Source organism: Eupeodes corollae, chromosome 3 (assembly GCF_945859685.1).
Source record: "Eupeodes corollae chromosome 3, idEupCoro1.1, whole genome shotgun sequence".
Taxonomy (NCBI): Eukaryota; Metazoa; Arthropoda; class Insecta; order Diptera; family Syrphidae; genus Eupeodes; species Eupeodes corollae.
In genome coordinates this window covers 81690967-81835145 of record NC_079149.1, presented here as the reverse complement: position 1 = coordinate 81835145, position 144179 = coordinate 81690967, and the positions used below count along the sequence as shown (strand labels likewise).

At 33.8% G+C, this 144179-nt stretch overlaps 7 protein-coding genes and 1 pseudogene across 9 annotated transcripts; 3 read left to right on the top strand and 5 right to left on the bottom strand.

Moving 5' to 3' along the window:
• Positions 1-23597: 23597 nt before the first annotated feature.
• On the top strand, positions 23598-47665 carry LOC129949325 (heart- and neural crest derivatives-expressed protein 2). The gene is made up of 4 exons (XM_056060716.1): positions 23598-23889; positions 43022-43158; positions 43294-43449; positions 47516-47665. Exons 1-4 carry the CDS (start codon positions 23778-23780, stop codon positions 47612-47614), a joined length of 504 nt encoding a protein of 167 aa, XP_055916691.1. The 5' UTR covers positions 23598-23777; the 3' UTR covers positions 47615-47665.
• Positions 47666-53632: 5967 nt separating this feature from the next.
• On the bottom strand, positions 53633-64712 carry LOC129951617 (glycine--tRNA ligase). Its single transcript, XM_056063859.1, has 12 exons — positions 64206-64712; positions 61468-61600; positions 58507-58672; positions 58197-58440; positions 57925-58139; positions 55034-55198; positions 54722-54975; positions 54537-54661; positions 54300-54464; positions 54178-54237; positions 53927-54054; positions 53633-53866 (listed from the first exon to the last, which is right to left on the bottom strand). Exons 1-12 carry the CDS (start codon positions 64657-64659, stop codon positions 53759-53761), a joined length of 2217 nt encoding a protein of 738 aa, XP_055919834.1. The 5' UTR covers positions 64660-64712; the 3' UTR covers positions 53633-53758.
• A 5693-nt stretch (positions 64713-70405) lies between these two features.
• LOC129948814 (signal-induced proliferation-associated 1-like protein 1) lies at positions 70406-142716 on the top strand. Of its 3 annotated transcripts, XR_008781964.1 has the most exons (6): positions 70406-70561; positions 77910-79955; positions 80032-81806; positions 81877-82102; positions 82169-82299; positions 141860-142716. XR_008781964.1 is itself a non-coding variant. In XM_056059874.1 (5 exons), coding segments are annotated over exons 2-5 (3903 nt in total). In that variant the 5' UTR covers positions 70406-70561; positions 77910-78055; the 3' UTR covers positions 82171-82572. The 3 variants fall into 3 exon arrangements, 2 of the variants coding, with proteins under 2 accessions (XP_055915849.1, XP_055915850.1); XM_056059874.1 differs by lacking the exon at positions 141860-142716 and having other exon boundaries at positions 82169-82572; XM_056059875.1 differs by lacking the exon at positions 141860-142716 and having other exon boundaries at positions 82152-82572.
• On the bottom strand, positions 87467-88769 carry LOC129950647 (uncharacterized). The gene is made up of 4 exons (XM_056062574.1): positions 88443-88769; positions 88178-88370; positions 87920-88112; positions 87467-87852 (listed from the first exon to the last, which is right to left on the bottom strand). Coding segments are annotated over exons 1-4 (774 nt in total). The 5' UTR covers positions 88445-88769.
• Positions 110082-110669, bottom strand: LOC129950646 (uncharacterized). Its single transcript, XM_056062573.1, has 3 exons — positions 110652-110669; positions 110368-110556; positions 110082-110309 (listed from the first exon to the last, which is right to left on the bottom strand). Exons 1-3 carry the CDS (start codon positions 110667-110669, stop codon positions 110082-110084), a joined length of 435 nt encoding a protein of 144 aa, XP_055918548.1.
• Positions 113837-116733, bottom strand: LOC129950645 (piggyBac transposable element-derived protein 4-like). Its single transcript, XM_056062572.1, has 2 exons — positions 116457-116733; positions 113837-115662 (listed from the first exon to the last, which is right to left on the bottom strand). Exons 1-2 carry the CDS (start codon positions 116731-116733, stop codon positions 113837-113839), a joined length of 2103 nt encoding a protein of 700 aa, XP_055918547.1.
• On the bottom strand, positions 120045-122129 carry LOC129950644 (piggyBac transposable element-derived protein 3-like). Its single transcript, XM_056062571.1, has 3 exons — positions 121691-122129; positions 120926-121627; positions 120045-120864 (listed from the first exon to the last, which is right to left on the bottom strand). The coding sequence occupies exons 1-3, from the start codon at positions 122127-122129 to the stop codon at positions 120182-120184; spliced, it is 1824 nt and encodes a 607-aa protein (XP_055918546.1). The 3' UTR covers positions 120045-120181.
• LOC129948816 (uncharacterized) lies at positions 130807-142716 on the top strand (annotated as a pseudogene).
• Positions 142717-144179: the final 1463 nt, after the last annotated feature.

Genomic DNA, 144179 nt, shown 5'->3' with positions numbered 1-144179 from the left:
GATTGTTTTATAATTATTTACTTTTTTTAAGATTAAAAAAATTAATATTGGTGATTTCAAACTCGATGGAAATTTTATGATCTTTAGCTAACTAAAATTATTTTAGTTTGTGCCTGTAGATCTAAGGGCTTCCATACATAGCTGTACCAAAACACTGGAGGGTTTAAATTCAGCCAATAAAAGACAGAAATGGTATGAGATGGGACTATTTCTATGATTCTTTAGAAAAAATAGTTGACATAGAAAGGCAAAGAATAAAAAACAAAATCAGCACTTATGTACATTATTTAAAAATTACTTTTTTGAAATCCAGAATGCCATTTTTTGAGTGATCTTTTAAAATAAAGTTTTTAAGTACTTTTGTTATTCAATGGACTAATTAAATATTCCTAAATGAGAGAACTGGATTTTTTTCGGAGGCGTTTCTATGAAGTTACATTTGTTATTAAATAATGTTTCCAACCAACGAAAGGAACAGCAAAAATCGACAAAATCGAGAAAGTTGCTATATTTTATCAGTAAGTTCTTGACGATTTTAACACTGATGTACATTTTTTGACAATGTATTTTCTCTAAGAATTGAAGCTGATTCAATTTGCTACCCAACAATAACTGGAAGAATATGTGTAAATGCCTGATATGATCTAAACTATTTTGCTAAGATTGAAGATGAGCTAATTCATTACACCGCCAAAATCACCAGACTTTTTTTACATCGGATCCTAAAAAATATCCGACTATCGACTTGTGGAGGATGTTAATTAAATTCACAATTAATTTGTGATGATTTAGCCAGGTTTGTGGTCAGATTAATTAATTAGTTTAAAAAAAGATTTTTAATTATTGATCGAAATTCATTCGTATTGAATAAAAAGTATTAACATTTTAAAAACAACAACAAATTTTGCCTTTTTATTACGATTTTTGCGGTCAAAAAGGAAAAACCTTTTTTTTAAATAATTAATTGTGTATAATGGTCCATAATTGAATATGGTGGTAAGCCAGGTTTCAGAAATTGGAAACTTGTTTATCCCGAATAATAACGTTTTTCAAGTAACAACTATTTATTTATTTATTTAAAATGTCGTAATTGCTAAGCAACAGTAAGATTTAAAATCTTATAAAGTAGCTGTAGCTTATTTTACAAAAAGGCTGAGCCGAGATAATAATAAAAAAAAATACTTTAATTATTAAAACTATTAAAAGATACAAAAATTCAATAATTTATAAAAATTTTAATGTTGAAAAGTGAGATCTAAGCACTCTTTTTATGCTTTTTGCGTTCAGATTTTGTTTTATACTACGAAGTTCCGAAGCTTAACCGAATTTGCAAAAAATTGACGTTCCGATGTTAAATATGAGTGAAGAGGGATAATTAGTTGATGAGATCTTTTTGAGGTATCCCTTCTTACTCTATCAAAACAATTTTGTGGTTGGTGTGCAATAAGTATGTCGGAAAGCAAATTCAAACTACGAAGTTCTATATATTTTTAGAAAGGCATGTCTAATAAGCGCGAGGCAAAATCAGATATCCTATCATATCTACGTAATCCAAAAACATAACGAACGGTTGAGTTAAAAGGTACATTAAGTTTTCGCCTGCTCGTAAAACTGCAGCTACAATAGATTTCACAACCATAAACCAGGATAGGAATTACCAAGGTTTAAAGGAGAAGCAAACGCGTTTTCTCTCCGTAAACCTTACCAACGAGTCCATTTATATGATCATCCCAAGTCAAAAGACGATTGAAAGTCACACCAAGATTCTTTGCTGTAACCACATATTCGATTGGAGCATTGTTCAGAACAATCGGTGGAAAATAAGAAAGGTCAGGAGATTTTCTATTAATTTCAAGATGTTTAGATTTTTTAGGGTTCAACATAAGTCCGTTTGACAAAGAGCAATTTGCCACTCTCTTCAGGTCTGCAGAAAGCTCCATGTTCGATAAGGTCAAGTGGACAGCTGAAGTAAAGCTGAACGTCATCAGCATACAAGTGAGAGCTGAAACTAACTAATGAAGATGGAAGTTCATTTACATAAGCAGAACACAAGAGGGGACCTAGTATGGAACCTTGTGGTAAACCAGTGACATTCGGCAAAAAATTTGACAGGGTGTCACCAACTTCCACTGCTTGTTTCCTATCAGTTAGATAAGAAAAAACTAATTTAGTTGCACTAGATAGAAATTAAAATTTTGCGTAAGCTTTCTACATAAATTGACATGATTAACGGAAAGCTTTCGAAAAATCCAACAAAACTATCTAATGCTTTTCTAATGTTATCCGTAACGTTTGAAAGTGCGGTAACACAGCTGTGTTTCTTCCGAAAACCAGATTGATAACGGCTGATCAGTGAGTTTGTAGATAGAAAGACGTTAATTTGCTTTTGAAAGATCCTTTCAAAAACTTCCGACAAAAATGGCAATAACAAAATAGGTCTAAATTCATATCGAGGACGTCGAAACAATATTGAAAGCAAAAGTGAAATATGGCAAAACAACTGGCAATATCATGCACAAAAATGTAGGATGAATATCATCGAGCCCAGCTTTTGACTTAATAGAAAGAACTACTACATCAGCACTATCTACTGCAGAAAATTCAAAACCAGGATCATTACTGTCTCGTTGGTCAATAAAAGAAATTGAAGGCCAAATTTGTGGGACCTGTGGCGTAGGAGAGGAAATGAATTTTTCATTAAGTTTATTGCCATCAATGTCCTCAATAGCACCGGATTTTGTTTTTCCGATTCCGATTTTGCGTAGATTTTTTGAGAGCTTGTGACCATTTGAACTTGTGATAAGCTGTTGAGAAAAATGTTGGTATTTAGCCTCGCGTATCATAGCTACTACTCTGTTACAAAGGGAGCAAAATATACGACGCAGCTCGGTTAGTCGATATCTTTTCCAATTCCTATAGGCGTCGCCTCCGCTGTTGCATCAAGTCACCAATGGCACGAGAAAACCATGGATTATTGTTCTTTTTCTATGACATTTTGAAAAACGTCCACAAATGATTTTATTTAATGTTTTTTGGTATTTTAATTAAAATAATTTGTTTGTAAAAAAATGGGGTTGGCATTGGTATCAAATTAATATTTAATGTTCATGCAGACAAACTAGTGATTTGATGTTTGGTTTTGTATTTCAAAAATTTTCTTTATTCAAACTTTCTGAAAAGATATAAGTACATTTAATCAACAGGTTAGAGCAAATCGAAAGTTATACAAATTTGAAAACGTGCAGAGATGGTTTTTTTAGTAAGTAATAGAAATATAATAGAAATAATAAATAACTAGCTTTGTTTAAAAATAAATTGCATGGCTGGATCCCACGAACTTCCCAAAAGTTTGTTTACAAACAGAACCTACATTTTAAAATGTACCTCAAAAACGAGTTTGTCTTCAAAAATATGAATACCATTGAAAGAGGCAAACAAATGTAAAGTTATTAATTGTACAGACAAAAATTATTAAAATCGTTTCATTAGTTCTAACAAAAAAAAAAACGGTTTTATTATGGTATAGTCTTTTGGAGCAATAGAAAAATAATTTTTTTTAATGAAAGAAACCGAGTTAAGTGAACAAATTTTAGATTTTTGACCAAAACTTCGTGTTATTTTTAGTCTGAAAAATGTAATAAATGGCTAACGCGAATCTGCTTAATTTCCAAGTTCCAATGGTTTGGGTTGTAGGGGAGAGGGCAGACAATCAAATGGACACAATCCATTATAATACTCAAATAGTTCGCAGAATTACCTCAAATATAGCACTATCAGCAGTTAACATCAGTTTTTGGGCAATCGTTGGGCAAGTTTGTTAACTGTTCCTCATGTTATTTGAAGTACTTTACATTTAAAGGATCAAAATTTTGACGAAATCAAAACCCCTTTATGATGGCAGGAAGGAAGCCACACATGTGTTTCGCCAAAAAACGTATGATATAGAATATTCAAGTAGTGCTAAAAAGATTAGACGGAAGTAATTTCTTCTGACTAGTAGTGTTCATAAGAAAATAAAATTTCTTATGGACACCTTACAACGGTGGTAACATCATATTTACTTTTCAAACATTTTTGAAACAAAGAAGTTCAGTTTTAGACTTCTTTAACCGGGCCTAAGAACATTCCAAAATGCAGGAATATATCATATTTTGTTTTTATAAGGTTTACTTTTGTATTTATTTATTTATTTAGCTTAATACAAGCTATCATAACTAAACTTAACTTAACACTAGCTTAACATTTTTTTTTTTTTGCAGTTCTTGTTATCAGTTTTCAAAATTAATTCATGTGGGCCCTAAGGCCCACATAAAAGCTCTATAATGTACAAGAAATGGAAACATCATAGTGGAACCGCAGTCAATGCTGAGGATATGGAAGGACCACTTCTGCAGACTGTATAACGGCGACGACAAACCGAATTCCGCTGTCAGGCAGGATGACCCATTCGATATAGACGACGAAAGCCAACAATCCCGTCCTCCCGGCTTAGACGAAGTAAAGATTGCCATATCTAAGTTGAAGTCTAATAAAGCCGCTGGAGCAGATGGCTTGAATGCCGAGCTCCTTAAAGCAGCTGGGGATAAGCTGGTTAGGAGCATGCACCAACTTATCTGTAAGATATGGTCGGAAGAAAACATGCCCGATGAATGGAACCTCAGTATTGTTTGTCCGATCCTGAAAAAAGGAGACCCTCTAAACTGCACCAACTATAGAGGAATAAGTCTACTTAACATCGCCTATAAAATTTTCTCTGCCGTAATATGTGAACGTCTAAAGCCCATCGTCAACAACCTGATAGGTCCTTATCAGTGTGGTTTTAGACCAGGAAAGTCCACAGTTGATCAAATATTCACATTACGGCAGATCCTGGAAAAAACTCAAGAACACCAAATCGCCACCCACCATCATTTCATCGATTTCAAGGCCGCATATGACAGCATCTACAGGGACGAGCTGTATAGAGCCATGTCTAGTTTTGGCATCCCTGCCAAACTCATCCGTTTGTGCAGGATGACCATCTAGAATTCACGCTGCTCCATAAAGGTTGGAAACAACTTAACAGAACCTTTTGATGTCAAAAAAGGCTTTAGACAATGTGATGCGCTGTCATGCGATTTTTTTAACATCGTGCTTGAAAGAATAGTGCAGAGCTCACACGTCAACACTAGAAGCACTATCTTTCAAAAGTCGGTCCAATTACTGGCATATGCTGATGACATTGACATAATCGGAAGAACTCAGCGTGATGTCAATGGGGCTTTTGTGAGTATTGAGGCAGAAGCGGCAAAAATGGGTTTAACGGTTAATGAGGGCAAAACAAAGTACATGCTGTCGTCTAGAAAGGACATACAACACCGATGTTTTGGTCAAAACGTCACAATCGACAGAATAACTCTTGCTAACCGCTGTTTCTTTGGACTAAGAAAGCAATTGAGTGGTAAAGTTCTCTCTCGAGGGACCAAAGTGTTGCTATATAAGACCCTTATCATCCCCGTCCTGCTATACGGTGCAGAAGCATGGACCATGAAAAAAGCGGATGAAAGCACCTTGGGTCGCTTCGAGAGAAAAGTTCTTCGTGTGATCTACGGTCCCGTATACATCGAAGGGGAGTGGAGGAGAAGATGGAACGACGAACTGTACGGGCTGTACAGCGACGTAGACTTAGCCAGAAGAGTAAAAGTCCAACGACTAAGATGGCTGGGTCACGTAGAGCGCATAGAAACCAATGCTCCGGCCCGGAAAATCTTCGAATCCGCACCCACAGGACAGCGCAGTAGAGGAAGACCGCGGATCAGGTGGCGCGCATAAGTGGAAGGTGACCTCACCCAACATGGAGCGTGAAACTGGAGACATCTAGCTAGGGACCGAGCTAGATGGAGAAGTTTGTTGGGTGAGGCCCTAGTTCACACAGGACTGTAGCGCCACCTTAAGTAAGTTAGTATGTACAAGAACTAACAATTTTGATTTTATTTGACTTAAAATTACAAGGGACGGGGAATTCGGACTCAAAAAGGGAAAAAGTAAAGGGTATCTTTCAGATGGGATTTGGAAATGGTGAAATCGAAAACTACCATAGCAGCGTTGCAGTGACGAAGAATTCTGGACATTGGTTCAAAGTGCCCGTAATTAGTGCGGTGATGAGGGATATAGAAAAGGGAAACAGATTGCAGATTTCGAGGGTTGGTGTTAAGATGAATATCACTCAGGAGTGCCGGGGAATCTATATTGCCCATTAACAATTGGTGAACAAATAATATATCAGCGTTTTTGCGTCTAATATATAAGGGCTGCAAACCTAACAGTTTTAGTCGATCGGCATAAGGAGGCAAGTTGGATGTACCATCCCAGGGAAGGCCACGTAAGGCAAATCGAACGAAACGTCTTTGAACATTTTCAATTCTGAGTGAATGGTTTTCATAAAAGGTAGACCATATTTGGCATGCATATTCAAGATGAGGACGGACTAGGGAAATGGAAAGCGCTTTAGTTACATAGGGGTTGGAAAATTCTTTTGACCATCTCTTAATAAAACCGAGAGATCTATTAGCTTTATTAATAATTTGGTCAAAATGGGAATGGAAATTCAGGTGCTTGTCACACATAATACCAAGATCTCTAATAGAATCGACTACGTTGACGGCGTCATTAAGGAAGTAGTATACTCTTTGAGATAAGATTTGTTTGCGCGAAAAGGTCATTTGTTTACATTTACCTACATTTAACTCTAGGAAATTATGCATGCACCAATCAAAAAAGATATTAAGATCATTTTGTAAAAGTAAGGAAGTAGAGATAATCTTAAAAATTTTCTTATCATCCGCAAACATTAGGATATCTGAGTTTTTTAATTTAAGACAGACATCGTTAACAGATAAAACGAAGAGAAGGGGGCCAAGGTGACTACCTTGTGGGACTCCAGAAGTTGCATGTATAGGACTGGAGACTGAGTTACGGAAAAGGACTCTATAAGTTCTATTCCCAACATAGGACAACATAGGACAGCCTAGAGCTCTTAGTTTGAGATAAATTATGTTATGGGATATTTTATCAAAGGCTTTGCTGTAATCAGTGTATACAACATCAACTTCTTTGCCATTCTCAAGGGCTGACAAAACTTTGGATATAAATTCAATTAAGTTAGTCGTAGTGGATCTACCTTTAAGAAAACCATGTTGAGCGGGGGAGAATAAAGGCTTGCAATGGAAATAAACGGAATCATAAACTAAGCTTTCAAAAAGTTTTGGAATACATGAAAGTTTAGCAATAGGTCAATAATTGAATAAATAAATGAATCTTTCCATATATGAGGAAACACACCTTGGGAAAGAGAGAGTTCAAAGAGTGCAGTTAGAGGCTTTGACAGAGAATGCATACAACTGATGGGACGCCATCAGGACCAGGGCTAAAGTTTTCTTTGAGGCTTACGATTTTGGCAAGTACCATTTCTTCAGTTATTGTAAACGATGAAAGGGAGGTTTGAGTGCAACCATCTAAATAACTAAAGTAGTGTGGATCAGGATCATGCAGATGTTCGGTATACGATTTGCTAAAGTAATTAGCTCGGCCTCATAAGAAAAAGTAGTCAAGTTTTTGAAAAAAAGATCCTTTAAAAATTATTATAATAAATGGAGATATTTTTTATTTCTGTAAAATATTTAACATTTTGAAAATTAATAAGTAAAGAAAATTTTTCATTGTATTAGTGTAACTTCGTGTTTGTGTTAACGACTCTGTAGAACTGTCAAATCGCTCCAAAAAGAGCTAAATCTGGCCAATTAAAAAAAGAAAAACAATTTATTCTAGCCCATGGAATGCAAAAACAGGGGACATTTGTGTTTTGGCAGATCAATAATAAATTCAATTATTTTACACATGGAAAACCCCATTAAATTTATTGATTAAAAGGACTATTACCACCATAGTTCGATCTACTTAAAATAGTTCTAAATGGTAAATTTTTTCTTAAGCTAGCCTGGAAATAAAATGCAAAAACTCTATACGATCAGAAAGATATTGAAGGTTATTAAGGTAAGCCTTTGATTGTATGAAGATAATAAAAGTCTATCAGACCAGAGAAAAAAAAACTAAAACAAAATCTTAAAAATCTACGTTGAATACTTTCTATTATATCAGTATGAAGGGAATAGTGGCGCCAATACAACTCAAGCGTATGCAAGACCACCACAAGCTATGAAAATTAAACTCTCCCTATTGGAAAGCCATTTATATCATATCAAGATTTAAATTCTTTTTCTGAGACTTGAAAACCTAACCTTCTTGAAAAAGGTTCTTGACAGTCACTTGTTCAGAAGACGCAAAACAAACCACCCGCCTTAACTGTCATCGTTGGTTGAGACATTCATCGACTGATAAATCTGTCATGTGTACCTATCCGAAACGCAAAAAAACGTACATTTTTTTATTTGAACATTATGATACAAAAGTCCTATCAAACAACTAAATAAGGCTAAGGACACAATACAGGATTGCTGCCTTTTACGAGCATAACACAAAACTTTACTGAAGAATTGAATAGTGCTTAAAAATATATAACACACTTCACTTTTAAAGCAATTAAACAAATAAGGCTAAACGTATTTACGTAACAGATAGAAATTGTAAAGTTTTGTTTATAAATATAAAAAGATAATAAAAGTAATAATCTAAAGGCAATGGAAATTTCGTGAACAGTTCAGTAGAAATTGAGAATACATATTACAAGACATTCATTTTCGAAAAGAAAAAAATATTTAATGATAAATGGGGGTTAAAGGAAGAACAAGGGAAAGTTATCCATTAACCTGATTATGCTGCAGCTGCAAGACTTACCGTTTCGGAAGAGTGGCTACGAAATACTTGTATTTATGTCTTTTGTATATGTATATTGATGCTAAAAATAATACATAAGCTTCTAAGTAAAACCACGTAATTACTGCATAACACACCAATTCACTTTGCTCGGTTACAAAAATTACCACCCTTATCTAAAAGATAGATACCCGTCTAGTCTATTAGATAGTTTGGCGTGCTTCTTTTTGGCGTTAATTCAGTACTTTATGAAATTTAACAATCTTTCTATATTATAAAACTTCAATTAATTACAATGTGCGATAGTTAAAATTTATTATTTTCATTAATTGGCTCAAGAGATTGTGTCGTTGTAGATCATTTTATGCTAATGGAAAACTTTTATAGACATAGCAAAGATTAATCGCATCGTTTTGGAAAAACTTTCAAATATAAGTGTGATTTACATAAAAGTAAGTTTCAAATGTTTGGCTTGAAACTTCGATGGTTGAATAAGAATTATTCGTCCGTCACCGCAAGCTTTCAAAAAAATCGATAAAATTACTGGAAGAAAATTGTTTGGTACATATATTTCACAAGATGTTCTTACACATAATGGGTTACAGTTAACTGATATTCGATCGAATATCAATGCTTTTCGAGATTTCTTTTCTGCAGTCTATACCGAAAAACAGCCTACTTACGATTTAGACCTAACCAACGACGACGCGACGTCCTCCTAAAAGTTTCCGAATTTTCTTCACCTGAAAATAATTCAGAAATCATTAGCTTTTCACCATCCAGGCCATCATATAACCCAGCCACTCGCCCGTTCACAACACCCCAACACGTTCATATTTGCAGAATGGGTTTGTAAAATAAAAAATTCTCTGGAATTGACGGAATATCCAGCTTTATCCTGCGAAAAAGCTCCCATCCACTCGATGAAATACAATTCTGTTTAATAATTGCATTAACAATGGCTACTTTTCTTCAGCTTGGAAAAGAGAAAAATTGTTACCAATAGCTAAAACTAGATCTACAACAGAATTAAAAGACTTTCGACCTTGGAAAGCACATCGAAAAATTAATAGTTGAACCAGTCAATATTCTCTGTGAGGATAAAAACATTATTCCTCAAACTAAATTTAGGTTTAGAAAAGAACATTCAACTGAACATGCCACTCTCCTATTTTGCAATACAATTATTTAAAACCTGAGATCTAAAAGATCTTTGGCACAAAGGGATGATTTATAAATAGTTAACACTTGATTTTCCTACATGGCTAGTGAGTATTATTCAAAGTTTTCTTGAAAACCGATTCTCATCTATATTTGTCAAAACTGAGCAGTCAGATCCATTCCGAATATTATCAGTAATTCCACAGGGATCAATATTGGGACCCATTTTGTTTAATATGTATTTATATGATTTTCTATTCGGTTATTCGAATGAAGAATAACATGTTATGAACACGCCCGAAAGACATTATGTAAGACCAAATTTGTTACTGCGAGATTAAAGCCAGTACTGCAAACAAAAGGCATGCCCAAAAATACAAAGCTTTGATTACCAATATAGGCATACGGATTTTGCTCCTGGTTTACTATTCCACCTACGATAGCTAAAGAGTTTGAACGATTTGAGAGAAAAATTTTGAGATTTTGCTGCGGAAAATTTAGAAGAGCGAATAAAAAATATTTCGCAAATAAGATAATGTATGAAGATTGCAAAATAATTCCTCTAATCCAATATTTAACAAACCTTGCAAAAATTAAACTAAAACGCACTGAACATCATCCAAACGCACTTATAAGATCCTTGTTTAATTCAAACCTTACAAACTGTTTGGAAGACAACTACTATCTTTCTCCTTATAACATCCTTAATGAAAGATCATTACTATTAATAGAGCCTGAAATTAACAGGGATTGCTTGATATCTTTTTACGAGAAAACGTTATGCTCTAACTTAAGAGGATAAACAACTTAAATAATACCATTGTTTTTATTATGGTGGCTAAGTTTGCGAATAAGATTGCAACAAACTTACATGTATAGATAGAGAAATTGCAATATTTAAGAGTTACTATTTTCAAAACTTTTTCCCACCCAATCAAAATACACTTCAGAAGAAAGGTATTTTAATGTTCTACCCCCAACTGCTAGCAAAACAAAAGGTTCTGCGAACTCACGTTTCGGAAAAATCCATCAAAAAGTAAAATTACAGAATTTCGACCCAGCTAATCAAAAATTCTCTTTCGATTGCTTTATTTCCTCAACCTAGGTTCCAAACAACATGCGGTTTTCACTATAATATATAGCATCGACTCACCTTTCAATTGATGCATAAATCTCAAAAATTATTTATTTTTTTCAGTTTTTCAAGAAAATCGTGGGCTAACCCCTTGCTGAAAAAAAAGTAGTACATAATTCCATTTTGTTTTTATTTTTTTAAATTATGTGTCAAAATCGATATGGGATGCCACCCACACTGATAACTTCCCATCCCGTCTGTCGATTTGTCTTCCTTAAAACTTTGTCTATATGTACTCGTACCAATTTTTACCAAATTTACGTACTATTTTTTGTAAATTTTATTTTTTATTTTATAAAAAACGGGCTGTTGGATTTTTATATAAAAACTACTGAATATCTAAAACAATATTTCCTGTGAAATAAAATAAGTTTGAAGCCAATATTTTTAATTTTTGAAAAGCTATTTGAGTCGAAAGTAAGATTTTACCAAATTTTAGTATTGTTTTTTTTAGAGTTTTATTTTTTGTAAAAATACTGTCAATTCGATTTTTTTCAAACCTACTTTTGTTATTTTTTTTAGGTTTTTAATTGTTTGTACAAAAACTGTCAATTCGATTTTTTTTTTTTTTTCAAAATTATACTAAATGTTAACAACAATATTTTTTGAAAGATAAAAGTAGTTTAAAGCCAATATCTACAATTTTAGAAAAGATATTTAAGTCGAAAATCAATTTTTACCAACTTTTATACATTTTTTTTGTAAAAAAAACTATCTCAAGCTCTGTCCTAATGTTGAAAACAATATTTCTTATAAATAAAAATTAGTCAAAAACTATTATCTCAAATTTTTGAAAAGATATTTGAGTCGAAAATCAATTTTTACCAACTATTATACATTTTTTTTTAGGTTTTTATTTTTTGTAAAAAAACTATCAATTCGATTTTTCTCAAAATTTGTTCTAATGTTGAAAACAATATTTCTTATAAATAAAAATTGGGCAAAAGCTTTTATCTCAAATTTTTGAAAAGATATTTTAGTCGAAAATCATTTTTACCAACTTTTGTTAATTTTTTTTCGGTTTTTAATTTTTTGTAAGAAAAATGTCAATTGGATTTTTTCAAAATTTAACTGAATGTTGACAACAATATTTTTTGAAAGATAAAAGTAAATTAAAGCCAATATCTCAAAGCTTTGAAAAGATATTTGAGTCGAAAATCAATTTTTACCAACTTTTATTAATTTTTTTTTTAGGTTTTTATTTTTTCTCAACAGTTTTTAGAATGTTAAAAACAATATTTCTTATAAGATAAAATAAGTTTGAAGCCTAAATTTCAAGTTTTTGAAAAGATATTTGAATCGATATTCAATTTTTACCAACTTTGAGTAATGTTTTTTTAGATTTTTATTTTTTATAAAAAAAACTGTCAATTCGATTTTTCTCAAAGTTTTATCAGCTGTCAAAAACATTATTCTTCGTTGCACAAAATTGTTTTGAAGATGAAATCATGTTTTAGTCTTAAAATTTTGGAGGTGACAAATTTTTTTTTCAGTTTTTTTGATTTATAAAAAAACCGTTAGATGGAATTTTTCCAAAAAATATACTTGTTGGGTGTCACGTTACAGTTTATTTTATAAAATTTAAGTCTCTAGCGTTTTTGGTTCGTAAGATATGTATATAGGGTTAACCAAAATGTTCACCTTTTTTCAAACTGCTATGGTAAGAAAGAACCACCCACGCAATTTTCTTGAGAGCCCTTTCTGCATCTTTCTGCTTTATTATCTGTACAACAAAATTTATTTTAAATCGATGTCTCTTCTGGTTCTTGAGCTATGGACAACGAAACGTCGAGTAATGTCAAAATTTTCAAATTGACGAATCGGACCAATTACAATAACTTCATATGGGAAGGTTTATAATAACTTATAGATGAAAATCATGATGCTGAAACTGAAACAAGTCACATTTGTAAAGAGCAAGAATAATTCAAAGATTTCCGTATATAAAATTGTATTATTAGCTTATAATATTTATGTTCCTTCATTACTTCCGTAATAGGTGAAAACTGAAACTTTTGAAATTTTGAATTCGGTTTTTGTTTTTTTTTTTTTAAAATAATTCATAAACATTACTGTGAAGTTATTTTAAGTTTTTTTTTTAATGACAACATAAAATTTAAGTTTTCAAGTTTGTGAAGAATGTTATATGTTTATGTTTTTAGTTAAGCTTTTTTTATATTTTAAATTTTCTTTTAAGAAAAAAAAATAATTAAATCGATAAAAAAAGTTTACTTTCTTTTCAAAACTCCTCTATTCCTAAATAGCTTGAATCAAACCTTAACTATTCCAATCGTAGTTTTCAAAACTCTTCTTTTCCAAATTAAATTGAATTTTTATAATTTTTAGATTCATCATATAGGTTCAAAAGCAAAAGAAATAGATAAAGTTCATCCCAAACTTCAAATTTAGTCTTTCGGACCAATCGCTAATGTCAGTTTTTAACAGTTTTTTTCGTTTTACTTAAAATACTCAAAATTGGAAAAGAAAAGCTTTGAAATACCCCTCTGATGAAATAAAGAACAATAACAATATACCTGACACAGGACTGACGCCATAGTTCTGACGAAAAAGACGAAATTTGAGATTAAAATCAGGACTATTGATTTTTTTTTGTAATTTCCAATATAAACAAACTACATAGGTACATTTTAACAAATCTAAGTCTTATATGCATACATAAAAATAACTTTAGAGTAACAAAAAAATAACGACTCACCATAGGACTAACGTGTTGACTGGCTTAGCACGGGTAAAGACAACAAACATAACCCAAACTCTGGTACAGTATGGTGGCCTTCAAATTGTGCGACCCGCAACTAACTTTATTACCGACAATAAAATTTAAAGTATGATTTGACGTTGAGTCGGGATGCGACCCACACTGACTTCCCATCCCGTCTGTCGATATGTTTTGCTTAAAAGTTCGTCTATATGTACTCGTATCAATTTTTACCAAATTTGAGTACAATTTGAATGAATATCGAAAACAATAGTTTATGTGAAATAAAATAAGTTCGAAGCCAATATTTTTAATTTTTGAAAAGCTATTTGAGTCGAAAGTCTTTTTATAGAGTTTTATTTTTTGTAAAAAAACTGTCAATTCTATTTTTTTTCAAATGTTGAAAATAATATTTCTTATAAGATAAAATAAGTTTAAAGACAATATTTCAAATTTTTGAAAAGATATTTGAGTTGAAAATCATTTTTTAACAAATTTTTGTTAATTTTTTTTCGGTTTTTAGTTTTTTGTAAAAAAACTGTCAATTCGATTTTTTTCAAAATTTTACTGAATATTAAAAGCAATATCTCAAAGTTTTGAAAAGATGTTTGAGTCGAAAATCAATGGTTACCAACTTTTATTTTTTTTTTTTTAGATTTTTATTTTTTGTAAAAAAAACTGTCAATTCTATTTTTCTCAATATTTTTCAAAATGTTAAAAACAATATTTCTTATAAGTTAAAATCAGTTTGAAGCCTAAATTTCAATTTTTTGAAAAGATATTTGAGTCGATATTCAATTTTTACTAACTTTGAGTAACGTTTTTTTTAGATTTTTATTTTTTATAAAAAAAACTGTCAATTCGATTTTTATCAAAATTTTATGAGATGTCAAAATCATTATTCTTCGTTGCACAAAAATTTTTTAGGTGAAATCATATTTTAGTCGTAAAATTTTGGAGGTGACAAATTTTTTTTTTCAGTTTTTTTGATTTATAAAAAAAAAACCGTTAAATGGATTTTTTTTCAAAAAATATAATTGTTTGACATCACGTTACAATATATTATATAAAATTTAATTCAAGTCTCTAGCGTTTTTGGTTCATAAGATATTTAGGAATAACCAAAATTTTCAACTTTTTTTTCAAACTGCTATGGTAAAAAAACCACCTACGCAATTTTCTTGAGAGCCCTTTTTGCATCTTTCTCTTTTAATATCTGTACAACAAAATTTATTTGAAATCGATATCTCTTCTGGAGCTATGGAGGACGAAAAAACGCCGCGAGCGTACGGACGTACAAACGTACGTACACACGCACGCACAGACATCTTTCTAAAAATCTTTTATTTCGACTCTAGGGCAATTTGACAAATCGGACAAAATTTCTTCTTTTTTTAAATAAAGTGGAGAACACTGCATTATGAAAGTTGTAGTATAGATTTATCTACATCCCAGATTGTAGTAAATTTATAAGTTTTCTCAAATCAATTATAATGTTTAATCCTAGAACCCTACTCATATTTGGAGTGGACATTTAATACCTTGGGTGCCACGGCACCATGTTTTTATTTTAAGAGATTTTATTAAATAAAAGTCCTTTTACATTTTTAATTTTTATTTTATTTACTTTTATTAATATTTATCACATTTAGTACACATTTTAATTTGAGAGCCTCCATAAATATTATCAATCAAATAAGGTACATGGTGATCAGGGCCGGATTGATGGGTGGGCAACTGGGGTGGGAGCCCCGCTAGGGACTTCGGTAAATTTGTGTTTCAAACTCCAACTAGTAAATATCTTTTCCTTTGATTTTTTTTTTGTCTTTTACCTTTACCTACAGCCTACAGTACTTTGTTCATACGTACATGATTATTTAATTATATTAATCTTAAATAACAGAAATCATTGAACTATATTTGTTCACTCCAATCAGGCAATCAGTGAAATATCAAAATCATATGACAATGCACATGAGTGACATATATAAGGGGATGCAGGGCCTTCTTTTGGAGACAAATATTTATCGGCTTTCGTACCTGTGGTTATTCTCTAAATTGTGGGAAAGGCAGCTACTAACTCTTGTCCATCGGCTGTTCAATTCTTTGATTTCGTGCAGAGTTCGTACCCGTTTACACAGCCAGTACAGAGCGGCACCGAATTCTGATTGAGAAATTATCGGAGAAGAAAAGCGGCCAGTTTTTAGTCTTGGAAAAGCTCATCGACACTCGTTGGTCTTGTCGAGCTGATGGAGCCTTAGTCAACGGCTGTTCGAAAATCGAAGAAGCTCTATCGAGCATATCTTCCAATGGAGAGCAAAAATATATCGTGAGGAATGAAGGAATGAAGAACGCACGTTCTACAGAAGATGAGTGGTCTCGAAACCGCTTTGCTTACAACATTTTGGAACGATATTTTAAAGCGATTCAACGCTACAAACAAGATGTTGCAAGACCCGAAAATGATTCTTGAATCGACAATGCGTGCGCTAGAATCATTAAAATCACTCGTGGAATCCAAACAAAATGATTTTGATAAATACGAGGAAGCAGCCAAAAAAATATCCCATACTAATGAATATGTACAATCGCGAACCCGTACCATGAACGAGAATCCATTCGATAACGAAAAAGCACCAAGGAAAAATACAAAGTATCCGCCTTCATACGAGCGATTTGGTTTTGATGATAACAATTTGCACTGGAGTGTTCTTATTTTCAAAAATGAAAATTATTAAAAATAGACACAATGGTAAGGTTAGGTTAAAGTGGCTGCGAATTCATAATTAACACACTTAGGCCAAAGAAAAGGCCTATTGTGATATCACATGAGTCTAGAGAGTTCCTTCCCACTAGTCCAACCATTTTGAGCTTTTTATAAAGCGAAGGAGATATTTGATATCCTTTTTAGCTAGTTCACTGGGATTATCAAAAGAGTATTCTCCCAGATGAAGTTTGCGTCTTAGTGAAAGAGCAGGGCAAGTGCAGAGGAGTTGAGAGATTGTTTCCTCTTCTTCTTCGTCCATACAGCTCCTGCAGAAGTCATTTGAAGGTACACCAAGTCGTACTGCGTGTCTGCCTATAAGACAGTGTCCCGTAAGGACACCCATTAGGGAGCTAATATGAAGTCTGCTTTGAGATAACAATTCTTTAGAGCGCCTTAGGTCCAGTGAAGGCCATATGAGCTTTGTGGCTGTGCATGTTGGTAAATTGTCCCACCTAGAGTTTGTTATTGCAAAAGCTGTTTCTTTTAGCAGAAGTTTACATGTAGCTATCGGTATAACTATCTTCCCCCTTTCAGGTGAAATAGGTATGACTGTTCCATTTTTATCGAGTTCATCGGCTCTACAATTTCCTGTGATATCTCTGTGGCCGGCACCCAACAGAGATGAATGTTAAATTGCTGTGCCCTCTCCATAAGAGACGATCGACAATTGAGGGGCGTTAGAGATTTGGTTGAGATAAGTCCGTCAAGGGATTTTATAGCAGCCTGACAGTCAGAGAAGATGCGAATATCAGGAGTTGATATCACGGTTTCTCTGAGCCAGGAGAGAACCTCTTTGATCGCTAAAATTTCCGCTTGAAATACGCTACAATGATTAGAGAGGCGGAACGAGATGCTTAGATTAAGATTTTCTGAGTGAACACCACTACCAACTCCCTCATTTGTCTAATTCACGATGGGACAAAACCGTCTTTCGAAGCTCTCTCTCCTGAGCGTTGAAAGCGATTTACTCCGAGAACTGGATTTCAACGAAACCATTAACGATTTTTAGGTACAAAAAAACTCGAAAGGTTCCGTTCGTTAACTCTAAACTTTAATTCAGATAATTCTTTTTTCCGTTTATATTTATAAGTGTTTGTTCAGTACTAAAGAAATCTACTTGGTTTTACAAGAAATTATTTATCGAAAAACTCGAGTGAAAGAAAATGGTATACTTTATTTTGAAAATAATTTGGGGCCTCCGCTCCTTTATTGCCCCGAGGCCTCTGGATCTTTAAATCTGGCCCTGAAGGTGATGCAGCACCCTGCGTAGGTTTTAAGGGTTAATAGACAGTCGCTTAATTGTTGGTTTTCGGGGTTGTGACATACCAAAGGACTGACGTTTTAAGAACTAATTGTGTTTTTTAAGTAACTTGTATTAAAAATGGGAGTACCCGTACCGTGATGGTTAGTGCTTTGGACTGTAATGCAAGGGGTCTTGGGTCCAATCCCAGCCTGTGCCACCTAACTTCTCACGGGTACTGCCTCTTGCGTGGAATTGACAAATCCTCCAAGAGTAATTCTTGTCATGTAAAGTGCTTTCTAAAATTAGCCGTTCGGATTTGACATATAAACTGTAGGTCCCATCAACATTACTCGCACACAGGAATAGTTGAGAGTTGTAACTCAAGTAGCACACTGGTGCATATTTTGGTGTAAATTCAATAATTTTGGTGCGAAACTGAGAAAATTGAAAAAACATTTAATATTTTGGTGTATTTTTCAAAATATGCCGGTAATCAAAATACACCATTGCCTTTTCTGTGCAAAATTTCATCTTTTTTTTTAAATTCGGTGTACAAAATAAACTGATTCTAGGATGTTTTTATAATACACCATTAATGGAGCATAAAGTTATTCGATTCTGAAACAAACCAAAGTTGTATATTTTTTACACTATGTTTAGTAGATAAAATGCACTAAATGAAATGGGCAATTATATTTTGGTGGAACATTTAAACAACGTGGAAATTAAATACACTAAACTACATGGTGTGAAAAATAAATATGAAAACATTATTGAACTTAGACTGAATGTATCGCCATTGAATTGTTAACGTGCTCACACTACAATTATTGATAATTAACAAAAATGAGTAGCTCAAATTTAATAATTATTTGAAGTGTTATCCTGAAAAAATATCCTGCTGAGCATATCAAATGTAAACTTATTTGTTTACATCCATATGATATGGAATGTAGACAAAATAAACAATCTTCTAACGCTAAAAAAGGAGTCTTTTTCCCTTTCATTCACACATTATAATGTTGTATACATTTAGTTGACATTTAGCTATATTTTTTTCACTAAGAAAAAAAGTTATTTCATATATAATATATATTGTAAAGAAAGATCATCTTGTGCATTGTTTACTTTTTTACAGAGAGTTTGGTGTACCTTAAACACACTTATTAGTTTGATATAGACAAAAACACCACACATAACAATGGGTGTAATTAATACATTATTTTGGTAGAATCTACTTGAATAAATACACCACACAGGGAAAAGGTGTACTTAATACTCATTTTTTGTGAAATATTCACCATTAAATACACCATACAGGAAAGAGGTGTAATTAATACTCTTTTTTGGTGAAATATGTACACAACACAGGTAATGGGTCTAATAAATACACTATTTTGGTAGAATTTGCAACATTCCATACACCAAAAATAGAATTGAAATATACGAGTATCATCTCATATACTCAGTCAATTGTCAACTTAGCAAATATTTTTTTAATAAAAACATGGCTAACGAAACCAATATATTCGGGAAGTTTATTTGTGTGGTTTGCGAGGAAAAGGATAAATCACAGGTTTTCGAAGACCTACCATTCAATTGGTACAAGGAAAACTATATTTATTGGCCGAGATCTAAACAAAATCAGAAAAAGCAATGCCAATTAGATTTTCCGGCAAATTTGAGCGATGCTAGTGAGTGGGATCCGTGTCGAACGTTGCGACTTAAAGCTTGAAATTAAAACTTAAAAATTACTAATGCAATTACATATGTACCTTAATATAAATAAATATTTTTCTAATTCATATGTCCCTAAATATTAATAAATATTTTTACTTCTTATGAACCAATTTTGTTTTTGTTTTGAATAAACTTTTAGACATTTCCTACACCATTTAGAATATATTAAACATAGCGAAAAATATTCCTGTACATATTTTGCACAATGGTGCATTTTTTTCGTTTCTCCTTTGATTTGGTGCTTTTTTATACCATTTTCTCAAATTGATACACATCAGTAAATAATCTGCACAGTTTTCAGCAAAATAAATGTACCGAAAATAGAAGATGGCATATAATTATCTCAAATGGTGTATTTTGTTCTTGTTTTTCTAAATTAGTGCATTTTATTCTCTAGATTCAGGAATCAGTGTATTTTTTACACGGCAGCCATATTTTTCAAAAAATATTTAGGTAAATATGAGATTCCAATGGCAGCCATTTTCAAAATGAAGACTATGATTAATTATTTTATTATATATTTCCAATGAATTATTCAACTTTTTTGGTATTTTCGACTCTTTTTTATAAGCACGTATTTAAAAAAAAAATTAAGAACAACCAAAAAACTATGAATTTTGAAAAATGAATTTCCACGAATCGATTTAGAAAGCTTTAATTAAGTAAAATTATTAAGGCGCTCGATTTTTAGATGGGGTAGGACCGAAAATCAGTCGACAGAATGTACTTCGTTTTGAAATGAGACACTCAAATTCATATTAATTACCGATTTTATTGCGCACATATTATGTATTAGAATCATAGAAAGATCGGAATTCTTTTATATACATTTTCCCTCAGGAAATAAATCATGGTGTAAATTTTAATTCATCAAACTAGTTTCCGATTAAAGAAATAAACTTCGGTGTATATTTTGTTTCAAAATGAATTCTGAGTTTTGAATTTTTTACACTAATGGTATATTTAATCCATCAAATCATCGTATATTTATCACACTCTTGGGAAAGATTTTCCACCAAAAAGTGGTGTAAATTGTATACCATTGAGGCGTAAAAATTGAGCTTATTTTCAGAACACAATATACACCTCTGAAGTATTATTTATTCTAGTTACCAGAACAATTTGTATACCACTAGCAAAATTTAAATACCAAAATACGGTATACTTTTTGTACAGCTAGTGTAAATTTTAAACGGGGACGCGGTATAATATACACTGAATCGAAATTAAATGTTCAAATATTGCACCAAAAAGTGGTGTATTTTTTATATTCAAAAAGTATATCACGAAAGTGTAAAATATACCCCAAATATTTTGGTGTATTTTGGAATTTTGTGCTACTTGAGAAGTCACTAGGCCCTGGTTCTTCATAGACTGTTGCGCCACATAATTTATTTCTTTTTATTTTATGTATTCAAAATTAAGAACTGCAATTAGGTGACACAAATCTCTTTCCATTGATTTTAAATAAATTGTAATATCAATAAGATATAATAAGACTTTGTATATGTTGGTTGATGACATCGATTTACCCAACTTTTGTTTAATGACCCATATGAATGTACTCTGAAAGTAGAAGTTGCAACTTCTCATGGAACAAGTGTATAACATAAAATAATTAGGGTTTTATTTCCCTTAAATGAAACTGCTATATTGCTCTTGTCGAATTTAATTCACAACAAATTAATCCAGTCAAATTCCAAACACTTGAAAACCGCATTCCAGCCTCTTTTCGTTAAGACCATTTGAAGTCGATATCTCCACTGGTTCTTAAGACATGGGCGACCGACGGTAAAAGGTATCCCGATTGTACGGACATACGGAACTTGAATTGTTGATAATGTTGAATAGGTGATAAGCGACGTGATATTGACGGAATTTCACCAATCATATTACGAATGTGTGCGAATGCATTGGCTGTTCCTTAAAAAATTATTTTTAATCGTTCACTTGCAAATGGCGAGTTTCTAAATACTTGGAAACGTTCAACAATCACACCTACTTACAAATCAGATGGTAGGCAAGATGTTTCAAACTATCGTCCAATTTGTTAAATTGCTACGATTCCCAAATTTTTTGAAAAGTTAGTCTATGACAAATTAACTCCTTCTCTTAAAGCAATGATTTCCCATACCAACATGGTTTTGTAGCTGGTAGAACCACTGCAACTAACCTCACTATTTTTAGTAATTTAGTGTTGAATGCACTTGAGAAAGGTTATCAGTACGATGTTGTCCATACTGACTTTTCTAAAGCATGATGCTTTAATTATGAAGATAAATAAATTAGGTTTTCACTCAAACTTTTTAAAATGGCTAAATTCATACTTAAGGGATTGTATTCAGTACGTTCGTATAAATAACATTATTTCTGCACCGGTACATGTTACGTCCGGTGTCCCGCAAGGAAGCCATCTTGGTCCTCTTCTTTTTTTTTTGTTTATAAACGACATTCCTGATATGTTTTTAAATTTAAAGTGCTTGATGTACGCAGATGATTTTAAGGTATTTCGTTGTATAAAATCTGAACATGATTGTTTTCTTCTGCAAGAAGATCTTGATGTTTTATCGGACTGGTGTTTAGCTAACTGTTTACATTTGAACATTTCCAAATACAAAAGCCTAACGTTTTCTCGAAACCATCGTCCAAATAATTTTATCTATAAAATCAATCATATGCCATTGTCCGTTATAACCTTTAAAAAAGATCTTGGTGTGATTTTTGATAAAAAACTTGACTTTGTAAAGCATATAGATTTTTTAATTGCTTAAGGCAGTTCAATGTTAGGTTTCATATTGCGAAACTCAAAAGAGTTTTCCGATCCACACACCTTAAAGTGTTTATATTTTGCGTTTGTAAGGTCTAATCTTGAATACTGCAGGGTAATCTGGAATCCTTCATATTTTCTTCATTCATTTAGAATCGAAAAGATCCAAAAACGATTTACGAGAGTTGTAGTGAAAAGACTTCAATGGGACATAGATTTTCCTACCTATGAAACGAGGTGTAAAATACTCGGTATTTTGCCTCTTAACATTCGTAGAAAGTATACATAGTACAAATCATATTGATTGTTCACAAATTTTAGCTCTAATTGGGATTAATGTTCCTGCGAGATTGCTTCGGAACCAACCATTTTCTAATGTTCCATGTCATAGAACTTTGTATGCTTCCAATGAAACCAATATCCAGGTGTTTAAGAGAAACAAATACTGTTTGCAACATGATTGATTTCAATGTTAGTAGATATTTATTTAAATCAAATTTATTGTTAATTCTAAATAACTTTGCTGGTGGGAATGTTTAAAATTATATTATCTAGTAATCACTAAAGTACCTATTGTAACTTTGTTTGATGAATAAATTAAACTAAACTAAACTAAATTAAAATGTTAAAAACTCCAATTCCATCGGAACGCTTACAATAACTTCCTATATGAATTTAATAAATATTTCAGTATGATCGACTTGCACCTCCCATAAGTCTCAACCTCTTAAAAAACTTGTGGACAAAACTGCAATACGAAGATGTTGGGGCTACTTTGGGTTAACTTCTGCTACGATTAGAATCATAAAATTATAAAGTAACTATTAAGTTGTTGTTTATTATTTCAAAACCAAATTCTAATTGTAGGTACATAACTTCAAAAGATTGTTTATCTTAAGATAATTCAAACTTATTCTATATGTATGTTATTTAATTTCTGTATGAAATCATAAACCTTTTCTATGAAAGATTTCAGAAGATAAATAAATATCCACGCATTAAGTTAATTGATTTCTTGACTAAATTTAGAGTATTTGCAAGTTTTAAATTGTACAATGCACCTGAATATTGAAATTATGTCTATATCTTTATTTTATTTCAATATCTATAACTATGTGCACCGAATTACTTTATCCATTGTATGTACTCAGTTGAAAATTCAATTGGCCAAATTCAGATGAAGGCGTGTCTTATTCGAAGATGCGCAATTTTACATACAACAAAGAGATTCATCCCATTTGATGATTGAGTCAGTCAGTAGATGAAACGTGATTTCCGAACTCGTCGTAATGGAACAAAACTAAACTTCGATTGAAAGCAAAATAAATTGTGTCCGCCGTTAAAAAGAAATACAAAATTCGGGAATAGTATTATTAAGTTTTATGAAGGTTAATAAAACAAGGAACAAAACAACTTTTTTGTGAATGTGACTCCATGGCAGAATTTGTTCCAATCATTTTGGATAGTTTTAAATCGTGCTACACAACCACATCCGACATTATATACCCTAACAAAACGAATCCTTTTAAAATTCAGCAAATTGAACGTAAGTGTTTTTAAATAGCTTTTTTAAAAAATTTAATGTGTTTTCAAGTACCTTCATTGGAATGTAGCAAAAATTGTATGAAGTCTTTTTTTTTTTAAAGTAGAAAACGTTCGGTAAAATAAATCACTTGAAAATTTATCACTGGGCAGTAATATTAAACTTTGCTAAACATTTTATAATTTCACTACAATTGTACAATTCCTATACCAAATTTGTCGAAGTGCGTTCCAAAAAAATAAAGTTTTTTAATGAGTAAGTCCAAAAATGAATAACACCCTTTTTTGTTCCTTAAATGGTTTTTTAATGACGAGTTTTTTATAAACAAAGTATGGAACTGATGTTTCCCTGCTGGATTAGTCAGAAGTGTTTCAAGACGACACCGCGCCATCCACCCGCCACCGCCACCGTCGCCGTCGGCGGGCGGATGCAGAAAATATTGAACATGGGAATTTGAATTGATTTTGATAGCACCCTTCGAAGATCGGATCGGTTTATTCATCCAATTCCATTTAGAGTATATATGTAGCTATTTATGTTAAAAATAAAACATTTTAAATTGTAGGTACTTAGAGAATAGTGTTCTCGTAATTGACGTCATGTTTTTGTGAAGGGGAACTCTTCTTTGAAATCGACGGCAAGATTTACTGATGGAAGATATTTATGATCCTTCTTGTTTACGTTAAATTCAAATACGTAAATATATAGTTCTGCTAGAATATCTTGCTTAGTAGTAATTTTCCCATTCCACTCGATAACATAAATAATATAGTTACAATTTTTCGAAATTGTAGTTTGATATCTATATTTACATGAATGTTTGTAAAAAGGCATAATTTTTTGGGATACTATAGGAATCTGCACCTGCACATGAATCGCCTAGTCATAGGAGCGTGTGGAAAGGTGATACTAGTCTATAATAAAAATATTGTCACTGAAGTCACTTAAATTTGTAACCATATTTGAAATACATTTTAATGGCACAAGCCTTCTGTCTTGAGAATACAAAAGAAAACTTCGATTTCTATGGTTTTGGTTAAATAAAATTAGAATAAAGTTAGCGTTAAGAAATTTTACTTAACCATGCGTTCCAATACAAGTTAAATTTATTACACTGGTCAACAAAATTTTAACTTTTTTTTGCCACGCGGACTTTTTTGATATTTGTTGCTTTAGTTGGTGATCATAAGAAAAAATAAATAGTTAAATGAAATTTGTTGGCCAAAGATTTTATTTTATTGAGTAATTTGAAATATTGCGAAACTGTATTTTTTTTAAATGACTTAATAAATCTTATATTTTCTTTCATGTTTCGCTTCTGGTTGGTCCCTTTTAATTGCCCAGCAGTAATCCGCTAAAATATTTGGATTCCATTTGCCCTAGTACCGCTTTTCCATATTTAAAATGTGTTGATGGAACCTCTCACCGTGCTCGTCATTGACAGGCACTAAATTGTCAGAAAAAAAATCCAGGTGGGAGTCTAAAAAGTGGATCTTAAGTGACATGTTGCAACCCAAAGCTTTATATGTCATTAACAGCTCACTAACCAACTCCCTCTAGCTGTCACTCTTGTGGATAGCCAACAAATTGGCAACAACATTTTTAAAAGCCTTCCATGCAGATTTGTCTAAATCGCTTAGTTTTTAGACGAGATCCTAATAGCTCTGATTGTTTTTTGGAAAAATTTAGATTCCGAACTAAATCATTTAAGACTCCTTGAGTTATGAAATGTGGCATGTTTGCGATTCCTTTAAACTGAAAGTCATCGTCCTCGTCAACACATTTACCTGGGCCCTTACTATGAATTACGAAACGAACGGCAGAAAAAACGAAACTCGAAGAAACGAAAGTCATGGTGAAGAGCGATTATAAGATACGAAAATAGAAAGCAAAAAAAGTTGCCAGGCAAAAACGAAAAATGATAATTTTTTAAAGAAGCAACTATCTTCACTCCTATTAACAAATGTCAAAATATAAATAAAGTCGAGGAAGTTTCAAAAATAAATGTAATTTGCATTAATTCTATAAAATGTTTTTTCACTGCGACTATTTCGTGCATTGTTTTTCTTAATGTTATTGCATTTAAACTCCTCAAGTTTTTCTTTTTTGAGATCATAAAGTTTTCTGCGCCGTCTATCAGCTTCTTTATGCCATTCATTTTCCGAATATTTTGTTTGCTTATTCGGGCCACCCCCTGTGCCACTTCGATGGAGCAAATTTCCACGCATTTTGCGCTTAAGATTGTACCTAAAATCTTTCCATCTTTTGATTTAAGGAAACCTACACTTTTCCAACCATCCATTGGTTTCTCTGGAGGACCGCATGCATTTAGCTTATCAGTCAAAGCCTTCCAAAAAATTTTGGATTTGGCTTTGGCTTGGCTCGTCGGCAAGTAATTTTTTGCTATGTTTGGATTGGTTTCCATAAAAACTACCAGCAAATCCAACTGCTTAGCATTAGTTGTAGGCCTAGAAGGTTAGAAATAACTTATTTGTATGTTTTTGACAATTTTAGTTATTATTTACTTACATTTTTTTGCGCACTTAACAAAACAAAAACCAACCAAACAAAAACAAAAAAAATAAATGACATTTGACATCTACCCCAAAAACGAACGCTGAACGAGAGCTGAAGGCACTCGTAAATAAAAATACGAGTATCGTCATTTTTACGATTTTCGTTTTTCTTAATCGTAATTTGACGATTTAGTGCCACTACAATCGTTTTTTCTAATCGCAATTTAACGAATAAGCGTTATTTTGAACGAGTTTCGTTTTTCATAATAACCCCCCTGAAATGGACGGGAGTGAATTGTGTCTTTGTTTTATGAAAGTCCGTTCTCCGCAAACATAACATAAATAGATAGGATCATTGTTACACTTCCTCGACATGTTCACGGGGTTAATAACAAAAAAATGCTAAAACAAAAAAGGTGTTAAAATGCAACCAGAAATATTTTAAAAACAAGTTTTGAGTTATACCGTATCACAACAAAACTAAGGCTAATTGACACTTGACAATTGTGATTTAATAATGAGACTAGATTGACAAAACAAAATTAGCTATCAAAGTTCGTGTGACAAAACCAGTGTTGACCAGTGTTATTGAAGATGAGTTGAAGTATTTTTAACTTCCCATAGGAAGTTATTGTAATGGGTCCGATTTGTCAAATTGAAAATTTTGACATTTCTCGACGTTTCAAGGTTCCTAGAGTTGAAATAAAAGATTTTTAGAAAGATGTCTGTGCGTGCGTGTGTACGTACGTTCGTACGTCCGTACGTTCGCGATGTTTTTTTCGTTGTCCATAGCCCAAGAACCAGAAGAGATATCGATTTCATACCATAGCAGTTTGAAAAAAAAGTGCAAATTTTGGTTAACCCTAAATATCTTACGAACCAAAACCGCTAGAGACTTGAATTAAACTTTATATAATAAACTGTAACGTGATACTAAACAAGTATATTTTTTGGAAAAATTCCATTAAAGGTTTTTTTTTATAAATCAAAAAAACTGAAAAAAAAAAATTTTAAGACTAAAATATGATTTCATCTCCAAAACAATTTTGTGCAACGAAGAATAATGTTTTTGACATCTGATAAAATTTTGAGAAAAATCGAATTGACAGTTTTTTTTATAAAAAATAAAAATCCAAACATTACTCAAAATTGGTAAAAATTGAATATCGATTCAAATATCTTTTCAAAAACTTGAAATTTGGCCTTCAATCTTATTTTATCTTATAAGAAATATTGTTTTTAACATTCTGAAAAATGTTGAGAAAAATCAAATTGACAGTTTTTTTTTTTACAAAAAATTAAAAACCGGAAAAAATTAACAAAAGTTGGTAAAAAAATTTTAAAAAATTTGAGATAATAGCTTCTTATTAATTTTTACTTATAAGAAATATTGTTTTCAACATTAGGACAAAGTTTGAGAAAAATCGAATCGACAGTTTTCTTACAAAAAATAAAAACCTAAAAAAAATTGTATACAAGTTGATAAAAATTGGTTTTCGACTCAAATATCTTTTCAAAAATTGTAGGTATTCTCTTCAAACTAATTTTATCTTAAAGGAAATATTGTTTTTAACATTCGATAAAATTTTGAAAAAAATTGAATTGAAAGTTTTTTTTTACAAAAAATAAAACTCTAAAAAAAAACAATTACTTGGTAAAAATTTACTTTCGACTCAAATAGCTTTTCAAAAATTAAAAATATTGGCTTCAAACTTATTTTATTTCACAGAAAATATTGTTTTCGATATTCAGTAATTTGTATATAAAAATTCAACAATCCGTTTTTTCATAAAAAAATAAAATCTACAAAAAATAGTGCCCAAATTTGGTAAAAATACATATAGAAAAACTTTTAAGCAAGACAAATCGACAGACGGGATGGGAAGTTATCAGTGTTGGTCGCATCCCAGCCTCTTTTTTTTATTTCAGGTTTGGATAATACAGGGTTATTCATTTTTTTTTTTTTAAAGTTAACGTTAATACACAGCATATCAAATATTTGTTTTTTTATTATATTTCTTTTTCGTGTTTTGGATTTTACACGAATAACAAAAGCAATATCCCCAGTATGAATACTACCGATGAAAGTTAAAGTAGAATCTTACTAAGGATGGGTTTTTGACATTTATATGAGTCTCGAATGGATCTTATGTGATTTCGTTCTCAAATGTTCGTTGAGTAGTTGTGCATTTAGAATCATGTGTTTTCCATTGGGGAAAAAAATCAATCTGTTACTGTTGATATTATTTAGGTTTTTTTTAATGAAAATGGACTAACTGGGCTTATTTTGCAAGAATAGAAAGGATAAGTTTAATTAAGTTTTGCTATGTTTTTATTAAATAAATCTTTTTGGTGTTTCCACCGCAGAAGAAGATTTAAAAATGATTAAGTTTGACAGCACTTTCTAAAATGCAAATAATGTTTCGATGTGTAAAGTGCAAGTGAGACAATGAAGAACTGATTAGTTCAGCACCATATAAGAATTTGCCAACTCCAATGCACAAAAAAACTATATTTTTTGTAATGCAATTGTTAAATGAACTTTTTTTATAGAATCTCAATTTTTGCAGTTGTTTTCTTAAAATTTCTTCTTAATGTTGTAATTACTTATTACGTGCCGTTGCACAACCGTAGTGAGTTCAAATTACGAAGCAAAATTACCGGAGATCCAACCTTCAGTTGTATATTATGCTGTGGCGTGCCTGGTAAATCCAATAAGTTCAAAAACTCAGTAGCATAATTTACAGTTTCACAAACTGTATCAATATTTGTATGACACCAAGTCTCCTGGTAACAAATGTTGTATCTTGGGATTTAATTTGTTGACATCTACATTTTTGCTGCTAAAATTGCTCTTTCTGCCAGCCACTCCCGATTTGTATATTGTCTGTGTACATCGGAAAATATCTGGTCAATAATCTGATCTTGTGAATCAATAACCGTGCAGAAATCGACAGATAGTTTTATGCATCCAGTTTCATCTGTAGTAACTTTTCCGTCTCCTATTTCAAACAGTTGTTTTGAGATTTTTTTAGCGGATGGACCTTGAAGCACTTGAACATACTTACATTCAGTAGAATTTTTTCAACATTACGCCAGAGTGTCTATGATTTTAAGCACTCGTTGATCTTATTAGCGTACGTTGAACGCCAAATAACGGGAAGTATTTATCTGAAATCACCTGAAAAGAGTGCTGCCAAAAAGTCTGTCGTTGTTTTTTATATCTTTCAATATCCTGTTCAACGCCTCAAGCGAATGTTTGTGTTCCATAGTACATTCATCACTTTGGCCATTATTGACTGCTTTTTATATTGCACACTGCGTCTGGGCTGAGCTGTTCTGCCTCCATCCAATAAAGTTGCCGCAATCCCAGAAGATGCAACAGGCAATGCAAAACAATTATTTGATCTTATTTTAGCAAGAATTAGCGAAATAAGGAATGTTTTGCCAGTTCCAACTTTTGCATCCAAAAAAAGAATCCATCTTGTCCTGCCGAAGCTGCGAGCACGATGTGGTCATAAATGGTTCTTTGTTCTGCATTCTGAGTGTTAAGTTGGCAATGACAATGCAAAGATCCTCAATAGCAATCAATGCTTCATTCTACAAAGCGTCACCGAATACTATGGTAAGATCGTTGCACCGTGTACTATGGTAATGCATAGCACTTAGGAATATAAAAAATAGATAAAAATCTATTCTCAGACCTACCGAATATAAAGGGTGATTTTTTTGAGGTTAGGATTTTCATGCATTAGTATTTGACAGATCACGCGGGATTTCAGACATGGTGTCAAAGAGAAAGATGCTCAGTATGCTTTGACATTTCATCATGAATAGACTTATTAACGAGCAACGCCTGCAAATCATTGAATTTTATTACCAAAATCAGTGTTCGGTTCGAAATGTGTTTCGCGCTTTACGTCCGATTTATGGTCTACATAATCGACCAAGTGAGCAAACAATTAATGCGATTGTGACCAAGTTTCGCACTCAGTTTACTTTATTGGACATTAAACCAACCACACCAATGCGTACAGTGCGTACAGAAGAGAATGTTGCGTCTGTTTCTGAGAGTGTTGCTGAAGAACATGAAATGTCGATTCGTCGCCGTTCGCAGCAATTGGGTTTGTGTTATTTGACCACATGGAAGATTTTACGCAAAGATCTAAAACCGTATAAAATACAACTCGTGCAAGAACTGAAGCCGAACGATCTGCCACAACGTCGAATTTTCAGTGAATGGGCCCTAGAAAAGTTGGCAAAAAATCCGCTTTTTTATCGACAAATTTTGTTCAGCGATGAGGCTCATTTCTGGTTGAATGACTACGTAAATAAGCAAAATTGCCGCATTTGGAGTGAAGAGCAACCAGAAGCCGTTCAAGAACTGCCCATGCATCCCGAAAAATGCACTGTTTGGTGTGGTTTGTACGCTGGTGGAATCATTGGACCGTATTTTTTCAAAGATGCTGTTGGACGCAACGTTACGGTGAATGGCGATCGCTATCGTTCAATGCTAACAAACTTTTTGTTGCCAAAAATGGAAGAACTGAACTTGGTTGACATGTGGTTTCAATAAGATGGCGCTACATGCCACACAGCTCGCGATTCTATGGCCATTTTGAGGGAAAACTTCGGAGAACAATTCATCTCAAGGAATGGACCGGTAAGTTGGCCACCAAGATCATGCGATTTGACGCCTTTAGACTATTTATTGTGGGGCTACGTCAAGTCTAAAGTCTACACAAATAAGCCAGCAACTATTCCAGCTTTGGAAGACAACATTTCCGAAGAAATTCGGGCTATTCCGGCCGAAATGCTCGAAAAAGTTACCCAAAATTGGACTTTCCGAATGGACCACCTAAGACGCAGCCGCGGTCAACATTTAAATGAAATTATCTTCAAAAAGTTAATGTCATGGACCAATTTTTTTTTTTTTAAGTTCTCAAGCTCTTAAAAAATCACCGTTTACATGTTTCATTTTTTATTTTTTTATTCACAACGCCCTATCACCAAAATTTTAATTTAAGTTTTAAATTGGCTGTGTTTTAATAACATTCTTACTTTTCTTGTGTTTTCCGAATGTCGTGAGCTTTGTCCGTTACAAGAATGTATTTTTTACCTTAAAAAGTTAACTGCAAGCGTCTGGTACCTCTATTCCGAAACGACATTTTTGTAGGAAAAAGCTTTCTAGGCATCCACTTGACTATCAACTTACATAGATCAAATTCGGTTATTTTGACTGTCATTTACCAACAATCAACTAAGCTGATTGTTTTTCGCGTAGTCCCATAAGAAAAAAGAGGCTTTTAAATGTTTTTTTGCAATAAAGCCATATTCGTTCGAGTTGTGTGGCACCATCTTGTTGAAACCATGCAAAAAAACGTTGGGTTATCATATGACCATAACACTTCAAATTGACGATGACAGTCGTTAAATCGTAACGAATTATACCTCCGGACAAAAGAGCCCACCAAAAAGTGACTTTTTGTGGATGTAATTGCCGCTCTTCAATTACTCGTACTTGAGGATACTCAAGTTTTTTTTATAAATCAAAAAAAACTAAAGAAACGAATTCGACACCTTAAAAATTTTACACCTACGAAATGGTTTTATCTTCAAAACAATTTTGTGCAACGAAAAATAACGTTTTTAACATCTGGTAACATTTTGAGAAAAATCAAATCCAGTTTTATTTTATAAAAAAAAAACCTAAAAAAAAATTTAACAAAAGTTGGTAAAAATTTATTTTCGACAAAAAATATCTTTTCAAAAATTTGAAATATAGCTTCCAACGAAGTTCATTTTATAAGAAATATTATTTTAAACCTTCGGACAAATTTTGAGGAAAATCAAATTGACAGTTTTCTTTACAAAAAATAGAAACCTAAACAAAAATGAATGAAAGTTGGTAAAAATTGATTTTCGACTTAAATATCTTTTCAAAACTTTGAAATATTGACTTTAAACTACTTTTATTTTATATGAAATATTGTTTTCGACATTCGGTTAAATTTAGAATCAAATCGAATTGACAGTTTTCTTACAAAAATAAAAAACCTAAAAAGAAAATTAATAAAAGTTAGTAAAAATTTATTTTCGGCTTAAATATCTTTTCAAAACTTTGAGATATTGGCTCTAAACTACTTTTAACTTTTTTAACCCAACACGAAAGCCTAAAAACTCTTAAGGAAGACCAATCGACAGGTGGGATGGGAAGTTAACAGTGTGGATCGCATCCCATCCTCTTTTTATTTGTTAAAATTTATAACATGTAGTTAAAAAAGAAAACTAGATTCGAGCTTCGAAAGACTGCTGTGCATACTGCATATAGTTTTGAGTAGTGGCAACGTAAAATAAAATGTGAAACGATATAATTATTAGATCTTAATTCTTGATACAATAATTATTTTAATAGCGTTCGGATATACATTGTTTTTCTGCTACATTCGGGACTTTGTCACAATGGCGTATCCAGGGGGGGTTCATAGGGGTCATGATAATTTGTTTGATTTTTCGTAGGAATTCCCCTCAATTCAAAACTAATCGTATTGCGTTAAGGGATATGACCATTATATTATAAATTATTTATTGTTTGTATATCAACACAACATTTGTATTTTACTTCCTTAAACTTTGTTACTAAAAGTACTACTTTTAACTGAGGACTGGACCATGAACATAATATGAATCGGAAATTCAGCCTTTTCCAAAAACGCTGCACAAATTCATCAACTTTTGACCAAGTGACGATCCTGGGAGGGGGGGGGGGGGGGTGATATGAGATATAAGTAAAGATTTCTTCTAAAGATTTATTAGTAATTTAACGACATTCACCAAAAAGTGGTTTGCTGTCAAAAGCAACTAAAATTTTTGTTTTCACTCAATTTAGAATTTGAAAAAACTATAGTAATGCTTTAAATTATTTCCAATGAAATTGTTTTTAAGAAAAAAGCAAATATTCGGGTTCTTAAGAAGAAATCTTGAATAAGAGATCATCAATTTTATACTAAGTTGCCTTTAAATTCCTTAAACTAACCTTTAATTTTATTGTTAAATTTTTATGACACACATACTAAACAGTGAACATTGAAGTGATTTTTACTTGCGACATATAGGAACTATATGGTATGTTTTGCATTAGTAAACAATTTCAAACTAGAGCTTTTAATCAAATATGACATTACGACAGTAAAGAAGTCGAAAAAAGTGGGTACCCCGATTTCGTCAGTCTGTCTCTCTTTCCTGGCTCCTACAGTCCAAACAATTGTGTTGATTGAAATTCAGGTTTTCAGCCGATTAGCGTAAGGCGTTTTCTTTTTATTTTATTAATACGAAAAATAACAGCAGTCCCCATACAAATTTTTTGGTTAAAACATGTGATTTTCTAAAACTTTCTCTGAATTGTGTGTTCTTAAATTGGCTTCTTTCTACAAGAAAAACATATTTTGGTATTACTCCGGAAGGGTACCCCTCAAAAAAACTATTTTGAAGACAAAATTTGAAATTCAAAATGACTTTCGAAAAAAAATAAGTTAATCTAAATTTTTTGAAAAATAAAATGACATTTAAATTTTTGACAAAAACTTATTTTGCAGGTACATTTTTAAATCTTAAAATACCAATAGGAAATATTTTTAAACAGACTTTTTGGAAGAAATTAGCAAGTTCTAGCTACCCAGTCGTGCATTTTATTTATTTCAAAATTGGTTTTCTGTTGAATACAAAAGATCTTAAAAGATTTAAAAGAATTAAATAAATCTACTTTTGAAGTGAATTTGCTTTGGATGCTGTAGAACTAATATTTAAACACGAATTTCAATAATATAAATGTCCCAAAAACAGCAAAAGTGACACTTTTGTTAAACTAAAGGCTAATTGAATTACATAATAAACGGGTCATATTGATATACAAGCTTTGAATCACTTGAGATTTGAATTGAAAAGAGATTCTGAGTCGTGTAATTTGTGAGTGCCACACAAACGTTTTAAAATGTTTAAGTTTTGTTGACTTCTTTAAGATCAAAATACGAGTAAGCAGACTGATAGCGATAGTAATAATAGACTCCCGAAAATAGAGTTCGAAAAACTTCGTCAAAAAATCCCGGCATTTCTTCATATCAGATCGTCTCTCATTTTCTGGATTTTTGGATTTTTTTGCCTTCTTAGCATAAATAGAAACGGATACAAGAGACGTATGTTTTATATTTTGAAAAAAAACTACGTATCAAAATAATTTCTTACATTTCAAAAAACCTAAACGATTGTGTTTTCGCTCTTAAATATGGCATATTTAGAAAAATTTTGGATTTTGGGAATGCATTCATATGAGGAAGTCATACACATTAAATAGTTAGACCATACTTTGCTGAATAACAGTGTTCTAAAATAATTTGATAACTAAAGTTATCATTTTAGCAATTAAAATGTGTAAAGGTTAGGTTAATATACTCGTACACATTATGTTATTTAAATTTTTTTAGCCTCCTTTACAAAACATTAAAGAACATTTTTAAGCGAAGAGTAAAAACTCAGTGTGACCCAAGATGAAAAGTCTGGATCCACCCTTGCTTTGTCATAATAAAAAAAAATATAAAATATAATCAAGAAAATACTACTTACTATGTGAAAGCAAACACAGTTAAAAAGCTGCAATCATATTACCCAAGATAATCACAAAAACAAGCAAAACTCCAGGGGTGAAGCCAAAACCCCGAAAACCAACCAAACCAAAATCCCGAAAGCATTTAGTTATGCAACGCTAAACGATGTCTCACAAAAAAAAACTTCCTGACGATCAGTTCATTATGAAATAAACATGAAGTGCCGCAACAATCATCTTTAATCAAAAAGAATATTAAACTATATCATTTTCTGCAATATCGTCATAACTCGAAATTTGGCATTTTTGAATTTAGTTTAATAATAAGGAGTGATGTTCACTTAGCTAATTTTTTCTGAAAAATTTATTCTCTCCTTTTTATTATAGTTATGTTTGTATGTACGTGTCCATAATTTAATGAACTTTAATATTGTTATGAATAACAAATTCTTACCGATTAGTTTACTATAATTGATGCATAAAGAAGCTCTTTTTTGACCAGGAAAAAAATCATTTTCTCACCCATGCCTTATGTCTGGCCGCCGGTTAACACCAATCAGCGTCATGTTTGCTTTAGAGTAGAACTTGAAGTTTCGATACCACTGGTCAACAAAACTTTAACTTTTTTTGCCACACGGACTTTTTTGATATTTTATGCTTTAGTTGTTGGCCAAAGATTTTATTTTATTGAGTAATTTAAAATATTGCGAAATAACACAGATCTTGTTAACCAAAACTGTATTTTTTTTATAAATGACTTAATAAATCTTAGATTTTCTTCCATGTTGCGCTTCTGGTTCTTCTTTCTCTGACAGCCAGGCCGCTATCAAATCCCTGGACTCTGTCTCTACAAACTCAATAACAGTCCATAACAGTCGATCATCTCTAATGGAGATCGCGCAACAGTTTAATATTCACCCTTGCTGGATGCCGGGCCATAGAGACATTCCAGGTAATTGTAAGGCAGATGAACTCGCCAGGAACGGTACAGTACAGCCCATCCTACCACGTTTGACAAGTACTGGCTTACCAATCGCTACTTGTAAACTGTTGCTAATGCAAGACGCTGCGAGGAGGGCAGGCACCAGGGGGAATAACATCACCACGTGTCAAGCCACATAAAACATTTGGCCAACACTGGATTTAAAACGTTGAAGGTGCTTGCTCTCTCTAAGCAGATCGCATTTAAGCTCGATAATAGGTGTCATAACCGGACACTGTCTAATAAGAAAGCACGCCACGAGAAAAGGCGTATTCTCAAATGACTTTTGTAGAAGCTGTATGGACGAGGAAGAGGAAGAAACTGTTCTTCATCTTCTCTGCACATGCCCTAGCTCGAAAACGCAAGAATTACCTAGGAGAATTCTTCTTTAACGATCTAAATGATCTAAATCATATCAGTATAATCAGCCTCTCACGTTTCGTAAGGGACTTAGCTTGAGCTTAGGAGGAAGCCTCAAGATTCATGTGGTATCACAATGGGCCATTAAACTGGCCTAAGTGTGTCCGTTTCCATCTTGGACATCCACTATAACCTAACCTAACCTAACCTTTGCTTCTGGTTGATCCCTTTTAATTGCCCAGCAGTAACCCGCTAACATATTTGGGTTCCATTTGCCTTAGTACCGTTTTCCATATTCAAAATGTGTTGATGGAAACACTTACCGTGCGTGTCGATGACAGTGACAGGCACTAAATTGTCAGGAAAAAAATCCAGTTAGGAGTCTAAAAAGTGGATCTAAAGTGACATGTTGCAACCCAAAGCTTTATATGTCATTAACAGCTCGCTAACCAACTCCCTCTAGCTGTCACTCTTGTGGTTACCCAACAAATTTGCAACAACATTTTTAAAATCCTTCCATGCAGATTTTTCTAAATCGCTAAGTTTTTAGACGAGATCCTAATAGTTCTGATTGTTTTTTGGACAAATTTAGATTCCGAACTAAATCATTTAAGTCTCCTTGAGTTATGAAATGTGGCTCGTTTCCAATTCCTTTAAACTGAAAGTCATCGTGCTCGTCATCACATTTACCTGAAGTAGACGGTTGTGAATGGTTACTCTTAACAGATGTAGTTGCAACTGGTCATAGTTCTGGCAATTTTTTACAATTAGAGACTGGTCTTATAGCCGAAGATAAGTAAGGGTAAATAACAGTATTTTTGTTCTTGTATTTTATACCGTTTATGTCAGTGAGACAAAAATAGCAATCCGAAACGTGATCTCGCTGTTCAGTCCATATCATGGGTACTGCAAACGGCATAGGTCGTGCGCCTTTCTTCCAGTCGGTTGAATTTTTCACACACGTTATGCAACAGACATAAGGAAAACATTGGTGATAACACTTCAACACAAGACTCGTAAAGTTTCGTCTTTGTTTTTTGAATGTCAGTTCTCCGCAAACATAACATAAATAGATAGGATCATTGTTACACTTCCTCGACATGTTAACGGGGTTAATAACAAAAAAATGCTAAAACAAAAAGGTGTTAAAATGCAACCACAAATATTTTTAAAACAAGTTTTGAGTTATACCGTATCACAACAAAACTAAGGCTAATTTACACTTGACAATTGTGATTTAATAATGAGACTAGATTAACAAAACAAAATAAGCTATCAAAGTTCGTGTGACAAAACCAGTGTTGACCAGTGTCCTTTTTTCAATCAGATAGTTTGAAATTTTAAAATTTGTTTGATTGCGTTTTAATTTTATTTAAATTTCATTTGGATTTTTTTGACAAATATTTTGGATTTGAATTTATTTTGTGCTGTTGCGAGAAAAAAAGCAAGTTGCTACAAGTGGTATATTCGACAGAAGTAGAAGACTGGTTTTTTCATAATATTGAATGCATAACTATACAAAATAGACCATACGTTAAATCCGGTAGTTCTGTTTATTTTGGTTGATTGTTTATGATAGTTAATAATCCAAGTTTTCGACCTCAAGTTCAGAACGCAATATGTTAAAAAATCAGAAAGTTTCATAATTTAGACTATTTCCCATAAGATATACCATAAGTCTATATTGATAAGATTGGGCAAAAAATGAAAAAATGGGAATGTATTATAAACAAATACAAATTGGATGAATAAAATTAATTTAAAGTCAATGTCTTCTATTATTCTCGAGATATCTGGAACCGAACATCAATTTTTACCAATTTTGCGTACTTTTTTTTTTGTAGATTTTAATTTTGTATGAAAAAAAATTACTGTTAGATTTTTATAAAAAAAAATTACTGAATGTTGACAAAAAAAAAATAGCTTGAAGCCTATATTTCAAATATGATAGTAGTTTTAAACCAATATCTAAAAGTTTTGAAAAGATAATTGACTCGAAAATCTGTTTTTACCAGCTTTTATTAATTTTTCGTTCGATTTGCGTCTAAATTTTACCGAATGTTAAAAAAAAAACAATATTTCATACAAGATAAAAGTAGTTTGAAGCCAATGTCTCAAAGTTTTGAAAAGATATTTGAATCGAAAATAAATTTTTACTAACTTTTATTAATTTTTTTAGGTTTTTAAATTTTTTATATAAAAAAAAAACTATCAATTCGATTTTTCTTAAAAATTTACCAGATGTTAAAAAGGTTATTCTTCGTTGCACAAAGTTGTTTTGGAAATAAAATCAATTTTTGTTCGTAAAATTTTTGAGGTGACAAATATTTTTAATTGGAATTTTTCCGAAAATATACAAGTTTAGTGTCACGTTACAATATATAATATACAATTTATTCAAGTCTCTAGCCTCATTTGTTTGTGAGATATTTTGGGGTAACCAACTTTTCCACCTTTATTTTAAATTGGTAAGAAAAACATCCACTCAATTTTTTGAGAGTCCTTTCTGCATCTTTCTGCATGATTATCTGTATAACAAAATTTATTTAGACGAACGGAAGAACGTTTACACGTACGCACAGACATCTCTCTAAACAAATTTTATTTCGACTCTAGGGATCTTGAAACGTGGAGAAATGTCAAAATTTTCAATCGGACAAATCGGGCCGATTACAATAACTTCCCATGGGAAGTTAACAATATTATTTACCAACTCCTCATTTTCGTCAAAAAAAAGTTCTGTTGTCAAATACAAAAACTGGAGGTACTTACAATGGTATGATATTTTATCAATTCACTTTGATAATACCAGTTTCTATTTCTATCGGTTAATACTTGATCTTCGCTATAAGGCTGTTTATCGTTAAGTATCTTATTTAAAAAACTATAATTTGATTTGGTACCCGTGGCGTGATGGTAAGTGCGTAGGACTGTCCTTCTAAGGTTCTTGTGTTTAATCCATACCAGTGCGACCTACAAGTTTTGAGTTCGTTAACAATTTTATACTCAAGGTTTTAATCAAACACGACATTACGATGCTGGAACAGTAAAAAAAGGGAGTCCCCGTCTGTCTGTCTGACTATCATCGCCACTATAGCCTAAACCTTTGGGTCGATTGAGTTCAAACATGGAAATTCAGGTTTTAAGCAGATTCGCGTTTGGTGCTTTTTCAATTTTTTTAAATCAAAAATGACAACATAAAAATGTATATTAATATATTCTAAGTAAATGCACACCAAATGTATTTTAAATTGAAAAATTGTATCTACAAAAATTAGTTTAAAAAAAAGATAAAAAATTAAGTCTCTTTTGAGTAATCAAATCTTCTTTTTTTTTAAATTTGGAAGAGTTCGTACATAACACCGATACATTTGTTGCTTAAAGTATTACTTTTAACTGAGGACTAGGCCAAAAACATAATATAAATCGGAAATTTAGCATAATTTGCCTTTAAATTCCTTGAATTTTATAACAAAACTTTTTTGACACACATAAATAGTTAGCATTGAAGTTATTTTTACTGGCGACATATAGGAACTTTATTGCAAGTTTTGCTTTAGTAAAATTTTGAACTAGAGCTTTTAATCAAATATCACATTACGACGGTACAGAAGTCCGAAAAGTTGGGTACCCCGATTCCATCCGTCTGTTTGTCTTTCCTGGCTACTACAGTCCAAACAATTGTGTTGATTGAAATTAAGGTTTTCAGCCGGTTAGCGTAAGGCGTTTTTTTTTCATTTTATTAATACTAAAAATAACAGCAGTCCCCATACAAATTTGTTAGTTAAAACATGTGATTTTTCTTAAACTTTCTCTAAACTTTGTATTCTTAATTTGGCTTTTTTCTACAAGAAAAACATATTTTGGTATTGCTCCAGAAGGGTCCCCTCAACAACCTTTATTTTTTTTTTAAGTTTTTCAAAGAGCTAATGGACCGATATCAACAATCTTCTCTTTCTGTGCAAGCTCTTTTTGATGATCAAATGATCAAATTGATGATGATTTTGTATGGTATTTAAATTTTTGAGAAAAACTTATTTTGCAGGTACATTTTTAAATCTTAAAATATAAGAAATATTTCTAAACAAACTTTTTGGAAAATAATTATCAAGTTCTAGCGACCCAGTCGAGGATTTTATTTATTTAAAAATTGGTTTTCTATTGAATACAAAAGATCTTAAAAAATTAAATGAATCTATTTTTGAAGTAAATTTGTTTTGGATGAATCTCTTGAGATTCGAAGTGAAAAAAATCTGAAACGTGTAATTTGTGAGTGCCACACAAACGTTTCATCCCAACTTATTTTTTTACCTTAAATTGTTTTAATTTAATTTTTTAGAGAAATTATGTACTTAGAAGAGCCAAACATTTTTCTCTATAAATTTTTTAAGTTTTGTTGACTCCTTTAAGATCGACGAGTAAGCAGACTGATAGCGATAGTAATTATAGACTCCTGAAAATTGAATTCGAAAAAACTTGGTCGAAAAAAGTCCTATCTTATTTTCTGGATTTTTGAATTTTCCTAACGTTCTTAGCATAAATAAAAATGGATACAAGAAAAGAATATTTAATTTTTGGAAAAAAAGTTTCAAAACAATTTCTTACATATCTGCGTGAAATGCACCAAAGACCCTCTAAATATGGCATATTAATAAAACTTTTGGAATCGAGGAATGCTTTCATATGTAGGGAGTCATCCAAATTAAATAGTTAGACCATACCTTGCTGGACAACAGTGTTCTAAAATAATTTGATAACTAAAGTTGTCATTTTGCAATTGAAATGTGTAAGGGTTAGGTTAATATACTCGTACACATTATGTTATTTAATTGTTGTTAGCCTCCTTTACAAAACATTAAAAAAAATTTAAGCGGTGAGTAAAAACTCATTTAAGTGTGTGACAATAACCCCCCCCCCTGATGAAAAGTCTGGATCCGCCCTTTCCGTCATCCCTGAGTTTCTTGAGTCCATTATTTGTAAAGTAATATCGTTTAATTGTAAGTCTATGACTTGTAACAGTCAACATGGTTTTGTTCAAAATAAGTCAAATGTTACTAACCTCTTTCATTTCAGTTCTTTTTGTTTTGATTCGTTTGAAAAACGGAAACAAGTTGACTGTGTCTACACAGACTTCATTAAGGCCTTTGATAAATTGTGCCATAAAACATTAACTTCCAAACTTAAATCCCAAGGCTTTAACAATAAATTTGTTAGTTGGGTTTGGGTTTCGTCGTACTTATATAAAGATCATACAGGGTACTTTTTATGAATGAGTGGTCATCATATTTTTATACCAATTCTGGCGTACCACAAGGTAGCCACTTAGGAACTTTACTGTTTATTTTGAAGGTCAACGACTTACCTCTAATTCTCAAACGTATTGAATCACTTGACGACTGTTTCCTCCTACAAGATGATCTAAATAGTTTTCACGAATGGTGTTTTATAAATAAGCTTTTACTAAACATAGACAAATGTAAATCAATGTGTTTTACACCAAACAAAATTGTTTTTCAATTATCAATTAGACCCTTCTTATTTGACTAAACTCTCTACTTTCTCTAACCTAAGTATTATTCTTGACTCAAACTTAACTTTTACAAATCATTATCACTATATTATTAAAAAAGCAAATAAGACACTCGGATTCATAAAACAGCTTTCACGAGATTTTCACGACCCTTATATTCTTAAACTTCTTTAACTCATTTGTAAGACCAATATCCAATATATGGCTGCATAATATGGGCTCCCTTCTATTCAGTCCATATAAACAGAATAGAAGGAGAACAAAGAAGATTCATACGCTTCTGAATCGGTTTCTTCACAAGGTCCAATAGGCTCGAACTTTAACCGTACAATCATAGGCTCATAAATCATCCATCGCTTTCTCAAGCTGTGCTTTATTATAAAATTAATCAATGGGTCAGTCATATTACCATCAATTTTGCAACAATTAAACTTTACTTAAAGCTGTACAAGTATTAGAAGACAATATCCTTTACGTCCTATATCAAGCAGATAGAACTATGGTAAAAACAGTCCCCTTAACCAATCGATTTTAATTTAAAACAAGTATAACTTTTTGGTATATTCCGTAAGCTATGATTTTAAAAGTAAAACATTTAAAGTAATTTTGTTCAATACTTCAGTTTAGCTTTTATTTTGCAAATTGCTTAAAGCATTGTAAATTTATAAATCTAAGAATAAATGTAATATTAGTCTTAAGTTCTAACGTTAGTTTGTTTAAAGAATTCAATAAATCAAATCAAATGGCATTTAAATTTTCGAAGACAAACTTATTTTGCAGGTATATTTTGAAATCTTAAATTAAGGGTGCTATTTTGAAACAGACTCTTTGCATACTGGAGCAAGTTTGTGTGATCCAGCGGTGCATTTTATTTTCACGAGTACTGCCTCTTGCGAGGATTTGACAAATCATCCAAGAGTAATTCTTGTAATGAAAAGTGCTTTATCAAATTTGCCGTACTGGTTTGGCTTATAAACTGTAGGTTCCCTCCATCCCTAAAATGACTCGCACACGAAAATATTCGAGAGTTGTAAGTCATTATAGGCCCTAGTTTTCTACGGAGGGTTGCGCCACCTAATTTATTTATTTATTTTAATTTTATATCATTTGGAATCTTATTGCATTAAAAAAAATCGTTTTCTTTTCAGTTCCACCTGGCCAAACAGTAAAAAGACGAACAACTGCCAACAAAAAAGAACGCAGGAGAACACAATCCATAAACAATGCATTTTATTGTCTGAGAAGTAAAATCCCAAATGTGCCCTACGATACAAAACTTTCAAAGGTAATCAAGATTTCTTTGAAAACCCCTTCCGAATAATTTGAAAAGGGACAACTTCCTATTTCTACCCACTCAATTTAACATTAGAATTATCTAATACTTTTATTTTGAATAATATATCTTTTCTACTATTAACAGATAAAAACACTGAAACTTGCGATTCTTTACATAAAATATTTAACTGATGTTATCAAAGGAAGTAAAGATATATCAAGTGGTTTTCGATCAAAACTTATGCCCCTAGGAAAAATGAGCAGCCCACGAATTAAAAAAAATATTAAGTCCGAAATAAAAGTAAGTATATTTTTTGTTTATACAGTGGCTCACACGAATAATCAGACCAAAAAATGTAAATTTTCGCAATTCAAAAATCAAAATCATATAATATACATTACATATACGTAGAACTTAAAGTAAACCTTAACTATCATCTTAGAATATATTTAAAATATACTTTTAAATTTATTAATTAGCAAAAAACAACTCCTTAATTTGCCTCTCTCACATTATCGGACACTCACTGTTTTGCACTGGAGTGAGCCCGTAACTATAGTTTTTCCGTCAAATGACAATATTATTATTAACCTTGTATTACGGAAGATTTTTGCTTAAATTTAAGGTTTTTTCCAGCTCTACGTCAAAATGACACCAAGAGTTGGAAATTGTAGTTTTGACAGATCTAGAACAAATTGATTTATTTCTCCCATGCAATTAGGTGGTACAGTGATTCTTTCCATTGATTGAAATCAAAGTTATCTATTTTAAGATCCACGTCACTCTCCCTAGCAAGTTTCATCCATTCTGCATACCATCCCGACCTCTCTCGAATAGTTTGAAGTGCGACTATCTTATGTAACCGATAATTACACATATTCATGATTTTGAGCACATAATCAATCTGTATTGGAAGTGTTCGTACAAAGAGTGGCTGCAGTCCCGTTTCCAACATAACTTTATAGATAGACGTGTTTTTTGGCAGCCGGAAGATCCTTTTAACGTAGAATCGTAACAATTTTTCCACAACTTCATATTGCTTCGCTCCCCACGCTTGAGCTGCATAGAACAAGATTGATTCTGCTACGGCCTTAAAAACAATGTACTTAATGCTTGCTATGTGCGATATTTTTATTTGAGAAACACCTACTCCAAGATGCGCTGATATCGGCTTTAGCACTTGTAAGCTTTTTTCTACCTCCTCTGTTCTTGAAAATCATGATCTTGGACTTTTCCATGTTTACTATTCTATTAGGTTCCATATCTTACAGTACTCAAAAATCCGGTTTATCATAAGCTGTAGTGATTCTGGAAATGACGCGAGAACCACAAACAAGAATGCTTTAATTAATTCTCCTGCGTGTTCAATTAATAAAGCGAATAGGCTTGGACTCATCGTACAACCTTGTCTAATACCTGATTCAATTCTGAACCAATCCGACCTTTCTGTACAATTCCAAACTGCTGCATTAGTATCCATATACAGGACTCTTCCAAAATTTGAACGACATTCCCATAACAAAGAGCCGTGTCAAATGCAGACTTAAAATCCACGAAGAACGATGAGAATCTACTTGCTACGCAAATCAACCCTTCCCTTCTTATCATCGGAATCTGTAAGGATGGTTTTAAAAAAAGATAATGAGCAAAGAAGTTAGCAACGAAAACATGACTCCTTCAAAATAATGACCAAAATGAGAAGAAGGGATAAATCAGTGAAACAAATAGATATAAAGGACTTAAGTAGGCTTATGAACATATAGCAGCAGATGCCATGACCATCATACATGACATAATATTGGGCAGGTTCAGACAACATAAGGGGCTTCATTTGCAGTCAACTTCATTCTTTGAAAGTAAATTTTGACCTAGGCAACTAGCCTAATTATCCATAACTTACAACTAACTTAATGGTCCCATACGGACACTCTAAGTTAAACAACTAACTAGTTTGGTGTTTTAGGTGTCATAAATTTGAAATTCAGAACTTTACTTCACAAACCTCTACTTCAACTTCATAGTACAAACTACGAAAATCGTTATTGTCTACAGAACATTCCTCAGGCTAACTACAAGTCCATCACAATTTGTATTTCGTATTGTAAAGAAATATTCCATATTTCTTTACCAATTTGACGAGAAACCTTTTTACACAAAATATTAAATGAAATTGTGCGAAAAATAAATAAATCATAGAGGAATAAAGTTCAACTTTCAGTTAATTAAAAAAACATGATAGATTGTCATTCTGACATAAGTTGACTTTTCTTGATAGTAAGGAAATGTCAAAATCATGTGAAAGAAATGTCAAAGTCGACGAGTATTCATTCATTCGTTGGTCGTGAATAATGCTTAACTTTCCAGTCAACTTTCCATTAAAGTTGCCTTAATTGGAATGTAATTTTTTGACAGCTGGCCAATCAGATGCTAGAAATTAGCTTTACTTTCAAGTCCCTTATGTCGTCTGAACCTGCCCATTATAAATAAGGTTTTGTTAACGGACGACAGAAAATTTAACCTTAAAGGGACGCATGAAAATATGTACATATGCGGGAAGCAAATGAGGAATTCTCTTATAAGCATGGTATAGGGATGTTGCAAGTACTGGGGTTGGTAAAAAATCTTTTCTGGAAGTTAAAATGTATCAAAAGGGTAACATCAATGCTTTGAAACTAAATTTGGGGTACAGTTTCAGTGATCTCGGACTACAAGACAATTTCATCTTCTACCAGGACAACTTGCCCAAAGCCCAAATCTTGTACAAAAAGGTCTTGGTATTGTATTTATAACTGCCCTAAAGTGTTTAAAACACGGCAAAAGTCATCTGATCTAAATACAATCGAACATATTCGGGATGATCTTGGACGTCGAGTTACTGAAAGAATTTTAGAAAGAGTGTCAGCAATTATGTATGCGTGGCTCTTCAAAACCTCGATGCTTTAAAGAAGCCATCAAATCGAAATGATACGCATAATTAAGTATAAAATATTGAATGTGTGATTACGTGCGAGGTGTTCAACTATAGAGTTGGTTTTGTTATTATTAAAAATATTACATAATTGCTATATTTAATGGCTTAAACTGGCTTATTTAAAATAAAAACGAGTTTGAATGTTATATAAAAGAATTTAAGTTTTTAAACCTTCCCAAATTTTCTTGGAAATGAATTCCTAAAATGTATATTTCCTGTGTCTGATTAGTCGTAGGAGTACCTATATGAAATTTAAATAAAATATTTTGAAAACTAGTTCTGGAGATTTTGAAATATTTGAGCTTGTTTTCCTATACAAAATTAAACTTTTACCGCGCCATCATGTACATATATGTAGTTCACTTAAACCCATTTCTCAACTTTATTTTTGAATAAAGTATTTTAAGTGCAAAGTTTTTGAGAAATTAATTTTCAAACTTGACATTTTTATGCCTTATACCAATCACCCACCCTGTGATAGGTTCACTATTGAATTTAAATGGGAATCAGACAACTCTATAAAGCCAATGTTCTTATCTGAAATCATTGGGCACTTTCAGCTAACATAAGGGACTTCATTTGCAGTCAACTTCATTCTTTGACCGTAAATTTTCACCAAGGCAACTAGTTACTTTTTCAAGCGTCATGAGTTTCAAATTCAGAACTTTACTTCGCAAATCTTTACTTTATGTTCATTTTGCAAAAAGTACCAACAAAATTACTGTCTTCAAAACACTCCTCAGGCAAGCTGCAAGTCCACCAAAATTTGTATTTTGTGTTGTAAGGAAATATTACTTATTTCTTTTCCAAATTGACAAGGAATCCTTTTACAGAAACCATTAAATAAAGTTGTACACAAAATAAATAAATCATAGAGTAATAAAGTTCAGCTTTCAGTTGAATGAAAAAACATTATCAACTGTCATTTTGATAGAAGTAGACTTGACTTGATAGTTAGGGAGATTTTCTTGACTAACTATCCGGTCAACTTTCTATTAAAGTTGCCTTAATTGGAAGGTACTTTTTTGGTAGCTGGCCAATCCAGAATACCAGAAACTTGCCTAACTTTCAAGTCCCTTATGTCGTCTGAACCTGCCCATTGCTTTGCTTTTCTACTCTTGTCTTTTGTTTGCAATCAGAAACTTCAAGGTAAAATATCTCGACTTTCCCAAGATGATATTGAAAATATTGCGCTTATTAAAACACATATTATTTAGGCAAAGGATCCTCTGTAAAATTAAACTTGCCTCTTAACATCATTAATCAGACTTTTTAAAAGAGCCAATATGAAACTTGCTACAGATGGTTTTTGCTTTCGATAGAAATAATTAATAATTATAAATGTCTTATATGTATATAAATTGTTTAAAAATATAATTTGTCTATTAATTTCAGAATTTCATACATGAAAGGCACACTTATATCAAATGTAAGGGTCGAACTGGGTGGCCACAGGATGTGTGGCAGTCTGTACTCAAGGCGAGTCGGGATTAACCCTATGAACCATATCATCAAACTTGTGATCAAAAACTTTAATAAATAATTTAAAAAAGTAGTTACTGTTGTTATAACTTTTTTTTTTAAGTTGGTATAAAAGTTCGCGTGTAGCGTCCTTCACTATTAAGTTGATAAATAGATATTATTTTGGTAAGTGCAAAATGTTATATCATTGATGGGCATATACATAGTCAATTTTAATGTATTACCAAAAACAGTTAATTTGGAAAGTTAAATAAGCGGTAAGTTTTTTTCAAAAAGACCAGTAAAGGGTTGTTTCAATAAGTTACAGTTTGTAAACTAAGTATATAGCCACCGTTCTATAATCATAGAACACAGAAAACTCGTTCTCTGATCATAGATATATCCAGTTCAATATCAATGTAACCCTACCATTGACTTTTCGAAATTATCGGAAAACTGCCTGGGCTGTATTCCGAACTCATTACAAAGTTTACTAAAACCTGGACTATCTAGTCCTTCCTCTAACGCTAATGAATTTGACAACATAGTCAATGACCTCAGCTATGAACAGATCGCTAGAAATTGAAAGAGGTCCATGTTAACTCGGCATGGAGAGAAGTTAAAGTTGTTTTTATACCCAAAGACTTCTTTCTAAATCTCAACGTGCCTACTGTAAAGGCAAAATGGCGTTAAATACCTTATTAGCACCTTAGTAGTAGAGAGTTCACAATGGTTGCTTTCCTTGACGTGGAAGGCGCTTTTAACCACGTGGAAGCCACTGCAATCACATCTCTGAACGTAGAGCGTTCGCTTGGGGAGTTAATCAACAATTCCGCCTACGACCTAGACAAAGTAAAGATAGCTATATCTAAACTAGAGTCAAACAAAGCTGCTGAAGCTGCCGGCATCGCTGCTGAAGCTGCCGGCATCGCTGCCGAACTATTTAAAGCAGCAGGCGATGACTTGAAAGAGAGTATGCACCAACTCATCTACAAAATATGTTCGGAAGAAAGCATCCCCGATGAGTGGAATCTCAGCATAGTTTGCCCGATACATAAAAAAGGAGACCCTCTAAATTGCGCCAACTACAGAGGCATTGGACTCCTTAACATTGCATATAAGATCTTTTCTGCCGTACGATGTGAACTTCTGAAGCCGTTCGTCAACAACCTAATAGGTCCTTATCAGTGTGGCTTCAGACCAGGAAAGTCCACTTTCGACCAAATATTTACACTAGGCAGATCTTGAAAAAACCCAGGAGCTTCAAATCGATGCCCACCATCTCTTTATCGATTTTAAAGCCGCCTATGACAGCATCTATAGGGAAGAGCTCTACAGAGCAATGTCTAGTTTTGGCATCCCTGTTAAACTTATCCGTTTGTGTACAATGACGATGGAGAATGCACGCTGCTCTATCAAGGTCGAATAAGATCTCACCGATGCATTTTATGTCAAAAAGAGGCTGGGATGTGACCCACACTGATACATTCCCATCCCGTCTGTCGATTTGTCTTGCTTAAAAGTTTGTCTATATGTACTCGTATCAATTTTTACCAAATTTGCGTACTATTTTTGTAGATTTTATTTTTTATGAAAAAACGGACTGTTGGAGATTTATATAAAAATTACTGAATATCGAAAACAATATTTTCTGTGAAATAAAATAAGTTTAAAGCCAATATTTTTAATTTTTGAAAAGTTATTTAAGCCGAAAGTAAATTTTTACCAAGTTTTAGTATTGCTTTTTTAGAGTTTTATTTTTTGTAAAAAAACTGTCAATTCGATTTTTCTCAAAATCTGTCCTAATGTTGAAAACAATATTTCTTATAAGATAAAATTAGTTTAAAGTTAATATTTAAAATTTTTGAAGAGATATTTTAGTCGAAAATCAATTTTTACCAACTTTTACATATTTGTTTTTAGGTTTTTATTTTTTGTAAAAAAAACTGTCCATTCGATTTTTTTCAAAATCTGTCTTATTGTTGAAAACAATATTTGTTATAAGAAAAAATTTATTAAAAGCTATTATCTCAAATTTTTTACCAACTTTTATACATTTTTTTTTAGGTTTTTATTTTTTGTATAAAAACTGTCAATTCGATTTTTCTCAACATATTTCAGAATGTTGAAAACAATATTTCTTATAAGATATAATAAGCTTGAAGCCTAAATTTCAAGTTTTTGAAAAGATGTTTGAATCGATATTCAATTTTTACGAACTTTGAGAGATATTTTTTTATAGATTTTTATTTTCTTGAGAGCCCTTTCTGCATCTTTCTGCCTTATTATCTGTATAATAAAATTTATCTGAAGTTGATATCTCTTCTTGTTCTTGAGCTATGGAGGACGAAAAAACGTCGCGAACGTACGTACACACGAACGCACAGACCCATTACAATAACTTCCTATGGGAAGTTAAAAAAGGTTTTAGACAAGGCGATGCACTGTCATGCGACTTCTTCAACATCGTTCTGGAAAGAATTGTGCAAAACTCAACTGTCAACACTAGAAGCACAATCTTCCAAAGGTCCATCCAACTACTCGGATACGCAGATGATATTGACATAATTGGAAGATTAAAGCGTGATGTCAGTGAAGCGTTTTTGAGCATTGCCACGGAAGCGAAGAAGATGGGTTTAGTGGTCAATGAGGGCAAGACCAAGTATATGCTGTCATCAAAAAAGGACATTGAACAACGACGTCTTGGACAAAACGTCACCATGGGCAGCTATAACTTGGAGGTAGTTAAGGACTTTGTCGACCTAGGCACCGCTATTAACACAGACAACGACACCAGCGCTGAAATCAAACGAAGAATAACTCTTGCAAATCGCTGCTTCTTTGGATTTAAGGCCCACCTATAATAGGCTTAAGCAAACATAAGCTTATGTTAAAAACCCGACGAAAATTGAATTAAGTTTGCGAAATTACTACATAGCCATAATGCAATTTTGCTCACGTATCTACATGCCAGATTTTGCTTATGCGGCGAGCGACTGGGATCGCTCTTGCTTAAGTGTGCTTAAGTTAACGAAACTGAGAAAAATTAAACGAAATGGAGCTAGACTCCATTATGTTCACTCGTATTGAGATTCTTTGTATTCGCACGTTTACTTATGCGCGCATATGCTAGCTTATGCCTATTATAGTTGGGCCTTTAGAAGGCAATTGAGAAGTAAAGTCCTCTCTCGAGCATCTAAAATCACCATCTATAAGACACTCACCATCCCGGTTCTCATTTAAGGCGCTGAGGCCTGGACCTTGTCAAAAAAAGTTGCGGCGTCTTAAGATGCTTCGGGAGAAAAATTTTTCGGGTGATTTTTGGTCCCGTACCCATAGATGGAGAATGGAGGAGAAGATATAACAACGAACTGTACGGGCTGCAAAGCGACACTGACCTAGTTAGCAGAATTAAAGTCCAATGGCTTAGATAGCTAGGTCAAGTAGAGCGAATGGACATCAACGCTCCAGCCCGAAAAATCTTCGAATCCAATCCCGAGGGAAGACCGCGACTCAGGTGGCGCACTCAGATGGATGAAGACCTAAACGAACTTGGCGTGCGAAACTGAAGACAGCTAGCTAGGGACCGAACTGGCTGGAGACGTATGTTGGTTGAGGCCCAGGTCCGCCCCGGACTGTAGCGCTACCTTAAGTAAGTAAGTACTGGCCAACTCGCTGCTAGAAGATTCGTAAGAAGAGGGACACCACAAGGTGATGTTCTTTCCTCTCTCCTCTAGAACCTGGTGCTAAATGAAATACTAACTTGGCTGGATGCTGAGGATTTCAGAGTAATTTCAGGAAAGTATCTTAACACCTAACGAGAACTCTTACAAAATGCCTTTGTATATAGACAGAAAACTAAATTGGAAATGCAACGGACAAGAAACACCCAAAAAAGCTGCTGTAGTTCTCTTTTCTGGTAAAAAAGCTATCGGTAATAAATGGGGCTTACAACCCCCAATCACGCATTGGCTTTAAAAATCGGTAATCAGACTGATTTTAATATACGGTGTGGCAGTGAGGTGGATAGCTTTAGAAAAAGCTACATACATATATATAGCGTATTCCAGGCGGACCTTTCGACGTTAAAAGAAATATTGTCCAGGCCTGAGGACAGATAGTCAGGCCGCTAACAAATTGCTTTACTTTATCTCTTCAAACTTTATTACAGCTCATAACAATAATGGAGATGGCACAACAGTTTAATATTCACCTTTGCTGGATGCCGGATAAACTCTGTTTACAATAAACTAAACATTACTTATTTCCAAAAATAACTGCAGTCGAAAAATTGATAAATTGAATGATAGTATTGGTTTGATTCCAAAAAAAATAGGCCCTAACCTATCGATTTGCTGTACCAGGTCCTAACATATTGCTTATGCTTAGAAACGAGTCCTTAGAAATACTCCATTTTAAATTGATAGGACTAGAAACTAGTACTTTTGTGAAGAAATTAATAAATACCGATCGGAGTAATAACTCTAAAACTGGTATTGGTCCCAACTTAATGACTTTGTGAAGGTATGGCCTTAAGTAATTGTGTTCTGAAATATTTGCATTTAAAGTCATCATCTTTCCCAAGAATTATTTTACTTGACTCCTTGATTTTACCCACGAGTCCCTGATCCTAATCTTTGACCGCATAGGCGTAGCATTGTTTTAAAATCTTACTTACTTACTTAAAGTGGCGCTACAGTCCGGGGCGGACCTGGGCCTCAACCAACATGCGTCTCCAGCCAGCTCGGTCCCTAGCTAGCTGTCTTCAGTTTCGCACGCCAAGTTGTTTGAGGTCCTCTCCCACCTGGGTGCGGCACCTGAGTCGTGATCTTCCTCTACTGCGCCGTCCCTTGGGATCATGTCCATCCGCTCTACATGACGTAGCCATCTAAGCCGTTGGACTTTAATTCTGCTAACTAGGTCAGTGTCGCTGTACAGCCCGTACAGTTCGTCGTTATATCTTCTCCTCCATTCTCCATCTATGCGTACGGGACCAAAAATCACCCGAATAATTTTTCTCTCGAAGCATCCTAAGACAGGGTCCAGGCCTCAGCACCATAAATGAGAACCGGGATAATGAGTGTCTTATAGATGGTGATTTTACATGCTCGAGAGAGGACTTTACTTCTCAATTACCTTCTAAGTCCAAAGAAGCAGCGATTTGCAAAAGTTATTCTTCGTTTGATTTTAGCGCTGGTGTCGTTGTCTGTGTTAATAGCGGTGCCTAGGTCGACAAAGTCCTTAACTACCTCAAAGTTATAGCTGCCCATTGTGACGTTTTGTCCAAGACGTCGTTGTTCAATGTCCTTTTTTGATGACAGCATATACTTGGTCTTGCCCTCATTGACCACTAAACCCATCTTCTTCGCTTCTGTCGTAATGCTCAAAAAACGCTCCACTGACATCACGCTTTGATCTTCCAATTATGTCAATATCATCTGCGTATCCGAGTAATTGGATGGACCTTTGGAAGATTGTGCCTATAGTGTTGACGGTTGAATTTTGCACAATTCTTTCCAGAACGATGTTGAAGAAGTCGCATGACAGTGCATCGCCTTGTCTAAAACCTTTTTTGACTTCATATGCATCTCTGAGATCTTTTCCGACCTTGATAGAGCAGCGTGCATTCTCCATCGTCATTCTGCACAAACGGATAAGTTGGACAGGGATGCCAAAACTAGACATTGCTCTGTAGAGTTCTTCCCTATGGATGCTGTCTTACGCGGCTTTAAAATCGATAAAGAGATGGTAGGTATCGTTTTAAAGCTCCTGGGTTTTTTCCAAGATGTGCCGTAGTGTGACTATTTGGTCGATAGTGGACTTTCAGGTTGTTGACGAATGGCTTGAGACGTTCACATAATACTTCATTGTTTTAAAATCGAAGACCTTTAATAGGCGTCTAGTACGCTACGTCTATTATTCCTCAGCCAGCTTTATGAGTGCTACAGATCATTCGGCCTTGCGGTGAGTGGGTTGCTAAGCATTTAACAATTTTATTTTGTCTTAATATTAATTAAGTTCAAATAAACGTACAAGTGTAGAAAGCAAATATCAATGTGAATACACTTTTATTTTATTCTTATACAAGCGTAAGAAAATGCTTCAAGTTTAAATCGGATTGCAATTTGTTTATCCCAAGCGTTTGTTTATTCTGCGTGATTCAAGCAATGTTCCATATTACTTTTCTGCATTTTGTTGTTCAAACAGTGGGTACTTTTGGAGCAAATCATTCCATGTTTGTTGACCAATTGATAGAGATCTAACTACTTCGGCAACTTCTTTTATCTATAAAATACAAAATTTAAGGTAGCTGGCTAAAGTAATAAAATAAGCGTCTTATCTTACCGGAATTCTTATCTGGTTCATTGAATCTCGCTCACGCAAAGTGATACTATGTGGCTCCTTGAGGGTATCAAAATCAATAGTTATACCGTATGGAATAGCAATCTCGTCAGTTCGAGCATACCGTCTTCCTATAAACATTTAGTATTAGCTAAGTAAAGGTAAACAAACACTCGGCCGTTCTTAAAATTAGCAATATTTTTAGCATTACAATTAATAGACTAAAAACAAAAACAAAATATATTTGCACTAACCTATGGATCCACTTGAATCATCTACTTTATGGGATATATCTGATTTAGTGAGAGCAGATGCTGAAATTAAATTAAACAAATTAAAGAAGATATGCGGCATAATATACAATATTTTTGCTTACACAATTGATTAATAAATGGCATAAATTCGGCATTGTTGCTCAGTGGGAGTATACAACATTTTAAAGGTGCAACAACTGCTGGTAGTGAGAAATAGCAACGTTGTTCGTCAGCCTCGCGGCATTTAAAGTTTTGTTCAAGCAACGAATACAAAATGCGCCCAATTCCTGCAAAAAAAAACAACACATACAAGGTTTTTAAAAACGAACAAATTAAGTAAACATCTTGTGTATAGTTACCGAAAGACGGCTCAATAACATTTGGTGTTATCTCTTCAACGTGAACAGTTTTTTTAGATCGTTTAACAGAAATATTATCAGAAGTTAGTTTGTATTCATTTCCATTTAAAGAGAGGTTATACATTCTATAATAAAATATCAATTAAATTTCCATATATGTATGTATGTGACTAATTTTAGCTTACTGATTTTCATTTAGATTTTTTTCTACGTCTTCAATTTCATCAATTGAAAGGTTAGCCAATGCTTCTGTTATTGATTTTGCATCTTTCTTAAATGTTTTTCCAAGAACCTGCTTGTTTGTAGCAATTTCGGTCACTTGAACTTCTTTCGGTTCAGGCAAACGTTTTTCGGCTACTAATCGAACTCCGGTTGCACCCATATGCTGTTTTAAATCATAAGCTGATCGATCGGCACAGCCAACGCATTCAATCCATCCCTTTTTGTTAAAATACAAATTTGGCCTTATGATATACACACAAAAGAGAGGAACTTACGTAACTTGTAAGGCATTCAGCATCCCAACAGTCACAGGCATAATGAGCCATTTCATTAGCCATGTGTTGTCTAAACCGAAGACATTGGTCATTGATTCCGATGGATGTTAGAAATTGGTGGATTCGAGCAAGGTAATATCCTAGTGTCTCGTTAGCTACAAGTCCCTAAAAGAAAACACAAAAGTTAATTCTTGACAATTTTTGAATCGCATTATAAGGACACATTTAAACTATAGTTACACATATTAAAAGGAAATTCTTCTTCCAATTTCATATTTATAAAGTTTTTTGTTTTGTTGTTGACCTTATAATTTAATAAACTTTTGAAGACTTCGCTCATTGAAAAGAAAACGATTATTTGAACTTAAACTTACGTTAAAATTCCAATTCAAGATGTGTTTAAACCATAATTCTTGGTGATATAAATGTGGGTAAATTAAACATCGGTTCAATTTTTGAGACCGATAAGGAATTTTTTTAACAAAACGCAAACCATTTTAAGTCCAATTAGGAACAACAATAGTCGGTAATTATGGCGCGATAACGATGGCCTCTCACAGTAATCGGAAGATCGTTATTGTCGAAGAAAAAATATGACCCAATAACGCCGCAGCAAATCGCACCAAAGCATTATTGTTTGTGCATGGAGTCGTGATTCTTGATGCTTATTGACGAACTCATTGAGCCGCAAATGAAGATTACCGAAGATTAATTTTCAATGAAATTCATCATCTTAGCGCATCTTTTTCAGAGCCCCTCGAAGACAGTACGCAGTTTTAAATAGCCACGCGACTTCAATTCTTGAGCAAGCTACAGTCTGTTACATAAGAGCGTGGTCACTGTTAAATAATAACAACAATTGATTTTTCGAAAATTGATAATTTGATCGTCAATACGCAATGCAAATACCTCAATAGCAAGTCCAATTTCCTGCATTGTTAATTATGGCCTGGCACCATCGGGATATACTATCCACTAGTTTTTCTGCACATTCTACCGAAAAAGACCTCCAAATATTCCGAATTTGTCAAGAAAGTTGATCTAAATTACATGGCTTTCGTCTGCGTTTTCATCAGAGCCAGAATTACGTTGCTCCAATCTCGGCCCAAGTTTTCGTTCGCCCATTCCACTCGTTTTTCAATGTGTTTTGCACTCAACATTGGTTTGGTCCAAATTACTGCGATATTTCACTTTATTGGGAAGCTAGTGCCTGCGTATCGTTCCGTAAGATATGTCAATACCTTTTGCTTTCAATACCACAGCAGCTTCACGTAAAGTCAAAGTTGGATCTTTTGAGAACAATGCGAGAATCATTTTTTCGTCTTTGAGACTTTGCTTGCACTTCCGCGATCAGGAAAATCATCAACGTTACCGACCTTTTTATAGAGATTTATCCGCTTGCTAATGAACTGCTTCGTTGGTCCTTTTTCATGCAAACTTAGAAAAATTGGCTCAAAGCGAGCGGCGTAAACAGCACTCATTTCGAAAAACCACTCAATTAAAGACTAAATTTGACAGAGAGCTGACTTTTTACAAAAAGCATGAAGGACTGAGGTGCCCTCTATGTCATAGAAAAAAAAATAGGACTCTCTGATTTTGTATCTACGTGTAACAGTGGCCACGCTCTTATGTAACAGACTGTAGATCTTGGATGGTAACCAAGATGCCTTCGAGGTTAGCTTAGGTTTATGTGGTTGTAGATAATGGAATCGGACACACTCAGGCCAGTTTAATGGCCCATTGTGATATCACATGAATCTTGAGGCTTTCTCCTAAGCTTAATGGAAACAGTTTGAGTCCCTTACGAAACGTGAGACGCTGTTTATGCTGATATAATTTAGATCGTTAAAGAAGAATTCTTCTAGGTAATTCTTGCGTTTTTAAGCTAGAGCAGGGCATGTACAGAGAAGGTGAAGAACTGTTTCCTCCTCTACTCGTCCATACAGCTTCTGCAAAAGTCATTTGAGAATACGCGTGGCGTGCTTTCCTATTAGACAGTCTCCGTTTATGACACCTATTATCGAGCTTATATGCGATCTGCTTAGAGATAGCAAGCATCTAAATCGCTTTAATCGCTTACTGTTGGTAAAAACATCTTTCGAATGTAAAAGATGTGACCTGACACATGGTGATGTTATTCCACCTAGTGTTTGCCTTCTTCATAACGTCCTGCATTAGCAACAGTTTACAAGTAGCGATTGGTTTGCCAGTATTTGGCAAGCGTCGCAGGATGGGTTGCACTGCACCGTTTTTGGCGAGTTCATCTGCCTTACAGTTACCTGGAATGTCTCTATGGCCCGGAACCCAGCAAATTTGAATATTAAACTGTTATGCAATCTATTGCCTCACTGACAAGGTTACATGACACACCGAATATGAAGACTCAAATTTTTCACTAACCTTGTTGCTTGCCTAAAAGGGGGAAGATTACTACCGAACATTTGATATAAGGCTTTAAAATTTGAATAGAATTTAGGAAGATAATTTTTGAAATTTAGAGACTTTGATCTTTCATGTACTCTACCACGATGAAAATGTTCAATTTTATGAATAAATTGACAACGACAGTTGATGATTAGTGAAATGGTGCGTTCACAAAGTAAATTAAAAGTTGTCAAGCCCCGAATGGAAACTCCGATAGTCATCAAAATCAAAACAAGCAAAGTTAAAATATAGACATGAAAATAACGTTGTTAAAATGTATTTAGCATAAGGTAGCCCAATTTGAAGACACGGTGGCATTATTAAACAATAATTTATATTTCTTAAATTATTGTAATTTCTCACTTTTTATCATGTCATATTTTCGTTCATTATTTTGTCTTCATTTTTCTTCTTATTTGTGTGACTCAGGGCTACTAGTTTACTTATATTGGTATGTTTATACTTACTGAACTAACAGCTTCACCAATTGTTAATTGTGTTGCACTTTTACCATCCATTTGATTACATGCGGAATATAGAGTCATTTTAGTATCTTTTACATTCACAAATTTGGGATGATCTTTTTGTGATGGATCACAAAAATGTTCAATTTCAGCCATTGTAAATTCTCTTACACGAATTAAACCAGATCTAGGAGAAATTTCATTTCTAAATGCGTTACCTATGAAACAGCGTTTTATGAATATAACATTATTTAAAGTAAAACTATTACACATACCAATTTGTGCAGCAGCAAATGGAAGTTTTCCTTGATTAAATTCCAACAAACGTTTGAAATTAACAAAAATACCTTGTGCTGTTTCTGGACGGAGGAAACCTTTAATAAGTCCTGTTGGTCCAATTTGTGTTGCAAACATGAGATTAAACTCTATTGGATCAGTGAGATCATTTCCGGTTATTGGAGATTTCATATTGTACTTTCGAAGAATATCCCTCATTTCATCTTTAGACATGCCATCAAGCTAAATCAAATATAATATATTTTTAGAATTTATAAATAAGAACTTATTCAAATGAACATGTTTAACCTTAATAATTATATCCTCACAAGTTGCTTTTATTTCAGCAGTGGAACTTTTTTCTGAAGCTAATTTCTCCAAAAAATGTTTTATAAGATGGTCTAGACGGAAGCATTCGCCGTTTTTAAGATCCTTAACCATAAGATCAGCAAAACGTTCAACATGTCCTGATGCTCTTTAAAAACAAAACAAAATAAAAAAATAAATAAGTAGAACTAAAATAATTTATTTAATACTAACAATCTTGTTAATTAATTATAATCACACATTTTGTTTTTTAATAAAAATGATACAAACTTACAAAAGGGTTTTCCAACAACTTTTACTACATAATGTACTCTAAAAATATCTACTTATCATTTTTTGTTTTTAACGGAACAAAGATATCACTTTTAGGTTAATAAAACGCCTTTGCATATGTCAGATTGTTACTCGATTTATTGTATGTGTTATTATAAGAACGGTCAAAATGGAAACACAAAGTGGTTATACAACGATAGAATTGCGCAGATGCAACGCTCAGGCGTGTACTCTGAAAATACTAGCCGTTCGGATAGAACGCCTCGAAAATTAAATTGTTGGTCGAAGACATAGCTCTTGCAATGTGACCTCCAACGAGTTTTATCACGAAATTGTCAATTCTGTTGATTCGAGCCCCGTTGTGTAGGACCTCGTTGGAATAGTAATGCACATAAGAAGATTTGGCTGTTCGATATAAGCCGGTACAGCGTCGTAAACACTGCCGCTTGAACACCCGAAACTTCTCCATCTGGGAAGGGGCAACGTTGAACCACACAGGACAACCATAAACGATCATCGGCCGTATGAGGGCCATGTAGCAAATTACCTTCACTCTAGGTTCAAGCCGACTGCTAAAAAACTGCCGTTTCGTAAATGCGAAGGCTCCTCTGGCCCTGGTCAGAGCAGCATTTATATGTCTGTCGAAATATAAATACTGATCTAACCAAATACCGAGGTACTTCAATGCACTTTTGCTCTCTAATCGCTTCCAGTGAAGATCAACGATGACCATCTTGCGCCAATTCTTTCACGTGTCCCTTGTGGCCCAAGCCTGTTTCCAGTCGTCGCAATATCGATGAATCTTGTCGAAATCACGCTGCAAGAGAATTATAATAACCTCAACTTTTCTGTCCGTTCTGTACGCAATTAGATCGTCGGCGTACCCAATTGCCTTTGTAACGCTACCTATCAGATCGCTGGTGTAAATGCTGAGAGAATCGGCGAATTCACCGCTCCCTGTTAAAGACCATTTTTAATTGAGAATGTTGTGGTAGAAGTTACATTGCCATTTTTGGCAACAAAATTTGTACCGTTAAGCCTATCATATACTCATCATTTCTGGAGAGTATCGTTCTTTCAGATCTTTTTGGCTTATCACATGCCTTAAGAAAAAAATAAGTGGATCCGAAGAGGTTGCAAGCATGTTAAATGGGTACTCATTCTCGTCACTTTACACGTATTCTGATATCGATATTTCTTGTAGTCTTTTGTAGTCTTTATTGTAGCATTCCTGGGCTTTTTTGACAGTTCTACAAGTCGTAGTGATTGATATTCAACAATATTTTGTGTAGAGTAGGTGAGAGTGGTTTTTCAGGATACTTTTGTTTTAAAAGTTTTGCCGTTTTCTTAGTATACTCCCCAAATTTGTCTGCATTCACTACTTCTCTGCAATTCAAAACATTCAATATTACTTTGAGCCTCATTATAACTTCTCCATTGACTTCAGTTATTTGAGCTTTTTCCAAATCAACCAGAACAGCACCTGTGCATTGTTGTTTTGATTTATTCCATTGGATATCAGAAACGAGTTTAGACGCAGCATGAATTGTGTCATGACCCGCCTTAACCCCAAATTGTTTATTCGGAATTATATTGGTGGCCGTAGCCTTAGCAATATTGATGATCTTTTCGAAAACTTTTCTGATACTCGGAAGAAGACTTATCGACGAAGATTTGACGGGTTGGAGTTGTCCTTTCCTTTTTTCGGGAGAGGATAAACCACAGCGGTCTTCCAATGCACTGGATAATATGCATTATTCAGTGCATTATTGAAGAGTGTGGTGTAAATGTCAATTGCCTCCATCGGTAAATGTCTTAGTACAACGTTGGATATACCATCGACACCTGCTGACTTTTAGTTTTTTATTGAATTGAAGATGAGCTCTACCTTCGTCACTAACGAGGGACTTGCCTTCGTTTGCTCGGCAATTATGGCATTTGCCAAGGAATCGTCATCGAACCGCATGAAACCGCGGTTCTCAGATTGCCATTGTGTCATATCGTTTCGAAGGTGAAAGTGATTAAGTAGAGCTCTCAAAGATTGCTTCTTCTGGATCTATTTGCGGTGTTCATTGTCTATCTTTTTCCTAAATATCTTGTTGATTTTAGGGAACATACTAGGGTCACTGAAATTAACTGACCGGATATTGCAGTCCCAATACTTGTTAATTGATAACCTGTAGTTCTTGTTAATCAACAGCTTGACCGAAGATTTATCAGTGACTAGGCCGTTGCCTGGTCTAAAAAAATAAAATCGCGTTATCTTAAATAACAATATGTCTTGGGCTGAACAACTCAAAAACAATTTCGATTTCCAAAAATTCTTAAAAATCTAAGTGGTTACCATTTAAAAAAGTTTCTTAAATTTATTAGTATATTTCAAAATTGTGAGAGAAGCTCGGAAATAATATAGCAAAGGATAATTCAATTGTTTTGGTTCATTGAAAACTGAGTTATACGATCGACAAAGAATCTCATACATAGGTACTTTAATTTTACTTTAAACTAAACTTTTTAAAATATCTCAAATAGTTTGTGCTTTGTGAAAAAAATATAGCTATCAAGTTTTAAATTGGAAAACCCAAAATATAAATATGTACATACATACTATTTCATAAATGCGGGCATACGTGCATGTATAAACTAAATATTATTTTATAAATTACTTACTTAAGAACAGGCTCAGGGGTCAGAATGGAACAATCTACTTCAAGCATTTGGTCTTCGAGAACGAAAAATTGCCTCCATGAGTTAAGGATGTTTGATTTAAGTGCACATCCCATTGGGCCATAGTCGAATTGTCCTAAAAATAAAAATTTACATCGTACATTAAAATAAAATCGTCTATCAGAGCAGAGAACTAACTGTACTATCCTGAAAAGATCTATTTTTTTTGGTTCAGTTACAAAAAAGTGATTAGGAAAGGAGGGAAAGGTTTGAAAGGAGATGTCAGTGTACATTGGTTTTGAATTCCAAGCATCGCAATGACGGGGAAAGGTTTAGAAAGGTATTCAACATTCGCCTAGTACGACTAAAGAAAGAATATCTCTACTTCACCGTACGACCGAAGTTGGACTTAAGGTTAAACTGATAAGCATTCCAAGAAGCGCGAGATTTAACTGTTTAAGAGCAGAAATATAACTGACTATTCCATTAGAGCATAGGCCGTTAAATATCGGTTAAAAAGAATGAGGCAAGAAAAATATTCCCAATTATTTTAAACGATCTCTGTTCAACAGACTAAACTTAATTATTGGAACACCAGCCCAGAGATAGGACGTCTATCTATCAAAACATGATCTATGTATTACACACTATATTGCACTGCGCTAACTCGCCAAGCGCCCTTACAGGCCAGATACGAAAAGCGAACTCAACTCAAAACTTGACGAGCTGCTTTGTGCAGTCCTACTCTAAACTGTTATACCTTTGAGCAAGAGGGATTTCCCTGCTCAATAAGTTATACTGATCCTAAGGATGATTTACACTATGGGTTACACATGTGTCTTTCTATTTCTTTATCTATATAAAAGCCATGGCCAAATTAATATCAACGCTCCTTACCTTTAGGTGGTACTGTATGTTGCACTTTAGTTAGACGAATATGTGAACAAATAGCTGTTTTATTGTAACGGTTATTATATTACCAACCTATTCAACTTTTGATCTTGTGAGTAAACAATAGTTGTTTGCAGGTAGTATCATGCACTCAGTAGATAGCAATTAAAAAATTTGCTGGACAAAAAAATAGCGACATTTAAATAAAAGTAAACAAAAATGGTTATTAGTTTGAAAACATTTTGGTGAGATTTGTTAATCTGAGAATAATTTTGAAATTTAAGGTTAATTTTTTTAAAATATGGCACATAGAAATGGGAAGAGCGAAGCACTGCACTGAAGACCAACGAGAAGACATTTCAGCTCTGTAAATTTATTCGGAATGGATGGAAAACAGTTTGTTCGTCGCCCAAAGTGTGAGGCCTACCATCAGCGGTACACAAAACGAACTGTGAAGCATGGAGGTGGCATCATGATGTTATGGGGTTGTTTTTCTTGGTGGGGCGATGGTCCAATATTCGTTATAGATGGCATACTGACAAAGGAGTCGTATGTTATGCTTCCGTGGGCTGACAAAAATATGCCATTTAAATGACGTTTCCCGCAAGACAACGACCTAAGCATACGGCAAATCAACAAAGCTCTGGTGTCAGCGAAACAAATTGGACGTAATGGAGTGGCCTTCTCAATGAGAACCTCTGAAATGAACTGAAGATTGAGGTAAGTAAGCATAAACCTATGAACAATGCGGATCTATGGAGAATTGTCCAAGAAGTGTGGTATTCAATTCCACAAGAAAAGTGCAAGAAGTTGGTAGAAATATTAATTGCTAATAAATACAAAAAAATGCATTGGGTGCTTTTGTCATGATCGACTTTTGGGAAGCCTTAAGTAAATGGACAACGAAGTTTTGCACACCTAAATATTTGCCTACTGTATGTTAGTACTACACACAATATTAGCAAACATTAGAGTGTTGCTATTATTTTGGCCATAGGTGTTATCTATCAACCTATCTATTTAAGTTTTCCCATATGAAATACACGCACAATTTGAGCTTTTTTTATTAAAATGTCCATAGCTCTGCTGCATTTTTTAGTACCATTTCGACAAGAGACGGGGTTTTCTCTGATAGGAAATATTGATGTTACTTTTTTTTAAATTTTGAATCAAATTTAATCATTTTAATTTTGATTCTTATTTTATATAGGAGTCAAATTGTTTTAACCTCCTAAGAAATAATAATATTAAATAATACAATTTAAGATTTGCCTCCATCTATTGCAAATAATTTTATCAAATAAAAGAAATTATTTTTAGAACATAGGTATACATTATACATATGTATGTAGTAAGTCAATAAATGTGCATTTTTTCAATACAAATTAATTTTTTGGAATCGGATTGCTTGTTTTTTAATAATTGTGCTTTATAAAAATGTTATTAGCTATAAAATTAATTTTATAGCTAATGACTAATCACTAAAGTTCGTTGTATGCATTGCAATACCCAATAGAGTATCATATGTCATATTATATGCACATTTTGTGTTGTGTCTCCCATGTCCATGTAAACAATATGCATAAGTTGGTACATAACTAATATGCCGACTAAGTAACTAGTGAAAGTGTTATGCTTACGAGGTGCACATTAGTCATTATTCGTAAGTACTTCTTCAGCTGGGACATGACAACAAATATGCCACGTGCTTAAGAGTCTCTAGTGCATAATATAATTGAAGGATTATATCAAATTGTACTTAAGATATTTTAATTCCACTAAGCAATAGAGACCTGAACACGCATTAGATTCCATCTAAACCATAGAAATACTGTTTTTTTTTTACATACCCGTGATGCCTCCATAAATTGCAAAACTTTGATCATAGAAGAACCGCCTCTTGAGTAAGTCTTCCATTTTAGAACGATCAAATGTAACTACATTGGACATTAATTCCAACTCCTTGTCTTCAAGAACCTTCTTCCTGGCTTTTAGTTCAGCTACAGCTTTTTTAACATCCAATTCTGGAGCATTATTAGCCTTAAGACTTCTCACTAGATTGCCTTGTTCCAGGACTTTCTCTCTAAGTGGAGCAACTATAGCTTCGGCTTCGGGAGACATCATCTTGTCAATTGATTTAAGAACTATTTTTCTGTTAACTTTTTTCGTTCCCCAAGCAGGTTGACTTGAAAATAATGAATTGGGTATGCGATGTACACTTTCAACACGTTGACAGTTGTTGTAGTATGTCTTAAGGTATGCTCTGCCAATACTACTAATGGTACGTAATACTCCAGACGACATTTATTTGAAAATCCCAGTGGAAGTTTGTTATTTCATATTTAATATTACTCCAATAACATGAAAGAATACATGCCAATAAATACTTCTTTTTAAATAAAATGATTGGGAGCATCTGCTGTCAATTCTTTTTGACTAGACGATGCCGAACAGCTGTGGACTATTAAGTGTGATAAAGTGTGTGTGAAACTCGCAAAAAAACTCTCATTTTCGGATTTAGTCATAATGCCATTGGGCAGGTTCAGACTACATAAAGCAGCTTTCACATGAGAGCGACCAACGAACGACGAATGAATTACAAAATGTGAATTTAAATTAAATTCTTAGCAAAACGATAGCAATATAGTTTCTATTTGATCTATGATGTATACTTTTAATTTTCAATATCATATATTAATAAATTTAAGAAAACAAATTAATGCGTCGCTAAAAAAAATGTAGTTCATACCAACTGTCCAACTTTATTCGCATTCCACATTATCCACACTTGCAAAGAAATAACCTAAAAATATCATTCTAATTTTGGTTTCGGTGGTGAATGGTGTTCGGTTGAGGCTCATTCGCGACGAATTAAAATCTCTCATGTGAAAGAAATGTCAAAATCAACGAATATTCGTTCATTCGTTGGTCGTTGGTCGTGCTCATGTGAATAGCGCTTAAGGGACTTCATTGGCAGTCAACATCATTCTTTAAACGTACATTTTGGCCAAGACAACTAGTTAGTTTTTCAAGTGCCATGAATTTCAAATTCAGAACTTTACTTCACAAAGCTCTACTTTATGTTCATAGTACAAAAACTACCAAAATCATTATTGTCTGCAAAACACTCCATTACGATTTGTATTTTGTATTGTAAAGTAATATTACTTATTTCTTTTCAAGATTTACAAGGAAATGAAGTTGTGCACAAAATAATTAAATCATTGAGTAATAAAGTTAAGCTTTTAGTTGAATGAAAAAACATGATCAATTGTCATTTTGACATAAGTTGACTAAACTTTTCAGTTAAGTTGCCTTAATGGGAAGGCAATTTTTTGACAGCTTACCAATCAGATGCCAGAAACTTGCCTTACATTCAAGTCCCTTATGTTTTCTGAACCTGTCTATTCTTTTTTTTAATTTAATGGACGTATTAAGAAACTACCAAATCAAACATACTTACAATGAATATAGAACGCTATTATCCCGTATAAAACCCAATCTTAAATTAATTTTTAATTTGATGTCACTGGCATTGTCAACAATGTCAACAAAGCATATATTACCTCGAATGACTTGAATTGATTTGCAGGGCGGTGTTCAGGAGTTTCGTTTATCTCTAGGATAAAAATATTCTTATATAGGTACGCAGGTCGAAATTAGCACGGTTTGCTTTATTTTAAGCTGGACATACACAACAAAACAAAAAATCAAAATGTACACGAGGTGATCGAAGAATTAACCATGTGTGGGGAAATTGAGGTGGTTCCGTTCGACTCTATTCTATCCAATTTGATTTTCAGCAAGTCAAAATCCACTATCGTTTGTGGGGGAATTAAAGAGACAAGTAGTTCTGTTTTCTTACGACATCTTATCTTGCTACTTAACAACTATGTAACTATCTCAGTCTACCTCGTACAAAATGTCAAGGAAACAAATGCATAGTGTCCTTTTCTCTCTTTTTTTCCGAGAAAGTTGCCAACTTTTATTTTACGGCGTTACCATTATTTTTCCTTTTTTCTGCTTGCATAATTAAGATATTTTTCTGAACAAATGGCTGTTAATATTTTATTTGTTTTATAAAACCCTTTTTTCAGTTGATTATTATCAATATATAAAGATATATTTATCTGTGTCATAAATGAGAAATAAACAAATTATGGAGTATATGTCAGACAAATTTAGACGGCACTAAATGGTTTGGTCGTGTCAGCCTAATGAGAACCATCAGATATACTGCGTCTAGAACAGGAAAAACATAAAGTTAAATAAATATCAACAAACTCATCCTTCTTTGCCTTTTAAATTTATCCTAAAGCTCCACAAGAGTAAAATCCAATCCAGCTTATCTTCCGCAATCTGTCTTGCCATAAGCAACCTCAAATGTCACATTTGACATTAGAAACAGATTATATGTTGTTAACGTTTTTTGTTGATTCACAATTTAAACGAAATGAAATTTTAATTTCAAAAAGACTGTGGAAAATACATACAACACAAACGTCAAATTTGATGACAGGATTTTGGGCTTTAATATATAGAACAGTGAGATATTCCACAGTAGTCCATTTTTCCATTTTATTTAAACAAATTTCAGAATGATTGAAAACAAAATTTTATAAAAATTAGTGGTTTTTGGGCTGGAACTAATTCTAATTTAAGTTTATGTGCGCAATTTTGGGGCAACTAACGATCGAACTATTTGGTTTCGAAAAAGTTGCATGTGCGTGCCTAGCCTAAGGCCGCGTTTCCACTTGCAAGTCAACTCGCGGAAGTCTTGCAGAAGTTTCTTGCAGTCGCGTTTACATTGTCATGTGAATTCTTGCAATTTCTTCTGCAATAAATGTCTTGCAAGAAGCTCGCGCAACATATTGTCGCAATTTATTGCAGATGTATTTACACCAGGAGAGCAATTAATGTCGCAAGAAATCTGGTTGTTTACTTAAAATTGTGAAGTCATGGCGAGAAAACGTCAAAGATTAGCAGCTGCGATGATAATTTTATTATTAAAAAAGAAAAAAAGATCAACTTGGGTTCGAGGTGGACTAAACCAAACATCTTTACGTAAATTAATAACTTACCTCCTTTTTTAGGATTTATTCCTAAATGATTAACAATCCAATATTTAACTTTTAATAATCAATTATTTATAATAACAATTATAATTATTATAACATTATTAACTTTATTTTTTTATTTACGATTATGTTATACATAAAATTTATTGAAATAATTTTATAATTAATTTATACTTAAACTTCAATTAAACGCATAACTTCTTCGCGAGGCCATTCACGACCTTTTATTTTACTCATTTTTTATGTGTAAAGCAAAGACGTCAACCAGCTACTTGCGCGAGATATACGAAACTGTTTCGATAAGCTGCAAGAACTGTCGCGAGTCGATACAAATGTGTTTAAACTAGCAATTAATTGCACTTGCAAATACTCGCAAGAAGTTATGAAAGTACTGTCGCGATAGAAATTGCTTGGTAGTTTCCACTTGCAATTCACATTTATTTCGGACATTTATTGCAGAAGTTTTCTTGCAAATGGAAACGCGGCCTAAGACTCTACCAAGGCGGCACATATTGGCAATGACGCAATAGTCGTGTAGCCTTTTTATATTTTATATAAAAAGGTGGTTCAATTTTAAAGGGCAATGATTTTTAATGCGAATTTTTTTTTGACATTTTTCAGTTTCAGACTAATTTAATTTGAAATATGGAAAGATAAAATCATTCAAAAATTTATATAAAACGGGTCTGAAGCAGATGTTAAAACACCATTACAGCTTGTTCTCCAGAGAACATTGCAAACAAAAAAAAAATTGCATCTCTCACGCTCTTCGTGGATGAACATTATGCATATAGAATTTCATTTACACGTTTACAAAGTGTTCAAAGAGCTAGTGGCTACGTAGTCAAAATTCAACTACCTTTGTGAATACAAAATTGCACTACAAAGCTAGTCAATCCAGAACTGTCATATTAATGGCAAATACAAATATATAAAATAAGAAACATTAGTGTTTTCATAACTTTAAATAGTTTTTTTTCCTTTTTAAATTCAATAACACCAAATAGAAGATAAAATATGATTGATTTATATTTGTATTTATGTATCGTAGCCCAGCTTACCTTTTATAAAACAAAAACCTTCGAAATTAAAATTAAAAACACAATGAATTTTAGAGTGGAAAAATATATAAAAAACCACTGTCCATCTTTATTCAATTAAAACCTGCGACCGTCCTTCTTGCAACTTATATTAAGACTAAAACAAAACTTATCGCAACGTTTTTTAAGAGCTTTCGTTCACAGAACGAAGACTTCACCTTCGTTAAGTTATTTACAATTTACATAGGTTCTATTTGCCTTCTATTTATTTCTGGAACCATCGACTGCTGAGGTTGTAAATCTCATGCAGTTCGATACAATTTAAATTCCGAAAGATTCATTTCATTTTGAATTCTTGTGTCCTTACCGAGCAGCTGATTGTGAAACGTCACAACCAGTGTGCACTAACAGAAATGTTTACACTACATACGTGGGAGGGGAAATTTCAACTGCTTTTGAAGTTAGATTTAGCCAATCAGAATGCCTTGACTACGTAGCCACTAGCTTTGTGAATGCGACCATCTGCTCAAGAACTAAAGCCTCTTTAAAATTTCAAGAAACGTCAATGGTCAGAATGATGGCAAGAAATGGAAACAGTAGATGATGAATTTTTAAAGCAAATCATCCTCTGTCGAAAAACCAGTGCAATCAAGAATAGTTACTGTTTTTTGTGGTTTATGGGCTGGTGTCACCATATGGCCGTATTTTTAACAAAATAAGGCCGGTCAGGCAGTAACTGTGAATAGTGTTCGCTATCGTTGGATTATAACAAAATTTTCTAATTTCTGATTAGGAAGATATTGATATTGGCGATTTTTGGTTTCAACAGGATGGTGCTACTTATCACACAGCTAACGAAACAATGGTTCTTTGCTATGGCCGTGTTGTCTCAATTGTTTTAGAAGATTATGTGATTGGACACCGTTGAACTTATTTCTTTGAGGTTATTTGAAAGAAAAGGTGTGCGTAGATAAGACAGCAACAATTGAGAGCTAAAGGGTGATATAATTAGGCACATTAACGGCACATAACCTCAATTATGCCTAAAGCATCTTGCACATATGAGCTACGAACTACGAACTGTGAACTATGGATGTTCACAGACATCAGCGAATTGAATTACAATTTTCTCCTTATTTTCCTCGCCATGATCTTTCAAACAAAAAGAGTGGTATAATTTTGAGGTTATGTTGCTCGTGAACAATGTATTAGTTGCAGTGTGGATGTTATATGGAACGCGAATAGACTTTGACAGTTCGTAGCAACTTTTTTACTACCAAAATGTTTTTGTTTCAGAGAAGAAAATGCAGATTTTATTATCCTAATTTGTTACTTATAATTTAAACATGTTTTCTGTTTGAAATTGACTTTTTGAAATGTGTAAAATCACGTTTGTTCGTCCATTCGTTCATTCGTTGTTCACTCTCATGTGCAAGGCCTTTAAGCGTTGTGGAAAATTTGAACCATCGGTATTCCACAGAAGTTGCTTCGGCCATTCGGCTTATATTTTGTTCCATACATAAATAATGATATTATCATAATAAAAAGAAATGACAGTCATTTCCTAAATGGTTTGTGTTTTATTCTAAATCAATATCGGTTCTTGAAGTTTAAAGACCCTTTACGAAGATTCGAGTCAGTTTCAACTTAAGCTCTCAAATCAAATGATTAAATTCCCATTTCAACAAATAAAAATTGAATTTAAATTCAAAAATTTTAGAAACGAAAGGTTGCGTCCGAAACTGATGCGAAAGATTTAATTTATTATTCATTCGTGACCCATTATAGCAAAACAGTGCTGCCAGTCTTGATATAGAAATCAGAGCAGCACCTGGAAAGGTAACTGGAAAAATAACGATCATTCCAGATTCATGTTAATAATCTATACATATTTTAGTTATGTGTTTAATTTAGAAAGGTTTGTTGAGAAATGAGAAATCTCTTTCTAAGAACAAAAACCCAAACAAGATCTTTGGGTATTTAAAGTTTGGATTTTGCAAATAAAAATATCTCATTTAATAAAATAAATCATAAAACAGTGAATTAAAAGTGTAGTTAAAAAGAAGCATAATTAATTCAGAACAACGAGTAAGTTTCGCGGGCAAGATCATTCTTTGTTTTGTGAACAAAATTATTTGCAAATTGTTATCAATCACGCTCCTATTTATCGTATTTTGTAAAATCATAAACAATCTACGTTTTATAAACAAAAACAAAGTACTGCTTTATCTTAGGTTTGTTTTAAAAACTTAATCGTGTTTAATTATAAAGAATAATGTGAATAATTGACTTTTATTTGCACATGCAGTTGAAAAGCATCCTCATTTTCTCGATATAACTGTGTGCTGGAAGCTTAATTAAGTTTAAGGCTTGGGTATTATATTCCCTTGCATACGAATGCGATCTCCGGTCTGTTAAAATTTGCCTTAAATTTCTCCCTTAACCTATTTTAATTATAGTTAAGTTGTTTGTCTGTTCGGATTATTACAAGATCTCCTTGTTATGGGGGAAAACTCACAACGTTTATGACTCATTGCATTCATAACAAGCCTTGTAAGTTGAACTAAAGAGCCCAACCATGCATTCATAATTTTTTGTTTTGATTTAATTATGTGCCAATAATCAAAAAAGAAACTAACCAGATACCTTTGTTGTATCTATTTTATTTACAAAACAAGTTAATTTCCAAATTTGGTATTTTCACTGATTTTTACAGAATATAGTAAGTTTTTTTAATAATTTACATACTGACAGAAGAAAATCGCCTTTAAAATAGATCGTATTATGCAAATTAAATAAAAACATGAAGGTTGCTTACATTTTTTTAAAACTAAATAAAGAAGGTATGAGTGGTTTTGTAAATTTGGTATGGAGGATCTTGGAGAAAATTAAATAAAACTGTAAATAATCTTATTTGACAAATATTTATCAAAGAACTTAATAAATGAATGTTTAATTTGTTTTAAAATTCACACTAATTTACTTATGCAATATTTCTTCGAAAGACTATTAGTTTGCATTAAGCGATGACTAAGTATCTAAGTCTCTCTTCATTCTTCACAGGAAATATTCAACTATATTATTAACATTTTTCAGAAGAACACAAAATTAACTAAAAAATAGTTTTCCATTAAAATTACAACTTTAGCCACTTTCTATGAACTAAATATGCTCCAAAATAGATGAACTTTTATACCTATGCTCATTAATTGCGATTAACATAGGTGGCGAATAATTTACGAGCGAATTCTGCTGTTTTTTATTACGGTTTAGCGAATTAGTTCCAAAACATGTAATAAGTATCGATGAACAATTATATAACAATTTGAATTTATTATTGAGAAAATCCGTCTTACAAAACGACAAGACAAAATTATTACAACATAACTTTACAAAATTTAAAGGACTTTTAGTATGAACCTTTCGTATATAACCTTACAATTTCTGTTAATGGTTTAATAATTATTCAAAAATTTTAGAAGACTGAAATATAGAACATAAATTGAATGGGCCTGTGACATAAAACCGTAAAAACATTATATGCGCGCACATACTTAAGGCGAGATTTTAGAAATGTTTGGCTCCTACAATTTTTTTGCAAATGGTGTTGAAATAGTTTCCAAAATATCATGTATAAAAATTAAGACTCAGACTCTAAGAAATCTTACCTAATTTTTTCGCAAACTTTAAAGTGTCTGGCGGAAATTACCGCCGACGAAAACTGCCTGGCAATATTGATTTTAAATTTTTAATGAAATTGTGTAAAATATTTATATACTCAGACTTTAAAAAAAGTAAGAGATTTTTGTACTTACCTTTAGTACCGGTACAGGTAAAGAGTATACACTTACACTATTCTGTACGACATATTTTGTTACTTAGAAAATAAGTAACGTCTGGCGGCCCTGGGCTCTTACTCTAAATGAAAATAATTGTGCGTCCAGTGCTTACAAATGGTATATAAAATGACGTAAAACTTAGTTCAAGACCAACATCCTAGACTTCTGGCACAGAACTGCAAATCATGGGGCTTTAGAGAAATATTAGATTCTTTCTTTTAAGAGTATAAAATACGCGAAAGGTTTTTTTTTTTCAAATCATCTCAAAGTGTATTAAATAAAACAAATTGTCCTTCCACCAGGCACTAACTTCTTTTCAAAGATTATTAAAGTTTAAAATTTCAACCAACTCTATAACAATGATGGGATAGTTTTTACTTTTTTCAACTACAATAAGTTACAAATTCAAAGCAAATAAAACACAAACTTTCTTCGTAAAATTGAAGAAAATAGAACTAAGCTTTATTATCAGTGACCGTTCAGTCCCGACATAGTAGGACAAGGAAAACTTACTATTTTGTTATACAGTTTTTCGGGATTCGTAAGTTTCTGATTACGATGAATTCGTGATAGCTTAGGTTAGATTAGGTTAAAGTGGCTGTCCAAGATGGAAACGGACACACTTGAGGCTTCTTCCTATGCTCAATCGAACCAGTTTAAGTCCCTTACAAAACCTGGGATGATGATTATGCTGATATGATTAAGATCGTTTAGAACGTTAATGAAGAATTTCCTTAGGTATGTAATTCTTTCGTTTTCGAGCCAGAGCAGGGCATGTACAGAGAAGATGCGATCTGCTTAGAGATAGCAAGCACCTTGAATGTTTTAAATTTAGTGTCGGCCAGCTGTTTTTTGTGACCTAACACGTGGTGATGTTGTTCCACCTGGTGCCTGCCCTCCTCGCAACGTTTTGAAGTTTACAAGTATCGATTGGTATGCCAGTATGTCCCGAACGTGGTAGGAGGGGCTGCACTGTACCGTTCCTGGCGAGTTCATCTGCCGTACAGTTACCTGGAATGTCTCTATAGCAAAGGTGAATATTAAACTGTTGCGCCATCTCTATTAGAGATGATGGACAGTTATGGACTTTTATAAAGTTTGTAGAGACAGAGTCCAGAGATTTGATAGCGGCTATCTGAGAAAATACGGATATCATATGTTGATATTACGTTTTCTTTAAGCCAGGACAAGTATTCTTTCTTCCAGAAAGATCTGGGAGGTATAGAAATCTCGAAATTTGAATTGCAGTTGAAGGATGGTGTAGTCTGTGTGCTTTGGAATTGATTATAAATACCTAAGAATTACGGAGTGGCCAATGTTGTTGTTAGTCCACTGCTATGAAGCTTTGAGGTGAATAGCAAACCTTTCAGCTATTTGTTTGCTAAGTATGTCAAGAGGTGTTAGAAAGAGTAAGAGGTCCAGTGCCGCATATCGGGTCGTGCGAAGCTATCCGCTTATACATAGGCAAGCTGAACGTTGGACTATATTGAATTTATTTATACCTTTCTCTAAAGCAATCCACCATACTGCCACACCGTACTTTAAAATCGGTCTGATCGATGTGTATAGCCAATGCGTGATTCTGGGTTGTAAGCCCCATTTATTACCAATAGCTTTTTTTGCAAGAAAAGAGAGCTACAGTAGATTTGTTGACTCTTTCCTGTACGTTGCGTTTCCAATTTTTTTTTTCTATGACAATACCCAGGTATTTGGCCTCGTCTGAGAATTTTAATTGGATTCCTGTAATATTTTTCATTTTCATTTTTTTTTTTTCATTTTCATTTATTTCATTTCATCTTTTACAGTAGATTAAGTCTAAGTCTATAGGAGCAAAAGTTACATTTATTGTATACTATAGTTACACTATAACAAGCTTATCCAAATTTTAGATTTACATTGTTTCAATCTAGAGCATTATATAAAAAACAAAAAAAAACAACGAAAAATTATATTTATAGCCATTTATAAATTCAATTTTAAGAATTAGTTAAATTTTTCATAACATTAACATTAAGCGAAAAAAAGGGAATTAAGTTAAAAAATTTCAGCCAAACACCTAAAGATAACGCGAGCAAAATGCTTACGTCCTCGAAGCTGTCGTATGTTTAAGGGTAGGGAGTTCTATAGTCTGACAGCACAAACAAAAAATTGGCGCTCAGAGGCAGAGCAAGTGAATCTTTATTGAATAAATACAAAAGATCGGATGGAAGTAGAGAACACAATTTCGTTATAAAGATAAGATGGCTTCTTCTTTACTACGATGCCATTCAAAGTCTTTAAAGTATTGTAACTTAGATATGCGTTTAAGGTAGAACTAAAGTAGATTTTCTTATACGCGGAAACATGATCATAACGCTTAAGATTGTACACGTATCGAATTATGTTGTTGAAGGCAACATTAAGGTTTCTTTTAGATTCTGAGCTATGACTGCAAAATATCTAGCATCCGTAAGTAATAATCGGGATAATTAAAGTTTTTGCTAGGTTAAGTCTACTATCTTGAGGTGTATGCTTCTGTTCTGTGTGAAGAAAAGACTGCGTAGACATCCATTCATTTTTCCTATAATGTGTTGTATGTGACAATTCCAACTAAGTGTGGAATTAAAGCATATACCTTACTTGATTACCTGGTTGCCAGTTTGTATGGGTAAAAAATAACTGAGATCAAGCTTATGTTTATAAATTACCATACACTTAGATTTTGTTGGGTTCAACCTTAATTTATTCTCCTCTGAGCAACGACAAATTCTAATAAGTCTTCATTAAGTAGATATTCACAGTTTTCAATCATGCCAAATTCACAACTTAGGCGAATCTGGACATCGTCTGCATAAAAATCAATGGACGAATAATGCACCTGGGTTGGAAGGCCATTAATACACATGCAAAATAGCAATGGTCCTAGTATTGATCCCTGGGAAACTCCGGAATAAAGATCCAGCAATCCTGAAGCATGTTTATCTACAACGACAGCTTGTTTTCTCCCAGAAACTTAAGAAAACATTAAATCGGAAGCTAAGTCTATGAATCGGTACAGCCTTTGCATTTTGGAAATAAGAACACTGTGATTAACCGAAACAAAGGCTTTCGAGAAGTCAAGTAATCCTAAAAATGATACTTGATCTTGGTCAATTGCATAGCTTAGATCATTAGTTACTTTAATGATAGCAGCAGAGACCTGTGATTTATTCTAAAACCGGATAAGAGATTGTTATTTTTAAAAAATTCGAGATCTGGCTATGTACAATTTTTTCTAAGACTTGAAATAAATGGAAGAATCGAAATTGGTCTGTATTCAGGAGAAGTTAAGCGAGTAGCAGGTTTCTTGATCACAGGAATTACTTTTGCAACTTTCCAGGTATGAGAAAAAGAGCTATTCGTAAAGATTGTATTGAAAATATGCGTACAGGTGGGAAGTATGTGAGGTAGTATTATTTCAATAAACGAGGGGTGCATTTCATCAAACCCCATTGCTTTTGATTTAATTTTTATAACATTGTCTACTTAATCAGCTTCTTCAACTGCCTGAAATTCAAAACAATTTTAGCTCGGATCCTCTGATTCCATATCATTAGATATTTCTACCTCACTAAGAGATTCAGACTGAACTTTCGCAAAATCAGCATTAAGAACATCAGGATTAATGTTTTCAGGGTATTTACCTTTCAATTTTCCTACTCCAAGATCTCGTATATTTGTCAAGAGTGTTTAAGAAGGTAGATCGTTTCTCAAATGATTTGAATATATCTGTATTTAAGATTCCCTTATTTTAAGGCGTACTTTGTTTCAAAAGTCACGAAAAGTATTATGAAACTCAGTCAATCGAAAACGTTTCCATCGTTTGTAAACTAAGTCTCTTTGCTTCATCAATTCCTTAATTTCAAGAGAAAACCACGAATTGTGCTTGTGCTTGACCAATTTTGTTTTAAGCTTCACATGCTTATCGAATAAACTACGAATAGAATTTTCTAAGAATAAAACCTGGTCATCGGCGGAAGTCATAAAATATATTTGTTGCCAGTTAATCTGAAATAGATAGTGTTCCAGTTGAGCCAAGTCAATATTTTTAAAATCTTGATATTCAATATTAGTAGCTACCGATCGGGGAACAAAATCAAAGGTAGCAAAAGCTACCTGGAAAGCTGGTCGTAGATCAAGAGTTTTCGATATTATGGGTAAAGTATAAGTCTAAAAGTGTTGAATTATCATTAGTAAAATGAGTTGGGTTACTAAAATTATTTGTATATAAGCTTTAGCTGTTCATTCGTTCAATAAATGATTTTGAAATTTATTGAAGCAAATTACAACTAAAGTCACCACATACGACGATTTCAGAATAAAAAGATGAAATGCTCTCTAATACTGTGAACATGGGTGAGAAATCAACGTGTTATCTGATCTGGCAACAAAATTGCGTTTTATTGAACTGAGAATGTGCAAGAGCTTTCCGCAAGATCAGTATGGCTTTCGTAGCAATAGGTTGAACAGTGATTTGATGGTTTATCAACTTGATATTTCAAAAGGTGTTGAATAGAGTGTAGCATCATTATGTATTATCGAAAATGTGTACTTTTGTTATTGGCGGATGTCTTCTTTTTTGGATTAAAAATTACATTTCTTACCGTTTAACACCAATCGTGTTGAAGGTTTTAAGTCACAAACTCAAAAAATAAATGCTAGTGTTCCACATGGCTCCGTTTTTCTTCCGACTGTCTTTTTTTATAATCTCTTACATGCAACATTTTATCGATTGAATGGTTTCGCTGATGACAGCAAAGTCAGTTTGTTCTTCGGATGAGGAACTTGAAATCATTAAACTGAGATCTCGACAACATTTTTTGCCATCAAAACTCCAAGCTGCTTTGCATCGTCAAAGCGTGACCCAATGCCAAATCCACTTTTTATGATGTATAATTAATTTAAAGTGGTACATCGTTCATATAGGGATGTACTATTGCAATTGCCAATTAAATTCTACAAGTTTGAATTTACAAGGATTGACACCAATTGGACACCGATCTGCCCAATAAGTGAGCCTTTTTAAAGCGTTTTCTTCAATATGTAAGAATGTTTTCTAGATATGTCTTTGAAAACATTGTCGGCATATTTAATCTAGATTTGTAAGAAGTTCCTTTACGTTAGTTGACAACCATAATTATCAGCATTTGATGTATCAATTTACGATCGTTTATGTTCAGAGATGACGGCAAAACAAAAATTAATTCTTTACGATGGGAAAGTTCGATAGTGCGCACTAATTAATGTAGATCATGAAATGAAAAAGACTTCTCAAAGTTTTCCTTCAAGATGGTATCAAAAAGAGGTTTAAAGTTATTAATAAATAAAGGCCAATAGGGTAAGATCTCTTCAATTAACTTGCCATTACGATAATCCGCCAAGTTTCAGTATTAGGCATTAAGTTTCTGTTTAAGCCATTATTCAATAAGAATTCAATATTTTAAAATGGTCCTTTAGTTTTATAAACTTTTTTTTTAAACATTTTTGTAATAATAAATAATGCAATAGTGTGTATACACTATTTTTTTGTTAGCTCATTTAAATAGTGAAAAATGTCCTTCTATTTTTTTTCCTTTCAGGATTTTAAATATGAAATTGTCATTTAAAACAAAATCCCTCCAAATCTATTTCATCATAATAATATGAGTCATACATAAGAACAAACGTATATACGCATCGTACATAGAAATATTAGAAAAGAGTGTTTATTAATAATAAAGTAAGCATGTACAACTCGACAGAACACGTTACTGGCAATAAAAGTCTCACAAATGGAGTAGTATATGCAACTCCGCAGAAAAATCTTGCAAAAGCTGAATCGAAAGTAATTGGGAATTTTACAAAAAATCAAGAACTTTACGCCCCTTCAAATCAATCAAGTTCATTTGCTAGCAGAAGTCGAATAACATCGAACGAGCGAGATCAAAATTTTTACCGAAAAACAAATGTGGGACATGCGACAAGTTCCCATGACACAGGACAAAACAAAAACGATAGCTTTTTCGATATGCTTCAAGATTATCAACCGGCAGTTCTTGGAGTTATAGGTACCAATCAACGATCTCCTGGACCTGCCGAATTCATGCAAGATAAAGAAATCAAACACCAGCCCAATTATGCCACAAGTAAAGATACTCATGATAATACAAACCACCAGAATGATTCTAGTTGTTCACATGTTAAGATTTCACGTGATCTTAAAGTGAAAAATAAAATACATCGGTTTTTAGTTCATCCGAAATCTAAAAGTGATGACAATGGTCTATTAGGCTTATCAATATTGACCAAAAACATCGCAATCAGTGAAGACATCACAAAGCAAACGCATTCCGTCTCATTAATAAAAAGAACCTTTTTGTCACCTGAAGATATGCAAGAACAGCAAAGAAAAAGGTCTTTTGGTCATTATGATTGCCAAAGTTTGGCTGCAATTGTGAACTATGAAAGAGCCAACAGAAAAATATCGAATAGTAATATTCGATCTTCTGCAGACATAACAAAGCCTTTAAAATCAATCTCCCCCGAATTAAAGAATTCCTTTCAAGAATTGAACCATGGAAATGAGCTTTTAGAAAGCTGCTCTCATTTTTGTAATGAAATAGGCGGAGATAATGATGGTCGGTTCGGTTCTAAAAAATCAAGGGCACTTAGTAAAAGACCAATAACTCCTTGTAGTGTTTCGATATTGGAATCACTACCAAACGAAACCCTCTGGAGAGTTGGTGTTTGTCCATTTCAAAGCGACTCTTGCCCCATCGAATCTGTCGACCATGGAGCTCATTACTACAAGCGTTACTTTTACAATCAAAAACACGAAAACTGGTTCGGGATTGACGATAATTTAGGTCCAGTTGCTATTTCAATTAAAAAGGAAAAAATTAACGATGTCTCCAATGATCCACATTCATCTCAACCACGATATCACTTTCGAATTATAATAAGAACTTCGGAGCTTTTAACCCTTCGTGGACTGGTATTGGAGGATTGCATCATTAATTCTCGTGTTTCAGCAAAGTCCGCAACCTCCAAAGAACTAGTGGAATATATTGCACCAGATATTCAATTAAATTGTCTTAGATTGGGTGTAAGCTCTAATAATTCAGAGCAACAATTACTTAAACTCGATGAACAGGGTCTACAAAGTAAATATAAAGTTGGGATATTATACTGTCGTAGTGGTCAATCTTCTGAGGAGGATATGTACAATAATGAGCACGCTGGCCCAGCTTTTACAGAATTTCTAGATATAATTGGAAAACGTGTAAGACTGAAAGGCTTCCAACAATACAAAGCTGGGCTTGACAATAAGTCCGACTCTACAGGAACACACTCTATTTATGCATTTTATAAGAACTGTGAAATTATGTTTCATGTGTGTACAATGCTTCCCTTCACTCCAAATAATCGACAACAGCTGTTACGCAAAAGGCACATTGGAAATGATATTGTCACAATAATATTTCAAGAGCCAGGTGCTTTACCTTTTGATCCCAATAACATACGCAGTCAGTTCCAGCATGTGTTTTTGATTGTGAGAGCAGTTAATCCGTGCTCTAACAATACAACTTACCGCGTAGCGATAACGCGCTCCAAAGAGGTTCCAGTATTTGGTCCACCTTTACCAGGTTAGTTACAATAATAAGATTCTGCTTTAAAAACAAAATATCTCAAATTGTTTTTTTTTTGTTTATTTCTTTTAAGCTTCAGCACTGTTTTCAAGAAACAAAATGTTTGCCGAATTTATTTTAGCGAAAACAATTAACGCTGAAAACGCTGCTCATCGTTCTGACAAATTTGCTAACTTGGCTATTAGAACACGCCGAGAGTACTTAAAAGATCTGTGCATTAATTACTGCACGAATACTTCGATAGATCCTGGAAATAAATTTTCCATTTTCCCAAACAGAAAGAAGGAAAAAATGAAAATTCAGTTTTACGGCGATTTATCCCAACGTGGAGCAATTTGCTGGCGCATAATGCTTCAAGACCATGGATTAGATCAAGAAAGCGATTGTTTTCTTGGTATTTCCACAGAGACCTTTGTAATTATTGAAGGATCATCGAGGACAGTTATATTTTCAATGCCAACTCGTTCCATTCTCGGTTGGACGATATATGATGACTCTTTTAGAATATTTTATCATAACGGTGAATGTATAACATTCAATATGTTTTATAAAGGAGCACGAGAGGAGGAACATCAGCAAGTAATTGAGCGATTGAATTCGGTTACATTGGGAAATGGGGCTTTAGAATTAAATATGAGAAGAAACATGATGGGACAGTTGGGTTTTCATGTGCAGCCAGATGGTATAGTAACACAAGTTGATGCCACCGGACAGGCTTGGGCTTCAGGTATGCGGCGAGGATACCGTCTCGTTGAGGTGTGTAAAATTGTTGTGGCTACTCTTTCGTATGCAGAATTGATTGACCTGTTAAAGACATCAGCCCAAATGAATGCAATTGTGATAAAATCAGTGTCCGATGGCAACACACGCCTTGGATGCTTTAATAAAAATTGTAAAGTTAATATCTTGAGCCAAGAATTCATTCATTCTTCATCGAATAAATTTCTTTTGGAAAAAGATGGCTATCGTGTAAAGAGTTTTCTGCGAAAAGAAGCATCCCAGCATCCAACACAGAGTTACAATAGTAGTGGATCAGGATCATATGAACAACGGTCTCTTCCTCACAAGTCGAAAAATAACTCAGTTTACAATACGCAAAGCAGTTGCTTTTCATCCAATTCATTAGGCGATGAGTACAAAAAATCATTGCAGCATTCCAATTCAAGTTCACCGCATTCGCTTCAAAACGGCAAATGGTACGACACATTGGAAGATCCTGAACATAATAAAAAATCTCAATATGGATCAAACCATCAATATTCCCTCAAGTCATTTGAAAGTTCTTTGAATTTTAACGAATCATCTGGAATGAAATTAAATCCGAACACGTCCCATTTGACCCCTGGTGATGGATCAGAGCTGCAATCGTGGTTGCAATCACAATCAGATAATCGAAAATTGCAAAACCGAAGAGCTGAATACGAATTGACTGGATTTAAGAGTGTTAACTCATCTCCAAATGAAAGTTACAACTTCGATAAGGGTGTCAGTACAAGCTATTCAGAATATGCCGAACACACCAAAATTTCTGATACACAAGCAGGGCTCAAAAATAAAAACAATTTTCCAGAGCTACCTACTTTTCCATCTACTTCCACAGCCAAAACAGCTAAAGTTGGCGGCGTCTTAAATGGTTTTAGTACATCAATGAATAGTTTTCAGAAAAGCACTAGAAATTACCCCGCAACTAATCAATTCCGTCCAGATTTACTCGAAATAATAAGCCCCCATTGTTTTTCTCACTACGACAGATTGCAAGCTAATATAATTCCAGTTGTTGAGAGAGAAAGCAATATGCGGATACCAGATGATAGTTTAACATCACCTACAACAAATATCCTTAGAAACGTAACTAAAACATAAAAGATTTTGTTTATGGTAAATGAGCCTTATATCACTTTTTTTTTTTAATTTAAAGGTTGAAAAGCAGCAAACGTTTGCCGCTGGCAATAGCGTTAAAAAGCATCAGGCCAATCTGAGTGCCAGTGAGAGTCCGACAAGGCACAAACCAAAAAGCAGTCAGGATCATAGTATTGCGTCTACAGCACTTCCTCTACTGCCATACTCAAACAAATTAGACTGGACAACTCTGGTTGACACTGCCACCAAAGCAATTATTCTTCAGCACAGGGATGACAACAGTTGTAAGTGTTTTTCAATAAAGCAGTGCTCTCAAATGTATAAATAAAATAGAACTGATTTATTTTTAGGAAAGTAAAACCTTTCTCATCAGGAATTTAATTACGTTTCTGCGATGTTAAGAAAACAAATTCTAGAAGACTGAAGAGACAAAAACGATATCAAACCGCAAACGGTGGAAAAACGTGAACCTGCTGTTTTCGTAAGTGGTTCTTTCAAGTAAATTATTGGAAAGACTCATTTTATATGGAAACCTAAGACAAGTTATTGTTTTCAATACTTAAGAAAAAAACCTGTGATTTATTTATTCAGCTTCTCTTTTTAAGAAATATTAGCTTTGCTAGAATATTCTATTGCTAAGGGGTATTTACATCAAGGCAAACCTTTAAAAAACGTACAAATACTAATAATATCGTACTTAAGACCGAAACAAAAATGTAGATTAAAAGAAATTTTAAATTGTATGTATCTTAAATATTTTGAGAATTTTATATTTTATTTCAATTTAACTATTTTCTTTGTCGCCTATGGTTGGCTTATTGTATAGGGCTTTAATAATTTATATCGAGCTGTTTGATTACATTAAATGAGATAAAGTTTGCAACCTTTTAAAATAAAACATTAGTTCTATTGTCATTGACCATTCCCACAATCAAAGTACTATTTAAATATTTATGTCTTAAGAAAGGGGATTTTTGTGAGTAGTAGTTCGTAGGGTTTCTTTTTTTACATAATTTTCAGAAACAGGGTCGAGGCCAGTGACGTTCCGTGGTGATTTCAGTAATTTGTTCGCTGTACAAATAAGTACAAATTTAAGTATTTATTTAAAAAGTAGAATAAGTCATATTTATTTAGTAGTATAGTTAAATTATCGGAGTCTAATAAACATTTACTTGTAGATAAGTTCGATTCGACGGGATTTCTTAAAAAAAACTTGTAGAACGTCTTCTTAAAAAATATTTTTTGCTTTTATTTCCTTAAAAAATGATTTGTTTAGGATTTTGTTTTTCATTTTCAGCAAATTTGTTTACAGAAAGTAATTCTAAATTTTTTTTTTTTAATGACTCGAACCTGCTTTCCATTTGTAACGACAAAGCGTTGAGTATTTCAAAAAATAATTGCCGATATCTAAGTTTAAATGTATCCAGGCTTTCGCCACGTTTTAGGACAGGGTCAATTATATTTTCGGCAGTTTCAAAAATGTGTTGAAATTTTGTTCGTAACTGATTCAATTTGCTCACAACAATAATTTATGTCTAATTTTTTTTTTTGTAAGACATTAAACAAAATATCCGGATGGGAAAATACATCGTTAAAAGTATTTAGCATAAAAACTGTATTAAAGCTTTTTAAAAATTGAAGAAAACCTCTCGCTTGGATTGCGTCCGCCCCCAAGTATCTGGATCATCAATCATTTCATCAAATAAAATGAACAAGTATTAAAATGTGTTTGAACAGCATTTGTTATAGTTGATTTTTCTTCAATCCGTTGGCTTTTGCAGTTTGAAACTTCCGTTCTATTTGTTTCCTCGTTTGATAATAAATTTATTATTATGTAGTCATTGTACATAATTTTGCGTTTTAAATTAATATTGAACTCTGATTCGTTTAAGAAATCAATGCCCAATATTCCATCGTAATGACCAATGACATCATCCGTTATAACATGAAAATGAATGTCGATTAAAAATGTATCTAAATTTTCATCATCATATTCTAGAGTGATGTTTGTACTACCAATGCTAGATCTGTTTGATCTACCAATTCCTACAAAATTAGTTCTATCATAAAAATTTACATCTTCTTCAAATATACACTTTGTTTTGATTAAACTTATACATGCTCCTGTATCAACTAGAAATTTATACGATTTATTATCATATCTTAAAATGATATGAGGGCTTTTGTTGAGACCGGAAACAATAGCCTCATTTATTGTTCCTTTCGTCGAAAATTTATACGCTTATTTGTATAAGAATCGTTTTTCTTAATATTTTCTCCATCTTTATTACTTGACGAAGAATTTTTCTTACCATATTCACTTTCTTTATTATTAGAGAAAGCAAATCTATTTTTAATATTATTTTCATAATGTCTTTTGTTACTATACATATTTGATCGTTTTTTGGGAAACCAACAATCCTTAATTTTATGTCCTATTTTGTTGCAGTTAAAACATTTAATCACGTTATGATTAATTTTAATTAAATTTTTGGACGTATAATCCTTGTTACTGAAGGTTTGAGAAGCTCTTTTCTCTATAAGTCTTGTCTCCTCCTGAATAGCGAGAGAAGATGCTTCCGCTAACGAGGATGGTCTTTGGCTATTTACAAAGGTACCAATTTCTTCTTTTAGACCATTAATGAAAGCATTTAAAATATCCCTTTCAATCATATACAGTTGTCCTTCGAAAAACTTATCGCATTGGTTATTCAAGTTTATGTCTTGAATTCTACGCCTTTGCAATGTCTCAACCTATTGGGTATATTGTAAGACAGTTTCTGTCCTTCCCTGTTGAAGACGCGTCATCTCCATATGCAATTGCATAGAAGAATGTGTTTCTTTAAACATTTTATTCAATTCCATTTTTAGCTCCACCCAAGTATCTAATCTTTTATTCATTAGAAGGGTTTCCGCATTACCAGTTATGTTGCTTTTAACTAAAGGGAATAAATAGTGTTGCTGTTCAACACTAGCTAGTGACATTGCACTATCGACATTATTGAGGAAGTGAAATGATGTTGGGATCACTATCAAATGGTGTAATCAGTTTACTTAATAACTCCAAACTCATTTGACTTTGTACTGGATTAGTACGGTTTGGAGGGAAATTATACTTTACATTTTGGTTTGCAAATGTATTATTTTTTAAATTATTCTCATGATCTGGGCTTCTGAAAGTTTCATCAGTACTTTGATTTAAAAACGTTTTATCTTTAAAACTATTTCCTAGATTCGGGCTTTTTAAGTTTTCGTCAACAGTATATTTTTTTTGTTTAGGTACTGCCCCAGTACCAATTTGAGCATCCCTTAATTTCTTTATAGCCCCATCCATTGTCCTCGATACCTGTTCCTTATCTTTTCCCTCTTCTTCTAGTACTTGTAAAAATAAACTTCTTTTGAATGACCTATTTTTATGAAAAACTACATATTCTTCTTCAATAACTGAATCACAGATTTTATAGTTTTCTAAAATTTGGGCTAACGTTAAATTTACTATAGTCCCACTTTCTTTCGTTACACAAGTAAACTCCTTATTTAAGAGTTCCTCTTCAAATTCAAATTCAGAAGCTAATCTTGCCATTTTTATATTTATATATATTTCTTTTTTTTTAATACAATTCATTTTTTCTTTCACTTAATTAATAGTTACAATACAAAAACTTCTAGTTGTTCCAAATACCTATTCTTTTTTGTTGAACAAAGCATCATACATATTATTTTGCGATTCTTTAAGTATAAGTTTTAATTTCCTAGCTTTATTGACTAAGTGATGTTGGTTGTAAGTTACTGGCACTGTTGTTACACTATTTTTTTTCAATTTCTAATTCTTCTTTGGTAAGATCCCTTTTTTCTTCTTCCATTATATATTTTTAGGTATAATTATGTATAATGTAATATATATATATATGTATATATTGTAAAACAACTCACATCACCAATTTCATTTCCTTTTTATGAAATACATTCTTTAAAGGAAATAATAACTTCACGCTTCACGTGTACACGATCAATCCACCAATTGCTTCAGATTTGGTTTCGGTACTAATGTAGGTTCTGCTGTTGTGTATTTGGTTGTTTTGTTGTTAGGGGTTTATTTAAAAAGGTTTCCTTTTTTTCCACGTACTCGTAGTCGTATCACTGTTATGGATTTTGGCTAGTTCTGCATGTACATTTTTTGTTCACTATGTATTTTTTTTATATAAAAACTTTATGCAATTTCGCACTGTTTTTTTTTTGTATTTTGGGTAGTGTAATTATATATGTCCGACTTTAAATGATGTTTTCAAAGAAATTAAGAGCACATCTCGGATAATTAATTTTACTGCTGCCACCAATTTGTTATACCGCAAAAGAAAAAGTCAACGATTTTAGATTTTCATTTTAGTGAACTTTATTCAAAGGAGTTTTGCTTAAGACTCAAAATTACAACTTATAAAAAGACAGATCTTTGTCTTGGATACAGAATTATTATCTGCCATCGAGATGCCATGCATTAACAAAACCCACTCAGGGTATTTAATTCAGATGAATTTAATGTGAGGCAATGAGTAAATATAGCATGCTAAAACTCATTTCTTAATTGAGCTTGGGTTCAATTTAGCTCAACAGACATAACAGCGGCACCATCGTATCGTCTGAGCCACCAATTTGGCAGCCCAATTTTTTAGATTTTATTAAATCAATTATTTTTCTCGATATTGCATTGGCTGTACGATCTTCACTGAAGTGCCAAAATTGGTAAAATTGTTCTTTTGGGGCACCATTTGAGTCTACATATCGAAAAAGCACAGATAATTGACACTTTTTTGTGATATCTGTTGGTTTCATCCAACATAACAGGAAGAAAATTTGCAGCATCAATCTCTTTATTGATATTATTAATGATTGTGTTTGATATTGCATTGATCAAATCAATTTGAATGTTGTTGGATGTTCCTTTAAAAACCGTTGCCGATTTTAAATGATTTTCTAGTTTAGAGTCATATTTGGCTATTAGATTTAAAAGCTCAACATAGTTTTCCTTGTTATCCGACTCTTCGGGTTCATCATTAACCCTGAACGCTAGCTCTTGAGAGCCCAAAAAGCTAATCACACTCAGTTAGCTTTTTACACTCAGTTATCCTGTTACACTCGCAAGTTTATCATACTCAGTTAGCTTATTATACTCAGTTATCTTATTACACTCAGTTAGTTTATCTCACTCAGTATGTTCACTACACTCAGTTTTTCGTTGCGTACAGTTCGCTCATAACACTCAGGTTAAGCTATTCACTCAGGTATCGATTTTAACTCAATATCTAAAAAAAACAGGGGTGGGATCGGCTAATGTGATTTGTGATAGTTGATAGTCATAAAATAAAAATTCCGTCTGCGTAAGGTGATAATCACATATTTGTGACTTTTTCTTGTGACAGCTATTTTGTTGTCACATCTAGGTATAATTGACACGATATAAATCGATTTCTTATTGTTTCTTCTATTTTCGTAAAAAATGAACGTGTTTGTCCCTGTGCAATTATTTTTAAGAAATGAAAATGATGAAAGTGAGAATAATTACCGCAGAAAAGTTCGTTTGATAAATCTTAACCTGCGAAGCAAATTGAATATATTTGAATTGAATATCGGCTGCATAGATGGAAGCCACATCATGATTCATTAACCGCCTTAGAAAGTTCCAGCTCCATTCTCTTTAAGGTGAGTTCTTCTCTTTTTAGAGCATTGGAGCTTTGATTTTCCTTCTCCTTGATTTGACACATTGTTTGCACAGAATCCTTCAAGTCTTTAATAGACATATTTATGTTGTCCAAAGATTTAATTATTTGGTCAAAGTTTTCCTTTTGCGCCTCAATAAATTTTTCTTGCAATTGAATTTGCTTTTGGGCCAGCATGTTTTCATTGTCTATCTTTTTGTTTTTGTTTGTGGCTTTTGTGACTTTTTCTGTTAGAACCGCTGGCGCTGGTTGTTGTGTATCCACCATCTCCGACTCCACTAAGGTATCACCAATTAATTCATTTAATTCACCTTCGAATTCTAAATTAAAAAGAAATTAATCTTTAAGAAAAAAAAGAAAAACAACAAAATGATCAAAAATACCCACCTTGTTCCTCACAGCCAAAGTCTGACACACCGCTTATACCATTTACAACTGCTTCCATGCCGCATACCCCAACTATTACCTCTTCGTTCGCATCTAATGTATGTTCAGTAAACGGTCCTCCCCCAGTTTTTGTTATTGATTTTTTGTTTTTAATTAATTTTTGTTTGGCGTTGTATTTCCGGACTGTCCAAAACTAATATTATTTGTATAGGGAAGAAACATTAAAAATAAAACTAAAAGCAGATAAACAAATCATACTCTTTTCCACTCCGCACAACTTTTTGACGGTGGTCCATTTGCGTTTAGTTGCTGCTCTAGTTTTTCCCACAAAATTCTATGGGCATTCCGGGAGTTGCTTCCTTTTTGGGAAAAGGATTTAGCCAGATCCGGGTGCGCTTCCATAAAGCTTGTTAGCAAATCTATTTGCGATTTGTTCGCTAGCACTTGTGACCTATAGAAAAATACAAATATATTGTGTTTCATTTTATAACATTTTCAATACATAATTTAAGCATTTACTTACATTTTTAACACTTTATTTTCAACCAGCACAATAAATTAGTTTGAAAAATCACTGGAAAATAAACTTCGCGGTAAAAATTGGTAAGAAGGAGAAAGTCAAATGACAAACGTCAAGCTATTCTTCTAAAGTGATGCCAAATTTCAAATAATTTTTGATGATCACATTACCAAGAAAGAAAATTTAATGTGATCACATTTGTTGATCACAAATGTGATAATCACACATCACATTAGCCAATTCCACTCCAGAACTCATCTCTAAGAATCGAATTCTATACTTACTCAATGACATTTCTTTTTTTCCTCTTATTCTCTTGCATCATAACTGTATTTCAATTGTCAAATTTGTATTCCCAAATAATATTTACATTTTCTGTTTTTACCAATTTCTAATGTTTACTTTTAGATATCTCAGTTAAAATCAAAACTCAATATGTAAGGTCAATTTTCAAAATAAAAATTTAATTCATTCTTTAAGATAATAATATGTAGTACATTGTACATATTGTCAAACAAAAAAAAAGGAAAATTTGTCTCAGTTGTCTCAGTTGGTGTCGGTATGTATGTTTGTATCATCTTGGAGATAATCTTCGTTGTCTGTTTCTTCTAATTCTTCCCAATCAATGCTGTCTTTTTTGTTAATCAATTATTTATTTCATCAATTAGACAATACATCTTATAGACTACTGAATATAAAGCAAAGTTATTTCTTTTTAAATACAATAATTAAAAAGTAATAGTTAGGTAGGTAATAAGTTTAAAATTAATTAAGAAATAAAGATTAAGACTTGATTTAAGAACGTATCGACTAGAGTAAAAATCAAAATTTATAACATCATAAACGATTTGTTTCTCTGACACGAGTCATAGCTTCATTAAAACCATAATTGGTTGTATGATCTTTTACAAAAAATAAAAATCAATTTCTTAAGTGACGACTAGGAGCAAACAAATTTATTAAAGACAGGAGAAAAGAACAGTTAACACGGTAAGACAAAATATCACTAATAAACAATTACTGCATACATTTTCCTACGGTTTTCAAGGGATTGGAGACCAATAAGTTGGCATCTTGTAAGATGTCAAATCAGTGTTCCAGCCGAGTTTCCAAACATCTGGTGAACTTTTTTTTGCACATTTTCAATTCTTTTAGAATGAATGTCGTAATATGGATTCCATATAACACACCCATATTCTAAGATGGATCTAACATATGCATTGTACAGTGACCTTAGAGTATATGGATCAGTGAAACTAGTAGAATTACGTTTTATAAAGCCTAGCATTGAGTTAGATTTTGCGACGATGTATTCTGTATGTTTCCTAAAATTCATTTTTGGGTCGAATAGGATCCCAAGATCCTTCTTTTCAAAAACCCTTTCTAAATTCTTGACACCTATTTTGTATTCAAACAAAATCGGGTTGGAATTACGACTGAAGGTAAGACACTGACATTTAGCAACATTCAGACTTAAATCATTTATTGTGCACCAACTAACCAACTGATCTATATCAGTTTGGAGAAGAAAACAATCCATAGAAGACTTGACGCATTTATAAATCTTCAAATCGTCAGCAAAAAGAAGACAAAATTAATTTTTTTAAATAATAGGCATATCATTAATGAAAATTAAAAATAACAGCGGGCCAAGATGGCTACCTTGTGGTAAACCTGAAACTGAAATTGAAACAGAGTTAAAATTATCTATGCGCACCTTTTGAGAACGATTTGTTAGGTAGGAGGTAACCCAAAGTAATAAGCTAGAGTGAAAGCCTAAGTTTTTTAGTTTAAAAAGAATAATCGAGTTATTCATCCCTATCGCGAACAAAATTCCACCGGAGTTTTTTCCCATTTTGGGAAAGTTGCTATCGTGAATGATCTTCGAAAAGAGGGAAAAATATTTTTTTTGGCAAATAGCTATCGTGAATAATTTTTTCCAGGGAACTTTTTTCTCATATGAGTGCGAAAATTTCCGTAAGTTGGTTGTCGGGGAAAAACCTGTAACGCGGCAAAATGTAAGAATTTGTTTATAAAAATGTTAAATTAAATAATAAAAAAATATTTTTTTAACATTTAAGCTAAAATATCCTTTACGATTGTAGTGTGATGCTTGTTTTCTTTAGGGGCAATAATCCGAATGTGCGTTCCGTCTATGCATCCTACTACTCCAGGTATATTATTTTTTTTTTCATAAAATCGTAACTTGGTACGTCGTTTTTGTTCAGCAGTTGTTTGTGAAAGAATCCATGTTGGACAAAGCTTAGCTTCAAAAATTTGAAGTACTTCTGAAAGAACTTCTGAAAAGGAAGACTGTGCTAAGCCAACTTCGTTGTCTTTTGCTACACCTTTTTGGTACGCTCCTTCAGCAAAAAAGCGCAAGCATGCGCTTATCTTCACAACAGGGAGTACTGCAAATGGTTTTTTAGATTCTGGTAACGACTCTATCAAGGTATCAAGCAGACACCTAAACATTGGCTTGTTAACGTTATAGTATTGATGGAATCTTAAGGATAAAAATGAATAATTATGAGTTGGAACTTCTATTGCGGAGATACCTACATGGATTCTGGTAACTCAAGAGGGTTTGAAATATTCCTCAAGTATCTTCTGAAAGATATTTGCCTAATCTTGCATCTTATATCTTCGATTGCTACCACAAAACCAATACTATTTATCATTTCAATTGATATTTTCTTCCTTTTAGGACACAAAACAATTTTTTTTTTTCAAAAAATACACGATTTGGTGCTGTCAAGAGAACTTCGAAATTAATTTAAACAGCTGAAGGTTGGTATGAATTGTTTCGTGGGAAAAAATATTTCTTGGGAGATTCCCGATGGGAAACTTTTTTTCCCGGGTAACATTTTATTTTCGGGGAAAAAAAGTTCCCATTATATTCGCGATAGGGCTGATTAACTCTATCGAAAGCTTTAGCAAAATCAGTGTAAATTACACCTGTTTGATAACCTTCTTCAAGCTTATTAAGGACAAAGTTAGAAAATAAAGCAAGATTAGTTGAAGTAGACCATCCTGCAACAAAACCATGTTGGTGAGGTGAAATGATTTCCTTCAACAGAAATGACAATTTGTCGTACACTATTTTTTCAAATACTTTTGGAATTGCTGACAGTTTGCAAATTGGGCGATTGTTTGATATTTCCTGTTTTGAACCTGACTTGTGAATCGGAGTTATAAAAGATTCTTTCCAGCAAGAAAGGAATTCACCTTTAGAAAGAGAATTATTAAAAATAATTGTCAAAGGTACAGAAGCAGAGCAGAAGCACATCTTCTAAGAATAACTGGCGGAGTGCGTTATTAACTTCAATAACACCAATATGAAGAACTCCAATACTTATGTGACTTTCAAAACGATTTGAATCTGATGAAAATTGCTTAGATGAGTTACTATAATTTGATTTAAAAAATTCTGTGAAAGCATTACAAATAGATGAAATACTATTTTTTACTATTAATAAAGACCAGAAACTCTTGCTATTTCTTTTTAAGTCCATTTCCATCGAATATATATAATTACTATAAAGAAATGTATTAAGAACAATGAATTCTCGAGGTAACGCAATCTTAAAACGGGGTTGTTAACCGACTTTCGAAAAAGCTTGTACGCTTTATTTTTCTTATTGCTTATGTTACTAAGCCTTTTATTAAACCAAGGTGGTTTGGAATTTAAATTACTTGGTTTTTTTGGAACGAAAGTATCAATTGCTTTATTAAGCGCATCTATAAAAAATTTGTATGAAGCCGAACGATCCAAATGATTAAGACATGCATTCCAATTTACGTTTGGAAGATCACTCGTTATGCCATCAAAATTCGCTTTATTTTAAATATACTTTAAATTATTATTGATCTTGTTTTTGAAGTATTCAATTTTTTTGCAAAAGGTTTAATTTTATCAGCAGCATGAACGTAAAAGTCCAGAACATAAAAGTTCCCTTTCGTACTTTTGACATATGGACCTAAATGAATATGAAATGAAAATATTTTGATGGAATTCTAAAAATCTGCAAGGACTGATCATTTTATGGGGTTCCCCCGACCCAATTCCGAAAATCGATTTATTGCGGTCACTCTAATGTGCACCGTAAAGAATGGTATTGGTGTTTTCGGTATAGGATGAATTTGATAGTGCGTTTTATCTTTACCACGTTTGTTATACAAACAGGGAATACAGCTATTTAAGTATTTACCCACAATGCTTGTCATCTTGGGAAAGCAATATGTTCGTCGAATATGATCAATTGTACGCTCAAGACCACCATGGCCGATGTCATCATGCGATGATTTGATTACGCGCCATCTTACTTCTCTTGGTACAACAAATCGAAGTCCCTTTTCAGCTTTTTTAAAAATGCGTCCATTTTTTAAGACATATTGTTTTTCGTAGTCTTTTCTTCTTGAACATTTTACATCAGAATTACTCAGAACGTCTTGTATTTCTTTCAGTTGACTATCATGGCTTTGTAAAACGGAAATCCAATCTTCTTGTGCAGCTTGTATTATCATCATACTTAAACCTGCCTCCTTCACCGAAAACAGCTTTTTCGGTGGGGTTCCTGCTTAACGCATCTGCGTGTTGCATCTGTTGCGCTGTTCGATACTCCAATTTGAAATCGAATTCTTGAATTTTTAACCACCACCTGGCAATTCTTTTGATGATGTCCATTTTTGACTGAGTCATCTTTAATGAATTGCAATCCGTATAGATTGTAAAATGCTTTCCCAACAGGTAGAATCGAAAACGTTCCAAACTCTCGATAACAGCTAGAGCTTCCAGTTCATAGCTATGAAACTTCTGCTCGTCCTTTGCTCGGGTAAAGTACGATACTGCTTTTTTCTCCGCTTTCATTTAGTTGAATCAAAACACCAGCAAGACCCATACTACATGCATCAGTATAAAGTTCGTGTTTTTTTTCGGATCGTATATGACAAGGATTGGGGATTTACATAATTTTGTTTTAAGGATTTCAAACGCCTTTCCCATTTCACTTGTCCATTTGAATGGGGCACCTTTTCTTAATAAAGCGTTAAGAGGTGAAACTATTTTGGCTTAATTAAATACGAATCGACGAAAGTTGCTGGTCAGTCCTAAAATTGTTTTACTTGTCGTGTATCTAGAGGTAAAAGAAAGTTTTCTATCGCTTTAATATTAACACTTCCTGGCTCTATACCCTTTAAACATTTTAGGAGAAAGAGAGTACATTTTTGTCCACACTACTTATACAAACAAACACGCGTTTGCTTCTTCCTAGAGATTGTGTATATCTCTCTCTTTAACGGCTGAAACTCAAATTTATTGTTATACTTTGTGGGTGTACAATATATGTTTTTTTTTTCTCTTTTAACTGCTGAATTTAAATTTCTCGTTCTATCTTGCGTTTGTATATAGGCTGTCTCTTTCATCAAATAGTCAAAAGATTTCCTTACCAACTGTAGAAATTATGTTCTATTATTGCTAGTTTACAGGTAGACTTATCTTTTTGTTTTTTTTGTTGGCCAATTAAATGTAGGAATTATTCACTTCTTAAAAGGATTACTTTATCCCACTTCTGAAAATATTACACACTATATTGCACTGCGCTAACTCGTAACCCAATATCTTTTTAAATAGACATCTCGTCTCTAGATGGTATGAAATGTGTCCTTAATTTGTCCAGGCACTGGCTCCAGTCCGTTGGTGGATTGTTGTAGAGGAGGTTTTTTGCTGCTCCCTGGATTTTTGTATCAAATATTATTTCGAATTCAGTAGATCTTTCTTTTTCCGGGTAGTTGAGTTCATTGAACACTGCTTGCGAAAGAAGCAAGGTACCGGCTTCGCCCGTGAATGATGTCAGAAATCTTATATCTTTTTCGATTTTTGCTCTTGGACATGTTGGTCTGTTCATATTTACCACCAGTTGCGTGAGTACAGCTATGCACTGTTCCATGTTTATTTGTGTCATTCTTAGCACTCTGGTTTGGTCAAATCTAAAGATCCTTTGGTTATTAATTTTGGTGGTTTATTTAGCACTTAAATCGCACTTTTTTTCTTTGTTTTTACTTATCTGCACCAAGTTTTCTTTCTTTGTACTTGATCGCACTAATTTTTTATTTGTAGGTACTTAATCGTACTTATTCATTGCACTTAGTCGCACTAATTTTTTATTTGTACTTGATCGTACTTATTCATAGCACTTATCTTTTTCGTTCTTATTCGATCACCCGACTGTGCCATTTACGAGCGTTTGATTAAAAAATACTCAATTTCTTTTTTTTTATGTTTCATTTATTTATTAATTATTTATTTTCTTTCGTACATTTTTAATTTAATTTTATTTCTAAAAGAAAGGCCGCTGTTCATAGCAAAAGGCTGCACCTTCCAATTAGAGTAGACAATTAGAACTAACTTATGAAATGATCTTCAACTTGAACTATACTTCGGATAAAAGGGAAAATGTGCCGCGTTAGCAATATATCAATTTGTTTATAAAGTATTTATGTATATTACGTTTCGTTGCTCACAGGTAGAGGTGAAAAGGGGATGTATCCGTTCTGGCGTGGGAAACCATTAAGAAATTATGAATGTGCCGTTAGGCAAGAGGTCGTGAGGGGAATAGCGGGTTATAGGGTGAAGTCTCAGACGTAACTGGATAAAGGCTTGTTGTTGCTTGTGACTTGAAGGCATAGGCTGAACAAATTTTTCGGAGTTGGCAGGCTAGCTCTGGTTGGATTTTTAAATATTGGGGCCCTTTCATATTCCATTTCCCTACCGATTGTTTTGTGAGATAAGGTAAAGAGATCGGTTTTATTATATTTTAAAAATTTAATTTTAGAAAATGGAATAGCTGAAAAATTTAATTGGCATGCTTTGGCAGAAAATGCTTTGAAGTCTGTTGGCAGCATTTAAATTATTTTTAAAGTTACATTTTCAAATTGCATGGTTTTCAAATTTCGCACAAGCGAAAGCTGACTAAATATTTCTAGATTTCGAAGGTATTTGTCGATGGAGCTATGGACGCAGTCAACTTCCTGAACCAACGAATGTCCGGGCTCCGAAAATGTTTGTTCAATTACTTCTAAGGAAGTGTTAATGTTATTTTATTTTGTGGGACACAGGAGTCACTCCAAAGAGTCACACCTTTAATAGATGGGTATTCAGATAATATTTTATTCAACATTTTAAAAATGGAGCTTGCAATGTCATCACCGGAACGGCCGCTGTGCAGTTCATTCCAAATTACACAATAGTTTGGTTTTCTTGGCAAAGAAAGTATTGCTGTCATGTTGTAGACATTTAAATTTCGTTTATAAAAAAACGATGACGCTTTACCTTTTGGGAGAGAAAAAACACTCTGGAGGTCAAAACAAACAGTGGCATGATTAGGGTCAATGTTTTGGCGATCAATTGCTCTCTCTGCCTTAATAGCTGCCTTTTCATTTTTGTGATTGTTAAATTCAATAATTTCAATTGTGCTTGGGTTCGAAGTTGCTTTTAAAATCAAACAACGGTCGCACTGGTCTTTTTTCGGCTTGTAAAATGACAAGTTAAAGCTATAATTAAATTATATTCTAGGTTTTTCTTAAAGGGATTAGTCGAAGCTTAATATAAAAATCGTAAATAACTTTGGGCTTTGGGTTACCATTATGTTCAGTCATCAATGCAGAAACGCTTGGCTCAATTTTTTCTTACATTTAAGTCGGAAGGTAAGTACTTCGATTCCTTATTTTGGCTGTAGTGAGAAGATCGTTTTGGGAAACTTTTAATGTGGCTGTCAATATTTTGGACAACATCTTCTGAAATCTTGTTCACTCTGTTGGTGTGACGAACTCTCATGTCAGATGTCCCAGTTACTTTTTTAACCAAAAAGCTTGAGAGTCTTTTGATTAGACTTTTATGGACTCCATGAACTGAACGAAATGCTTTTTTACATACCTCTATTTCATGTTTAATGCCCCGTATAAAATACTTATTTTGCAATTTCCTCACCTCATTTCCACTCGTAGATCGACGCCTCTAAACTGCATTTTGCCTTATCAATCCACACAAATATGCGTCTTGTTTTTCTTTATTTCCCAGCTTATTAAATTCATGAAAAACTTTTGCATACAGATTCTGGCGTCCAGCGTCAAAGCATTTTTCCTTGCAACTGCATGGCTGGCCCATTGTTTTTGCTGCTACGGTATTTCCCTTACGATTTGTGTACTTCTTGCCTTCTGCTCTCTTCCTTTTAGCTACGTTTCTTTTCCACGCGTTCTGATTGTGCGCACGCTTTTTTCCTGAAGCAATACAAGCCAATAATATTACACTGAAAACTTAAACATTCGAATGAATTTATTACCTTTTTGAACAGGTAAAGCATCAGCACTTCTCGATGTCTCCTCATCATGAGATCCATTTTCATATTCGGAGCCCGATATGGAAAAATCTGATTCACTTTCACTAATTTTTTTTAATTACGTACCCTCGCACCAAGAATTAACTGAACCAAATGATACATTTCAAAACAATACAGTAGATTCAAGCAAAAACTTTCTTATACACTCATACCTGTAAACCTCGTTTACTGTGATGAAAGCGGTGCCAGAGCTTACTTTGAGCGGTGCACAAGCATTTACTGTGTTGAAAAGCGGTGCAAGAAAAAAACAACTCCAGAAGATGTCTTATTCTTGCTCCGTTTTGAATAGAGTGATAACTCCAAACCCGAGTTTCCTTATCCAAGAGGCAATGGATATGTCATTTTTTTACACCGAGCGATGCAGGATTTTTTTTCGTATTTCTGCATTAAATATTTCGCAAAAAAGTGGAGTTATCTAGTTGTTGCACTGGGTGCTTCAATTGTAAAGCAGATACATTTTATTGATATTTAAATGGCTTTCTATATATATTTTTACTTGTGCTAGCCCGACAATAATGACTATCTATGGTAGGAAAGCGTTTGATGTGGTCATGGACTTCTTTTATTTGTTCAGGGGATGTAATTTTTTTAATGTTTTGCATTTTTTAAATGGCTTAGGGCAACCTTTTTCATGTAAATTATTGAAATTATAATAGATTCTTCTTTCATTAATATAAAGAGTATTAAGAAAGAAAAGTTTACAAACTTGTATTCTGTCATCTTGAGATGGAAGATAATATTTAAATGTATTATTTTTAATGGTTGATTCTTTTCTCCGTCTTTGGACTTTTATTTTGTCGATGGGCTTACAATAGAAAGCTGGTTTCTCAGCATCAGACAACTTCCAAAAAGAATCACTAATTCGTTTTCGGGCCCCACAGGAGACATTTTTGGAGCAGAAATATAAGTAGTTTGGTTTACATTGTGGTTTAATTTTCCTCTCTGCCATGAGTTTTCCTTTAAAATTTGAATATTTCTGTCCTGATTCTCTTAACTTCTTCCTGATATGACTTTTCCACAGTTCTGGTTTCCTAGCTCTTTTTTTGGTTCCTCTTGGGGAACTGTCAATATCTTAGTCAAATAAAACAAAAACAAAAATATCAAAAACACATGGTCACATTGTAAATTAGTGCCCAAACTATCGCCATCTTGAGATGAAGGCAATTGCTCTTTCTTTCCCTCCGTCTCCTTGAGACAAAACTGCGCCAATGGCTATGTTGGATACGTCAGTGGTAATAGAAAATGGTTTACTAAAATCTGGGAATGCAAGGACTTCAGCAGATGTAAGGAGTTCTTTTAAGTCATTGAAGGCTTGTGTAGCTCTTTCATCAAGTTTTATTGTGATTTTCCGTGATTGGTTGGCCTTGACTTGGGACATTTTCGGCTCTTGTTAAATTAGTCAGGGGCTTAGCAACTTTGGCATAATCTCTAATAAATTTCCTGTAATATGAGGTTAACCCGAGAAACGATTTAAGTTCCTTTAAATTACTTGGAGGTTGTATGTTTCGGATAGCCTCAATTTTCTTTTTATCAGGTAATACACCATTGACCGTTATAACATAGCCAAGAAACTCTACAGAGGTGTCCATGAAATGGGGTCTTTTCAAGGTTCACCTTCAAGTGAGCCTCGTTAAGCCTTCTGACGACCATGTCAAGATTTTTCAGAAGTTGTTCTTCATACATGGTGTGGTTGTCTCCGGTTGTGGTGTAATTAATTTAAAAATGAAAAATAAAACGAAAATTTAAATTTTATTATTATTATTTGTTTTATTTTAAAACAATACATTTCACAACTTTTGTTATTATTTAATTTATAACGCGACGCGTTTCGGAACTTTTTCTTCCATCATCGGGCGTATAGTTGACTGACTGCATTTACTTTTTCTATTGGATCCTCGGTGTGATGTTGATGTTCTATCGTGGCTCTAATGCAGGTATGAAGCTCTTTGTTCTTTTGGTTGTTAAGTAAGATTTCTGTGTGACGTCGATTGCTGTTTATTGTTGTTTTTGTTTTAATAATTTGATTTTTCTATTATGTTGTTGTTATTTTATTGTATAGTGGGTTATGAGTTTGATGTTGTATTCTGTCTATTGTTTTTGTTGTTGTTATATTTGATTGCAGTGTCGTATAGTGGGTTTGTTTTTAATGTCAGTTTATTTATTTTTAAATTGTTTTCATCATGTTTATATGCTTTATAGATCTCATATTCCTCAGTGGCGTCGAGTATACGTCCTTTCTTGCACAGGTGGAGGGGGGTGCAGTTTTTGTCAAAGTTGGTATAGTTGTGTTTCTCGTCAATGAGGTGCAGGGCAAAATTTGATTTGGTATTAGCTTTAGGTTTGTGTTCTTTGAATCTTTCATAAAAAGATCTGCCGGTTTGGCCGATGTAAAATTTGTTGCAATCATCGCAATTAAGTTTATATACTCCTGTATATGTTTTGATGAGTTGTAGGTTTGTAGGATGTAGACATAATATATCTTTCCAATGAATGGTTTAAGAACGTCATCAATTGTCCGTTGAAAAATGGCTGGCGCGTTCTTGAGACCGAATGGCAATCTCAAGAACTCATACTTGCCATTCATAGTGGAAAAGGCAGTTTTCGGAATGTCTGTAGGTTTTATCGGGATTTGGTGAAATCCTGAAGTCAAGTCTAGAGTTGTAAAATATTTAGCGTTTCCCAGGCTAGCGAGGGTAGCGTTTATATCCGGTATGGGAAACGCGTCCGAAATAGTCACGCTATTAAGTCTCTTGTAGTCGATGACCATTCGGTACTGTTTTTCACAGTTAGCCTTTGGTTTTTTAGTAACGACCCAGATTGGGGAATTACAAGGACTTTTGGAGGGTCTTATAATCCCTTCCTTAAGGAGATTGTTAATTTCTGCCTCTACAAACTCTCTCAGGCATGTTGGGTACGGATATTTTTTCCTGTATATGGTTCGTCCGTGCTTGTTCTAATTTGTAACGAGTTTGTTCTCTGTTGAGGTCATTGCTGGCACACAAAGTATCCCTCGCTAGCTCAGAAGTGGATTCTTTGAACTCCTCGTTAGCAAAAAAATATGCCAGGCTCTACATCTAGATGGTAATGATGCGCGAGATAATCTTCACCCACCCTATCTGGTTGTTTCCTCGCTATACAACCCCTTTAAGGCAACGTTCCTCTTCCTCCGCCCTTCTACCTCGGTTTCCTCATCACCTCATCTCCCCCTTTCTAATTAAAAATCTAGAGATTCATATTTTGTATCTAGTAAATGACAAATTTTATTACCGATTCCATGTTTATAATTAAAAATCTCACATTTAAATTAACTTTATATAGTAATTAAAATTTGGAATGAACAAAGGTAAGTAAAATTTGAAAGCTAGAATAAAAAAAATTTTCGGGTATATTCATAGACCAGCACTATTATATTCTGCTGATATAATGGGCAATATTTATAATTATTATTGTCTCAATACGACTAGTTAAAAAAACATATCACTCACCCCAAAATATCGATGCAGTGGCCACTCCCTCGATGAATGTCCTGTTCTGTTTCCTTTTAAAAAATTTGAGGCCGTCAAAAGAGATTTTTTTTAACGGCCTAAATGCACAAAAAAATGCTTTTTATTGCCTATTTTCAAATGAAATTGTTATAATTGAAGCTTACTTTAATGACCAATTTGTAGTCGTATATATATATGTATATACATATAAAATTTGATCTTGAACGATCTCTCTTTTAAGGTTCATGTAGGTACATATGTATATCCTATCTCGATGAGACAAAATTAGCGCTGGTGGATTTATCTTAACAAAAAAAAAACTGATTTATAACATCTTCGTCTTATTTAAAACCTACTTACGTTTTGAGATTCTCGAACTAGGTTCCTTGAGCGGTCGGTTGGTGGTACCTTCTTCAATTCCTTCTGGGCTTCCTTATTCAAGGGTGGATAATTTTGAAAAGAAGGTACTTGCCGACGGCTTTTACTAAAGAACCCTAGCTCTACCTATCTCACTAACACTACCTAACCAGTGTCCATGTTCTGTAGCTCAGGCGATAAGTTAAATTAAAATTAATTCATTTTTTTTGGTAAAAATAAAAGGAACAATCCACAATAAATAAAGTAAGGTAAAATAAATAAGAAAAATTATAGGGAAAAAGGAAACACATAATTCTGAATGAAAATAGTGTCAGGTAACCGAATAGTTTCTGAATAAAAAATCTTATTTCCGTTTTAATTTATTTTATTTATTTGAATTGCTTTCCGCTCTGGCGGACGTTTTAACCTCGACTGCCGATTCTTTTATACAAAATCGGTAGCCACAATTGAGTGAAAGGTACAGATATTGTAGGATATGAAATGAAGGATGGAAGTAGGATGGAATTGTATAAAAATGAGGATAGGAAAGGAACAGTGATGACAGCTCGGCCCTTCCTGATAGAACTCGTCCCGAGTTACTCTGGATCGTTGGTTTCATACTGTTCATCGATTTCGGGGTAAAATGCACACCATGGCTTGAGTTTGTCGCTACTCGCGATCGCGCTAAATCGTCGCTGCTTCAATTGTGCACCATCCATATCTTCGACAACATATCTGTCGAACCGTAGAACTTTTACGATAGCATAGGGACCCTTGTATTTAGTCTCTAGCTTCCGGGATTCACCAGTGCTGGGGATAGCACTTTCGATTAAGACGAGATCTCCTTCATATTTGCGTGGTACTTTATGCTTCGCATCGAATCTTTGCTTCCAAATTTTTCGCGCTGCATCGATGTTTTTTATTGCTTCCTTGCGTTTTTCGTTAACTGGTACGTTGTTTTCGTCTGTATCGTCATCATGAAGTGCAGCAAGTAATTTACTACCGCCATATATATCATAGATAAGTTCTATGGGCGAATATTTTGTAGTGGTGTTAGCTCTCGTGTTGATTGTCCATTGTAGTCGACGAAGTTCAGCATCCCAATCTTTAACATTAGTTGGAGATGCCCTCAAGTATGCCAATATGCTCTGGTTCACTCTTTCCGCGAGTCCGTTTGCTCTTGGTGTTCTGACAGCTACCTTGATGTGTTGAATTACGTTGTTATTGCAGAACTCTTCAAAAACAGCTGAGGTGAACGCTGTACCTCGATCGGTTACAATTTTTCTCGGTACTCCGAAGTTCAACGTTAGTTGGTTAACTGCTTCAATTACGGGTTTAGTTTTGGTTGATTTGACGGCAACTAAGATTGTGTATCTTGTAAGTGCATTAACAATTGTAAGGATATGCTCGTTACCTCGGCGACTTTTGATGAAAGGGCCTAGATGATCCATATGCAATACTTCGAATGGTACCTTGGAAATTTCCATACCGTATAACTGACATTCTTTTTGTTTCGGGTCTCGGCTGAAACAGCATTCGATACAGGATTTGATATATCCTTTAACAAAATTGCGACTTCTTGGGAACCAGAAATGTTGAGCAATCCGTTTGACAGTCCCATCCGCTCCTGGATGTCCAACATCATCGTGACACAACTTAACGACTCTCCATCTCATGCCGCGAGGAACTACCAACAAAAGTGTCGTCTCGTGATCCCTTTTGAAAAGCCGATTATCTTTTATGAGATACTCTAATGAATATTTCCTTTGTTGACTCGAATGTATCTTTCCGTTCATAATATCCATTATTTGCTGCTGCCAATCGTCAATTGAAGTTTCAATGTTCATTATACAGGCTCCGACCTCTTCCAACTCTCTGGTTGTTTCAACAGGGGCACGACTAAGGGCGTCGACATGCTTCATTGATGCACCAGGACGGTGTATGATGTCGTAATCATATTCGAGTTATTTAAGAAACCATCGGGCTATGCGTGGAATTAGTGGTTTGGTTGATTTCAAGCTTAAAATAGCGGCACAGTCAGTAACTATGGTGAAGTGCTTGCCGAGAATACACATTCGAAATCGTTCGCAAGCCTCCACTACGGCTAAGACTTTAAGCTCATAGCTATGAAACTGGCTCTCGGATTCGCTACACGCACGGCTGAAATAAGCTACGGGTTTAAACTGACCATGATCTTCTTTTTGGAGGAGAATCCCTGCAAGACCGATACTACTTGCGTCGGTGTGTACTTGGTGTTCTTTGGTCACGTCATAAATTTTTAGAACTGGATCTTCGGTTAAAATTCGAATCAGCTCTCGAAACGCATCGTCACTGTAACGAGCCGCTTTGCCTGTTTGGGGTCGTGACTGGCTTAATTGAACCCGTAGCTCAGCGGTTTCGAAGGTTCTTCGACCCAGGACTCATCACAAAAAATAATGCCAGTCTAGCATCCCGGTGGTAGTGATGCGCGAGATATTTACTTTTACCCTCCCTACCTGGTTGTCTTCCTCGCTAGGAACAACCCCATTCCTCGGCTTCTTTTCCTTACCACTTCTTCCCCATTTTCCCCTTACTCTCTCATCCCTTTAGAAAAAAAAACTTATGCCATCATCTTCATGGTTTGAGGCTTCATAAAAAATCCATATCAATTCTTTTCATTTAACAAAATATTTTATTTAAATATTTAAATTTTAAAATGGTTTAATTTTAATTCGTGAAGTGTATACATATGTATATATATTAGCAAAAATTAAATATAAAATTTACAAACAAATTAATTTATTACTTAGAAATTTTTATTTATTTTACAACTAAATAAATTAAGTGGCAATCATACGCCAATCAAACAAAATCTGTAATTGATTCAACAAGAATCGTCTTCGATTTTATTAAAAAAATTGGATCTTCAAGATCTCTTTTACTTCTTTGTTCTTTTGGACTCTATCTCAACTCCCCTTTATGCGGAACCCCCCTCTTTGTTTGATGTTATATGTATATACGTATATCTTTTTTTTTTTAGGAACACTTTCACTTTGATTCGTATATATTTAAAAAAGGAAACAAAACTGACTTACCCCGTTCTTCTGCTGTAGTGGCCACTGCTGCCGGAAGGCTGGGTCGACGAATGGTAGTTATGGTACATATATGTACGTATATATATTGTTCACTTTTACTAACTTCAAACAAACTAAACTAATTTTATATTACGTTTCGTGGGGTTTTTTTGTCGGCGCCTAGACACTCTAGGCTACCGGGCTTCTATAGCTTGGATGTGCTCAATGTTGATGATGAGTCTGGCCACGCAATCCTGTTGAGATTCTTTGTCATTGAACTTTTATAGGTATTTTATCCTTCAGGATACCTTTCGAGAGCTTGATAAAAAAAATGATTGCTAAAATTCCTCAAAATATATCGATCGAGGTTAAAGAGCTGGCACGCTTGCGACGCTCGGCTAAGCTCGCCGCTATGGGGTGGAACTTGCTCTCACCTCGACCAGAGCCAGCAACAAAAACATAAAACGTGCCTACAAAAATGACAACACAAATACCACCACCACACAATTATATACCCGCTTATTTGGTATCACTGGTCTTCACTCACTTGACTTGACCGCAGATGTCATGCGGTTCGTCCACGCCCTCCCTTCCGTGGGTCCGTGCCAACATCCTCGTCGGACCATCCTGTGACTATATCCTTCTCTATTTATTCATCAGCCCATGTCTCCTCTTGGTTCAGGTTCACCTCTTCCCACCCCATGAAACTTTTATCTTACCACATCATGTCTTCAGTTCAACTCAAGGAAAAACATAGATTGGCGTGATGCACATTTGTTTATTAAATAATAAGATTAATAATAAAAAAAAAAAAAAATATCTATTAATAAATAAATTAAACAAAATATAAATAAATGACAAAAAAACTCTGAGACGGATGCCAACCAAAATGAACCAAATCAAATTTGATTTTTATAGATCCTGAACTAACTAAATTTTAATTACTGGGTTAAGCACAACAAGAAAATCTAAAATGTTTAAAAATAATAAATAAATAAATACATAAAATAATAAATAAATAATACATAAATTATACAAAAAAATGAAAAATAAATAAATAATAAATTAAATCAAAGTAATAAATAAGCAAAATCAATAACACAAAGAAAACAAATATGAAAATTAAACTTCACTTGGATTTCAATTTAAAACTTTTTCAATTTACCAAGACTTAAACTAAAATAACCTATTCCTTCTTTTTTTTGTAGATTTTGTTTTATAATTTTTTTGTTTTGTTTTTGTATTTTATTGTTTTTTTTTTGTTCTGTTTTTTTCTTTTTTTTTTATTTTATTTTAATTTCAAAAAAACCAGTAGTCGGGTTCGATCCCGTCGCCAAAAATTATTAATTACTTTTTGTGTGGGTGTACTACTTTTTTGGACACCACTGTAAATAAAATTTTGCCTAAGGCCAACTCGGTTCGCTCCCTAACAGCCCTACCCTAATCGAGCTCGGTTAAAGTAGCCTACTGTCGGAACTTTAACTCTGCCTCAACGGCAACGCGACGACGCGACAGTGAACGACCCGACCCAGTGTACCTCTTTTACTTTTTTTTTGTTTTTGTAAATTTTTTTTATATAGTTAATTAATTTCTTCACATGAAATGAATCAATAACAAAACTACAAATAATTAATTACAAATCACGCCAAAAAATGATAAATATTAAAATTATAAATGTCTGCTTCTTGCTGAATTCAAATATGTTTCTCCTCCTGTGCAGGTTATATAAAAGACTTTTACATAATATCGTCGGTATCCTGCAAAAACGTCTCAAGTCCACTTTTTTGTGAAATAGAGTTAATAATGCAAAAATGTCCCAAAAGTCATAACCCATGTCGTGAAAAAAAATCCCATCTCTATTTAAAGTATTTATGTAGTTATTGTATTAAAACCATACATTCTATGTCCAAAACATCCAAGTGCGTAGAGCAAGAAAGACCCAAGTGGACTTGGGTCCTTTTTGCACAACTCTTTTATTTCCTTTTTTTCATTTTCTCTGCAAAAAAAGCCCAAGTACTGAAATTCAAATAAAAAACTATTTCATGGCCTACTTGAATTTTTTTATTAGGGGATTTCCCAAATAGTTTTGCTTTGAATTTACGTTAAGAAAAATGATCATTATTGAAAGTTGTTCATGTGAGTAGGTTGAGCTTTTTTACTCTATTTTAAGAAAAATGAATTTCTCAAGCCGAAGTGCTGTTCTTCTACAGCTTGCGTTAAAAAAAGGTTATTATTTTGTTTCAAAATAGCTAGAACGTTGTTTAACTTAATGATTAATTACTTTCAGAACATTCCAATAAAAATTTTGATATTATAAATTTTAACAAACCCAGTACTTCAAGAGCTTCAAAAACAAAATCTACGGTATCAAATGGTACTTCCTGACTTTTGAAAATCATTTCATGATGTATGTAAGGCTTAAATTCGATTTTGAATTTTATGTTTAGATATTCAAGAACCCATTCCTGGATGTAGTAAAGAAAACAGCGAAAAAGAATGGGATGAATCAAGCCTTGACCAAGATTTTTCAGGCGACGATGATGACCTTGATTATATTCCTGACAACAACAACGAATCAAGCGATAATGATGGTGAAGGAGATGTCATGGTTTTGGAGGCGCCTCAAGAATCTGCTGCAGAAACACCAATCGCTGAAAAGAAAAATAGAAGGTGGAGAAAATCGTGTCCAGAACTATGGAAACGAAATTTAAAGCATGCTGATTTAATACGAGGTAAGAATCCCAAGCAATCAAAGTGTGAAAAATGTCGTTTTAAATGCAAGGACAAATTTACGGAAGAACAGCGACTCAAAATGTGCAAAGACTTTTGGAAGTTACCATATCAACGCCAAAAAGATTTCATTTTAAATGCGGTAGTCGATTCGCAGATACAAAGGCCCCGAGTAAGATCTTCAATTAAAAAAGTTAACCGTAGTGTAGCTAGATCGTACTTTTTGAAAAATGAAAACTCCAATGTACGGGTTTGTCGCGACTTTTTTTGTGGGACCCTAAGTTTTTCGAGTAGCACAATTAAAACGGCGTTTAAATATAAAGGGCCAACCGGAGTTTTTTGTAAAGAAGACGAAAGGGGCCGATCAAAACCCGCAAATAAAATATCGGATTAAAATTTAACACGCATTAAGGACCACATCGAAAGCTTTCCAACTGTAGAGTCTCACTACTGCCGCAAAAGTTCTAATCGGATGTATTTAGATGCAAATCTGAGTATATCAAAAATGTATGCCTTATTCTTAGAAAAATACAAGAGTGACACGTCAACAAAGATACCTTCATCGACTACCTACAGGAAAGTTTTCGGTGAGTGCTACAATTTGTCGTTCTTTCGTCCAAAGAAAGATCAATGCCAAGCATGTGAAAAAGGCAAAGATAGCCAAAATGCTGATTACATTGCCCATTTAAAAAGAAAAAAAGAATGTTCAGAAGCAAAATCCTTGGACAAAGAAAGGGCCATCAAGGAGCTTAATTTCATGGCATGCACATTCGACTTGCAATCGGTGTTGCAAATTCCTTCAAGCGATGTAAGTCCAATGTATTACAGCCGAAAACTATGTGCATATAACTTAACTATTTACAACGCCGCTCCACCTAACGATGCTTTTTGCTATTTTTGGACAGAAACTGATGGCAAAAGAGGAAGCAATGAAATTGGTTCGTGCTTGTATAAGTATTTGCATCAACTATCACCAAAAATAAAAGAAGTGTCTTTTTTTTCTGATACGTGCAGTGGCCAAAATAGAAATAAAAATATTTCAATATTATTTATCTATTTGGTTCAAACTTTAAATTTAGATATAATTGAACACAAATTTCTAGAAAGTGGACACAGCTACATGGAAGTTGATAGCATGCACAGCGCAATCGAGAGGCAAAAAAAGAATTTTCCAGTCTATACGGTCCAGGACTGGCTGACTATATTCAGACTCGCACGTTCCAAAAGACTTAAGAGCAAAGGAAATCAGTATAATATAACCCAAATGCGATACACTGACTTTCTGGACTTGTCACAACTGTCGGATATTATAAAAAACAAAAATTTGGACGAAAATGGAGACAAGGTTAACTGGTTAAAAGTAAAATCTTTTAGGTACCAAAAGATAAAACCTGGTGTGATGGAATACAAATATGACCACACTGAAACTTATAAAGAGATACGTGTTTTTGGTAAAGGTCGTCCAATTAATTTAAAAGAAGTTACCATCAAAAGAGTCTATAACAGCAGCCTTCCCATAAGTGTGGAAAAGAAAAAAGATTTACTTAGTCTTTGCAAGTCAGGAGCCATACCGGAAGAGTTTCACCAATGGTACAAAAACTTAAAAACAAGCAAAATCACCAGAAATAAGGCCCCAGAGCCCGATATAAATGAGGATTCGGAATCAGACCAAGATTAATACATAACAAAAAAAACAAAAAAAAAATGTTCATAAAAAACCCATGTCCCTTTAAACCTTTTTTTTAATGCAAAAAAGACCTATGTCCAAGATTCATTTAATTTTTGTATAAAAAAAAGTTGAATAAATTGAATTGAATTAAATTTTTTGGTTTCATCTTATTTATAAATACTTTTACTATCAGATTTTAATTACAATTTTCAAATCAAAACTGCTTAGTGATTTTTCCGGCCGCCATGAACTTTAAATCTTCAATAACTCAGAAACACAAAAATGTGACTTGAGATGTTTTTGCAGGATACCGACGATATGTAAGATCGTATTTAATTTCTATTCTTACAGACTCCTGTGCGGCCTCTTCTACCATCCACAGCCTGGACCCTGTCCGTCAATTTGGAGCTCGAGTAGGGATCTTTGCAAGCTAGTTATATACATATATCGCACTTATTGCACTATTTAAACTAATATAGGTATAAAAACTGGTTCGACTTACCGCCGTATCTTTTATTCTTTTGCTTCCGTTTTATGTCTAGCTGGGCCACTGGCTACTTCACCATATGTTTGAATTTTTATATATTTATTTTATTTTATATACCACCATATATGTTCTTATATGAACTTTACTTTATTTTTAATTTCTTTTAATTTTATGCCACACGATTAAAAGAGGCCGCACTTCTTCACTCTTACTTTCTTTTTGCCGTCGTCGTCAGTGGCTTCCACTACCTATTCGGGAAAGCTTTGAATTTTTCTCAGTTTTCTTTTCTTTTCTCACCCTACTCTAAACTCCTGGAGAAAGCTGGCTCCTTTCTCCGAACTACTCTCCTAAATTTCTCAGAGCTACCAAAGAATCGTTTCCCTTTTTGGCCTCATGCCAGCCCTGACTTTTCGCCTCACCTTCTCCTGTGGTGAATCTAGCCCTTCGCGCATTCCAGAATGGCCTTCCAATAGAACTCACTTCTGTCCTGTCAGTTTCGTCGCAGCTTGTCGTCGTTTGTTGTTATTTACTTGAGTTACATTTTTCGTTCGCCTTCTCGTCTCCAGTATCTTTAACGTAGATTTTCGTCTTAAATGTTATTTGTTTGTAGTTTTATCGTATCTGTTCTTTGGTGTTCTGTCGGTTTGTCTGTTTGTTCCTTTCAGGATATTTTATTTGGTTGCTGGGATATTTGCTATCATCATTCCTTTTGCTGTGGATTGTGACAGCTTGTTGATGCCTAGCACCGGGTGTTCCGGAACGTATTTATTTAATAATTTTCTGTTAATGTAATTATTGTTATAATTTATTTTTATTTTTGTGTAGCACTGCCTATATCCGAGATCGCAACAATCTACGTGCATACATATATTACATATATATATAAATTGCAAATCAAGTCTACATTTTACCTTTGATGGTTGGATACTTAATTCCTTTTTAGATTCACGCACACCAGATATATTTTTTTTTAAAGAAATTTACGTAAAAAAAAACTTTAACGTTTATTTGGCTAAAATAATTAGAATATGAAACTAATTGATAACAAATTTAATTTTTGTCATATAAGACTGCTCTTTAGAGGATGTTTCTCTTCGGCTTTTATAATTGGAAAAGGTCTAGGCTTCCTAGCCAACCTGCGGACTACCCATTTTCATATATTAGAGAAAAGCTCCTATCCCGTTGATGGTTCTCCACTTCACCAACACACGAATCCCAGTTTTTATCTCACGCTTCTGAATCAGCGCGGATTGGTCTCTTTTTGTAAAGTGGAAATGTTGCTTCTTAGAAACTCTACTTAAACTAAGCTTCCTAACCAACATTTCCACTTTACAACGAACAATTTCATTGTTTCCGTGTTAAGGAGAACTACACTATGAAAAAAGAATTTTATGGGACTCAAATGGAGCAGTAAGAAACTGCCTTTAATTTGAGTCCAAAAAATTCTTATTTCAATATTTTTTCTTTATAAATAAGGGGGATATGTTTTATTTACGGTGTTTGAAGCTACCCCGGATTCGGGAGTCAACCCATCTCCATCCACAGCATGTGTTGAGATTATTACGAGTATTTTTTCCTCAAATTCGTTTAAATTTCGGGGCGCGTCCACGATGCTGCCAGCTTCCGTTCTGTTAAAAAATGCTTTCCGGGAGTTGCATTGCTTCCGCACCCCGGACTTCAAGTCAAGCCAACACTGAAAAGAAATAAATGTTTAAATTACATGCAATACATGAGCCTAATGGTTTGGATACCTTTTTCCACTGATCAATTGATTTTGTTATGGGTCCCATAGCATTTAAATTGAGCGCCAATATTTCCCACATATTCAATGAGCTTTGGTGGGAGTTTGGGCAATTGAATTGCCCCCTGGCAAACTCTTTGTGGTCCTCCATAAATTGCACCAAGCATTCTTTTTGGGCCCTTGTAACCCGGGAACATCTCTGAAAATACAGTTTATTTATTTATTTATTATTATTCTATCAATAATAAGCAATTTATGTACATTTATTTATGTACCTTAATACTTTGTACTTACCTTTGCAACTTCGCTCATTTTTAAGTTTTATGTTTTTTTCTATAATTCCTTCCTTATCACCGCTTTTAATAAAGTGATATATTTTGACGTTTAATGTGAAAAAGTTATCGACTTTTAGAGATACAGAAACCCATTTTATCGCATTTTTCCAGTATTTCTATTCCGTTTGTTCCAGTCGATAAAGTTATCGCCTGTCAAAGTTACAGAAACCCGATTATGCGATAAAATGAGTTTTGTTTCAAATAAATAATAAAGGACAAAGAGATAATCTGAGCCGGTCACGAATAACTGTTGCAGCGCGTAAGTGCGAAGTTGAATCGGGGCTTGTTTCTTCATTTGATACGGCATCTTCTTCAAATATAAATTCCTCTACAATTCCATAATTCAATCGTATGTTGTGAAGTACGCAACATGCGTTTATTATCTGGCCAGAAAGTGTTGGATTGTACGAAAGTCCTAGCTTAAGTCATCAAAACACAGACTTCAAGACACCATTCAATCTTTCCACACAGTTACGTGATTTTGAATGCAGGGTGTTGAAGCGCCTTTCACTTTCGTGGATTGCAGGAGCTCGGTAAGGGCTTATCAGCCAGGGTCGCAGCGGTTACCCGGAATCACCTTAATTGAAATGAAAAAGCTTATTTAATAATAATAAAGTTTAAATGAGTGAGTGTTTACCTAAAAGCCAAGAATTGTGGTCTCCGGCTCACATGCTTCATAGCGCCTTTCAAGTAAACTGTTCACTTGTGAAGCTTCCCAAATGTAAGCGTCATGTGTTACACCTGCAAATCTTGCAAACCCTGCAAGGATTTTCAGATCAAAATCGCAAATCTGAAGTTTAACCATTGCATAAATGCGAATAATGTAATGTACCTAATGTTGGAATTGTTTTATTTAATCGTAACTTCTTACCAATTGAACATTTTTCGAATGAAAACCTTTTCGATTCAAATAGCATGCTTCAATTTCCCTTTTTGGTTTTTGGATTTGGACGTGAGTGCAATCAATTGCACCAATTACCCCCAGAAACCCTGTTTTTTTTCAAAAAATCTGAAATAATTCAATACATATAGAAATTAGAATATTTTTTTTTAGTTATTAATTTATTAAGCAATAATTTACCTCTGTTTAATGGGAGCGTATTCCTCTATGCTTGGAAACATTATCCACTTTTTCATTAATTTATTTTGAAGCATTGATGAAACCTCGAGATCATAGATCTGCTCATGGCGGCAGAAAAATCGTGGCCAATGTCTCGTTGGTATGACCCTGACGCAAAAAAGAATAATTGCAATTTCTCTCGTGAATCTAAATAATTCACGAAAGCGCTCTTCCGGCATTTCAAAGGGATTCGTTGAATCGCGCAAATTTCTCCTTTGTATCCGCATTTGATTTCGGCGTTCTCTCGCATGCTCTAGGTGGATTCGCGCACTAAACATTTTGTAGTATTATTATTAATTTTTTTTAAAAAGCAGAAACGGACACTTTAAAATATTTCAATTTTAGATTTTTGTTTTGAAAATCAAAAAATGACAGATTGAATTATCGCCTTCCAATGGAAATTCCAGTAAAAAAATCCCAAAACTAAAGTTATCGCGTTCAGTTATAGACACACAATTTTTTGCAGTGGCGATAAGTGGGGAACGAATCGTTTAATGTTTTAACGATGCGAAAAGTTATCGTCAGAGTTACAGAACATGGGTCCAGGATTTTCCAGCCTTTGTCTCGTTTCACACCCACTAAATTACGCATTATTACATTAATGTTATAACGCAATTAATCTTTTTATGTGGGTGTGAACATTGGTAGGTGTGATTTACGCACTTGTTGCAAACGTCTTTGGATGCGAACCGGATTCATAAATGTCATGACACCGATCGCATCCTAATTGTTTCACGCAACAGAGGTGAGTTTCCCCACCTTCGCAACATTCCCTCTAACCATTCGCAACTTGCTGACAATCACTCAATTTGTGATTCAGATGTCAGCCATAACTCTTTCTGACCAGAAGGAGAATCGGGTATCATTCAGGTGATCGTAACGAAATCCCGCAAAACAAAATCCCGCGTAACGAAATCCCGCCGATTAAATTTGATATTTTTGTGTGACACACGGAGTAACGAAATCCCGCCGATCGCCGCCGGATTTTTCTACTCCTTTTTGGCAGGATTTCTAGTACGGCATAAAAAAGTACTCTGGAAAAAATATTTTATGGAAAAGTAGTGAAAAATATTTTGTCTGAAAAAATATTTTTTCCTTCTTCTCGCTTATCGCTTGTTATTTTCTTTGAAAATTTATTTTGATGGATTGTTAGGCTATTTGTATGCAAAATTTGATTTTGAAACTTATTCCGGCTAAGATAACCTCTTCAGGGTATTTGTGAAAAAATTGATTTTTAGCACGCTTAAAGTCGTATTTAAGCTAAAATTGATTTTTTGGAAAAAACGCTCCAAAAGTAGAAATCTTGTTTTCATCTCTTTGAATATTTTTTTAAACTCTCAAAAGAACTTTTAAAACGCTTAAACACCGTTTTGAGCTAGTAAATTTTCAAGCGCTTAAGAACGCCTGCCTGGCGACTTTACATTCCTTAAGCGGAGCAACGGAGTTGCTTGAGCGGTTGTGACGCCGAAAAAGGGAGTTCAAATCCTGAGAACCCGTGAAGCGGTACAACCACAGGTACTGTTTTCAAACAAAATTTGTTCACTTCGATTAGAGTTTATTAAAAAATAATACTAATGCAGGCAATTTCCAAGCAGATGTATCTCCTCATAAATAATTGGTCGTCCTGAAAAGGACGGATTTGTTTTACTTTTATTTGTAAGGCCAGTTAACTTCTATGCCAAACTTAGATTGTAAGCAACATTTCTTAAAAAAAAGTATTAGTTTTTTAAAAATTTTTTTTTTATTAAACATCAAACTTGAACAATTATAAATATAGTTTAAAAATAAATAAACGGAAGGAACTTCGATTTCAATTTCATATTTGTACTTTTTGTAAACTTAAAAAAAATCTTAACCTAAAAACATGTAATTTAAAAAAAAAAATAAAAATGTAAAAAAAAAAATAAAAATAAAAATAAAAAAACATTTTTCTTAGAAAAAAAAACATACTCTTTAAAACTATTTGAACAAAAACTTAAAATTTTCTTCGTGAAAAATTTTGACATTGGTCAAAGTAAGCCCATTTAAAGGCATGAAAAACAAACTGGTTTTGAACAAGTCAAGCAAATAGGCATTTTGCACTTGCCACACAGGTGTACAGTTTTTGCTTTTTTATTTGGCGGACACAAAGAGCAACTTTTTCTCTTGTTTCTCTCCAACTTTAAGGATTCATCACTGTCTTGAGCTACTGGTTGGAGTTTCAGAATCGTACCAATGCTCATCCTCAGTTGCACAGGGAGTTTTTGGGTGTAATACCTCTCTTTCATATGGGGTTCGCACATAATCTTGGCAAGCCCTTTCAAAAACATCATTCTCGTCATCTTCGCGGCTCTTTCGTGGCTCTGCTGGATGATGTAAGCATTCAGTGTACTCATATCCAATAACCTATAGAAAACAGGCATTGGCCAACGACGAGTTCTGCGACTACTTGAATAAACAGAACACATTTGGTCGACAGAATCCACACCACCTTTTGTGCTATTGTAGTGAAGGATAATTTCAGGCTTGCTTGTATTATCATCGACAGTGTTATTATGGTGCATAGAAGAAACGAGGACGACAGATTTGTTTTTCTTTGGGACAAAGCTCACCATTGTCGTATCTTTTGTAAATCCGAAAAGCGATGACCCGACTTGTCTACTTTTGTGAGGTAAAAAGTCTTTCGAAATCTCCCTCTTATTTTTCCTCATTGTTCCAACGACGGTTAGACCTTTGGACTTCATTATATTTACTAGTTCCATGGAAGTGTACCAGTTGTCTGTCGTGATGTTACGATTTGAGTTCAAAATTGGCTTGCATAATCGCACACAAGCTTGCACTGGTATTGGAAATTTTCTTTCTTCCGCAGTCAATGTAAGGCCATCAGAATTTTTGCCACAATATAAATAGGTGTTGAGTGCATAATGTGTTTTCGAATCTGCAAGGCACTGCATTTTCAATCCATATTTATTGGGCTTACTTGGAATGTACATCTTGAATGCACAGCGACCGCGAAAACCAACCAGCATCTCATCTATAGTTGCATTGGCTCCAATTGAGTAGTTTGCTTGGGAATTTTTGTTGAAAATATTTATAATGTCTGTGACTATACAACCTGGATCTGTTTTTTTCCTGTCATTTCTGTCTTCTGGGTTGTTAAAACGAAGACATAGCAGAAGCGTATAAAATCGCAATGAGGACATACAAAGGCGGAAAATGTCTCGACCTGTACCGTCCGTAGCAAAAAGCGATGCTACGGCTTCATGATTTGACTTGAATACAGCTGAGTAGATCAAAAGACCCAAAAATGCATCCAGCTCTTGTTCAGTGCAGTCTCTTAGTTCAAAACGGTCCATTGATTTATATTTAATTCTGAGCGCTGCCATTTTGATGTTTGTCCACTTTAATATTGTGTTTTTTATATCCACATCAAATATTTTCTCGAATGATTCCTTTGGATTATATGGATCAATAGGTCTGGCTCGAGAAGTAGTGCCAGGCAATCTAATTATATTATGGCTCCTGACACGAGCGTTTCTTGCAGGTGGTGCTCTAGCCCATTTGAATCTGTTTTTTCCATAGAAGTATCCAGATGTATTTTCTTCAATAACTTCGGCTTCGGCTTCATCTTCTTCTTCATCTTCAGACAAATCAGAATTTGAATCGTGATCACTTGTCAACAAAAATTCTTCTCCACTGTCAGAGAAATCATTTTCTGAATGATTGTTCGGGCTATTATTGCGCACAGATCCCAAATTTGGTTCAAATTCCTCCTCATCTATAGACAATTCATCGTTCAGCCACTGCTCCAAAATTTTTTCTTCATTTTCAGCCATATTTTCTCGATTTGCCATTAAAAATACCACAATACCTGCAATACAATAAAACAAACAAATAAAAAAAAAAATTACGTATTTACAGTCGTGGGTCCAGGGGACCCAAGCGTATCCTAATACTGACCTAAGGAGAAGCGAGCGAAATGCGTCCTTCTCACTGCACACACGTCGGCTTACTGAAGAAAGGTACCTAGAAGCAGAAAGAGCTACGGCGACCGCTGCGTTTTTTACGGAGGTTTTAAGTTTGTTCGTGGGTCCACTGGACCCTCGACTTCAGTTAAGGGTTAATTATTATTCCAAAATGGCTGGGTCCATTGGACCCACGACTTTAGAAGCGTACTTTTTTTTCGACTTCAGTTAAGGGTTAAATACTGGACTTTGTCGCCTGATGTCCTCCTGCTCAACACTCTTTGCCTTGGTTGTTGGTGGCTCTTCTCCCCGCCGGCCGAACTCTCTCAACTGACAGTTTTGCAACAATGCATTCTTTTGAGAGGTCCCCAATCAACTCGTAGAGGTCTGCAACTTAATTTACTTCACCTCCAGAATGAGTTTTTAAAAAATAATACTTTATTTATGTCACTTATAAACAATACATCAATACATCAGCTATCGTTACTAAAAAACTGCCCCGCATATCTGATTTATTTGGAGTATTTATACTCTAGGAAAAGAGACTTGAACAAAGAGCATTTGGTTTCAAGATGATTCATTTAAATCTGTTTTCTAAGAATGGAACTTTATAGCTTATTACTAATTTAGGTTTGGAAACAATATTCATATTTTGGGCCTAGAGTTTAATTACAAGTACGTGTTATTCATGAATCTTAACTTGCATGTCTTTGGCTTACTACGACCTTAAGCCATCTATGCCATTCCTCGACACTGTTTTGGGTTCTAGGAAAACTAGTTTCACTAGCAGCACCCGTTGTCCAAAAGTCCGGACTGTATCGAGGTCTCGATGAGGAGCTCCCCAAGTAGTTTCTTTTGAACCACTTTGCCAGTTTCTTGCTTTCGGCAAATTCCAAGGCCCCGTATGCTGCTTCAAAATATTCAAGAACCTCGCCTGGGGGCACAAAAGCCAGTGCTTTTATCATCCGTATTTCCATGGCGAAATTTTCATTTTGCCCATATTTCACTTGGAAGCCCAAATTTTGGACTTTCCGCCAAATTATTTGGCCAAAATGAAATAGACACCCGTTGGTCTGGGTGTTTGGAAAAAATGTTTGGGCGGATCTTATGATGGCTATTTCGAAGTCCGAAATTATCCTTTCTGGATTAAGCTATATATTTAATTCGCAGGCGCATTTGAGGAGTTGGAGCCAAAATTCTTCATACGCCTCCTTCGATTTCCGGCTCCTTAGGCAGTAGACAAGGGGGACAACAATTCCATCAATATGGCCATGTAGGGAAAACAATTACCCCATTATTGTTGGCACCACTGCAAATGTACCATCCACCAGCCAGCATTTTGCCTCCGACAAAAGCTGGATGGTTTGCCTTGTGCCCAACAAAATGTTCTTGCCGCCCGGGTATGAATTCTCGGAAAGCACAAAGAACTCACCGTCGGTATACTTAATGTGTTCCGGAATACAAATCTCCTCCAGCGTAGAGGGCTCTTTAATAAGGCTTTCACGGACTCGATGAATTCTCATCTTTTAAGCTGCCTTTGAGGGAAGGCTTGGTCGACAAGCGGGCTCGACCATTGTAATTGTATCCCTGATTATAATGCTTGGGGGCAGTGCCTCTTTGGCTTTAAGCTTAATTTGGTGGTTGGCTTTATGGACTTCCTTTCGGAAAGCCATAGGAGCGTGGGTATGGTCGTTCACCTTGTTGGAAACCACCACCACGTCACCAACATCTACTGTGTGAAGTCTTGCAGTGCATCGCAAAGTCTTTCTTTCAGCACAGCACCAGAAGCTTTTTTTTTCTCTTTTTCTCTGAGGTAACCATCTTTTTCAATTTTTCTTCCTCCTTTATTGGAGTGCACAACCTAAAAATAAAAGAAAGTATTGACTTTAACAAAAGTTTTTTAAAAAGTTAAAGATAAAAACTAGACAATTTGTATATTTGTGAAATTTTGTGAATAATTCAGTTTTATATAAATTAAAATAACGCTTTTTCAACAAAAAATTATTATATTTTAACACTTAAAGTGGGTATATAAAATCACTGTAATCACTTTTCCATTTTATTTTGTAGGTTTCAATGCCACAATTCTTCACTTTTGAATAACACATAGATTTAATAAAAATGTTGACTTTTTAATTAAACACTTTTCAACCTTTTTCACTAAGGTTCACAAAATTTCACAATTGGAAACATATGACACAATCACATATTAACTCTACATACCTGGGCATTTCCGAAATCCATTTTCACAATACTTCACGTAGAATTTCACTGTTTTCACTATTTTTTCACTGTTTTTCACTGATATTTAAAAAGGATCACGTTTAATTAATGATTTGTATATGGAACTGAGAACTAAAAAGTGCGAACCATGAAAAAAGGACGAATTATAGTCAAATTTTACACAAAATAACACTTTTGAAATTTGACATTTTAATAACTACAACGCGCAACCAAATGACAAAAGAAAAAAATTAGTGCCGTTTTGACAATTTGTTGCGTATCAAAAATCAAAAATTAGAAAAATGTATAAACTATTAATTATTAACCTGTAATATCCATTAAAGGACGAAAAAAAATTTGGTTTCAAATAAAAACATTGCACTGACTAATTTTAAATGAAATAATATACTTTATCCATTTGTTTTGGTCCTTAGAATTTTTGTGTAGCAAAACTATTCAACTAAGAACAAAAATGTCAAAGGAAAGAACAAATTTACCGGAGGACACATTCTCCTAATCTTAGGCTTGAATTCTTGAGTAACCAATCTCGGTTGGTCGTATTGAGGCTTCCCTATTCTAAGTATAAATAGGATTTTGTCTTGACGAGGTGGATTATTAGGGTTATTCTTCGGAGTTTCGTTCCTACTTTCTCTGCTGCAAGAGGGTAAATCAAGGTTAAAATTTGCCATAGCTCTAATCTCTGTTCCGATTGTCTGATAATATTTATTCTTGTTTATTTCTTAGATATGCCAGTTCAACTATATCTTGTCTTCTTTTGGCTGATCCTGCTGATCCTTAGCTTGTTTACTATTCGTTTATGGTCCTCTTGTTATTTATTCCCTATACATATCAATATTATGACAGTGGTATCAATTAAACTAGGTTTTATTAATTTTATTAAAATTATTTTGAGGTAGAACCTCTTTATTCGATTGCTAAATTAACACTGACTGACTTACAAACTAAAAACTTAAAAGTAACTTAACCTATTCCTATGTTTTCATATCCATGCATACCTTTCTGCCAGTGACGGAAGTTCCTACAGGTGGTGTCGTGTTTAACTCTTGCTACGTGTTGGAATGCATTTAGCAGCCAGACACGTTGTCAGCAATTATGATCGTGGGAATGATCATAAATTATGTTGACATTTTGCTTGGTGTTAACTCCTCCGCCCTTTAAAATCGAACGGCCTCGTTCGATGTCCATGGTTTTATATGGCTTGGAAGGTCCTCCATCCCTATTGATCTAGGTGTTGGTATAGGGCTTAATGGAACCGGGTCTTCTGCAGCGGATGCGTCAGTCATTACCATTTCGTCTGCTGTTACTATTTTTGAGTTTTTCTTCTTCTTTAGTTTTAACAGGTATACTATTGTTAACGCTGCGAAAAGGATTAATAGCGTAATAATGGCTGCGCCGTTGTACTTGTTCCGGGTCTTCAAAAGGTCAATGTATTCTGAGTTTTTAGCGGTGAGTTTTATCATTTGCAGCGATAATAACTCCTCAGTATCTTTTCTGATTGAAGTAGGTTGAAGGACAGCTGGTAATGGTTTATAGCCCACTACTTCCGTTGATTTGAAAACTTGATTTTGAATTCTGATTGATGTGTTATGGAATTGTATGAGATAGCTTCCATCTAAAGGTATCATTTCTTCGTTCACTTCTATGGATCCGGTATATTGATTTAGTAATAGGATTCCTGGTGCGACTTCTTCGACCGATGGGACGTGTTGGTTACTAATCCTGGTGCAGTTGGAGGCTCTGCTATTTAATAGGTGTGGTATGCACGTTGAATTTGTTATATCGATTATATTATAACTTTGACAAATAGATAACTTATGAAATACCAAACATGAGGACATAACTCCATAGATTTTATTCTTACATTGTAAAACATTGCTGTAGGGTATGTTAACCCATTTCCGGCGGCTACTAGTTCCAGGTGAGCTAGGAGCTTGAAATTTCATATGCTGTCTATTTATATCTGAACTTAGTGAAATCTGAAAAAAAAAGTTTAAAACTTTCTAGTTTTCCGGAAAATTCGTGTTGCGTTTTCGCAACATTAGCCGAAAGGGGTAGCAGAATTAATAAAAAATTTCGAGTTTTTTGTTTTAAAATTTAGGTAAAAGCTTTATTTTGAATATTTTTTTTTTTGGAAATATTATTAGTTGTTGTGTGCTTTAAACTTCATGATGATACATATTATTATGAAGAATGGGTCCTTGTGTGGTATGTATCAAAACATTTCGGATGAATTGGGATCTTACACTTCTTGCAACAAAAAATTGTTTGACTGGAACAATTTCGACATCGAAGACGCTTTTCCATTTTTATTATAGTATGTTTTGTGTCATCAAATCGAACCATTTCGTTGGGATTTCCTTCCCTTTGATGTGTTGGCGGAATATTTGATGATCGCAGTAAGGAGTCTACAACATATGTCCTAAATTCAAGTTGTGACATTGGTGTTTCCTTTGCAAACTTTTTGCAAATGCCATGAATTTTCCATGCATTTACCAATGCTGCATCCAATGCATTTGATAAAAGTGTCCAGTACCACTTCTTTCCTCGAATCCGTATCCGGTAATTGCTGATAGCATTATCAAACAAGTCCACTCCTCCCATCGTGGAATTATATTTATGGATTGCATTGGGCATGAGAATGTTGACGTGTTTCATTTTTTTTCGATCAAACCGTTTTGCTTGAGTGATTGGTTGGTCCATCAAATGATTTGAAAGAACTGTTACAATGGAGTTATCGTTCCAACGAACAGCGGCAATTCCATTTTCCTTGTCGAATGCAAAATCCATAGTTCCTCTATTTTGTTTCTTCATTTGTTTGGGTTCTGTCAACTTTGCTTTACCAGTTCTATTTTCACGAACAGTGCCTTTAGATTGGTATAAAAGAAATTATTTTTTTAGTAAAAATAAATGGTAAGTTAAAATTACCTGTTGCGAAGTAACCCAATTCTGAAAGACGATAAATCAGTTTGTGCGACGTGAAAAAATTGTCAAAAGTAACTGTGTATTGGTCTGGAACATCGATATTAAAAAGAAGTCTCAGAACAACATTTTCCCCTAAGCCAAATCCAGGGGAATTATCAGCACTTGCACCACCATACGGTATGAATTGATATAAATATCCATCGTGAGAACACAGGTCCCAATATTTGTATCCAAAACGAATTGGCTTCCCTCTTATAAACATTTTTGCAGAATGACGTCCATAGTAGGGTATCATTTGTTCGTCTATTGAAAGGTGATGGGAAAATACTCCGAACTGAATAAAATTCTTATTGAGCATGTTGTTTAGAGTTGAGACTTTAGCAAACTTGTCGCTGGGATCAATTGTACTGTTATCACATGCATGTAAGAACGATTTGATAAGTTTGAAGCGCTCTCGGCTCATGGCTTCTTTTATTATATTGCAGCGAAAGACTGGTTGATTGGACCAATATAAATCCAACTGTGGAACTGTATGCAATCCAGAAAAATACATTATTCCAATAAATGTACGGATTTCATTGAAATTTGTCTTGAATGTTAAATTATTTCTATCCGCATTAGCATACGTATTGGTGCTTTCAACAATGAAATTGATAATCTCATTATCAAGAAATAATTCGAAAATTTGAAGAGGATTGAAACTGCCTACAAGAAAAAAGGATTGGATTCAAGTTAGGAAGTTCTGAGTGATTTTTATTTTAAACTTACCTATTTTGTTATAGATCGCTTGAATCTTTTCACTTGATGCGTCTTTTGGAGTATTTGAAAAGCCAACTCGATGGCTCTTTGACCACTTTGGTAATTTATATTGAAAAGACGTCGATTCCTTTTTAGAAGTTGATGCAATATTTTGTGATGTTGATGCATTTTCCGAATCATTTGGTTCACATTGTAGATCGTCTAATATGCCTTCCAGCTCTAATTCACCGGCTAGTTCATTTGGCAATATGTTCACGTCTTCCAATAATTGGACGTTATCATCAATTTCTTCATGGTCACTCAAAGCATCATTTTTTGGAGGCAAAATAATCACGTTTGTTTCAATAGCTTTATCTACTTTCTGGTTAAATTCATCATCTTCGTCTGAACTTGGATTCATTAACAAATCTTCTAGTTCTTTAGCCGACAAAAACCTCTGGCGATACATAATAGTTTTTTTTAAACTTTAAAACACAGATATTTTTATAAAAACACTTGTTTGCACAACTGACGATTTTTACGTAATAAGTGAAATTTAGAACGAGTCACACGTACTTATATACCCGAAATATTTATTTTCAACATTATAGATTTTTTAATATGCAGCCCGTTTTTTATACCTGGTTATAATGTAAATACAAAAAGTGTGCTAAATCTAAGGAAATGGGAAAAGGGTTTTCCAATAAATATACCTGGAATTGTTGAATGATTTTTTTAGATAAAAATGCACACTATATCTTGAAAAAAAGGAATCATTTCTAAGAATTATCTCGCGCGGATGGGTTAAACGGTTTTTCCAAAGGGTTTTACCTATTTGGTGAATGAATTTTTTTATGGCACTAACATGTATGTGATTGCTTTACACACACATCAATTTTTAATATTGTAAAAAAAATCATTTTGGTTATCTAATGATATCAAAAATGGACAAAAGAAAAATATTATTTCTTTGTGCTTTTGCTACTGCATTTGGCTAATGTTGCGTAAACGCAACGCAGAGGTTTAATCTCACCTGCGAGACAAATTACCCATAAAAAGTGGTTCAATTTAATTTTAGAATATAATTTCAACCTTTGTTTATATGTTTGTAAAGTTTTTTTTTGAATTTTGTTTGCATTTTTTTTTTTTTTTTTTAAGTTTGAAAATATTACCTAAAAATTTTTAAAATTGCAAATTTTGAAGATATTAAAAACTCCAGAAATAATTTTTTTTAAATCCAAATCAGGTCGATTAGATAATTTAATAAACGTCCAATATTAGTTTTAAAACGCTATAAAAAATGTACCAATTAAGTCCCTGGAGACCCAACGTGAGACGTTGCGTTTTCGCAACATTAGCCGGAAATGGGTTAAGTACAATTTTGAAACGACAAATTTGTTTCCTTCGTTCCACAGATTCTCACGATTTGATACACCAAAACCAATACAGTGCTGTCTTTCAAACAATCCAAAAAGTATCCATGATTCTCATCGAAGAGTGTCTTCTTTCATATGAAAACAGTGGTGTCGAAATAATTTGAAAAAGGAGCGAAACGGCGGGAATTCATTACGCGGGATTTTGTTATGCGGGATTCTGTTCTGCGGGATTTCGTTTTACGGGATTTCGTTACGCGGGATTTCGTGCCAACCCATCATTCAGCTTACCCCTGTAGAGGGGGAGCGAGGTAGCATTGCTGTAATATTTCATAAACTGCAGTAGCAGTTGAGTCGTCGTGGTCGGTCTTGTCCTAGTTTGTGGTTTTTTTTTTTTGGTTTGTTTACTTTTATTTTAAATTTATTTTCTCTATATGTAAATAATTTTGTTTTGTTTTAATTTTAATTGTTAAAACACAGTTCATTCGGTTAAAAATGTCTGCCTGAATCGAGGTATCTATTATTTTATTTATACTAATCGGTCCAAAGAGCGATTTGTGCTTATCTATTAGTTCCTGTAATTCTTGATAACTTTGCCTTGGGTGGAATCTTTAAGCTCGGTTTAATGGTAAGAAAGTTGTTTTTCCTATCAATGACAGCCTCCAATTGTTTCAACGTATCATCCCCAATGATTCCATCGAAGGAATCCAGTCCAGGTAAAACAAAGAATTTTAGTAGAGTGTCATTGCCAATTTTAGTGAAGAATTCTCCCTCGACATATTTCGATATTTAAATATTGCCCCCAGCGGACTTTACAGAAAAAGGTTTTTGCAGTGATATATAAGGCTGATTGATTTTAGAACTAATGAAGTTCTTTTTGGCCCCCGTATCCTTTGTCACATACTCTAAGTATGGTACGCTGGATGGCCCTCTGTCATGAAATTTACTTCATCATACGTAGCGTCCTCTGCGGAAGCAGAGAATTCTTCTAGGTCCTCTCCATCGTCTACCTCGATGTTATATAGCCGTTGCTGTTTATTACGGAAGTTGTCAGAGGCTGCTCTACGTTTAAATGGGTTATTGCCTTGGAGTTTTTGGCGATTAGCGTAGTTGACCTGCTTACTTTGGAGCTTTGGTGCAGGAACATCTTCATTATAAGAATGCCAGGTTAACTTGTTATTTCTCTCCGTTTGATTTTGTTGATGCCTTTTTCGAGGAATACTTTTATTATGATTTGGATTATGAATGATATAGGTATTGAGAAGGGAGTTAAGATTGGGACTGAAATAAAAGGTACTAGGAAATAGAACATAAATATACATATATGTATATATGTCGAATCCTTATCCATTATTTATGATTCAATGTTAATTATTATTTAATTCTATTTCTTATTAAATGCAGCAATCCCAGAGCAGTCACCACGCCAGTCGTCCGTTTGTAATTAACCTCCTTTCCCTTTTCAAAAATCCCAGACATCATCCCGTTCGATGCTCTAGAGTCTCGACATCTCATGGGCTTACACTAAGAGGCGAACGGGTTAACATTTCCCAGTGACTTAATACTCCGGTTTCACTTAGGCACACGCAAATGCGGTGCCTAGCATTTCTTATACCTCGCACTGCGACATATATATATCTGTATTAGTATTTTGTTGTATTTTCAAAGGTGATTACTAAATTTTTAGTAACATAGAGTTATGAATTAGATGTTGTAAGAGGTGAGGGGAGCGAGTCGATGACTTTATTTGTTGACGTTTAATAACACTGTCAAAGTTTCAGAGGCTGAGGTAACTCTACCGTACTGATTTTAACAGAGCTACTAAATTTAATACGGGCCTGGGTTCTCCAGAGTTTGCTAAAAAAAAGTCTTCATAAGCAACGAAAAACAACAACAACTTTCAAATTACAAAGAAATCGTCTGTCATACAAAGGAAACAATATTCAGAGGCGGAGGTACTCCACCGTGCTGCTTCTTACTCCAAAGCTGTCAGTCGATTGCCATTTATTCAATTTTTGTTCGGGTTTTTATACATTATTGTTCAAAAGCTTTTTTTTTATCTTTATGTTGGAAAGCTTGAAGAGCTTTTATTTGACATTTCATTTTTGTAGTACTTGACACTGCCAGATATGAATTAATATATAAAAAAGGTATTGCCAGAAGGGCTTACTTATTTATTAAAATTAATTTTTAATTGGCATAATAATATAAAATAGAAAAACTTGTTTAAAAATGATATGAGTTGCTACAATGTCAATATATATGGCGTAGTATGACACAATTTTTATAGGATTATATTGAATTGTTGGATTCACGTAATCTCTGATTAATATATTATTTTCAAGATTCTCTGATGCAAGATTTTCCTCTTTTCTTCTTACATGGATTCTCCTGAGGGGTAATTAGAGATTGTTTTGAGTTTGATCTGAATGGCATTCTTACTCGTATAGCGTGTTCTGCTCTCACTCGGGATATAGTCCTTAATGGACCATGATTCGCAGGAATCGGAGGCTGATTGAGATGTCTAAGTATAGAATCTAATCCTTGACCGTTGTCATAGTGTACTGTAATGTTTCTACTTGAACAGATACCATTCCTATCAAGTAATCCATCTGTATTTCTGCATTGAACTGCCCTTTATAATCGTGTATAAAAGGACATGTTATACCATTTAGACATATAGATCCTGGAGTATAAAACGGATACATTCTCCTAATCTTAGACTTGAATTCTTGAGTAACCAATCTCGGTTGGTCGTATTGAGGCTTCCCTATTCTAGGTATAAATTCAGGACATTTAGGATTCAATAGGATTTTGTCTTGACGAGGTGGATTATTAGGGTTAGTCTTCGGAGCTTCGTTCCTACTTTCTCTGCTGCAAGAGGTTAAATCAGGGTTAAAATTTGCCATAGCTCTAATCTCTGTCCCGATTGTCTGATAATATTTATACTTGTTTATTTCTTAGATATACCAGTTCAACTATATCTTGTCTTCTTTTGGCTGATCCTGCTGATCCTTACCTTGTCTACTATTCGTTTATGGTCCTCTTGTTATTTATTCCCTATACATATCAATATTATGACAGTGGTATCTATACAATAGCTATAAAATTGTATTCGGAACTTGTTGAGTTATATGTATTTGGTCTTTTATGACTATTCGGTGATTGAATAAAAAAACAAATTTAATTTTCTGTGCACAAATTTATTTCTAAGAAGAAAGAAATCAGAACAAGAATTTATTGTTTATTATTTAGGCACGTCTGTACTCAAGCTCAAGCTCTCACAATAGAAAAAAAAACTTAATACAGAATATTGAATAATATAAAATATAAAGCACACAGGGTCATATTTCGCCACATCGCACGACTTTCAGTCATCAATGTTGATTGTTGTTGTTTTTGTTACTGCTGCTGCAGCTGGCCCGTTGTAGTTGCCCGTTGATATTTGCTTTCCCTCGGTGAAGTGGTTATCGGTCGCAAGTACCGCTTATCACGACACTATGAAAAAGGGTGTGGCCTGCGCACTTGTATGTTGATGGTCGGATTTCGATTCGATCGTCAACGTGGTTAATGTGGTTGTTGTTGCGCTATTTATGATATTCTTACACAAAATCAGTTTTTTTTAAAAAAATCTTTTCGATCTTAATAAAACACGTCTTGTCTTTAGTAACGTTGGGAATCAACTCTCTCCTTTTCTTTATTATTGCAATTATTTTAATTTAATTTAAAATAACCCAGACAAACAAAAGAATTATATTACACTCTGGTCCGTGAAGGAATGTGCAGATTGTTGCAGTTTAAATGCATTTGAATTAAAGGTATCCGCTAACCGAATATCTAGGTTTGATGGGAGAGAATGTGTCATATATGTAACTCGCTCGTGCCCAAAAATCTACCGGACGAAGAATACTGTCTTGTCGGCGCCTCCGTTCCTCTGCTCATGGTTATTGTTGTTGGAAGTTTGTGGCCCGAGAAATAGTGCTAGTAAATGCTCGCATTGTTGTTGTGCTCGCGCGAGTTAAGTGCTCAATACAGCGGGAGCTTAAAAAAAACACAACTTATTCGTTCGGAAGATAGATTATTATTCTTGACTTTTATTTTACAAAAAAGAATGAAAACTTATAATCACAATATATCTCTTAGAAAATGCAAATGCAAACAATTCAGGTTAATTTGTTAATTTAGCAAAAATAAAACTAATTCTTCCAAAATGGAAAAGGTGGAAGTTAAAGAGGGGAAGTTAGGTTGCGGATGTAACTCGCGCAAATGCAGCTGGTGGTTGGAATGTTGTTTATTTTTTGCTTTGGTGCCGTCGGTGTTGTGCCTTGTTGCTCTACTATGGTGCCGACGGTGTTGTGTCTTGTTGCTCTAATCTCTAACAATGACTTTGGAAACAATATTCATATTTTTGGCTGGCTAATCATGAATCTTAACTTGTATATCTTTTTTGTTTTCTTTTTTATGAACACTCGTTTAACCGCACTTTTATTAATTTATGTGTATAATTTTTAATTGAGTATTAAGTTCAACGTAAAAAAAACGCACTTGCTGTTCTTTCAAACAGACTTTAAATAAAATATATAGAAACAAAATAGTCCGCCTTATTATCGTTGCGACTATCAACGTTGAATGCGTATCATTGGGCTCCGTCGATCTGCAATGCCTTCGCTTTTATAGCTATTGATTGTTGACATTGCACTTATTGGCTTAACAAGTTGTTGACCCTTTGCCTTTATTGCTGATGTTAGATTTGATTCACTTTGCTGCTTGGGTTGACCCAGACATGCTGATGCTGAACTTTGTTCCATTTGCTGTTTAGTTTGACGCCAATATGCTGATGTTGCTTTCAGCTCAATTGGCCGTAAAGGGGGCATGTTTGGAGTTGCTATATCAAATGTAACTCGCGCGATACTCATAGGTACTTTTCCAATATTCTGCAGATTGATTGTCATGATTTGGTAAAACTTTTATTTTATTTTTGGTTGAATCATTTTCCATGTCAGGTTGAAATTCAAGTTCATTTGGCTTTGGTGCTTTATTAGATTGTAACAGCCGATCATCTGAACATTTCCGTTTGTTTCGATTAATGTTGTTGAATCGGTTGAAAAGAAGTCCGCATGGATTTGGTTTGTCGTTTGCCCGTCTTGAGATGTAGAAGACGTCCTTGTTTTCAGTTGGGAAAATTTCAATAATTTGGTCGGCTATGTTTTCCAAGTTTTTGGATTGGGGAACGTTGTAGTTGTTGCCTTCCAGATCATAAAAGAACTCCACGATCGAGTTCACTTTTTTTCGGTATTCTTTTTCCAAATTGTTGTTTTTTTTTATAGTAACTTAGGACACTCTGTCCACTGTTTGTAGTTTTTAATATATCGCGCACAAAATAACTTTTTAAAAAGTATAAAAGTGTTTTTAAAAAAAAAAAAAAAAACAAATATAACTTTATTCAGAAAATAATATAAAATAAAAGGAAAGAACGGACGAAAGTCGACTGTCTATTATGATGTAAACATATACACATAACATTTTACTTAATTTTTATTTTAATTCAAAAGTTCTTTCCACAATTCCAATTTTAGGTTTCTTGATTGTTGTTTTTCTTTTTCGACTTCCATATACTCTGCCCACTTTCTGTTCTTGTCCTCTCTGTCCTTTTGCTTTTCTTCGATTTTCATTTTGAAATACAAAGATCGAGAAATCTTTCGCTTTTTGGATGTCGATGGAACATCGTCAGTGGCAGTGGTCATCAGAGTTTTCATCTGATGGTTGGGTAGTATGCATGCCATCAGAGTTTTCATCTGGTGGTGTAACGGTAGATGACCCTATCCTATGTGAAAAATGATGTACTGTTTTTTTTTGTTAAATTAAAATAACATTTGTATACTTTTTTATACATACCGAGATTAAGAATGATCTTGTAATAAGCTTTATCAGACGAACTCATGTATTTAAACATCGACAAAAGATGTTTCTCCTTTTCTTTCGAGATACCGCCTCTTTCTGGAACACATTCGATATTATCTATGGGTAAGGAAGTTGGTGTTCCTATATGTGCAGTTGTTATTCTTTTTTTCTTCGGGTTTTCGCTTAAGTCACCTTTCGTATTGAAACACAAATCATGTTTTCGTCATCATCGAGGTAACTCAATGAAAACCCGACTTCATTTTCTACTTGGGTTATTTTTAAAATTTTTAAGCTTCGTGAACGGTACGTTCTTATATTCAAAACAGGTTTTTGAAACTCTTGCGAAATCCTTAAAATCAGTAGATTTCATTTGCATTATTACCAATGGGTTCCTTCTGTTCACAGTTTTAAGGAGCCGGATGAGTCCCATCGGTGAAAAATACTCATTAACAGACAAATGTTTTTCTATTTGGCTGTGAGCATTGTCAACCTCCTGCAATCCTGAATGACCTGGTAAGGAGTACTTCATGGTTATTTTTTCGATATCAGGGTGAGTTCTTATAAAATTTTGGACAGCGAATGTCATAATTGAATTTTTGTTCTGTGGCACGCAAATTTGTAATAACATTTTCTTTGAAGACCCTTTCCAATATTTTTGAGAAGGCTGAGGCAATGTCGTTTCCACTTCGCCCACCGGTATATTTGGTCCAAATAGCGCAGTAAACTTTTTTTTGTTGTGGATAAATGAGCTGTTAAGTTGTAAACGTTTAGTTTTGAACAATAAAACATAGGACCAATTTCAGCTCTTGGGCATGATAAAACATTTTGCAAATCAAAAGTTAAAATGGGAATTCCTGATTCTTTGTCATAAGCTTTTTTTCTCTAATCATCTTTAAATTTAAATGCATCTCATGTTCCTTTGTAAATTTTTCAATTAACGCATCTTCTTTTGTTGCTGCATTATAGGCCTCACATTGGCCACATTTATCCGACTTGGGATGGTGAAAATCAAGGTTAAAGTTAGTATTGAAAACATGCCTGTAAAAACTTTCTTTTACAGGATCAAGAACAGCATCATTGTATAAGTTATACATTTTGGTTATATTTAAGTTTGGATCTAAATACAGTTTATTTGTTTTGGCTCTACAATAGTGTGACTCTATTGTTGGAAAAGATAGTATATGCTCTTTTATTTCTTCTTCCCTATTTTTGCTAATTCTTTTTACAGACTTAGCTCCTCGTTTGTCTTTTTTGGCCATACCAGATATTACATTTTTGTTTTCGTGCGCATTGTAGACGGATTTTTGAGAAATACAAAATGTTCCAAGCCAAAACGATTTACAGACCTAGATCTTGTTTCCAAGTACCTCCAAAAAAATACTCAAAAGTGAAATTTCGTCGAGCAGCTTTTACGCTTACGAGTCTTTTGTTTAACAAGCGCACTTGCCATTTCATTAGCTTAAACTTCAACGTTTTCGTTTAAATCTTCGGCTTGCGTTGAAGAATTATTTTCATCGTGCACATCCGCAACGGACGTACAGCTGTTCTCCCTGACTAAGTTTTCTTCTACTCCTGGAGGAACAATTAAAAAATCCTGGATGACAAGTGGAACATTTTCTTAATTTATTATTTCTCCTTCCAAAAGAATGCGTATGCGGAGTCATCTGAATAAAGTTATTGAAGAAGAGGACATTTTAAATGAGTGGTCTATTTGAAACAGTACACTTATTGATTTACTTTTAAAATAGAAATACCTACCTTTACTTAGTAAAATGTATGAATATTTGGATCACAAATTTGGAAAATCAAACAGCGCAAACTTATAAAACAGAATTGTACATTTCTGATAAAATTCAAATTTATCACAAAATTCATAGCCTACTTAGTTTTAAGTACGGGAAACGTTTAAATATTTTAAAGCAACAAAGTTCAATCTGCATCTTGTTGTGTTACAAAGTTCTATCTGCATTTTTAAAAATTTGTATGTAAACTAGGTTCTATTTACCACTTAGAACTTTGTGGACTTAGTTTTTTTTTATAAATTGAGGTAGGTACTTAGAACTGTTTCCTTAATTTTTATTGACTATATAGGAAACTAAAAAAGATAGACAAATATGGATGAAAGGAATCGAAAGAGCATACTCGATTTACTGCGACCACATGTATAACTCAATTTTGAAAAAAATGTCAGTTAGAACCCTGTTGTTCTAAGGTCGGATAATAATGCGAGGTTTATGATCTCGTGGCTAGCGATCGCTATTGATGATCGGGATGTTAATTATTATTTAAAAATCAATCAGCATGAAGTGTCATTTTACCTTTGGTGTATCCAACACGGTCGTTATTCCCGATTCATCCAGGTTGTAGACATCTTTTGGAAGAAAATTGTATTTTGCATAAAGATTCCGAAGATTGGTGAAGTAAATCTCGACGGCTGCTTTATTTAGCGCTTTAACGCGAGAAACACTTATATTTTCTGGTTTCCGCAATGCAAGACTCGGGTTCCGCTTTAAAAATCCAAAAAGCCAATCTTCAGAAGCTTCTTTAAGTGTGTTCCAATTGCTTGGATGTGGCAAGTTATTTTTAAATGTTATGAATATGTTAAACCAAAGTGGTGAAAAGCGGACTTTTTTACATACGCAACTAGTTCTTCTTCTTGAGCCTTTGTGAAAACTTGTTTAGATGTGTATTTGGACTGAAACTTGATTTCATTTTCGTCCTCGGATTCCGATGATCCTTTCAAAGGATCTCGTTTCTTAAGCCTTGATTGCAACGTCTGACGTTTTAATCCGTATTTTCTTGAAGCAGATGAAATTGATTCGCTTTTGTTTAATACGTCCTTAATTGCTTTTTTGATCGATTCTTCATTTATAAGATTCCTATCCGTTTTCCTTTTATAATTTCGAAGCATATCTGTAAAATTAAAAATAATGGAAACTTTTGAAAACCCAGGGTACATTCGGCACCTGCTGAATGTGCCCCAATCAAAATGACGAATGTACCCCGTTTTCCCAACAAAAACATTTTTTGTACATATTCTTAAAACAATTCAAAATAGGCTTTTTTTTTATTTAATTCGACTTCCTAACTTAATGAACTAAAAAGTAAGCGAAACCTGGATTTTCTACAGTTAATTTTTCAATAAATAAATCACTTACTTGTTCACTACCCAAAATCACAACGGAGATCACAAAAAGACAAAACAACACACAACTTTTTTTTACCGCGAAACCACAAATGTCAAACTAAGAACGTATTCATGAATTCAGTAAAGGATGCGTTCAGTGTTGTATCTGTTCTGTTAGTCCTTTGGATATTTAAGTAAACGATGTTGTCTCTTTCAAGTTGTGTCTTCAAGTGTCTTTATTAGAGCAATTTATGTAATTTCACAAAAACTGTTATACGTTAAATATTTAGTATATAATTGTAGAATTAAGTAAAACAATAGATAATATAAAAGTTAAGAAGGTGTAGACCTACACTTACTTTTTTAACTTAATACAACAGTATCCATTTCTAAATTCAGAGTGCATTCAACCGAAAATGACTTTGACGAATGTGCCCCGATGATGAATGTACCCCAGTTTACCATATGAGGCCAACGATGACGATGGTTTCGCTGTAGACAGTTGGTGCTGGCGAATTTCACCTGAGGAATATTTTTGGACACCTCTTTATCCGGGTAGTGATCTTGACAGTGACGGTAATGAGACGAGGAGGAGAGAGGTAAGGCGCACGTGGTCGTCTTTCGGGTGGTTTGCTTACGCTCTCGTTCCTCCTTTTAGACCGATGCACTTGTCCGAAAATCAAAACTTTGTCTGGCTAGTAGAGAGTACCTCGTTAAAACAATGAACGCGCAGCACCTGTGTGGCTGGTCTTTTCTCTGAGTCAAGACTTTTGTCAGACTCTGTTAGACAGAGTTATCAAAGAATATTGCCGTCAGTCTTGCTTTGCTAGTCGAATTACACGCCGATCAAAGCGAATATGGAATTAATATTCTAATTCCCAAGTGGCACTTGTGGTGTAAGCTAGTTTTACACTCCTTTATGCATTATCAAATAAACTTTACCTTAAGAGCGGATGATTATTTATTATAATTATATTATCATAATATTATTATAACGGGTTGTGCACCTTTTTTTTATAAGGAATACTTCCAAACTCAGCCAGACTTCAGATGAAAAGAAAGTTTGATCTCAAAGAACATTTTGAGTACCCATTCTTTTCGTTCAGTTTATACAAAATGTCTACTGTCATGTCTACTCTTTCCGCCCAGTTCGACAGTGGTCTCGCAGATGATTGCTGTTCGAATTCGTTCAGATAGATTTGACAGTGTGATACAATTTCGAAGACTGTCCGTCGCGGTTCATCGTTCAAGTAAACAAAAACCAAAAGATAACTTACTCCAATTGCGGCAGCTCCATACGTGACGTTGTGGACGTTAGTCAATATGGGCTTGCTCCCAAAAAGTTCGTCCATTTTTTCCATAAACGGAGCAACACATGGTGCTGCTCCAGTGCGGTTGTTGTTGTCTATGGCATATTTATACGCACGCACTAGAGTTTGGATTTTTACCTCCAATTGGGAGCTGGTCGTATCGGAGTCCTAAAGCAGAAAGTAATTTTATGTATATATGTATGTAGGTAGGTATAGGTACTCGAAATACTTACAGCATAGTCAGCGGATAGCATGTCTTCTAGAAGATGTTCGTATCCAGTTTTTTGTTTGCGTCTATGCTGGATCTCATCAGCTCTGGCAGCATAGAAATCGAGAAGGGCTTCTGTTGACTCCTTCGTCCAGTTCTTCTTTTTGTTTCTAAAGAATATTTAAATGTTTAATCATGTAGTTTATAAGCTAAAATTATTTTTTTTTTTACCTTTTTTCTGTTTTCTTTGTGTTTTCCATTTCACGCTTGACTTGGCGGTAGATTTCAAAGTTTTAAGTTTAACCAAACAAATTTGACATAAAATAAAACTTTAAAAAGGGGGTTTGTTCGTAGAATACTACATTAACATGTGGTGTTGAAGCGAGCTTTCTAGCAAAATAAGCCCAGTTAGTCCATTTTCACTAACAAACCTTGATGTTTGATAAAATAAATAAACTTACCGTATTTAGCTTTTGAAACAATGAACTGATTGTAGAAGCAGATTTTGATTTTGCAACCAACTACAAACATTCGAGTTGCAATTAACTGTTGAAGCGGTTGGGATTTCCTCTGGGAACTTTATGTTTCTAAATTATAATACGAGTATACGATAAATAAGTAAAAAATTATTGTGAACTCAAAACATACATTTTTAAACTTCCATGACATTTCTTTTAAAAAAAAAGGCAAAAACAACATACACCTTATTGACCACAAACAAATACAAAGCAAAATTAAAAAACCAAACACAAGAAACTTATCGATGTAAGTTTTTAATTTCATTTTGTCAAAATTGAATGCATTTCGAACCTAATGTGGTTCATCTTCAGCAATACACTGATTTGGCAGAAAAAGAGAAAGAAATGAGTACATAAAAACATTTAAAAGGAAATTGAAAAAAGCTTTTGATTATAACAATAACAATTAGAGTTAAAAAGAGACATTAAATTATGTTAAACAAAGGTGACGTTATATTGCCATTGTCATTGTTGATAGTGTTGTTGCTTCTGTGGATATAAAGACTTTCATATGCATCAAGTCGTCGATGGTTTGTTACATGTTTTTTAAGCTTAACATCTTCTAAGCTTACATTGAAGTGTTTGTTGGTGAGGACGTGTTCAGCGACGGAGGATTTTTCGGGTCGGTTGAACTTGATGTGGCTCGAGTGTTCGTTAAAGTGGACGCCTATGCTTCGCTTTGTCTGGCCGATGTAAACAGCGTTACAGTCTTCACATTTAATCTCATATACTCCAGATTTATTAGTCCTTGTGGATTTGTCTTTTATTGAACTAAGGAATTTTTTTAGTTTTCCGTTGTTTGAGTAAACGCACTCTATATTTTGTTGTTTTAATTTTGTGTGCATTTTGTTTGTGATTGATGGGAAATACGTCATAGAAGCTCTTTCTGGGTTGATGTTGTCATGAAGATGTTTTTTGTCTGTATATCCCTATCCTTTTGTTCGTACCTCCTAGATATACTTATGCACAAAATCTTCGCTTCGTAGCCCTATAGGAACCCTACCCGACTTGACTTCAAAGATAAGAAGGCAAATCAGTATGGACCAATTTTGAGTTTTCATTGATTTTTTTTATTTTTATTCAGTTTAATACAATACTATTAAATAAATATTAATTATTAGTTAAACTTATTAAAAAAGTTTATATTTCAAGCGAATATTTCCTTTTTAATGTTTCCTTTTTGCAGTCAGGATACAATTTTCTATGCTCCTGCACACATTGTAAAAGGAACTGCTTCTGTTCTTCATCCGCTGTAATAAGTCCATGAAAGTCTTGAACAAGCTTAACCGCCCTTTCTTGCTGTATCATGGCTCTCAGTTGTTGAACTTTAAAACACGTTCGCTGCCATGTGACCCACCGGTGGGTCACACAAAATATTCATAGGAGGCCATGTGCACCACCGGTGGGTCACGGTATAGGTATTTTTGTAAATACGTTTTTTTAGTGGCTAGTTAAAAGTCCCTGCTTTGCAGGAAAAAAATCCAAAATCACTTACTTGCAAAACTTCGACTTTTATTGTTGGTTAAGTTCATGTAGTACAGTTTTGTTTAATTTTGCCTTATAGTAAAAATAAATAAAGAAAATTAGATTTTCGAATTCAAAAATATATGAAACACTTAGGTAGTAAAAAAATTAGTGCTTTTTGTTGAAACATTCCAAGCAAAAAGAGGGATTTCCTTCGCATGAATCACAATAAGTTGACACTTTCTTGGCTTTTATCATAGCTGCACTTCTTCCTTCGCTTTTTGAAAGTTCATTGTAGCAATTGTTACACCGTTTCCGTGCCCTTCGATTGGTTGTATCTCTCGTTTCCAACTCCTTGCTTGTTAGAGGATCCTTGTGTTTCAATCGGAAGCCCACAAAGATTCTCACAAATAGACTGCCTAGATTGAAGCATTGGCATATTTGTATGCTTTTTGTAAATAGCTAACGCATTTAAAACCGAGATTGACAAAAAAAACTCAAATGCTATTTTGTGGTACCGGCGGATTGTCTTACGTAGTAGTGTAAAGTAGTAAAGTTCATATTATTGAACGTACCTGCTTCCATAATGAGTTTAATTTTCTCATTGGACGCATTTGTAGATAGCGATTTCACGGCATTTTGGGTGGAGTATTCTTCAGCTAGCCTGAAGGGACACCTTCTGAAATGTATGCCCTTTTAAGTGAAGATGTCAAATCCTCTATTTCTTTGATAAACGTGTTCGTAGGCCTATTGTTTTGCCTTGCACTCAATATTTTTGAAATGAGTGCTTTAGAGGATACGCTCTTAATGTTGTTTTAAAGGGTTTGTACTATCTCATTAACTGTACTTTCGTTTGTTATAAAGCTGCGTGCTGTTCCTGATAATTTTGTTTTAATCAGAGAAACAGCGCTACTTTCATTAGTCCCTGCATTTTCGTTGACCAGATTAACAGCGTCAACTGTAAATTCTCCGGTGAACCATCAAATTCTGGAACTATTCTCGAAGCAAAATTCAGAAAATCGATAGACGACATATTGTCTTCGATTGTATCTTCGCTTTCACTGTCACTTATTTCCTGATCTTGCTCTTCTATATTTATATCAACTAAGACATTAAAGTCCGTGGGAATTTTTATATTTTTATTAAGCTTAGTGTACACAATAGAGAGATCTGCAAATATTGCCAGATCTGCCACTGAAAAATTTGTCTCGAATGGCTGACAATAGTGTACACACCAAATTAATTTGCAGACAAATGGTTTGGCTCCTAATTTGCAGACAAATATCTGCCAATTAATTTGTAAATTTCTGGCAATCGTGTACACGCAAGCTGACAACCGTGTACACACCAAATTGATTTGCAGAAAAATTTGTTCATCAATCATTTTGAAGAAAAATGAATTTGCAGATGTGGCAATCGTGTGTACACAAAATTCATTGGGAGATCACCAATGAATGCAAACGTCTGACAATGAATAAATTTGCAGATGCCGTTTGAGTAACATTTGCAAATTTATTCATTGGCAGACAAATTTGGAGACCGCGTTCGCCAAATGGCTTCAATAAGTTTGGTCGTAAAGCAAACGCGTCGTCTGCGACAAGGACATACGGAACAGGCAATTGTCTACCGGGTTGTAACGAGCCGCTTTGCCTGTTTGGGGTCGTGACTGGCTTAATAGAACCCGTAGCTCAACGGTTTCGAAGGTTCTTCGACCCAGGACTCATCACAAAAAATAATACCAGTCTAGCATCCCGGTGGTAGTGATGCGCGAGATATTTATCTTAACCCTCCCTACCTGGTTGTCTTCCTCGCTAAGACCAACCCCATTCCTCGGCTTCTTTTCCTTATCACTTCTTCCCCATTTTCCCCTTACTCTCTCATCCCTTTAAAAACAAAAACTTAAGCCATCATCTTCATGGTTTTAGGCTTCATAAATAATCCATAGTTTTCCTTTTTAAATACCAAAATATTTTATTTAAATATTTAAATTTTAAAATACTTTAATCTATAAACTGTATATATATATATGTATATGCATGTAGCAAAATTTAAATTCTTATTTAACACAAAAATTAATTTATATCTTTAAATCTTGTATTTAATTTTACATAACAAAATAAATTAAGTGGCAATCATACGCCAATCAAACAAAATCTATCATTGATTCGACAAGAATCGTCTTCGATTTTATTACAAAAATTGGATCTTCAAGATCTCTTTTACTTCTTGTTCTTTCAAACTCTATTTCAACTCCCCTTTATGCGGAACCCCCCCTTTGTTTGAAGTTATATATAGGAACGTATATCTTCTTTTTTTTTTTTTTTGCAAAGATAATTGGAATATGTATTTAAATTATTGTTCGGATTAATTTTAAGTCATATGACTGAGGGCTTTTTATAAGAGGAGTTTCCTCTCCGGCTATTATATTTGGAAAAGGTCTAGGCTTCCTAGCCAACCTGCGGACTACCCATTTTCATATAATAGAGAAAAGCTCCTATCCCGTTGATGGTTCTCCACTTCACCAACACAAGAATCCCAGTTTTTATCTCACGCTTCTGAATCAGCGCGGATTGGTCTCTTTTTGTAAAGTGGAAATGTTGCTTCTTAGAAAATCTACTCAACCTAAGCTTCCTTACCAAACCAACATTTCCACTTTACCGCCTCCGTATCTGCAACGATTGCTACTAACTATTAAGTGTTGCCTTCTTTTTGTTGCATACTTTAGGGATACCCGGTTTCGGTTATTTTGAAAATGAGCTTGTAGGTAACAGGGTAGTGGGTTGTGTGGTGGCAAGCACAGCTGATTGTTATCCAACCCTTGTCCAAATGTGCAGCGGTTTAACACACCACCGTCGGAAAATCGCCCATTGCGGCCGACATCGATGTAAATCAATTTGTAGTTCGCATCGGCTATATCCATTAATGATGACACTATGTGTACCTTTATAGTTATAAAAAATGCTGCCAGAATTAGGTGGTGCGACCATGACCACATGCTTCCCATCCACAGCTCCAATGCAGTTTGGGAATTGCCAAATTTCGTTGAAATCGTTGGCAATAGCGTTCCAAGCCTCTTGTGTTTTCGGGGCCTAAAAATCGCAATTATTATATGTACATTCAATAATTGAATTATGATGCGATGTGTGACAATTAGGGATGCAACATCGTTAAAAAAAAAACATCGATGTGTTATTTACAACATTGATGTTAAAAAAACATCGGTTCTATCTTCGATACATCGATGTTTTCCCGATGTTTTTGTTGTTCTGTTATTGTGCAAAAAAAGTTCTGTTATTGTGCAAAAAAAGGAAAACGAGTAACAAAATGAATGATGTCGATGTTTTGCAGATTTAACGTCGATGTATCGGCGATGTACCGGCTTAAGAAACACAAAGCTACTTTTGTGTTAGCGCTGACAATCGTTACGCTTCTATACTTTCGATTGTACTTTGATTGACATCTGTCATTATTCAAATAACAATTCCCAAATTAAATGTGTTTTTAAATTTTGATTCTCTCAAAATAGTAACAAATATCATGGATCTCAATAAAAAAGTGCAAAAAATTGCATTTATTGGGATATAAGCATATGCAGCATATTGGGCATACGAAAACTTCATCGATCTACTTGAAGAAGAGGTTCTTCCAGAAAAGACGTTGATGGGTTCGTGAACTTAATCTAACAAGAGATGAGACTGGTTTCTTTGCCAGAATTTTGAACAAATGAAAGAACGTAATCCAGAGCATTTTTAGAAGATTATAAGAATTATAATTATTGAACCCTACTTGGAAAAAACATGTTGGAGAAAACCGATCGATCCGAAAGCTCGATTGTTTTTTGTTTTGATTGTAACCGATTATAATTCAGCAAACAAATCTCTATTTTTTGTCAAACGTTTAAAAAGAAAACACCAATTATTATACTTTTTCGGATTATGCGGAGCACAGTTTATTTAATATGTCTTACTTCGACTGAGGCTAACCATTGACTGACTCGGTCAACTCAACGATAAACAGCAACGGCTTTATTTGAATTTACTAATACATAGTAATACAAAGAATAGAATAAATAATACTAATACATTGAATTAAATACATTGAATAGAATACATTTCTTCTACCGGCAGCTCTTGGATAAATACATTTTTTCTTTTTGCTACATGATGTAGGTTTTTAGTATTAATTCTTGTATTATTTTATTAAATAGAATAATTCTTCAGGTATCTGTCACAAGGAGTACCAAAACAAGTTCTTGCCTGGATGTTTCGAATAGGTTATTCTACGGTAGCAAGCATCATATATGAAACATGTGACCTACTGTTGGATCATCTTATGCCCTTTTATTTAACCCCACGAATCGCTTCGGATTTTGAAGTTCTCTGGAATTTGCCTAACTGTGTTGCTGCGATAGATGGCAAACATGTGAATATTCAATGTCCTCCTGGTGCTGGATCAGAATATTGGAACTATAAGGGTCATAACTCCATCGTACTTCTTGCCTCTTGTGATGCAAACTATACGTTTACTACGGTAGACATCGGAGCATACGGAAGCCAGAGCGATGGTGGAATTTTTAAAGACTCATCTTTTGGGAGGAAGATTATTGCCGGTGATATCAATTTACCTCCGCCTTAACTACTTCCGAATTTTGACTATCCATGTCCTTATTATATGGTTGGAGATTCTGCGTTCCCATTAAAGACATACCTAATGCGGCCTTACCCAGGAAAAGTGTTAATTCCAGAGAAGATAAATTTCAATAAGAGACTTTCACGAGCCCGCCGCGTTATTGAAAACGCTTTCGGCATTTTGGTGGCTAAATGGCGTATACTAACGACAACCCTTAATATGCTGCCAAATAATGCAGATAAAATAGTTAAGGCTACAGTTGTCTTACATAACTTTGTAAAGCTAAATGACAGCTTATTACTCTCCCGAGTTTGTCGATCGTTACGATATAGGAACGACCAAATTATACATTGTCTTTGGTGAAGTGAGATTGCACCACTCTCAACATCCAGGTCATTGGGTTCCAATAACTCGTCTCAAGCTGCCTTTGTTATGAGAGATAAGATAAAGGAATATTTATTTGAAAACCAAAATAAATCATAAACATTCAAAAATTCACATACATATCAATTTTTGTATGAAATTTGCCCTCTATCCCGGGAGGATATTGACTCTCTCCCACTCCTATTCGATTTTTTTCTGGTCTAATCTCAATCTACTTGTTGTAGTTTTTGGTGCATCTTATGTAGATGGATACATAAAGTCGGTACATAATGAAAATTAATTTTTTTATCTTCTGCAAAAAAATTGAATTTTAAGCTAAAGACAATGATACAAATTACTTTAGTATCATCCCAAAAATCTGTTCAAAAAATTCAACAAAGAACTTTCATAAATTAGTAGATATTTATTATTAAAAAAGGAACTTCAGAAATCACAGATCTGGTACATATACAAAAAATTCACAAATCACAGATCTTTATAGCACATTTTGAGCTCATATAAATAATGAGCTCATAAATAATAATAAAAACTTATTTGTCGTTGTCAGACTGTAACAGCTCATTATTTATGAGCTCAAAAATTTGGGAATGTAATCGAATCCTAGTTAATTCCGGCAACCTCTTCATCATATTCCCAATGTTTTGCATGAACAGTAAGATAAGAGATGACGCTCAACCCATCCAGGAAACTTTTAAAAGTTTCCTCCGCTGCCTTGCGCTTGATGCCGCGTGATTTCTTCGGTGACGCAGTCACCGCGGGGCTCTCTGTGAGAGGAACTTCGGTGTTTCCAATTTGTCTACAAAAAGATAAGTAAACAAATTATTGAAATTAATCTTAAAGATTATACATAATACACATACTTCCTGGTAAGGAGCGAAGGAATTAAAAATTCCAGGGAATCATAAAGCTCCCATTTGTCATCTGGCTCAACGATAGCTGCACTGCCAGATGGAAGCGAAGTCATACATAGGTGCTCTCTTGTGAATCTGTCCCTGAGACTCCTCCAACGTTGCTTACAATCTTGAACTAAAAAGGATATAATTTTTCATTGTTTGTATCCATTTGAGGTAGCTTGTAATATAGGGAAATACTTTACCTGGTCTTTTAAATTGTGCTTATTTTGTCCCAGGCGACTTCTCTTTTTGTCGCATTTTTATATGATCTTGACTTTGTATTAAAAAGTTATTCTTCCTCCTTTACCAAGGATATCAAATTCTCCTCAAATGACATTTTAATAATTTGTTTTTATATGATGTATTTAAAAAATGTTCGTTTTTTTTCACAGAGAATTGTTTTGCTTCACTTACTTTGAAAAACATATACAAAGTGACAATTTCAGACAAAAAACGCCCAAAAGTAGAAAATATTTCAACCGCTTGTGCCGCGTTACGTTCTCTTTACGATTGTCGAAATAAAGGATGAGCTTAAAAGCAACATTGTGATAGGTTGGAAGGGATTTGTATGGTTCAACTTTAAACTTCACTCAACGCTAACACAAAGTATCTTTGTGTTTTCCGCTTAACAGTGCTTTATCAATACACAGTGGCTAAATTTTAATTCCAAATATAAATCACACTGCCAAAGTCAACACGTCTGTTCTTATCCAAAGTTTAAAGCACAAAATCGACTGACGGCATCTATTATTCTTCTACTTAATATTGACATGTATGAAACAACGAACATACTCGTGAAAATCCCCTCTTCTCTTTCTAATCAGTTACAGCAGTATAAAATTTAGGTTATATTTGTTTGTGTTTGGTCAATTGACGGAATAAGAATGCATGTATGAAATGCATGTGTAGGAAGAACAAAGTTCGTTATTTTTTCTGGGATTTTATATTTATATTTATTTTTCCTAAAAATATTATGTAAGCAACCTCACAAATGTAATCAGCATAGCTTAAGCCGAATAGCGATGTAAAGATCCTTAAATAAAGAAAAACTCATTTTAGACTTAAGACCCTTATAACACAAATGTAAACAAAATAAACAGAGCCAATCTAACGAAGCAAAATCCATTTTTAGCTAGTGAATAAAAATACTAGAGTTAAGAAATAATTTAATTACTGTAAATATTTATTATTAATAAACTTATGTAAAAATAATTTAGCATAAATAAAAAAATGCTGTAATTAAAAACAACTGTACAAAATCTTCAGTCCGTTTTAATTGTTAGAACTCAGCAGAGCTAAAGCCTCGTAAGGAGATTTGGAAATGAATTTCGGATTAAGAAAATTAGTTTTGGATTTTCGGAGATTCATTTCGATCAATGGCTGAACGACTGACAGTGGGTGATTTTTTGATGGTTGGTACTTGACATCAATTTTGTCTGCTGCTGGGCATCTGACAGGGTAACTGTTCCATAGGCAGTCAGGCTTACTGACCGCCCTGGCCTGGCTAGAACCCGTATCACGTCAAACTTAAACAGAAAAAATGTGCATTTTGAGCATATTAAGAAAGAAATGTAGAGATTTCCAGGTGATTTTTTACGTTGTTAAAATTCAATGCAAGGCAGAAACAAATTGTTATTAAATAAAAAATACTAAAATATAAGTTTTTATTTTTGAGCCTTTAAAAATATTTTTATTTTGTGTTTATTAATGACGATACAAGAAATTGTGCCAGAAAAAAAAATTTCTGGTAAACTTTTGTATATTCTGTTTTTTTTTTTCCATTTGCTGAAATGGCAACAAAAAAAATATTTGGAATAAAAACCAAAAATAGGGTTTTGCGTGGAAGCATCGATGTAAGAATGAGGACTTATGGAACCTTCTTGCTTGGTCCCACTATAGGATTAAGGGTAGGTATGGAGTTATCTCATTTGTATTCACGGAAAAGAAATTTTGCATAGATTTACTATACGACACAATACAATGATGATAATCACAAAGTGTTAAAAGTGAAAAGAAAAGGTATTATTTTTTAACAAATTCTTTAATTTAAAAGGACAAAAACTAAGATTAAAAAACAAACAAATGAACATCAAGTAAGGAAATATTATTAAAAAAAGTAGTAAACAAAATGCATCTCCTGTGATTAACCACTTGACACTGGGCCTTAGCAATAATAAAACCCTAAACACACGCTTAGGTATCGTTGAGTTAAATTTTAACAGCGAGTTAATTTCCATGTGTACTAATAATATAACCAAAATAAACACGTCTTTTACTAATTAGCCTTCTATTACAATATCTACTACATTCTGTGTCAAAAAGGCAGCATTGAATTGACATTTGTAAAATTTGCAAACATAAACAAAACAAGGAGGCAAAAAGTATATAAAGACAAAATTAAACCATTTTCAAAATATGACAATACAAAGTTTTATCGACGCTACAGGTAAATATTTTTTTTCAGCATAAACTTGGAAATCATAATCACAATTATATATTAAAACAAGTATTATTCTACTTACTTTTTTATAAAATATTGCCACGAACAATCAGCAGACAACAATCACAACAAATCTCAACCCTCGTGACCTGAAAAGTATTTGTTGCGTGTGCTGTCAAGACGACAGTGCAAACCATGGAGTTTTATATTTAACTGTCCGTTTATAGTTAAGTTTCCCAACAATAAATTTAACTGGGTCTTAGCCCTTAACT

Excerpts from the sequence above, each read along its gene's own strand:
- LOC129949325 (XM_056060716.1), top strand. The coding sequence starts at position 23,778 with ATGGCAGAATTTGTTCCAATCATTTTGGATAGTTTTAAATCGTGCTAC. Across the intron at positions 23,890-43,021 it reads TAAAATTCAGCAAATTGAAC|TTCCACCTGGCCAAACAGTA; the intron begins GTAAGTGTTTTT and ends TTTTCTTTTCAG. Across the intron at positions 43,159-43,293 it reads ACGATACAAAACTTTCAAAG|ATAAAAACACTGAAACTTGC; the intron begins GTAATCAAGATT and ends TACTATTAACAG.
- LOC129951617 (XM_056063859.1), bottom strand. The coding sequence starts at position 64,659 with ATGTCGTCTGGAGTATTACGTACCATTAGTAGTATTGGCAGAGCATAC. Across the intron at positions 61,601-64,205 it reads AATTTATGGAGGCATCACGG|GACAATTCGACTATGGCCCA; the intron begins GTATGTAAAAAA and ends TTTTATTTTTAG. Across the intron at positions 58,140-58,196 it reads ATTTGCTGCTGCACAAATTG|GTAACGCATTTAGAAATGAA; the intron begins GTATGTGTAATA and ends GCTGTTTCATAG.
- LOC129948814 (XM_056059874.1), top strand. The coding sequence starts at position 78,056 with ATGTACAACTCGACAGAACACGTTACTGGCAATAAAAGTCTCACAAAT. Across the intron at positions 79,956-80,031 it reads ATTTGGTCCACCTTTACCAG|CTTCAGCACTGTTTTCAAGA; the intron begins GTTAGTTACAAT and ends ATTTCTTTTAAG. Across the intron at positions 81,807-81,876 it reads CAACAAATATCCTTAGAAAC|GTTGAAAAGCAGCAAACGTT; the intron begins GTAACTAAAACA and ends TTTAATTTAAAG.
- LOC129950647 (XM_056062574.1), bottom strand. Across the intron at positions 88,113-88,177 it reads GTTGTGCGGAGTGGAAAAGA|TTTTGGACAGTCCGGAAATA; the intron begins GTATGATTTGTT and ends AAATAATATTAG. Across the intron at positions 87,853-87,919 it reads CTTTGGCTGTGAGGAACAAG|AATTCGAAGGTGAATTAAAT; the intron begins GTGGGTATTTTT and ends TTTTTAATTTAG.
- LOC129950646 (XM_056062573.1), bottom strand. Across the intron at positions 110,310-110,367 it reads CAATTGATCAGTGGAAAAAG|TGTTGGCTTGACTTGAAGTC; the intron begins GTATCCAAACCA and ends ATTTCTTTTCAG.
- LOC129950645 (XM_056062572.1), bottom strand. The coding sequence starts at position 116,733 with ATGGAAATACGGATGATAAAAGCACTGGCTTTTGTGCCCCCAGGCGAG. Across the intron at positions 115,663-116,456 it reads AGTAAGCCAAAGACATGCAA|GTATTGTGGTATTTTTAATG; the intron begins GTTAAGATTCAT and ends ATTGTATTGCAG.
- LOC129950644 (XM_056062571.1), bottom strand. The coding sequence starts at position 122,129 with ATGTATCGCCAGAGGTTTTTGTCGGCTAAAGAACTAGAAGATTTGTTA. Across the intron at positions 121,628-121,690 it reads AGCGATCTATAACAAAATAG|GCAGTTTCAATCCTCTTCAA; the intron begins GTAAGTTTAAAA and ends TTTTTCTTGTAG. Across the intron at positions 120,865-120,925 it reads ATTGGGTTACTTCGCAACAG|GCACTGTTCGTGAAAATAGA; the intron begins GTAATTTTAACT and ends ACCAATCTAAAG.